General features: G+C 32.1%; 3 protein-coding genes across 3 annotated transcripts; 2 read left to right on the top strand and 1 right to left on the bottom strand.

Moving 5' to 3' along the window:
* Window positions 1-11,366: 11,366 nt before the first annotated feature.
* On the top strand, window positions 11,367-51,980 carry LOC132736418 (alpha-aminoadipic semialdehyde synthase, mitochondrial-like). The gene is made up of 22 exons (XM_060723544.1): window positions 11,367-11,514; window positions 16,679-16,948; window positions 21,094-21,270; window positions 21,696-21,848; window positions 22,474-22,620; window positions 25,125-25,203; window positions 25,825-25,952; window positions 26,367-26,641; window positions 31,131-31,242; window positions 32,100-32,159; window positions 32,355-32,425; window positions 34,281-34,402; window positions 37,546-37,786; window positions 38,344-38,452; window positions 42,526-42,602; window positions 44,161-44,224; window positions 45,191-45,358; window positions 46,252-46,347; window positions 47,177-47,292; window positions 47,733-47,821; window positions 48,954-49,130; window positions 49,355-51,980. The coding sequence occupies exons 2-22, from the start codon at window positions 16,709-16,711 to the stop codon at window positions 49,462-49,464; spliced, it is 2,811 nt and encodes a 936-aa protein (XP_060579527.1). The 5' UTR covers window positions 11,367-11,514; window positions 16,679-16,708; the 3' UTR covers window positions 49,465-51,980.
* A 3,307-nt stretch (window positions 51,981-55,287) lies between these two features.
* LOC132736420 (actin nucleation-promoting factor WASL-like) lies at window positions 55,288-71,946 on the bottom strand. The gene is made up of 10 exons (XM_060723546.1): window positions 71,753-71,946; window positions 65,762-65,902; window positions 61,813-61,899; window positions 61,334-61,433; window positions 60,853-60,936; window positions 60,356-60,549; window positions 59,288-59,471; window positions 58,190-58,713; window positions 57,635-57,740; window positions 55,288-56,641 (listed from the first exon to the last, which is right to left on the bottom strand). Exons 1-10 carry the CDS (start codon window positions 71,849-71,851, stop codon window positions 56,580-56,582), a joined length of 1,581 nt encoding a protein of 526 aa, XP_060579529.1. The 5' UTR covers window positions 71,852-71,946; the 3' UTR covers window positions 55,288-56,579.
* A 229-nt stretch (window positions 71,947-72,175) lies between these two features.
* On the top strand, window positions 72,176-106,237 carry LOC132736419 (NUAK family SNF1-like kinase 1). Its single transcript, XM_060723545.1, has 7 exons — window positions 72,176-72,678; window positions 80,173-80,293; window positions 93,611-93,759; window positions 94,191-94,256; window positions 95,092-95,211; window positions 99,864-99,996; window positions 102,655-106,237. Exons 1-7 carry the CDS (start codon window positions 72,478-72,480, stop codon window positions 103,773-103,775), a joined length of 1,911 nt encoding a protein of 636 aa, XP_060579528.1. The 5' UTR covers window positions 72,176-72,477; the 3' UTR covers window positions 103,776-106,237.
* Window positions 106,238-132,592: the final 26,355 nt, after the last annotated feature.

Here is a 132,592-nt window from a genome sequence, read left to right as displayed (position 1 = left end):
TACTGTGCGTTTAAGTCCAGAGGAACTTGGGGTTTCCATATATTTGCATTTTTTTATATCCATGTAAGAGAGAGACAAAATATATATAATGAATTTTGGCATTTTATTGACATTTAGGCTTGTATTTAAGACTATATAAGCAAATATTTGGAGTAGAAAAATACAGCAGGGGCAATTTTAAAATACCTAGTTACACCCAAAATAATGCTATGTGTGTACTAGAGCTGTCATTGATTCAGTGCAAAGCATATCAACGATATATCGATATCAAGTAACTAAAATCAACGATACACCGATATATCGATAATATCCTATACGCACTTGTCTGTCATTCATTTTCATACCTGTTTCAATGATTTCAGTCAAAAACATGTTCTGTACAGTGTCTTGTCCACTGCATGATTTTTTCTAGACAATATTTTTTTGTCACCATTCATCCATTGCTATGAAATAATTCCACTATATAACAAAAGCATCACATTTGATATAAATAATTGTTTTTGCATATATTTTGGGTGAACTGTATAATTTCTAGACATTTAATTTATAAGTCAAAAGTATCGATTTTTTAAAATGTGTATCGATTATTGATCGACAAAAAAAATCAACAATACATCGATATTGTCGATATCGATGACAGCTCTAGTGTGTACAAATAACGTGTAATCCATAGTCAGGTCACTATACAGTAGTTATTAAGTATGTTTGCTAAGCTAAATCTTTATTCAGGAAGTCTATTGGTAATAAAATGTTGAAATTTGAGTGAAAAATCACTTATTTTGTTATGGGTGGGGTGATAAAATTGCTCCCTGCTACATCCTTTTGTTAGAAAATTAGTATTTTGAAGCACTTCTGTAATGAGAACAGTGTAGTGTTGCTATCTGAGTGATTTTATGGAAGTTGTTACAAAATTGGCTTCAGAATAATGAATTATGTATGAAAATCACATGCTAACATTCATTTTCAGAATATCCGGATTGCAGCATAACGGCGCTTGTTAGAAAAAAGGGAATTTCAAAGTTTTAAATGACTTAAGAGTGGTGAAAATGCATCCATATAATTGGTAATTGTATATGCAACTTCATTTATTATTAGATATTAGAATACTAAACATTTAATATTCCCTTTACGTCAGGGTATCGCATTGTAACATGGCCAGCGATTGGCTGAAAAAAAGTGCAGGGAAAACCGTATGAGTCAATTTATACATGAGGTGATTGGATGGAAGTGGGGTATTTTTAAGTAAAAAAACTAATTTAAACAGGGATAAAAACTAACCATTTAAGCTTGGTGGCCACCTGGGCCACTGACTGTAAAATTTTGGTGGCCCAGTAAATATATTAGTGGACCAACAAATTATGAACAGAAAGGGACTAGCACTGGCAAATTTTTTTAGCCAATTTTTTGGCAACGAAAATTGCGTGCCTGTATTTTATTTTCAAATAAGGCAGAATGAGAATGGTACGGCATGAGGTATTTAGAAAAACATAAACTTTATTGTCCACTTTTTATTTTGGTTCCTACATTTTTTATCACATTAACACATCAAACTTATAAAATTTACAGTCAATAATTATAAAAGCTTCCCGCTCAGTATCTATGACATTTGCCTGGTTAAGTCAGTGGCATGACAGTAACAGCAGAAACACATTCAAATGTGCTGCTTCAGCTATGACAAAGATTTGGCTTGGAGACTATCTGTATCTGAAATAATACAGAAGAAACAAGTTTGAAAGTAAGAAGAGTGAAGAAAATAATATTGAAAATTCTAAACTAAAGATAATTAAGGAATAAAATCACATGTACTACTGTCATTATAAGAGTATAGGAATCAGTATAAGTTATCTGAAGGCATTTTCTGTTTGTATGTTACTTAACTGAATCTTTCTTTAATATTTCACAGTCATAAGCCATTTATAAATGAATACTTCTGCAAGAGCTTCAGGGGTTACAAAACTTAAATTTGATATTAAGTCAAATCAAGGTCAATCTTTTTTTCCAAGGAATTCTCTGTAAAGCCAAATGTCAAATAAATTTCTTGTAAAGGTATAATTAAGTTAGAATAAAATGGCAATCAACCCCCTCCCCCGAAGAAAAAAGAAAAGAAAAAAAACATATAAAAAAAACAACCATTACACATAACCAATATTTTCTTTTGCTCTGTTTATCAACAACGATAAGATTTACTGAGCGCAAACTTACCGTCAACAGGTCAAGTTGTCAACTGCAGAACATAATTTGTCGCTATTTCATACCCAAACTTCAGATTTGATTAGCGATAATCTTGGGATGCCGCTGCTTATTGTTTCATATTAAATATTTAGACCCAATTTTCCAATGCATATTTAACAAACTGCCAGGTATGTTCACGACAATTAGTGTCATATTTATCGGAAAAGAGTCAACTCGGCCCTATACCAACTCGGCACGGGTCAACTCGGCACGGGTCAACTCGGCCCACTTTACAAAAATATATATAACGTATTAACTTTGCTTTGCATGTTGTTAAGGTAAATGAATAATGAGAAATATCTTATTATTATATAATTTTACATTGTAGATCTACTTCTACGGAAATAAAGTATATTTAGAAAAAAAAAGTAATTTATTTGTCTTGCAGATTCGATAAAATTAATATAGATCTAATGAAAATGTGTTTCCTTAGATGCATTTTGAAAAAAATAAGAAACAAAAACGTGTTTACTTAATATCATAAGCTTCTAATTAATTGCAGGTGGTCACTAATCAAATTTGAATGAATGAGTTAGTTGGACACTGAAGGTATTTAAATTTACGGTTAAACCTACCACGAGTCAGAAATACAGTGAGATACGCAATCGGTTATCTTTACTCACTATTCTACTGATAAGAAAGCCTGTCTGCTGCTAGTTCGGAAACTGTCAATCCATGTATTATAAATAATTACAATAATTACAATAAATAGTGATAACACAAACCTAAATATTATTAATTGAAAAGTGGGCCGAGTTGACCCGTGCCGAGTTGGAATAGGGCCGAGCTGACTCGGGGGCCGAGTACGTTTTAGGGCCGAGCTGACCCGGATTCATATTTATCAGCTGATGTAAACAAACGGTGAGGGCCAGTGTATTAGACTGTGTTACTTTTCATATCGATATTTAATACAGAAGGGGAGATAAAAATATAAACCAGTCAATGACCCACAAGAAGTAGACTGTGTCGCTGTGTTTTGAGATAAGAAGCGGTAAAGCGGAAATTGAAAATGGAAAACCAAATGTGTACTTTTCCATTCTTAAAATAGCAAATGCTAAATTTAGACTGGAGATTCCAAAAGTAATACTGCCAATCGTGATTTTCTTGAGCCAATTTAATAATTTTGGAGCCAATTTGCTCCTTTGATTTTTCACATGAGTTGATTTAATGGCGGATATTAATTTAATCTACGGCCGATTTTTTTAGTCGCCGACTGGACGACTATTTTGAAATTTTTGGTGGCCCAATTACAAATTAAGTCGCCTTGGGCGACTGGGCGACCGCTAATTTTCAGCCCTGTTAAAAAGTAACACTACACTGTTTTCTGAAGAAAATGAAATATTTCATGAGTCTCTGTGATAATTTTGACTTGGATATTTGCATTTATAAAAAGTGTATGTCAGTCCTGTGATCAGCAGAAAATTTCAATGAAATGGGGGGTAATCCTCTCTGAAGTCATTTTGCAAAAAATTTGGTTGGCTACCCCTATATAACAAGAACATTTTTATGTATCAGGCATTTCATTCTGCTAGAAAAATTAGCTCTTTAGCATGAAAACTCAATTTTAAGATAGGATTAGGGACCATTTCTTATAATGTAAGTCTATGGAAATATCAATGTGAGTGTCTGACCTGAATCCCAGGCTATATTCTCCCCAGTTCTTATCCGAAAATATGTGTAGTTGATAAGTGGGCGTATCTAATCATGTGATGTTTTCCTATCGGCATCGAAGTAAGACATCGTAAAAAAGTTACCAAATATTACAAATACTAGAGGGATTTACATCTACATCAACGTTTTTTTTAAGTAGCAAACATTTACGTTTTTTCGAGTTGACGATTTCCAATCGCAACTACTCGGCCCTTTCCGTCAGTCTTCGGATAAGTTATTATAGATAATAGCCGAGGCAGTTCCGAATGGACGATTTCTTTGTGTTGTTGTTGTTACTGCTGCTGCGCTAATACTAATTACTGCGCCGTATAGTGCCGCAAAATTTATGAGGATAATTCCTTTTCAGGTCTCGGCCCAGTGAATTTTCGTACTCTTTGTTCCATAGTAAATCAGTCACATTTGAGGCTTAATTCTGGATTCCACTGTTCTTGTTGAATTATATACAGTCTTCAATACTATCTTAGTCAAATGATACCCGAAATATATTGTGTTAGCCATCTACTTTTTTAAGAAATCTTCATTCTGTTATAACACTGTTAAAATTCACCACTTCTGAGTGGTGGTGGGTAGTACATCTTTAATCCTTCCGCCAACAAGTCATTATATAACACAAAAAACTACACTGATGCAATAAATACACTTTAATTATGACCAATCAAGCTAAAGATTACTTAAAATCTAAAAGAACTACTCAAGTTTTTCAAGTTTTTTTATTTCAACTAGGCCCATATGGGCATCAGTTTTATAAACAGTAAAATTTCACAAACAAATGAGCATTAACAAAATAATACAGATGTGTAAATAAAGCTTGAGACAAAATAATTTGCATGATAAATACAAAAATAAGACTAGAGATACTTAAATTATGAATGACTTTACAAATGAGTGACTAGAATGAGACATAATGCAACCGCACAATGAAAGTTCCTGACCAAAACGCAAATGAAGTGATGCAGCGACATGGTGTAACCACAACATGGGGCCCATGAAGCCCCACACTGCAACCACACCACGCCGGTACAATTAGTTCCACAAAAATTAAATAGGAAGTGTCACAACGCGATTACAAATGTCACGAGACCTTAAAGATGAAAAAATAACAAAAAATTAAATAAAATACATAAAAATAGATAAAAGTAAATAATGAAAATAAAGACAATACTTGGCAATAGATACTGACTAGAAGGTGGTAAACATTATTTCACAACAGACATTATTCTTTGTGTAAAAACAGACAGTTTGATTAATACAGTTCTATCAGTATTTTGAAATAATTGCTGTAAATTAAACATGTTACCTCTTCGTAAATTAATGGGCAAGTACTTTCTACGATAAATGTTAAAATAAGGACATTGAAAAATATATTGAAACTCATCACCTAATAAAGAATTATTTGGACAGAGATGGCAATATCTTAAATCATGATCCAAACCTATATAACGACCCTTTTCAATAGGGAGTTTATGGTTACTACATCTAAACCTACACAGCGATAAGTCTTTCTAGACTACAATGGATACGGTCTAATTCCGCACCGGGTTGAGACCTTCACTAGCTATCGTTACCTCATGTATTATCTTTTTTAGGACACCACTGATAAATTTATTTATTTCTTTGCAAAGAAATTTGGAAAGCGTTGCTCTTCACTTCACGACAGTTTAATCTGACAATATTTAAAAATGTTCATCTGAGGGAAATAATTGAGATAAGGGGAAAATGGTCTAAAAACTTTAAATTTTAATTTAGTGTCCAGCTTTATTTGTCATCCAATGAAAACGCTGTATTTCTTCAAAATTATGTTTGTTAATTTTCATAGAAGAACTAAAACCGATACTATATCGAATTTCGTTCATAGTCGCGACTTCTATTTTTCATAGTACTTCATAAAACCGCGTAGTGACGTAATAAAGTAAATAATAATGAGCCCAAATAAAGCTTGACACTAAGTATATTAGTATTCATCCTTAGCTGTTCTACAGAAATTAGCAACATTATCCTGTCGCTACCGCTCCCGTCGAAGTTTCTAATTTCTATGAACACTAACATATACATAGTGTATAGTCTATGACGACTATCTGATGCCGTATTTCTGAAATACATATTTTACTGCCAGCATTTTAACTTTCTACGGTATAATAACTTTTATTTTCCCTGTTATTTGATGATCAAATTGAAGTTATAAGTAATAAGTAATAATTATTATAAGCTATTTGTGATTAACATGTCCTACAAATAATTAAATAATCACCATTTGTAAATTATCCGAAAAGCTCATGCAAATGCATATAGTTTGGTACCCATTTTAATTGATTATTATACAAGGGCTGTCCCACAAAGTATTGGTCACTTGCTAGCTGTAAATCAAATATATAACGCCCGGGCCTAAAATTAGTTTGCACAAGTGAATCTCCATCTTGCAATTAGAAGTAAAATAAGAAACAACAGTTCAAGAAAGTATACATACGCGAAACATAAAAGCATTAATACAGACCCACGCCAAAAATAGTCATTTTACCAATATAATAGAGCCCATTGGAATTAAGCTTTTAGCTTAATGGGCAATCCGAGAGTTACATAAAACTTGCTAATAAATTTTTTAATTATTTTTGTTGCATTTGTGTTTGCTTTATAAATGCATGTTGATATATTTGACAATATTGTATGTGTTTATGTATATTCCCTGAATAAATCGATACGAACACATTATCTTTTTTACTAACACATTAATTTTGCCTACTCTTGTGACGTTGGCATCAACCGTATGTCTGACGCTACATGTTAAAATTTCAAGGAAATCGCAAGGCATATACAGTGCTTCCTTTACTTTATACATATAATTCTGTTATATTCTTTTTGTATGAACGGGGTTCGTTTACACAGGTTGGTTTCATAATTTTCACATACTTCCTCTTTCCTGAAGAAAGATTCCGCATGGTTCCTGGCAATTACAAGATCTAAATTAAATAAATTTGATAGAAACTGAAAGTATTACACATTTTTGAGCACAGGACTGTTTTCGTATGGACTATTTATTGCACGATACGCAATAGAAGCAGTATTCTTCTCAACAATTATCTCTTTATTTAACACTACCAATGTTTTTTAAAGTTGAACTTTGTTACCATATTAGCCCAATATGTACTTAATAAAGATTTTTTGAACTCGCATGAACAAAGAAAAGACTAGATGGCACACAATACAGATTTGAGAATGTTTTTTTTTTTACTAAAACATGTAATCAAGGCCAAATTGATAAGATTGTTTTTTTGTTTTGTTTTGGGTTTTACGTCACATCGACACAGTATAGGTCATATCGCGACGTTCCAGCTTTACTGGTGGAGGAAGACCTCAGGTGCCCTTCCGTGCATTATTTCAGGCACGAACGGGCACCTGAGTAGAATCACCGACGTTCCGTAAGCTAGCTAGCTGGATAGCTTCCTCACATGAAAGAATCCAAAGTCCCTGTCGGGATTCGACAGCACGGGATTCGGGCAAGTGGTTTGAAGTCAACGACCTTAACCACTCAGCCACGGACGCCCCTGATAAGATTGGATACTAAAAATAATTATTTATATTGGAATATCACACAGTGCAAACAATGGAAGTTCATTTGTCACATTTTACAAGGTATGAAATAGAAACAATTATTTTACCCTAGAGTTATTTATATTCCATAACATCATCATTTGTGGTATCTTTCGGTCCTATCGCGAATGGAAGGACTTTTAAGTTTTGGCTATACGTGCACTCCTACTCCGTAACTCTTTTTTTCCAGGGACAAAATATATTTCCTGTGAAACGTTGTGTGTCGAAAGTGGAAACTATATGATTGAGATATAAACACTACAACAGTTTTCATAATTCCTCCCATATAAAAATAATAGCAGGCGATGTGCATAAATCTGAAATAGATAGAAAACTATATATGTAGGTAATACACTGATTATAATTTTTTTTGAAAAATACATGTTTTCGAGCATTTATAAACATACTCGTATTTCTCAAAAACAACTTCAACCAACGTAAAGAATGAGGTGAAATGTCTGGACACAACAAATTGCACTGAAAACATACATGTAATGCTATATTTTACAAATTATTACATCTCACCATTTGGCAATGTTTAGTGCAAGCTATCTCAAAAGATAATGACAATGCTCATTAAACTATCATGAACAAACTATTGAACTGTTATCTGGGTTTCCATCCTTCAACATGGAAGATAGCAACAGGGTGGCACTTTTTAAAACTGTAGCTAGATCAATACATTACATGTCTGTTCCACTACATACAGTATACGGATGAATAAGGCTTGTGTTTTAGATATATTTGATAGAAGATGTCTGCAATGCATAGCTTTAAAGAATTTGAAACGACAACAACTCGTGCTTGAAATACTTTGTAACATTTAAATGTTATATGATGGTAACAATTTAATGCATTTTGTCTATAACAATTGTTAACGTTTTGCGTTTGGTATAATTACGAATGTGGTGATTATCTTTACTAAGCATGTTAAAACTCATTTTGTAATGATTACAAATATGAATTACGTGTAGTAATTACGTCTATCATTTGTTTCTATTGGTTGTAAATATCCGCTTCTTAAACCTTATACCATTACAGGATGTACAAGTAGAGATTTTGATGCTAAAGCATCAAGTCGCCGGATAGAAATATGATTGTATTATCATAAATAAAAGAAAAAATCAGTTCAATGGTCCACGTATAAAGAAAAGAGGAACAATAAGTTGAGTAATGTTTATTCATAAACACGTTTTCATTTACTTGCCACAATTATATCTTTCTTGCTGAGAGTTTTATGCAAAAAAATTATCTTATGTTATAATAAAACATCATATTTGAATCAAACTTGCTTAGCAATTTTGTCAAGAAACTCTTATCATTAATAAATAAGCAAGTATTGTTTGGCAATATTTACCTGTGACTCAATAATTTTCGGGAGCTGTTTCGTTTGCTTACATAACTTATTATGATTAATGTTAACGATTTTATTGTAAGTATAATTACATGTATAATCATATCAATTAATACTGCTCGATGGCCTAGTGGTAGTAACCTACATGTAGTAGGCGCAAGCTCGAATCTCGGACAAATCCTGTGTGTAGTTTTCATAAATTGATTTTTATTATATCTTTTAACTTTATGAAACATAAGTTGATAAATCGTGTGTTTCATTTCTAGCACTTTTTTATTTCATTATTTTGATAAACGGTCAAGTTTTGCAAAATACAAAAAGTATTATAAAAGAAAACATAAAAAATCACTTTATCGAACCTATACAGTCTTCAATTTGAAACTAACTTAAAATCTAACATCTTGTCATCGAGGCTTGTAAATCGAACCTACAGTCTTCAATTTGAAACTAACTTAAAACCTAACATCTTTTCATCGAGGCTTGTAAAGCAAGTGATATGATTATAATTCTATTTTATACATGTACCGTTGAACGTATGGTTTTCTTCAGCATCCGATAATTACCGACAAATTATTACCGATCATCGAATATTTGCAAAGTGACTATGAAAATATATATGCTTAATTATTGCATAAAACAGTGCAATTCTACTGTAAAAGTGGTGTCTGCATAAACAAATTATTCTTATGCACTATCGAAAAAATATATTATTTAGCTGAAATCAATATGCCTGTCGTTACATACAATAAAGTTAATGTTTAATTGCCTTTCAGTGCGATAAACTATCAACACAAAGATGGTTTATTAGTTTTCTCTGTGTATCCAATACGATTCCGACCCCTACTGTCATTACAAAATTACTTTGATTTGCACTTTATCAGCTGCCAACCATTCACATATTACCTGTATGTCTATCTTATCAGCCATTTGTTACTATTAATAGATTTCATACCAATAACATATATACAACGTGTAGTCACGTGATTCTGGGAGAAACTGTTTATAATAAATAAGATAAATCAAAGGGCTGCAGCTCTATGGTATTTTCTGATCTTTGCAATCTAAATCATACTGACTATCTGTATGTACTTTCCTGTATAAGTTTATTTTTATATACTATAATTCATCTTACGCAGCGACAGCGTTTTGATTTTCTTCTATAACAGTTTGAGATTGATACATATGGAATTTTGCATGAAAAAGAAAATAGAATTGCCTCGACTAGGATTTGAACTATATGCCTCTCACACCCTCAACGAGACCGCTTACCTCTGCACCACGGCGAAGTAATACATATGTACATTGAATAAAAACGAATACATTATGTAATTCTAAATTGAGAATTTCTATTTCGTGTTTGCAATCCTTATTAATTTCGAGGTATTTTGTTCACGATAAACCTGTTGTTTAACACTGATGAAAATAATTTAGCGAAAATCTTCTCGCCAAAACAGTCCGATTTGTATATATTCCACTACTCGACAGTCAGATTTATTTGTGTACTACGCTCTGGAGTATTCATTAATCGACATAGCTAAAAATAGCATTTTCATTGATTAAAATGATATTCATGATAATCCGAAGCTTTACGGAAATAGCCGAACATTTTTCATTGGGTAAAAAAGATATTCATCCGCGAAATTTGTGATTGTAACCTCATATTTCTATTGACTAATCTAAACTTTTAATGCACTGTAATTTGTTAAATGCCTACATTAAAAATTATTCCTTCTTTTAAAGTGCTGGTTTTTAAGCAGTTTTGAGTGAGAACTACTTTGCGTTGTTAGGACTGTAAGGAAATTTTGTGTTAGACCGTGGATGTTAGCTATGTATTTACTGATCTTACGATCAGAAAATACAAAAATAGAATAGGTCTCATAAGATGCAAACAACCAGATAATTTAAAAGTGTCATTTCAAATATCATACATGATTTATTTATCATAAAATAGCAACGCTTGACACTTTAAAAAAAGTAAAAGCATCTCTACATTCAATGACTGGTCCAAAGGGATACGTCATTAATTCATTTTATAAATATTGTAACGTTGCTTTTTACGATGTCAGTATTTGAATATTTCATTTCATTTAACAACATTATTGTATGTTTGAATTTTTGAGATTACTGAAAACAATTGTAGTCTTTAATTGTTCAGTAATTGTTATGCTTTTATTTACAAAAATTAATGCCTTCTCCTACCATAGGTATAATATTAAACTGTTACAAATATAGTCGCCGGTTTCTACCGGCGACTTCTCCGGCGACTAATGAATATGTTTGAAACAATGTTAATATCATATAAAACTGTTATATATGTAACTGTAATATTTGTAAATATGTCACGATTATATTATATTTGTACATAATTATGATATGCTCTTCTAAATGGAGGAAATAAAGAATATCTATCTATCTATCTACTACTTTGACAGTTCGTCTACACGTTTACAACGTACAGGGTACAATACCGTGATTGCTCTGTTCGGATGTGTTTACATTTTAAGGCGTGTGGAGGTGTGTACTCTTAATGCACGTTGATTGGTTTAAAATGGCAACTACCACTTAGTTCAAGGACAAAAAATTTCCGAAGAAGGCGAACAAATTAATTTGGATCTGATTTTTTTGTTATTTCTTTCTTTAACAGAGCAATTTACAGATTTTACAGATTGAAGGTGAGTATAAAACTATTTATACTTGTAAGCTTTAACTGTATCAACGTCTGCGCATATAAGAAAAAAAGTTAAACACGAGAATTGTGATTTGCTCGCACAATGCCAAAACGTCAGTTTTAGTTTTGTATAGTATACATGTATTTGTTGTTGTATATACAATTTAAAACGTAAAATTGTTATAGCTATGAAGATGATTTGTAATTTAGAATAATTTTCATTTTTTCAGCATATATATATATTTTTTTACAGGTTTTTTTTATTTTGTGAAATATCGTGGTATAAATTTAAAGTTATATGTATAGTTACTGTTTTCTTACCCTTAATTTTGGACTGTCAAATCATTTGATTTATAAGCACAGTAATTCAATCCAAACGCTACACTGGATTGTTATTTACTTGCATAATAGTGCACTAAAGTTGTACAAACTGGCATAGTTATAGGACAATCAGATAAATCTGTTAAAATAATTCTTATTTTTAAAATGTGATTTATTTTCAAACCCTGATAACATAATGAGACGCAAATGACTAATTAAGTTTTTGAAAGACTTAATTGGTTCATAAATACGATCATGTGAATATTTTACTAGTATTGCAAAATTATATCTAGACAAGGATTGTTCTGAAAATAGATTAGCAGAATATGAAATGCACATTAGTAACAGTACCTTAGGCCTTAATTGTTGTTATTTCTTTTATATGCATATAACTCAACACATTTTGTGATAAATGTGATTATTATGATTTGTATGTTTTCTATCTTGTTGTGTAGATACTTCAGTCATTACTTTTTAAAATTCACTCTTCATTAAATTGTTATGTGCACTGCATATTCTTCACTTAGTACAGTATATATATGTATATGTTTTGTACATTCTTCAGTTCATGTACATACTCTATAGCATATTACATACATGTACATTATAAGTCTCCTAACTACAAAGCCCAGAGTGGAGATATTTTGCATATAGCATCAATTTGTAGTCTTCAACGAAAATTATTTCCATCATGAACCTAAGGTCAAAGTTTGATTTTGGCTTGTGACTTCCAAAATCTAATACTTTTCCTTCTTCACCTAATATGACCTATATATAATGTGACTTCCAAATCCAATATCAGAAATTTTGCAGTCTCTGACTTCCAAATTTTGAAACTTAATGGAAGACCTGTATTATGTTATACTCCCTGGTGTCCATCCATCCGTCTGTCTGCATTACCGAATAGGGATTATTGGCCATCTAACTGTAAACAGAACAAAAAGAGAACAATAGAGTTCATTTCCATAACAATAAAATAAGGGGACATTAGCCCTCTATTAAACAATAGAAAATAGCAAAAATAATGGCCCCTTATCCCATTTCGGCTGGATGTCCATCCCTTAGCAATTTGGTTTCCAGAGCATAACTTAATTAAGGTCCATTTGGCCCACAATATTCAAACTTTATAGGATGATTGTCCATATTGGGTAGAAGACCCCTATTGATTTTAGGGTCACAAGGTGAAAGTTCACTATTACATTAAAACTGAAAACAGTTTCCGGGGCATAACTTAAGTTCCATTTGGCCCACAATATTCAAACTTCATAGAATGATTTTGCATATTGAGTAGAAGACCCATATTGATTTTGGGGTAACAAAGTCAAAGGTCAAGGTCACTATTACCTTAAAACTGATAACAGTTTCTGGAGCATAACTTAAGTTCCATTTGGTCAAAAATATTCAAACTTCATAGGATTATTGTCCATATTGTGTAGAAAACCTCTAATAATTTTGGGGTCACAAGATCAAAGGTCAAGGTCAGTATTACCTTAAAACTGAAAACACTTTCTGCTCAATCAGGGTCACAATGATCTTTACACTGAAAATTGTGGTCTCTAGAGCAAAACTTAAGTTCCATTTGGCCCATAGCGTTCAAACTTCAAAGGATGATTGTCAATATTAGGTAGAAGACCCCTATTGTTTTTGGTGTCACAAGGTCAAATGTCAAGGTCACTATTACCTTAAACTGAAAACAGTTTCTGCTCAATAACTTAAGTATTAATCAACCTACAGCTGTAAAATTTTATAGGATACACAGCCATGTCCAATACATGACCCCTATTGATTTTAGGGTCATAAGGTTAAAGGTCAGGTCACAATGATCTTTACACAGAAAATTGTGGTTTCTGGAGCACTACTAAAACTTGTGCTTTCTAGAGTATAACACAAGTTCCATTTGGCTTACAGTAACCTATAAATTAAGTTAGAATATATAAGTAGCCAGTGATGGAGAGTCTGGTTATAGTTAGTTGAATGTTGGGACATGAAGCTGATATTGTATCAACTTCATTATAAAATAGGCACGTTTACCTTACAGTTAAATCAGTTTATACATTTTTCTTTTAATTGATTAGCAGGCTTTTTCCAAATTCATAGAAAATAAAGTAAAATTTGTGAAAAATTGTGACAGGTAGCCTACAGAGGCTTTATAAGGAGAGGGGCGTTTAATAGGATTTTTAAGGTATACATGTATATTGATTAATGGTATAATAAACTATTATTGATATAAATTAACAATATAATCCTTAATTAGTTGACTTTTAAGTGTGCAGAAATTTAATTTGACCTTCCAGTATATGTAAATTACAGTGGAATCAAGAAGTAGGCTTATCCCAGGTTTATTTTCTATAAATCAGTTTGTTTGTGTTTTGCATTTAACAATCATGACTAATATGCCCTTAACCTGCTGACATAATGGAATGGATTTGTCCAGCTTTGAATTTGGAACAATTCATTAAAAGTTTTAGGGGTCACAATATCAAAATACAAAAATTGAGCTGATTTGGGAAAGGCTAATGTTACTTTATGTTCAGCAGGCTAAGTGGTAATGATAAGTAAAGATTTAAAGTTGATATTACATGTAAATTGTTTGATAATTCTATACTTTAAAAGCTTCTTTTTTTTTGAAAACTTATTTTGAGGTGAAATTTTGACAGAATAAGAGTAACATTGTAATAAGGAAAATTATATAAATTTGTACAGTTTCAAATAAAGCAAAAACTACGGTGGCATAGAGGTGACATTTGCAGTTTTATTTTATCTCGTGGCCACGACTTATTATCTTGAGGCCTCAAGATATTATCTCGTGGCCACGACTTAATATCTTGTGGCCATGACCTATTATCTCGTGGCCACGACTAATTATCTCGTGGCCACGAGTTATTATCTCGTTGCCACGACTTATTATCTTGTGGCCACGACTTATTATCTTGTGGCCACGACTTATTATCTCGTGGCCGCAAGATATTATCTCGTGGCCACGACTTATTATTTTGTGGCCTCAAGATATTATGTCGTGGCCACGACTTATTATCTTGTGGCCTCAAGATATTATCTCGTGGCCACGAGTTATTATCTTGTGGCCACGACTTATTATTTCGTGGCCACGACTTATTATCTTGTGGCCACGACTTATTACAGCCAATTAAAATGGTCGTTTCATCTTGAATAAAAGTTAATATTACAACGACTGTATATTACACTGGCCAAAGTGTCGCAAGAGCGGCGGGTCAAACGCTGCAGCGATGAATAAGGGGGGCGTTTTATAGTTATTAGTGTACCCCTTTCTTCTGTTTTGTATTGCCAGGTGTTTCTTTCTTTCATCTTCTAAGATATACTTTGCTTAAATTTGATATTAGAAAATATTGATAATTGTTACACTGTCTCTTTGTAAACATAAAATAAACAAGTTTGACTTCACATTAGATAAACCGTGCTCATCCTTGAATATTAAAATCACAGAAATCTATTTAAATCTATGATATTCTAACTTAATGCGTCTAACTTGAATAAAGAAATCAATAAATTATGTACAGGAAGCTGCATTCCCTATAACAGGTCAAGTAATCTTTACTTAAAAAACTGACACTACATATATTCATGGTGAACACCTATATTGTGTAGAATTTTAAACATAACATATCAACTATCTGTGAAGTCAAAACATGTTTATTTTATGTTACCATGTACAAAGGGACTATGTAACAATTAGCAATATTCTTCTTCGTTTGACCCGCCGCTCTTGTGAAAGCTGTGGCCAGTGTGATATAAGGTCTTAGTGATATTAACTTTTGTTCAAGATGAAACGACCATTTTCATTGGCTAAAATAAGTCGTGGCCACAAGATAATAACTCGTGGCCACTAGATAATAAGTCGTGGCCTCAATATAGTAAGTTGTGGCCTCAATATAATAAGTCGTTGCCACGAGATAATAAGTCGTGGCCGCAAGATAATAACTCGTTGCCACAAGATAATATCTTGAGGCCACAAGATAATAAGTCGTGGCCACGAGATAATATCTTGTGGCCACGAGATAATAAGTCGTGGGCTCAAGATAATATGTCGTGGCCACAAGATAATATGTCGTGGCCACAAGTTAATAACTCGTGGCCACGAGATAATATCTTGAGGCCACAAGATAATAAGTCGTGGCCACAAGATAAAATAAAAGTGCAAATGTCACCTTTATGCCACCGTAAAAAACACATTACTTTCATCTTCGGAATTTTTTGTTATTGAGATTTTGGATTAACTGCTAAATTAAGTGTTTGATTTACATGTATTGTCTATATTTTAAAATGTAAAATAACTAATTATTTTGAGTAAACCATGACTTTGGTGAACTTTTTTCTGATAGGTTGTTTATTTTTAGATTATTGTCAGGCCAATATGAAATTTATTTTCTGTTTTATTTGAATACACATGCCTTTTCCATGTGTCACCAAGGGTCAGATTATCGGACCCATTCCTAAAGGTAATTCCAAATCATTAAAAAAAATCCATATTGAACTGAAATTATTGATCCAAACAAACAGTTTGCTGACGTTCAATCTGGTATCTTACAACAAACAGATGTTTCCTTAATTTTATCTTCTATATTTATTTATTTATTTGTAACACCCTGGTACATATTTGTGTTGGTTAGAATAAGCTATGTCGCACAATTAAAAACATAAAGCCAAAAGAGCCTGAAAGGATGTCTAAAAAGGTACTTATGGCAATAATGGTAATAATTTCGCAATTGAGCAATTTTGGATGCAAAATTTACCAGACTAGGCTAGGTCTTTTTCCCCAAAATGGCAAGGAAAAGGTCAGATTCATATACAACTCTCTTTAATGTTTTCAGATATAATATAAGTTTGATCAGTGAGTTACAATGTGGAGGCAGAAATCTCATCTGCTGTGGCGTCATGTCAACAGTCCAGCTGGAATCTATGGCAATCAGTGTGTCAGATGTATGTCTTATTCCGACCGGCCAACATTAGCTATACGGAGAGAGACTGTTAATGTGTGGGAGAGAAGAGCACCTTTGGCACCAAGACATGTGGAGAAGTTAGTGAAGAAAGGAGTGAGGGTTATAGTTCAACCATCAAACAGACGGGCATATAATATGCAGGTTAGTCACTTAGCGTGAATTAAGCAGATAGGACTGGTGACTGTGATCTTCATTATGATATGTAATGTATACACTGGCACATGTTTTCAGGTATTTGCCTGAAGTTCAGGTTTTTTTATACTTTTTCAATATAAAACCAGTTGAAATATTTTTGAATTCATGGCTTCTACATTTTCTAACATTTTGAAATTGCACCCATGTGTATATTACTATAAAAGGACTGTAAAAAAAATAGATTAAAAATTGTTGCCATTTACCATTGCTTTTCATTTTCACAGTATATTACAAAAAAAAAAAAATTCAAAATACCATGAAAGAGTAAAATCATGCATAAAAAGAATAAGACAGATTTTTGATGCTAGTTAATCTATGTATGGCAAACATAACCTAAACAATCTTTCATTCGACCCATGTATTAAAACACATGGAAATAAATAATCAATGTAATCACTGTTGTACAGCGTCCACCGGATATAGCCCCTAAAAACACCGAAAACGAAAGTAGAAAGCTTCACAACGAGTACGCCCAAGGTAATGTTTAAACTTATTTCTTCATCATAACTTCATCGATTTGTCCAAACTAAACAATTTTGTGAAGCTTAATGATTCTGGTTTTAGAGCAATATTTGCTTTTGTCTGCACATTGACTACTTTTTGTTAACTTGGCGAAAAAGTGTAGCGTATTTGTTGACATGTGCGAACGATGTTGATATTTACCACTAAATCAAACCCAAAACGCATTTGCTGTATCAAAATTTTCCGTTTTACACAAATTATAGTCATCCCTCTACTTATATTTGAGTTTACACCCTTCAACTCGAGCTGCTTTTAACAAAATTCGCAAAAATCTGCCTTGCCTTGTGTACAGAGTCTAGCAAAGAAAACAAATTTAAGTGAACAGGGTGTAGTAGTTTAATGTACAGGGTTTAGTAGATGTGTACGGTGTCTAGCAGTCACATATTTATAATGTATAGTCTTTTTTATTATTTTTAATTGGAAATAATCTCATATCAGACTAAACATGGATAGGTTAGAGGACGATATAGAGGTATTTCACCGTGTTTGGTAAATAATTTATGTTTTTAGTGTTTTTGAGCCCAACAGTATAGCTGCGTTTAATTTTTATTGTCATACCATCACAACCATCAGCTGAATAGTGTCTGTCGGTATTTATAAGACATGTTGAGGAGTCTTCTTACCGACTCGCTGAATGGAGATGGTCCAAATGGGGATATATTTATATATATATATATACATGTATAACTAACCTACACATAAGGTAGGAGGTCGAAGTTTAAAAGATTATGCAGGACTGTCATTTTCTACAAAACGGCATTAGCACTGTCTTCTATAAAACAGTTTTAGCCGCCTTATATAAGCTATTAGTCGGCTTAGAAGATGCCGAATAGACTCTTTAAATGTTTCATATCTCTCTGCATACTCTGTACATTGGTATGGCAATGTTGAAATGAAAACATAAAATACCATCATTATCATCATCGTCATCATCATCATTGAAGAGTCATCATAATCATTTTCAGAAAAAAACAGCGTCATATAAGCGGCAGCATTGTATTTATTAAACTGAATATCGAAATCACAAGTGAGGTCATCCGAGTTTGACTGCAAAAACTATGAAGGACTTTATAGCATGTAATATGGTATTTCCACAAAGATAAATCTAATGATTAACCTAACTAATCAAGGCGGATATTTTACCAAAGCTCATTAACATATTGTTTGTTTTCAATGAAGTCTTAAGGCCGGTAACATAATAAACAAATATAGTTTAGATCAAGTTTAGTTCACAATGCATAACACGAACATGGTTTGAAATTGTTTAAGACAAATTATAGAATTTTCTGTTCATAATGTTCTACTAAATATGGAATGAAATTGTGGTCTTTTGAGTTTTACATTTACCCTATTAACATATAGTCACGCATAAAAAGTGGTATAGCAGGACGGAAACTGTTTACTGCAATTAATATACATGTTGCGTAACATGTTGACAATTCAATTAAACATTTTTATCCTTAATAAAATTAAAATCATTCACTTCACAATCCCTGATCCCGACATAAATCGTTTTCTTCATCAGCGCACGTGTATATGCTCTGGTACTGAATTTATTTTGCAGAAAATGACATTCGTTTTCCTACTACACCCCGTACAATCGCTATCAGTTTTCCATCTACACCCCGTACAAATCCGTGCTAGACTCTGTACACAAGGCAAGGCAGTTTTTCGCAAATTTTGTTAAAAGCAGCTCGAGTTGAAGGGTGAAAACTCAAATATAAGTAGAGGGATGACTATAGTTTGTATTAACGGCGGAATTTGATACAGCAAATGCGTTTTGTGCTTGATTTAGTGGTAAATATCAACATCGTTTGCAAATGTCAACAAATACGCTACATTTGATCACCAATTTAACAAAAAGTATTTAGTTTGCAGGCAAAAGCAAACACTGCTGTAAAACTAGACATATTTCGCTTCACAATATTGTTTAGTTTGGAAAAATCGATGAAGTAATGATGAAGAAATAAGTTAAAACATTACCTTGGGTGTACTCGTTGTGCAGCTTTCTACTTTCGTTTTCGGTGTTTTTAGGGGCTATATCCGGTGGACGCTGTACAACAGTGGTAATGGGTATTACGAATTCATGTTATAATAAGCACATCGTTTATGTGATATAGACTTTGTTTATAGATGAAGTTTAATTTGTTTATTGCTTTTAATGTTTTTATAAGCTGTTTGAAAAATAGGGAGAGCTATTGAACTCATCCAGGCATCAGAGTTGGCATCAAACTTTGGTTAAGTTTTTGCATGCAAGTGGGTATCTCCAAACCTACTGAATGGAATTGGTTGAAACATTTACATGGATCATCACTCTATCATGGATTTTGACTGAATCAAGGCCCGTTTTGAATGTAGAAAATTGTACATTATCCAGGCTGTTGTTTTGAATAGTCAAACACGCTGTCCTACTGACAGCTGTCGTTATTAAATGAATATGTTTATTAGATTTGTTTAATGATAAGTAGGGATGGCAACGAGTAACCGGTTAACCGAGTACTCGATAGAAAGTCCGAATATCGGTTAACAAAATTGATATTCGATTACTCGGAATTTTTTTTTTAAATAATTCTACTTTTTTGCGATTTAGAAAAGTTGGTGCATCAAATTAGTTCAGAAATTCGGAGATGAACATGTTTCTGTATAAATACTTGTTAAATGCAATCAAAACATTCTTGCAGAGGTGTGAAAATGATATTGTAAATTTAACAAGGCCATTAGCAGTTTGACTGAATAAAGTCCTGTGTCGTTTACGTCATTCGGCCTCTTATGATATTTTATCACCTTTGACTATGTGACAGTTTGTAGCCCAAATTTGTTAATTATAAAAACATAAATATATACAGAATATTATGTTGTAGTAGCTTTCTGAGGGAAATATTATGTATGGAGGCTTTGTATTTTGCTACGAGCAGCGATGGAAAATTTATATCAATTTTCCAACATTGCGAGTAGAAAAATGCATAGCCTCAGCAAGCTACTACAACATAATTTTCCTTTTATTATATACCTTTTCGTTTGAAGAATAAATGATTTTCATTATACTACACTTCCATAAGAAATTTCAGAAAATGAAATGTAGCTGTCAAGAAATAAATTTATGACTGACGAATAAATACGTACTTTTTGCAAAACCGGCCACACCTTTCATTATTTTGGATCCCGTTGTTAAACACAGCTAAGATCAGAACCAACGTCAAAAATTGTCCAGCACTTCCATATATGGTACCGTATTTGTCACTAACATAATACAGAATTTTCTAGCAGTTGAAGCGTATTTTGCGCTTCAAGATTATCCTGTATTTTAGGGAGAAAATTTATAGGTATATAATAAATGCAGTCATTGACATTTCTTATGTTTATATTTATTAGATAATTGGAAATCATCCGAGTAACCGAATACTCGATCGGAAAAATGTCCGAGTACTCAAGTAAAGATTTTGGTATTCGTTGCCATCCTTAATGATAAGTGTTATGCAGATACATATAACAATATGGTCCAACTTTGTAAAATTTCAGTTTCATATATTAATATATTAATAAGTGAGTCATTTTTGTTTTATTATCAGGAATATATTGAGAAAGGTGCTGTTATCCAGGAGGATCTCAGTGAAGCATCTGTTGTAATTGGTGTTAAACAAGTGCCCATAGATCTTCTAATGCCAGATAAAACATTCTGCTTCTTTTCTCACACAATCAAAGCACAGAAAGACAACATGCCTCTACTTGATGCTATACTTGAAAAGGTTGTTTTTTTTCTTAAATAATTTCATGCAATGCATTTAAGTTTTAACATATTTATTTTAGTTCATTTGCTATGTATGCTGATGTGAACCTCTCTCGAACTTCTCAAATTTCCTAGAGCTAACCAATACTGGTGTGATATGAGGAATCATGGTCATGACCCAGTAGGTCTTGAATACCTCATACCCTTGATTGAGAGGTAGCCACCTTTACTGCAATGCTACATCTCTCTCTAAACATAGCACCCTGTCAGATATTTAGAGTACTTCAAAACACCACAATGAAAAGTAAAATACTGGATAAATCCTTACGGACATGTTCAAGTAAAAATTCTCAACAGTTTCAATTTATGTTATATTTATAGCCAATCATATATGAGATAATATCATAATTAATGTTATTTTGACAACTGCAATATTTATTGTAGAATGTAAGACTGATAGATTACGAGAAGATGGTGGATGACGGGGGTCAGCGTGTTGTAGCTTTCGGTAAATATGCCGGTGTGGTCGGCATGATAAATATTCTACATGGTATGGGTCTACGTCTGCTAGCTCTTGGACATCATACACCATTCATGGTAATTAATATACATTATATTTGTTATAATGAGATAATGTATGCAAATATACTCATGTACAACAGTTTCCATGATTGTTTGTATAATTATATTAGTATTAAAGATTTAATTTAAGGTATATTTGTATAATTACTTTACTGTATGTAATAAGGAGTTTCCAACTTGCCAATAGCATTATTACTTCATATATTTAACCTTTGGCCTGCTGGACCTTAAAGTGATTAACCTTTGCCCTCAGCATAGAGCCAGGTCAGGTTGCATTTCTGTGCAGCCAACAAGGTTCGATACTGTTGACTGACTAACTTTAAATTCTCTTCTTGATATCTCCAAATTTGATGATGTTCTATAAATGGAAAGTGGAAAAGTCTATTTAAGAAATTCAGTAGGCTAAAGGTTAAGGTAAAAGGTAAAACCAAAGTTAACTAAAAGTATCAAACTTCACACATGTTTTCATCGACATCCTTATGCTGCTGTGAATTAGGATTTTAGGATTTTTTTATAGAAGGCAAATAATGTCATATCAAAATATATACATAATAGTACCATATTATATTTCTACAGAATGGCAAAAACTGTAAAGATATGTGATGAATGTATTAATGTTATATGTTTGATTTTTGTCTAGCATATTGGACCCAGTCACAACTATCGTAACAGTGAGGCTGCTCGACAAGCTGTGAGGGACGCGGGGTACGAGATAGCTCTTGGTAGAATGCCTAGATCTATTGGACCTTTAACATTTATATTTACAGGGTCTGGAAATGTCTCAAACGTAAGCTAGGTTTAGAATCTACATGAAATTAATTGAAATATGAATCTCAGTTTTACCTATATACCTTATTCTGCTAGATTTGCATAGAGAGCAGGGTTGGCTTTCCTAAATTATGATGCCAGTTACCAATACATATCATTGTTAGCTCACCTGTCACAAAGTGACAGGGTGAGCTTTTGTGATCGCTTTTCGTCCGGCGTCCGTCCGTCCGTCGTCCGTCCGTAAACTTTTGCTTTAAATGACATCTCCTCATAAACCACTGAGCCAATTTCATCCAAACTTCACAGGAATGTTCCTTTGGTGGTCACCTTTAAAAATTGTTCAAAGAATTTAATTCCATGCAGAACTCTGGTTGCCATGGCAACCGAAAGAAAAATCTTTAAATATCTTCTTTTAAACAACCCTAAGAGCTAGAGCTTAGATATTTGGCATGAAACATCTTCTAATGAGTGTCTACCAAGTTTGTTCAAATAAAAGCCCTGGGGTCAAAAATGGCCCCGCCCCCGGGGGGTCATTGATTTTCCCTATATGCATATAGTAAAAACTTAAAAGATCTTCTTTTAAAGAACTGTAAGAGCTAGAGCTAAGATTTTTGGCATGGAACATCTTCTAGTGAGTGTCTACCAAGTTTGTTCAAATAAAAGCCCTGGGGTCAAAATTGGCCCCGCCCTGGGGGGTCATTGATTTTCCCTATATGCATATAGTAAACACTTAAAAAATCTTCCTTTAAAGAACTGTAAGAGCTAGAGCTTAGATATTTGGCATGAAACATCTTCTAGTGAATGTCTACCAAGTTTGTTCAAATAAAAGCCCTGGGGTCAAAATTGGCCCCGCCCCAGGGGGTCATTGATTTTCCCTATATGCATAAAGTAAAAACTTAAAAGATCTTCCTTTAAAGAACTGTAAGAGCTAGAGCTTAGATATTTGGCATGAAACATCTTCTAGTGAATGTCTACCAAGTTTGTTCAAATAAAAGCCCTGGGGTCAAAATTGGCCCCGCCCTGGGGGGTAATTGATTTTCCCTATATGCATATAGTTTAAACTTAAAAAATCTTCTTTTAAAGAACTGTAAGAGCTAGAGCTTAGATATTTGGCATAAAACATCTTCTAGTAAATGTCTACCAAGTTTGTTCAAATAAAAGCCCTGGGGTCAAAATTGGCCCCGCCCCAGGGGGTCATTGATTTTCCCTATATGCATATAGTAAAAACTTAAAAAATCTTCTTTTAAAGAACTGTAAGAGCTAAAGCTTATATATTTGGCATGAAACATCTTCTAGTGAATGTCTACCAAGTTTGTTCAAATAAAAGCCCTGGGGTCAAAATTAGCCCCTCCCCAGGGGTCATTGATTTTCCTTATATGCATATAGTAAAAACTTATAAAATCTTCTTTTAAAGAACCCAAAGAGCTAGAGCTAAGATATTTAGCATGAGACATGTTCTAATGGGTGTCTACCAAGTATGTTCAAATAAAAGCCCTGGGGTCAAAACTGGCCCCGCCCCGGGGGTCATTGATTTTCCTTATATACATAGCAAAAACTTAAAAATCTTCTTTGAAAAAACCCAAATAACTAGAGTTTAGATATTAAGCATGAAACATCTTTAAGTAAATATCTACAAAGTTTGTTCAAATAAAAGCCCAGGGGTCAAAACTGGCCCTGCCCGAGGGGTGTCATTGTTTTTTACTCTATGTGTATAGTAAAAACTTAAAAAAATCTTCTTTTAAAAAACCCAATGAGCTAGAACTTAGATGTTTTGCATGAAACATCTTCTTATGGGTGTCTACCAAGTCTGTTCAAATAAACAAATAAAAGCCCTTGGGTAAAAATTGGGCCGGGGGGGGGGGGCTATATACAGGTGAGCGACCTCAGGGCCATCATGGCCCTCTTGTTTAATGATTAAGAGAAAACATTTCTTTGAGATATATCAACATATTTCTGATTTAATTATGTTGTAAATAGTTAATTAATATTTAAGGATATTCAAGATGATACTGCTAAATAAGCTTTGAGATTTTGTTGAAATACTATTGTATGTAAGCAATCAAAGAAATTTTCATTGTCAAAGTGGCATCATTTTTTCCAGTAGTGAAGATGGCATTTTGATATTGTGAAGGGGCTATTTGACACCATACAACTTACTGTAACAGTTTAAGCTGTTTAAACACCATATGATCTGTAATTTGTCAACCTACCAATTTCCATGCTAAATACACAATCTGGACAAAACTATTCATCATTTTTTGGGAAAATTACATACATGTACTGACTGAATAGGGAACAGTGCAGACATTGATCAGACGGCATGGATGTGGGAGCTGATCATGTTCTGCACCCCAACAATAATACATTTCTTATGCACATGTGAGAGATGTACACATTGCAGTTAATTGAAATTTAATAGTTTCATGTGACAAAGATATGAAAAATACTTACACTTTGATATAGAAGTGTAATATCTAAGCATCATATATGTAAATATATAATTTAGACTTGTATATTTTGTAGGGAGCCCAGGAAGTATTTCAGGAGTTACCACATGAGTATATAGAACCTGATCACCTACCAACTGTTGCTAAGAAAGGATGTAAGCATAATTTACCTTTAACAGTTACCCTTGTGTGCCAGATATTCCAATCTGTTCTGGAAACTGATGTTAAATTCTTACAAACATCTGGCTTGAATACAAAAGATTCATTTAACTATAAGATATTTATAGAATCAGGCACATCAATACAGATATTTAGCAGAGTAAAGGTTGATGTAGTTTCATCATTAATTGTATACAAATGTATTTCATTATTCTTAGAATCTAACTGAAACTGACCTTTGAGACCAAATAAAATTTTACACATAACTTTTTGTTATAAATGTTATACAATTATATCATAGATGAAACTTAATATTGTTGAAATCATTGCCAATCTGTCAAAATTAATTTACTGAAAAAATGCAAAAAGAATGTACATGTTGTGTTTTCATTATTTTCACTGTGTCTTTTGACAGTGCTCTCTTTTACACAATATTTGTTGTGTACAAGGTTACTAGTTTTGATGAGGTTATTATATTTCTTGTTGCAGTTATATAAATCATGTGAGAGAACAAAATGATAGAGAAACCTTAAATGAACCTCCTGCATTACAAGTGCCCATAATGACCAGCCTGTGAGATGTATAACACACATGTACAAAATTTACATTCATTTCAGCAATGAGGAAAGTGTATGGTTGTGTGGTCAGTCGTGATGACCACTATGTCAGGTTAGAAGGTGGTAAATTTGATGCTGCAGAGTTTGAGGAGCATCCAGAAAGATATGCATCAACTTTCAGTCACAAGGTGGGTATTGTTAAACTTAAAACTTGCAGGTGCAGAGATAGATTAAGGGACCTCTGTGGCTGAGTGGTTAAGGTCGCTGACTTCAAATCACTTGCCCCTAACCACTGTGGGTTCAAATCCTGTTAGATATTATGGAATCTTGAATGTGAGGAAGTAATCAAGCTAGCTTACGGAACATGGGTGGTTCTACGTAAGACATTCCTCAAGTCTGTTATAAGGAGAATTTGAGATCTCCCTCCACCAGTAAAGCTGGATAGTTGACATATGACCTTTTCATTGTTGATGTGACTTTAAACTTAACAAAATGAATGGCTGGATATATTAATTCTTCCTTCAAGACAATAAATTTTGTTCTTCATATTAACAAATTTGCTGAATTCTCAAGTCATTATTTGTTTTTTATTCCATATATAGGTTGCACCTTACTCCTCGTGTATTATAAATGGTATATACTGGGCCCCAAATTCACCTCGACTACTGACCATTCCTGATGCCAAAACACTTCTGAGAGCTGCTGAGTTTCCATGGATTCCATCGAGTGAGGGTTGTCCGCAATTACCACATCGTTTGATTGCATTATGTGATATCTCGGCGGACCCAGGGGGCTCGATAGAGTTCATGAAAGAATGTACTACTATTGATAAACCCTTCTGTCTGTATGATGCTGAATTGAACGTGGAAAGAGAAAGGTAATGTTAATTGATGTTTGAAAAAAATAAAAAAGAGATTAAGTACGGTAAAAGTTAGCTAATATGAAATAATTGTGATGTCAATCAGAAAATAACCACAACTAACAATATGTGTTATTGCATGTATTAAACATTCTGGTAAAAATTGTTTTCATGCCCTCTTTTTTGCCCTTATTTAATGTTTATTTGAGCATCTGTTCCTGTAAAACATTGATTACTAAAGTAAATAACAAAAATATAGTTATCTTCATTTATTTGTTTCAAATGTTGGACATAACACCAGAGTAAGTGCCCTTGACATAGAATTGAGTGATGTTATACCACCAGCATTCTTGTCCATATTATCTCATAATAAGGTGGCATGGATACAGTGATGGTTGTTAGATTTGTTAGCATGAAATATTTTGAACAGTTAAGATTAATTAAATTTGCTGTGAATGCAACATATGCAATTTCTTTTATTAAAGTAGATTGTACACTTATTTGAAAAAAAAAATCGCAAAAAACTGTGAACAATTTTTATTGTGTGACTTGCAAATTGAAAAAAACAAAAATACAGTAACAAATTGACTTATTTGACTTGCAATTTATGGCAGTATTTTCCAGAATTGATCACAACATGTTTACATAGGAATGTAAAGGGGAAGACAAAACTGTTGTGTACATATTAATTAAAATATCCTTTCTTCATATGGAAATTTTGATGATATGATTAATCAGTGCCATTAAAAACTTGTATAAAACCTTGATAAATTTGTCTTTCACATTTTAATAAAAGGAATTACTGTCTGTCTGGTCCTGCACAAATGAGCAGTTAAAGTACTCTCACACCATTAAAACAGTAAAAATTCCCGATGTTAATTAACTGGTTTGAAACACACTGCCTGATTAGGCTTAACAACCTTGTAACTTACAATAAAAAAACATATCTTTAACATACATGTACTCAGATGAAAATTATCATAAAATTATAATATACTTGGGAGTATAAAACAACATCTTCGTGTGATTATTTGTCATTTATGTAGCAGTTTTATTTACAGAACATTTCAGAACTGCTTTATTTAAGGTAATTAATTGCTTTGTTTAAGGTATTCCAACCTAATAAATGGATATGTATTTAGCTTTCTGCTTCAGCTCTAGGTATAATGGTTATATCCTTCCCCCAACACCTCTTAATAAACAGATGTTCATGTGATTATTCAATTTTCTGCATAAAATTTATCTTTTATTGCTATGCAAAATAATTTATTGTATTTCTTACTTATTGTACAGCAGGTAAGTTTGAATATTTAACAAGCACAATTGATAGTATTTATTAATATATCTGTTTTTCACTGATATTTATTCTGTATACATAATGCAGATTTTGTATTGTTCAGTGAACATTTATGTATGTTCTGCCTAGTTAGATACACCTATAGCTTTGGCTAGTAGGTAGTTTGTCTGCTTTATATCAAAATGGTGGTAGGATTTGATCCCCAGTCTGAAAATGGACCTTTATAAAAATGTTTTATATGCATCAAATACCAAACCTTCTTATTACTTTAACAGCAATGCCTGCTTTTACATGTATATCCTTCACAATGCCTGCTTTTATGTCCTTCACAATGCCAGTGTTTATGTCCAATACAATGCCTGCTTTTATGTCCAATACAATGCCTGTATCTGTGTCCAATACAATGCCATCTGAAATGTCAGAGACATTGCCTGCTGATATATCAGATACATTGCCTATTTATATATCAAATACAATGCCTACTAATATATCAAATACAATGCCTACTAATATATCAGATACTATGCCTGCTGATATATCAGATACAATGCCTGCTGATATATCAGATACAATGCCTACTGATATATCAGATACATTGCCTGCTGATATATCAGATACATTGCCTGCTGATATGTCAGATACAATGCCTGCTGATATATAAGATATGATGACTGCTGAAATATCAGATATAATGCCTGCTGATATGTCAGCTACAATGCTTGCTGATATATCAGATGCATTGCCTGCTGATATATCAGATACATTGCCTGCTGATATATCAGATACATTGCCTGCTGGTATGTCAGATACAATGCCTGCTGATATATCAGATATGATGACTGCTGAAATATCAGATATGAGGACTGCTGATATATCATATACAATGCTTGCTGATATATCAGATACAATGCTGTCAGTTTTCTGCTGATATCTTTGCTACAATGTCTGCTAATATGTCCAATATAGTACCTGCTGTCTGCTTAAGTGTCTGATAAAGTGCCTGCTGAAATTTCAATATACAGTACCTGCTGATATATCAGAAACATTGCCTGCTGCCTGCTGAAGTCTTAGATACAATGCCTGCTGATATGTCAGATACAATTCCTGCTAATATATCAGATACAATGCATGTTAATATATCAGATATATTACCCTGCTGATATATCAGATAAATATCCACTGATATTTCAAATAAATGCCTGATGATATATCAGATACAATGCATGCTGATATATCAAAAATGCCTTATAGTGCTTACTGATATATCAGATACATGGTTCCTGATATATCAGATATGATGCCTGTTGATATATCATATACAATGCCTGATATTTATCAGAATAATATCTGCTGATATATCAGATATGATGCCTGCTGATATGTTGGATACAATGCCTGCTGATATATCAGAAAAATGTCTGCTGATATATAAGATATAATGCCTGCTGATTTATCAGAAAAATATCTGCTGATATATCAGATAGGATGTCTGCTGATATGTCAGATACAATGCCTGCTGATTTATCAGAAAAATATCTGCTGATATATCAGATATGATGCCTGTTGATATATCATATACAATGCCTGATATTTATCAGAAAAATATCTGCTGATATATCAGATAAGATGCCTGCTGATATGTCAGATACTTTGCCTGCTGATACATCAGACAAATGTCTGCTGATATGTTGGATACAATGCCTGTTGATATATCAGATACAATGCCTGCTGATATGTTGGATACAATGCCTGCTGAAAAATCAGATATAATGCCTGCTGATATATCAGATACAATGCCTGCTGATATATCAGATATGATGCCTGCTGATATATCAGAAAAAAATGTCTTCTGATATATAAGATATAATGCCTGCTGATATGTTGGATACAGTGCCTGCTGATAAATCAGGTCCAATGCTTACTGATATGTCAGATACAATGCCTGCTGATAAATAAAATATAATGCTTGCTAATTTATCTGATACAGCGCCTACTGATATATCAGATACAATGCCTACGAATATATCAGATACAATGCCTACTGATATATCAGATACAATGCCAACTGAAATATGTCCAATACAATGCCTACTTAATATATCAAAAGCAATGTCTGCTTTTATGTTAAAATTAATGCCTGTATATATGACATTTGCAAAACTAAACCAGTGCTTGCATACTTTGTCAAAAGCAATCCTAGTTTTACAGTCAATGCTGATTTTATAATATATATTCATTGTGTCTAACATTCGTAGGTAGAAAATCACCATGCACTCTTTCATAATCAGCAAGTAACATATTTGACTGTGTATTTTTAAATTGACTTGACACTTGAACAATACTTTTGCAATATTTTTGTTTTGGAATTTTATTGATCATATTGATTATATTTTGTTTAGTTTTCATGAATAATTTTGTATGTTATTTTTCAGAACATGCATGAAATTTTTTCTTGATAGTGAAAAATCTGTGGGAAGATTTTTTCTCCTCAATATTTTAAAGATTTGTTTTTTTTGTTTTTGTTCATAATATCTTTGTACATTTTTCGCAATATTGATTGTCATGAAATATTTTGGCTCATTTGGAGGCATGTGTATATAACAATCAATATTAAAAAAACAATTTTGAAAACATACATTAGGATTTCTATCAGAAATTTATGATATTGACTTTGTTTCATAAATCTGGTTGCCATGAAAATGCGCAAAAATAAACTGTAAATCTTTTAACAAAGGTACAAAGGTAAACACAGACAGTCACTTTCCTTGTGTTAAAGGTTTGTAGGACTGGTTGGTTGATCTTTTCATAATTTTAATATTTCCAAACTTACAGACATAATGAATGTATCACAGGTGTTTATATATATGTTAATAAATTATTCTTATGTTTTACATTTTTTGATAAACTTAGTTTAGTAAATCAATTAATGTACAATTAAAGAAAAATAACAACAAAAAAAACCCCCCATAAAATATGTGAGTTTATGTTACTAGTAGTATAAAGTGTAAAGTTTGTATGTTATGTTTGTATGTGTTCCAAAATAAAAGCATTTTATCAGAACATCATTGATGCATCATTTGACATTCTTGTTATGTTGTATATTGTCAAAGTGATTGTAATTAAACAATTATAAACTAACTTCTACCAATTCATTACAGTGTTACACAGGTTATAATGAGGACATTGAAACACTTGTTTATTTGTTTTCAGCTTTAAAGGAGATGGTGTGTTGATTTGTTCTATAGACAATATGCCGGCGCAGATGCCTAGAGAGGCTACAGAATATTTCGGGAGTCTGTTGCTGCCATACATCCCAGAGATTGTGAGTATCTTTAATTTGCTGATGTATTGTTTGTTTACTTTCAGCAAGGTGTTTATGAAAGTTGTTATGAAGGCTTTCCATAGCAACCATGGGTTTCCATCACAACCAGTGACTTTCTTTATCAACCATAGACTTCCATAGCAACCAGTGCTTTACCATAGCAACCAATGACTGACAAAGTTACCATTGACTTTCCATATAAACCATTGACTTCCATAACAACCACAGGATTTCCATAGTAACCATAAACTTCCATAGCAACCAGTGACTTTCTGTAAGAATTATTGATTTCAATAGCAGCCATTGACTTTTCATACTAAACTGTAAATTTCCATAGCAACCAGTGACTTACATGGCAAACATTGACTTTTTACATATCAACCAGCGACTTCCATAGCAAACATTTCCTTTTTTTAACAAATTAAATGAATCTACCATTGAATTTCACAGCAGTAAGTGACTTCCAAAGAATTCACTGATTTTTATAGCAACCAGTGACTTCTATAGTAACTATTGTTTTCCCTTAGCAAAAGCAGTCAGTAATGTTTTTACAAATGCACGATTTCAGATACAGATATGAATTTTATGATATTGGTTTAAGATTTAGATTTAATTAATATTGGTACCCATATTTTCATATACACACAAGTAAATATGTACCACATGTTAGAGATGCAGTATCAGTTTACTTTGAAATATTTGTAAAACTTCTTTGTTTTAATAATACATTTTGCAGAGTTTGAGAATATATGCATAGTATTCATATTATGTTTCTAATTTTTTTATTGTTGACATATCATCTGAACCAAAGATGCTATTCAGCATGTTTTACATCAATGTCATTAAAATACTTACAGCTAAAGTCAGATGCTAAAGGATCCTTTGAAGACTATTCTGCCAATCCTACTGTCAAAAATGTATGTATACAAAAATTGTAAATTCATTCTTAAAATTATGTTTTCAATAGTGTCTTCAGCCTGTATTTCTGAGCTTTTTTTGTGTAAAGTAGTTTAAGCTGATATCCTTTGTCTGTCCGTCTGTCTGGATTTTATGCTGATTTCAACACATTTAGGTCATATCTTTGTGGTTGATTGGTTGTTTTTCTGTTAAAGGCTGTCATTGCATCAAATGGAAAGTTGACACCCAGTTTTGAGTATATTGATGATTTGAGGAAAAGGAGCATGTGAGTAACCTTTAAAATAATACAGATTGACAGGTTTTATATGATCACTAAAATAATACAGATTGACAGGTTTAATATGTTCATAAAATAATACAGATTGACAGGTTTTAAATGATCACTAAAATAATACAGATTGACAGGTTTAATATGTCCATAAAATAATACAGATTGACAGGTTTTAAATGATCACTAAAATAATACAGATTGACAGGTTTTATATGATCACTAAAATAATACAGATTGACAGGTTTTAAATGATCACTAAAATAATACAGATTGACAGGTTTTATATGATCACTAAAATAATACAGATTGACAGGTTTTAAATGATCACTAAAATAATACAGATTGACAGGTTTAATATGTTCATAAAATAATACAGATTGACAGGTTTTAATGATCACTAAAATAATACAGATTGACAGGTTTTATATGATCACTAAAATAATACAGATTGACGGGTTTTAAATGATCACTAAAATAATACAGATTGACAGGTTTTATATGATCACTAAAATAATAAAGATTGACAGGTTTTAAATGATCACTAAAATAATACAGATTGACAGGTTTAATATGTTCATAAAATAATACAGATTGACAGGTTTTAAATGATCACTAAAATAATACAGATTGACAGGTTTTATATGATCACTAAAATAATACAGATTGACAGGTTTAAATGATCACTAAAACAATACAGATTGACAGGTTTTAAATGATCACTAAAATAATACAGATTGACAGGTTTTAAATGATCATTAAAATGATACAGATTGACAGGTTTTATATGATCACATAGATGAAAAGATAAATGAGCTGCGTCACGACAAAACCAACATAATGCGTTTGGGACCAGCATGGATCCAGACCAGCCTGCGCATCTGTGCAGTCTAATCAGGATCCATGTTGTTTGCTATCGGTTTCACTGCTTGTTATAGAGTTTGTAATAAACAGCATGGATCCTGATCAGACTGCACATTGTAAGCTAACAGCATGGATCCTGATCAGACTGCGCGGATGCGCAGGCTGGTCTGAATCCATGCTGGTTGCAAACCCATTATGTTGGTTTTGTCATGACGCGGCTCAAATGATAAACAATGACGAGTTATTACTCAGCATTAAGTAAGACTTCTGAAGAGTAATTGGGAGGAAAGTGAAATGAAATAGGAATGTAAAATTTGAAACTTAATGTCTAAAAGTGGTGAAATCTTTAGTCAGAAAATGATACTCTGAAAAAGAGGATGTTCAAAACACAAGAGATATTGAAATTACACAAAGTTCTTGTAGCAGGAAATATGTCCCTGTCTTCTCCAGGGTCTTTCAATTCAGTATAAGATAAAAAATGGCATTATGATATAAACATCTTTATTTGTTCCACAGTATCAAGCTTGATTTTTTATGCATTCCTATTTACCTTAGTATATTTATTTTGTCTTAAACAAGAAAAGGAAGAATTGATAATGATTAGACACATAACAATTTTCTAAAGATTTTGCCTGTGGTATAAAGAGGATGTGTTGCACACATCTCACCTATGTATACATTGTTCTCCTTGATCTAAAGCTTATAGGTTCAGGTTTGAATTTAGAAGAGCGGGCTGAACATTCTGCCTGTGGGCATGTCTTGTTAGTTTAGTTGTTACACATTGAAATACTTCATCTACATCTTTGTATGCATATGGAAATATTCAAATCAAAATGAAATGAAAATTTCAGAACAAACTTGTCTAGCATGACAAAAGAACATACCAGACAGATTCATTTAAAAATGTATGAAAACTACAAATGAACATTGTATAAAGCAATGGTTTAAAATAACAGAAACTTGGATATTTATACTTTATTTTATATAGGTCATCTAAGTTAATGGAAGTTGTACCAGGACAGAAGAAGGTCCTTGTACTTGGAGCAGGATATGTTGCTGGACCTGCTGTAGAGTACCTGAGTAGGGACAGTAATATCCAAGTGACTGTTGGTATGTATAAATCATATAAAGTAATAGTAGGGACAGTTATATCCCTGTTGGTAGGTATAAATCATATAAAGTTTGAGAAGGGACAGTGATATCCTTGTTGGTAGGTATAAATCATACAAAATTTGAGAAGGGACAGTTATATCCTTGTTGGTAGGTATAAATCATATAAAGTTTGAGTAGGGACAGTGATATCCTTGTTGGTAGGTATAAATCATATAAAGTTTTAGTAGGGACAGTTATATCCTTGTTGGTAGGTTTAAATCATATAAAGTTTGAGTAGGGACAGTGATATCCCTGTTGGTAGGTATAAATCATATAAAGTTTGAGAAGGGACAGTTATATCCTTGTTGGTAGGTATAAATCATATAAAGTTTGAGTAGGGACAATGATATCCCTGTTGGTAGGTATAAATCATATAAAGTTTGAGAAAGGACAGTTATATCCTTGTTGGTAGGTATAAATCATATAAAGTTTGAGTAGGAACAGTGATATCCCTGTTGGTAGGTATAAATCATATAAAGTTTGAGTAGAGACAGTTATATCCTTGTTGGTAGGTTTAAATCATATAAAGTTTGAGAAGGGACAGTTAAATCCCTGTTGGTAGGTATAAATCATATAAAGTTTTAGTAGGGGCAGTGATATCCTTGTTGGTAGGTATAAATCATATAAAGTTTTAGTAGGGACAGTTATATCCTTGTTGGTAGGTTTAAATCATATAAAGTTTGAGACGGGACAGTGATATCCTTGTTGGTAGGTATAAATCATATAAATTTTTAGTAGGGACAGTTATATCCTTGTTTGTATGTTTAAATCATATAAAGTTTGAGAAGGGACAGTGATATCCTTGTTGGTAGGTATAAATCATATAAATTTTTAGTAGGGACAGTTATATCCTTGTTGGTATGTTTAAATCATATAAAGTTTGAGTAGGGACAGTGATGTCCTTGTTGGTAGGTATAAATCATATAAAGTTTTAGTAGGGACAGTTATATCCTTGTTGGTAGGTTTAAATCATATAAAGTTTTAGTAGGGACAGTTATATCCTTGTTGGTAGGTTTAAATCATATAAAGTTTGAGTCGGGGCAGTTATATCCTTGTTGGTAGGTTTAAATCATATAAAGTTTGAGTAGGGACAGTTATATCCTTGTTGGTAGGTTTAAATCATATAAAGTTTTAGTAGGGGCAGTTATATCCTTGTAGGTAGGTTTAAATCATATAAAGTTTGAGAAGGGACAGTTATATCCTTGTTGGTAGGTTTAAAACCATATAAAGTTTTAGTAGGGGCAGTTATATCCTTGTTGGTAGGTTTAAATCATATAAAGTTTGAGTAGGGACAGTTATATCCCTGTTGGTAGGCATAAATCATATAAAGTTTGAGTAGGGGCAGTTATATCCTTGTTGGTAGGTTTAAATCATATAAAGTTTGAGTAGGGGCAGTTATATCCTTGTTGGTAGGTATAAATCATATAAAGTTTGAGTAGGGACAGTTATATCCTTGTTGGTAGGTTTAAATCATATAAAGTTTTAGTAGGGGCAGTTATATCCTTGTTGGTAGGTTTAAATCATATAAAGTTTGAGTAGGGACAGTTATATCCTTGTTGGTAGGTATAAAACATATAAAGTTTTAGTAGGGACAGTTATATCCTTGTTGGTAGGTTTAAATCATATAAAGTTTTAGTAGGGGCAGTTATATCCTTGTTGGTAGGTTTAAATCATATAAAGTTTGAGAAGGGACAGTTATATCCTTGTTGGTAGGTATAAATCATATAAAGTTTGAGTAGGAGTGATATCCTTGTTGGTAGGTATAAATCATATAAAGTTTGAGAAGGGACAGTTATATCCTTGTTGGTACGTATAAATCATATAAAGTTTGAGTAGGGACAGTGATATCCTTGTTGGTAGGTATAAATCATATAAAGTTTGAGAAGGGACAGTTATATCCTTGTTGGTACGTATAAATCATATAAAGTTTTAGTAGGGACAGTTATATCCTTGTTGGTAGGTTTAAATCATATAAAGTTTTAGTAGGGGCTGTTATATCCTTGTTGGTAGGTTTAAATCATATAAAGTTTGAGTAGGGACAGTTATATCCTTGTTGGTAGGTTTAAATGATATAAAGTTTGAGAAGGGACAGTTATATCCTTGTTGGTAGGTTTAAATCATATAAAGTTTGAGTAGGGACAGTGATATCCTTGTTGGTAGGTATAAATCATATAAAGTTTGAGTTGGGACAGTTATATCCTTGTTGGTAGGTATAAATCATATAAAGGACAGTTATATCCTTGTTGGTAGGTTTAAATCATATAAAGTTTTAGTAGGGGCAGTTATATCCTTGTTGGTAGGTATAAATCATATTAAGTTTGAGAAGGGACAGTTATATCCTTGTTGGTAGGTATAAATCATATAAAGTTTGAGTAGGGACAGTGATATCCTTGTTGGTAGGTATAAATCATATAAAGTTTGAGTAGGGACAGTTATATCCTTGTTGGTAGGTATAAATCATATAAAGTTTGAGAAGGGACAATTATATCCTTGTTGGTAGGTATAAATCATATAAAGTTTGAGAAGGGACAGTGATATCCCTGTTGGTAGGTATAAATCATATAAAGTTTGAGAAGGGACAGTGATATCCCTGTTGGTAGGTATAAATCATATAAAGTTTTAGTAAAGTTTGAGTAGGGACAGTGATATCCAGGTGACTGTTGATAGATATAAAACATAAGCATGTCTATCAGTGTATTATGTGAGTGCTGGCAGTGATGTTACAGAACTTTGATACCTGTAAACACTCAGACTAGCAAGTACTGTTTACTATTCAACTTTGATATTATATCCTGAAATTGCAATAGATTGCTTTAACTAGGAATTGAAATAAAAAAATTGGTTTTCCAGATTTTCAGGATTTGAGAGAATATTTGAAGTTGGAAGATATGGATATCATTTTTTGTCACCATCTACAAATGATGCAAGCCCATTGTGCATTTGTTGGTTCTTTAAATTTATAGCAACTGCAAAACATTTTGAATTCCACAAGACTCTCAAGCAATGAAATAAAATAATTATTTGTTGTACTGATAATTATATTTAGTCGCAGTATTTGGGATCAAATTATCAGCATGCCTTCTTGTGAATTGTTTTTACAGTTTCTCAGTTGAAAGAAGAGCTAGAAAGAATAGAATCTAAATGTTCAAATGTTGAATGTCAGATGTTTGATGTGACACGGCATCCGGAGGAAGTTGATAAACTTGTACCAGAATATGATGTCGTAGTGAGTTTATTACCTTACACAATGCACCCAGAAGTTGCCAAGTCATGTATAAAACATCGTAAAAATATGGTCACCGCAAGTTATGTTACACCTGCCATGAAGGAGTTACACAAAGCGTAAGAAATGTTGTATACTAGTTTATTATTACTAAATCTGTTAGAAATACAGGGTGAATTTAAAAAAGTCCTTACTCAGGTGATTTTTTTGGGCCCCAAAAATTTCAGAGTATTTTAAGAAGGAACATGCACCAGGTTTTTATTGTATACAAGTATGATGTTTTTAATATTTGACATTAACGTCAATGATCAGAAGGTTGATCAGGATAATGCTGTATTGTCGTTTTACTTGACACAGATTGCAATAAAATTCGAAATGATTATTTTTATGAAGACATAGAAATTAAAGAAAATGTTGAAACAAGTCATGCTGCTCATTTTGCTAAATAATGTTTTCAAAATAATGACAAATCCGTTTGGCCTGTTTGCGTAGGTGTAAGTTCGATAATAATGAATTGAGTAATTTATTTAAACAATTAAGTTGTTGTTTGCTGAGATTTTCATATATTTGAGTAATGGGACAATTTATTTGCGTATTTACACAAATCAAAATACGCAGCTTATCTGGATCTGTGCTATTTTCAAGTTTACATGTACTGTTATGTTATATAACACAGAGCTGTAGATGCCAATGTGACAATAGTGAATGAGGTGGGTGTTGATCCTGGTATTGATCATATGCTGGCAATGGAATGTTTTGATGAAGTGAAGCATGCTGGGGGAAGGGTAGGTATTAAATTGTACACCTTATTGTAATTTAATATATTCAAATATACACCTAATTGTAATGTATTATACAGTTGACTCTCAAAATCACCTTACTCAAAATTCAGCGTTGGTTGAAGAATTTCTTAAGTCCCGTCAAATTTCCTTCTTTATCTTTGTTCTTCAACTCTGCTTAGGTCAAAGTATGACTTACTGAGACTCCTGTTTAGTCGAAAGGAGTTTTTGGTCCCGTCAATTAAAGTCCAACATATTTTCATCTCATTTAGTTAACCCATTACTTCATGAGCATTTTGTGAAAAATGGCTGTTTTCATTGAAAAGTCTCCCGTTACAAGTTCAAATTGCTATAATACTATAAAAACTGCTTCAACACTAATCAAACTTGGCACAAATGCTGACTGGACCATTGCCCTTGCAACAACATGCTCAGGCTTAAATTTTCTGTTACCATGGCAAGGAGGGGACATCTCAAAATTGCCAAAAATCACTATTTTGCGTTGATTTTTTCCATCATAATTGATTTCAAAGTGCTGCAACTTCTCAATGGATTGAGATAGAGTCAAATGCTTTTCAGCGTTGGTTACACGTTACCTTATGATCAATCTGAGGTCATTTATAGCCTCTCACAAGTCCAAAATTTTCTTGGCGATGAGGGGGACTCCGCTCCCCTTCAAACCCCCCAAACAGAAGGGGGCACATCCCCCTTCTGGCAACCCCCTGATGTATCTTTTAGTTGGGGGGCCGCGCCGAAAAAGTGGTCACTTTTTTTAACAACATTTCTCAAACGAAAACAAGTGTTGGGGGCCTAAATAAGGCATTTTTTCACCATTTGAGACAACAAAAAGGGGGGGGGTGAAAAAGGCGTTAAAAGGCGTGTATATGAAGTAATGGGTTAACAGAAAATGATGAAAATACTTGAATTACCCTAAATCGCGTTTTTCCATGTTTAAACATGGCCTGTCATATAAATTTGAAGAAAAATTGTTGTTTTCTAGATTTTTTTATTTTTTTCATTAACCCATTACTTCATGAGCATTTTGTGAAAAATGGCTGTTTTCATTGAAAAGTCTCCCGTTACAAGTTCAAATTGCTATAATACTATAAAAACTGCTTCAACACTAATCAAACTTGGCACAAATGCTGACTGGACCATTGCCCTTGCAACAACATGCTCAGGCTTAAATTTTCTGTTACCATGGCAAGGAGGGGACATCTCAAAATTGCCAAAAATCACTATTTTGCGTTGATTTTTTCCATCATAATTGATTTCAAAGTGCTGCAACTTCTCAATGGATTGAGATAGAGTCAAATGCTTTTCAGCGTTGGTTACACGTTACCTTATGATCATTCTGGGGTCATTTATAGCCTCTCACAAGTCCAAAATTTTCTTGGCGATGAGGGGGACTCCGCCCCCTTCAAACCCCCCAAACAGAAGGGGGCACATCCCCCTTCTGGCAACCCCCTGATGTATCTTTTAGTTGGGGGGCCGCGCCGAAAAAGTGGTCACTTTTTTTAACAACATTTCTCAAGCAAAAACAAGTGTTGGGGGCCTAAATAAGGCATTTTTTCACCATTTGAGACAGCAAAAAGGGGGGGGGGGGTGAAAAAGGCGTTAAAAGGCGTGTATATGAAGTAATGGGTTAACAGAAAATGATGAAAATACTTGAAATTACCCGTAATCGCGTTTTTCCATGTTTAAACATGGCCTGTCATATAAATTTGAAGAAAAATTGTTGTTTTGTAGATGTTTTGATTTTTTTCATTAACCCATTACTTCATGAGCATTTTGTGAAAAATGGCTGTTTTCATTGAAGAGTCTCCCGTTACAAGTTCAAATTGCTATAATACTATAAAAACTGCTTCAACACTAATCAAACTTGGCACAAATGTTGACTGGACCATTGCCCTTGCAACAACATGCTCAGGCTTAAATTTTCTGTTACCATGGCAACGAGGGACATCTCAAAATTGCCAAAAATCACTATTTTGCGTTGATTTTTTCCATCATAATTGATTTCAAAGTGCTGCAACTTCTCAATGGATTGAGATAGAGTCAAATGCTTTTCAGCGTTGGTTACACGTTACCTTATGATCAATCTGAGGTCATTTATAGCCTCTCACAAGTCCAAAATTTTCTTGGCGATGAGGGGACTCCGCTCCCCTTCAAACCCCCCAAACAGAAGGGGGCACATCCCCCTTCTGGCAACCCCCTGATGTATCTTTTAGTTGGGGGACCGCGCCGAAAAAGTGGTCACTTTTTTTAACAACATTTCTCAAATGAAAACAAGTGTTGGGGGCCTAAATAAGGCATTTTTTCACCATTTGAGACAACAAATAGGGGGGGGGGTGAAAAAGGCGTTAAAAGGCGTGTATATGAAGTAATGGGTTAACAGAAAATGATGAAAATACTTGAAATTACCCTAAATCGCGTTTTTCCATGTTTAAACATGGCCTGTCATATAAATTTGAAGAAAAATTGTTGTTTTGTAGATTTTTTTATTTTTTTCATTAACCCATTACTTCATGAGCATTTTGTGAAAAATGGCTGTTTTCATTGAAAAGTCTCCCGTTACAAGTTCAAATTGCTATAATACTATAAAAACTGCTTCAACACTAATCAAACTTGGCACAAATGCTGACTGGACCATTGCCCTTGCAACAACATGCTCAGGCTTAAATTTTCTGTTACCATGGCAAGGAGGGGACATCTCAAAATTGCCAAAAATCACTATTTTGCGTTGATTTTTTCCATCATAATTGATTTCAAAGTGCTGCAACTTCTCAATGGATTGAGATAGAGTCAAATGCTTTTCAGCGTTGGTTACACGTTACCTTATGATCAATCTGAGGTCATTTATAGCCTCTCACAAGTCCAAAATTTTCTTGGCGATGAGGGGGACTCCGCTCCCCTTCAAACCCCCCAAACAGAAGGGGGCACATCCCCCTTCTGGCAACCCCCTGATGTATCTTTTAGTTGGGGGGCCGCGCCGAAAAAGTGGTCACTTTTTTTAACAACATTTCTCAAACGAAAACAAGTGTTGGGGGCCTAAATAAGGCATTTTTTCACCATTTGAGACAACAAAAAGGGGGGGGGGGTGAAAAAGGCGTTAAAAGGCGTGTATATGAAGTAATGGGTTAAGGTATGAAAACAGCCGACTGATCAAAGGTCGGCGATATCAAGGTGAGATGTTGTCTTTCTGGTTCACACTTTTCATAGTACTTTTTATTGCCAGCCATCATATATAAGTAATGTTATAAAAGTGACTTTAATTGGTATAAGGACTTTATTGGTTTAAACAGTTAGATAACTAAATTAATATGTACTTCTGGTTCACGATATTTTACTTTCGTTTTCGTCCTATGATTAATTCACATTCTCCAACGTATTAGATATAAATGTATTATTGCATTTCTATAGTAATGAATTGTCATAAGTGCTTAATACAACTTAAAACCTACTGCTTTGCACATTCAATCAGGCACATGTATATACATGTACAAATATAAACGTAATGGCAGCAGATCCACGTTACTCAAAGTCTTTTACTCTGGAAGTAAAGTGCTCAGTCCCTTGAAATTCAGTTACCGAGAGTCAACTGTATTAAATTATACACCTTATTGTAATGTAGTATATTAAATTATCCACCTCATTGTAATGATATACATTAATTTAAATTATACACCTTATTGTTATGTAATAAGTAAAGAAATGTTGACATACATGTATTTCACTGGGTCTATGATTATTGAACATTCAATCTTTGATTAATTCATAGCCTTGTTGCGTGGCAATAAATTTTGTAACATGTGTTAAATTATTAGTATTAATGTAGTTAAAAAAGTATAGATTCTTGATAAAATGCCACCTAGCTTTTATGTTCCTTGGAAATATTTCATAAGATTCAGTTACATTTATTTTATGTGAGGACGACTCTTGTGTTCTTAGATAATATAACAAATCATCTTACTATCCAAAACAAACACAAATTTATTGTGAATAATTAGTAATGATGGTAATGATACATAGATTTAATTGTCCTTGACTTTGTATTGAAATTTTCTGTCTCTTTATAGATCACATCTTACGTGTCATATTGCGGTGGTTTGCCGTCACCCGAAGATTCATCTACTCCACTGAGATACAAGTTTAGGTATATGAGTCGTGTCACGACAAAACCAACATAGTGTGTTTGCAACCAGCATGGATTCAGACCAACCTACGCAACCGCGCAGTCTGATCAGGATACATGCTGTTCTCTATCAGTTTCTCTACTTGTAATAAGGTTTTAAGGGAACAGCATGGATCTGATCAGACTGCGTAGATGCACAGACTGGTCTCGATCCATGCTGGTCGCAAACGCACTATTTTGGTTTTGTCATGGTGCGTCTCATATTGATCATGTACACACTTTAAGTTCCACAAACTAAGGTGTTTAACACTTGAGCATTACGCCCAGAAATCTCATAATTACAAGTTTTACACCTGGATGTAAAGGTGTTTCCTAAACTATTTAGACATGATGTGGAACAATATACAGTAAACTTCACTTATAGCGAACACGGTTATAGCGAACTTCCGGATATAGGGAAAATATATTTTGGCCCGAATTTTGCCCTTCTTTATTTAATATAAAAATATATGGTTATAGCGAACACGGTTATAAGGAATTATCGCTTATAAGAAACTCATTTCTTAGTCCCAATTTAGTTAATAGTACAGAAAATTACACTTTTATAACGAACTCCAAAATATTGCCTATTCGTAAATAGATCCCGCATTTTCAACTTTCGTTTTCATTCGCACGGATTAAATCTCGGGCGAATGTACTGTTTATCGTTGTATGTACTTCAATACATCTATTCAAATTATTCAAATGAATTTGTATAGTTTTCTATTTAGGATATTTTTAGCATGAGCTCTTTTTACCAAGATAAAACGGTTATTTATTTATTTTCTTCAATAGTTTTGCTCGAGTAAAATAATTATAATAATTTATAATCGGTTTTCAACATAATCATGCATGCTTGCAAGCATGATCCATTGCAAACTGCAAAGTACGCTTGATTTAAATGAAAAGAAATCTATATCTTACATTAGTTAAAGTCACCCTTAAATTATAATAGAAGATATTCAATATAAAAGGAAGGAAAAATCGAAAATCTTGTTTATTCTCAATCATGGAAAGAAAACGAAAAAAAAAAATAGAAACAAAATATTATATTTTATGTGAAATTGAGATAGGGAGTAAAACTAAAACTGAAATAGCAATGATTTTCAAATTCCAAAAAGTACGCCCTCGTGTATTGTGTCTAAAATATAAATAAATGAATAATATTTTTATTTCTTTATCAAATGCTCTTCAAAATGGCGGACAATGGTAAACAATCAGTTAGTTATTTGTAAATCTGTTCGCTATAAAAACTCCTGATACAAGGAACTTATTCGCTATATGCTTACAAGGAACTCCGGATATAAGGAACAGGTTTTGAATGTCCCATTGAGTTCGTTATAAGCGGAGTTTACTGTATTTCATTAAAAGTGAAGATATCAGATGTTTTATACCTATATTATTACTGGAGCTAAGCAAATAAATGATGTAGCACAATGTAAAACTCCTTTCATAGCATAACTCATGTAAGTGAAAAAGTATAATTAGTAAAAAGTTACATTTAGTTCAGAAAACAACATGGATTTTTTTACATTAACAGTTGGTTTCCAAGAGGAGTTTTGATGAACTGTTTGAGTGGGGCTAAGTTCCTGAAGAATGGCAAGGTATTTAAAAAATTTAATGAATTGTGTTTATTTGATCAGGCCCTGTATGTATGGTGTCCAATTGTTTAGCTCAATAGAGCTCAATAGATCAGATTTGTAATACAGGGGTTGTTGGGTTGATCCTCGGACAAAACGAAATTTCTTCATGATGATTAATCTAGGACATAGAGGCTAAAAATCATTTGTCTTTCACTGCTGATTTAGAAATCATGTGAAATTAGTAGTCCTGTATGTAGAAATCTGCACTAAAGTGATGATATTTGATCATAAGAAAGTTTGCATATGACGTGATGGTGGTGGTTGTGTTGGCAGTTTTCATTCCAGATCACAGATTAAGCCACATTGAATTTATCTTAGCACAGTTAGTCACCACATTGTTCCTGGGCAGGCTGTCATTAAAACAGTTTACCTGTACTAGTTGCCTTCACTATAACTTCTGTACATGCCATAGCTTAAGTAAAGTGCGAATGACCGAAGAAAGGATTTAATGAGCAATCAGGGAATAGAAGTCGGGTTTTCTGATTTACTGTCCAACACTCTACCTATCGGGCTAACTGGATGACTTGCATATGACTCGATTGATTAATCAGACTTATACTTTGATATGCCTATGTTTCATTTAGAAAATGTATCTATAGACATTTTATTAAATTATTTTGCAAATATCAAAGACCTGAGATAGAATTCATTATTGAAGCATATAATGGTGGTTTAAATCATGTACAACATTACCTGTATTTAGAAACTAATTGTTTTTGATAAGAGGAAAGTACTTATAAACAGACTGATCTTATCATCTACTGGCACAGTTAATCTTGATACATGATATACTGTTATTTTGTAATACTTCTGGAAAAAATATTATCCAAATCTTCTTTTCATGGGCATAAATTTTCAAAAAGTTCAAATTCAAATTTAATCAAACTGGTATAATTTTGTTTGTCCATTTATTTTTGTTGACAACAGGTTGTAGAGATTGAAGGAAACGGTAAACTATTAGAAGCTGTTCAAGATTTGACCTTCATGCCAGGCTTTAACCTTGAAGGATTCCCAAATAGAGACTCAACAAAATACACAACTGAGTATGGTATAGATAATGCTCATACATGTATAAGGGGGACAATCAGATACAAGGTAAGTTTGTTCAGTTAACACCTTTCTTTGCTTTTATAACTTTGAAAAAGTATGGAAAGTTGTTATGTTACAAAAAACAACCCTGTACATGTCAGTGAATGTGTTTTACTGCTTTGTCTGTATGATTGTGTGAACTTGATTATCTTCTATCTGTGTGTATATGATTATTGCTGTCTGTGTTTGCATGAATGTATTCTATCTGTGTTTACATGTATATATTCTGTGTTTACATGACTGTATTCTATCTGTGTTTACATGACAGAGTTCTATCTGTGTTTACATGACTGTATTCTATCTGTGTTTACATGTATATATTCTGTGTTTACATGACTGTATTCTATCTGTGTTTACATGACTGAGTTCTATCTGTGTTTACATGACTGTATTCTATCTGTGTTTACATGACTGTATTCTATCTGTGTCTACATGACTGTGTTTTATCTGTGTTTACATGACTATATTCTGTTTATGGTATTACGTGACTGTATTGACTATTCTATCTGTGTTTGCATGACTGTAGTACATGACAGTGTTCTATCTGTGTTTACATGACTGTATTACATAACTGTATTCTGTCTGTGTTTACATGACTGTGTTTTATCTGTGTTTACATGACTATATTCTATCGAAGGTATTACATGACTGTATTGACTATTCTATCTGTGTTAACATGACTGTATTGCATGACAGTGTTCTGTGTTTACATGACTATATTCTATCGAAGGTATAACATGACTGTATTCACTATTTTATCTGTGTTTACATGATTTTGTGTCTGTGTGTAGTTGATTATCAAACCATCTACATGTGTATAATCATTTACAAACAAGTGTATTTTCTTTTCTTAATAATCTAACTATGTAAATAATTCTTTTTTTTTATTTGTATTTCAGGGATTTTCCAATGTTGCAAAAGGATTGTTGAAGCTTGGACTTCTAAGTGATGAACAAATGGCCATTTTACATCCTAATGGTCCAGAAAAAACTTGGGTACATTGTTTTATAGACTTTCAGTATGCTTTTACCATTAAATGGGTGGTGGGGAAAAGAAGTATATAAAGTTAACCCTGTTTGTTTATGTATTAATATGTATCTGTATTTGTGTACACAAAATTGATTCCTTTGTGTCTTGTCTATGACTTTGGCATGCATGATGGGATTTCAAAATTAATTGGTTCATATGATCACCATAAGTTTTGTGCACAAGACCCAGGTCCTTAGCTCAAAGGTCATGGTCACAGCAGAGATTGAACTTAATTTATTTGTGATAAAGTTAGGTGTAGTTAGAGCTTGTGTCTGGACCATAACTTCTGCAGGCATCATAGAAATTAGAAATGAATTTGTAAAAATCATCTCCATAAGTAGACAAAGTGATAGGTGCAAGACCAATGTTTGCACTGTCAAGGTCAAGGTTGCTTTTGAGATCAAATCCTGTCTGGCATTTAACTTTGTCATTATGGGTGGATAATAAACATATTTCATCACAATGAAACGATTTGTTGCACCCAGGACCTTCAACCGCATTTTTAAGGAGGCCAAAGGCCAAGTGGTGTTCTGCTTATAACTTGTCATTATTTAATGAATTGTCAGATATTTGCATGTCTTCACAACAGTCAGGCAGCATAAAACCCTTAGCCACACTTTAAAGGTCAAGGTTTTACTTTGAGGTCAAATGTCATATCTTATTGCATTAGAGAACACTTTCATGACTTGATTGATTGTTCTTATATTTGTCATATGCATTCACCTCAGTCAGTATATATATAGCCTGTTTGTGCTGGTTACATGTGAATTAGATTCATTGATTTTTTTTTTTCAGAGGGAATATTTCTGTCAGAAATATGGCAAACCAACAGATATGTTGGTAGATTCTTTAAAAGATCTGGTGTATGAAGAGATAGGAAGTGATGATGAAAGAATGGAAGCTATTATCAGGTGTGTATATTTGTACATTTAACTTTCATGCTTCTTATGTTATGCATTTTTCTGGGATTGAATCTGGAAGTGTTCTTTGTTACTTAAACTATTGCTTGCCAAATCACCATATGTTAATTGATCATTTAACAGAGTCTAATCAGATGTATTCATAACTAGCGTTATAGTAACAACAGAAAAATGATTATTGCTGCAAACATTCAACAAATTAAATAATAATAGCAATTAGAATGAAATTCGTTTAATGAAACCTAGTGTTTAAGTGTAGTAATAAATGACTTTAAGGCAATACTGTATTATGAATGATGTTACAAACAAAGGGGAAGTTTAGTGTCCACTATTAGAACAGGATGAATACTATAGTTTGATTAATAGGGAAATATTTTATAGGATGTTATACATTGTTGTAGCATATATCAAAAGTTTATATATTTTTGCAGAATGGGACTTCTTGGAGATGATCTGATAGATAAAAGAGGTACACCAATAGACACCCTGTCTAACTATCTCTCCAAAAGACTTTCATTTGGTAAGGCTCTCATAAAGTACTAAATTACTCTCAATTCTTTGTATCATGGAAAGGAAAGGCAAAAATGATTTGTTGCATCGTAATATTGTCTATATATAGAGAAACAGTAGAACTTTGTTTATTTTACTTTGACACATTGACTAATCGAAGCTTGACACATAGATGTTCTACTGTATTTAAAAATAAAAGAAACATTTTCCAAAACTAAACGAAACAATATTTGAACTGACAATGGAAGTTTAGATAATAATGATTGACAAATATTTGATTTAAAAGTGTCGTCATTTTATTTTGGCATGCAGTATTCTGCAATATTTTCCCTACTAGACCTTGTTTATTGCTTGTGTAATTGACTTCCATTTACCTGACGTCCAAGATAAGTTAATAAAACTCACTTTATAATAGTGCATCTTTGTAACTTTACTTTTCATTGGCTAATTGTGACTTTTAAAAAAGATTAATATACATGGTTGCTGCCAATTTATGAAGAAATGACATTTTTTTGCTCTAAAAAGGAAGTTTGCTGTATTATAAATTCATTATACAGAATTTTGACAAGTTATATGGTCGTATATAAATGATTGTTTTTATATATAACCCAAGCCACTAGACATATAACTTGTCAAAAATCTTTATAACTAATAATATACAGGTAATGTTGTTAGACTGAACAAGAATGAATAGAAATTAGTCCCTACTGTGCTTATAATTGTCAATTATTAATCATGAATTATCAATGGTTTAGAAACTAATGTGATAGCTTCCACACTTGAAATATATGATACATGCAACTGCTGTAGAGTAACCCCAACCTCTTTATAACTTTAATTTTTCCAAGGCCAGACTGAACTTGATTTAACCTTTTCTAAAGCAACAGCTCTCAGCAACAGCGAAAGTATTTACCCTGCAAACGGTGTAACTCTGCACATGTTATACTGTATTTTCAGGCAGGATAAAATTATGTTTGAAGTCAGAGGTATTTACATTATAACAATTAAGGATAGTGGAAATATATATATTAAATTTACATCTTGATTGTGCCTGTAGAAACCGTAGGTACTGTTTTTTATGAATCATTGTTTTACATTCATTAGAAATATTGTTGATATGTTGTCATGGAAATTGTTGTCAGGTCCTGGTGAGAGAGATATGATCTTGATGAACCATGATATTGGTGTACAGTGGTTGGATGGATCAACAGAGAAGAGAAAGATCAGCTTGGTGGTATATGGTGAAGTTAATGGATACTCTGCTATGGCCAAAACTGTAGGACTTCCAACAGGCATTGCAACAAAAATGGTTCTTGAAGGTTTGAAGTGTTTTATAAATACATGTAGTATACAACGAATAATTTGTCATTTTGATATATCTGTCATAACTTGTATTTTGATAAAGTCCTGTAAACATTGCTAAGCTCCTTCCATTACACAACTACTAAGATTTATTTCCAAACCAGTTTTAATTTGCAAAAACTTTCTTGTGATTGTCACTATACATGTAATGATGAAATATTATGCATTATTTTGTTTGCAGGAGAGATACAGAAAAAAGGCATGGTTATTCCACTAAGTATTGATACATACAATCCTATTTTAAGCCGCCTGAAATCTGAGGGTATCAGAGCAAGGGAAGTCATTGAATAGAACAATGGAGGGAGTGGCTTAATGTGCCATGTGACCATTTAGGCATGTTCTAAAAATAACTTTTTATACTTGTTGTACGTAATGGCCAGAAGTCTTACAGAATAACTTGATAAATGATTTTACTGTAGATGTTGTACGTTGGGAATTCTGTGATTGTGTTTGACTAGTCTAGATAATTATATGCATATGTTATGTGTGTGGGTTTTTTTTCTTATATTTTCACAAGCATATTTACCCAGGTTTTGTATTAAGTGCTTTCAGATTCTAAAAAAATACTGCAAAGATTGTATGATAAACCTAGAGCTGTTCAAGTACTTGATAGTTGAATAAGAACCAGTCTTAAAAACTTCTACTTGATAAGGTAGTAAAGAGAGGTCCTTAAAAACTATTATTTGAAAGTGGGAAATGGGCAGATAAGTTAAATAAGTCAGGAGAAGTAAAACATTTAGTATGTTTGAAAAAGGACATAGATAAGTTTAATAATTATACAGTGATGGATATTTATCGTATACTAAACAGTGAGATGGTACAGAAATTAAGCCAAAATTCTGTCGAAAAAGGGGAACAATTTTGTCAGAATGTATGACAGAATAATGTCTCTTGTCTGGATTCGGAGGTGATTCTTACCAACAAATATCAAAAGTTTTGTTTTGAGCTATTACTTTAAAATGAAAAGAAAAAAGAGGGGAGATCAAAGTAAACGTATTGCAGTTTTAACCCTTTCCCCCATGAGCATATTGTGAAAAACGGCCGTTTTCACTGAAAAGCCTCCTGTTACAAATTCAAACTGCTATGAAACTATGAAAAATGCTTCAATACTAATCAAACTTGGCACAAATGTTGACTGGACCATTGCCTTTGTAACGACATGCTCAGTCTTAAATTTCCTGTTACCATGGCAACGAGGGGACATCTCAAAATTGCCAAAAATCACTATTTTGCCTCGATTTTTTCCATCAAAATTTATTTCAAAGTGCTGCAACTTCTCAAGGGATTGAGATAGAGTCAAAGGCTTTTCAGCTTTGGTTAAACGTTCCATTATGGTCGACCTGGGGTCATTTTTAGCCTCTCACAAGTCCAAAATTTTCTTGGCGATGAGGGGGACTCCGCCACCCTTCAAACCCCCCCCCAACAGAAGGGGGCACATCCCCCTTCTGGCAACCCCCTGATGTATCTTTTGGATGGGGGGGCGGTGCCGAAAAAGTGCTCAATTTTTTAAGCAACATTTCTCAAACGAAAACTTATGTTTAGGGCCCAAATAGGACATTTTTTCACTATTTGAGGCCCCAAAAAGGGGGGGGGTCGAAAGTGCGTTGTTTCGCGTATATATGTGGTAAAGGGTTAAGTGAAAAATTGGGATAATTTTATTAAAAATTATTGACAGAGTTATGTCCTCTTGCCTAGATGCAGAGATGATGGCCATAAACAACCATTCTAACTTTCAAAACAAGACCTCTTAGAATAAAAAAAACAATTAGTTGGTTAAAAAAAAACTTTGTGTTAAGCAGACCCAACGATAGTTCTTTATTATTATAATAGTCAAGGTAAAAGAATTTGATTTAAAATGATTCTGCTAATTGCATCATTTGAAATAAAAGGGTTATTGAAACAGATTTTTTTTGCGAGAAATGTATGCTACTAATGCAGCCAAATAATCTTATAAGGACTGGTAGGGAGGAAAGTGATGCTAGTTGAACAAATTTAAGTTAGTACTTGTATTTACAGTATATGATGTTGGTAATGTTTTCAATGTTACTCTTGTGAAAGGTGTGTATTTTCAATGAAAAAATGACAATTATGCCCTATTGTGTCACACACAGGTTTTGTATAGAACAGGGTATTTTATGTTTTCCTGAAGATATTTTCAAGTTCTAAGTTTGCTTAAATTACAATCTTCATTTTATATTCTGATGAAATTTTGTACAAAATTGATAAATCATGAATAAATGAAATACAATCATAAGAAAATTGAGAAAAAAGTGTTTTATTACTGTAAAGTTTAGATTTGTCTCATTGTGTTTTTATGCATTCAATCTTTAATATCTGTTTAAATATTTTGGTTCTTTTTTGCATAATCCTTGGTTAACTTGTTAAGGGACTGGAGTGAAACTATAGGTTATGTGATCTGTTTAATGTCTTAGGAAGCTTGTTTAGAAACAAATTGAATTTGTGACCATACTTACAAATAATGAAATATCTTTATATATAAAATCTTTGCAGCTTGGATCTCACATACCCTTTTTTTCCTACAAAAAGAGCACAAATGATTTATGTTTATGATCTCTTATACATGTATGACTGAACGAGTTTGTATTTTGATGTTATTCTCATATAAAGTTTATACATTTATTACCTGTAACTGTGATAGAATATGATAATTTCATATGTCTTCTTCCCCAATATAGCAATGATAGAATGGGTATATTTTAGGTCAAATAATTATTGAATGTTGAATTAGAAGCTTGGATGTGAGTCTTGATGGATAAATGAAGTTGTTATTGTTAAAAGAAAGATATGACTTTGCACAAATGTTTCTCTGATTGATCTATTGATAGTTAGTTATGTAAATTACTGTTTTTTTTGCATCATGTTTAAAAAAAACACAGAAATGTGTCGCCAGCCCCCAAAGGGAAATATTTATTTTTAAAAAAAAAAAGATGAATCAACAAACATATGACATACAACTTTGAGAATTGGGTGATTTTTATGTTAAAGTTTACAAGCATGATCAAAACATCATTATTAGAATGGGTATTCAGAGCCAATTTGCTCATTGGCTCCTGGCAGCGCGAGCCCTGATTTTGTTGGTTTTCTTCTGAATAATTAATGTCTTTATTTCTATGTTTTAGAAGAATTTGACACAATTCTGGAGGCGTTGACATTTGACAGTTAGACATTGGTGTTATCTGTGATTGAAGGGAGATGACTGTTAAATGCTCACTATTTTTCTAATTGAATTGTTAAGACATTTATTTGTTTATGACTAGTTATTATACTGTTATACATGCTTATTGGTGTAAAGGAATCTCTAATATCAGTCTATTTGCTACTGTTTTTACAACAATTATCTTTACACCATCATGTTAATGTATATCATTGGTCAAAAATTTTTATGACCAGTGTTTTACAAAATTCTATTTTTTACACTGAACACAAACAGACACTGTTAAGGTTATATGCCAGTATTGATTTTCCAGCATTACTGTTTGAGGAATACCAGAGATACGACTGTGTGCATTATTGTTGGCATTGGTGGCAACCTGGCTTGAACCACTGACCATCCACAAACCTGATAGATACCATGCTCAAATGAAAAATAAATTCCATGTACTTTTATGACATTGTCTGATTGTTGATAATGTGATATTTTGATTTATTATTTCTTTGTTATACATTGTAGTATTCAATTTAAGCCCTTTTGAACAATTAAAATATGTACAAAATATGTTAACTGACTTATATAAGGTTGAAGCTTTCAAGTCTCCTGTTGTCATGGCATTGCTTTCTGTATAATTCTAATACATTTGTTAAAATGTAATTTTCACCACTAACCTTTTTAATCAATGCTGAATTAATTAATCATTAATAAATTTATCTTAACAAATTATATAATAATGAAAGACAACAAAGAATAATATGTGTAGCAAAATTTCTGAATTAAATTTGTTGGGACTTTTTGTTAGTGTTCTCTCCTCTTGATAAGATATCAAACAAATTTCAAATATTAGTTATTAATTGATTTATAATTGTTTATGAAATCAACATATCAACTAATGTAATTTTTGTGTTATTTTTTCATATTTTCGATGTTTTACAGTATTTAGCCTTGAGCTTTAATGTTTTATATAATTACATATTTTATTTTTGTTTGCAGTGGATTGTTTCTGTTTATGTATTATTTTGTATACTTCATCAATATTTTTGTTACACCAATTTATTTTAATTCAACACAGCACTTATTAATGTGGTATATCTCAAAAGTGTTCCACTGAAGTCAAAATGCTTAAAAACGTAAAATTTGAAATTCTTAACATAGGTCTACAGGGACACTTAATACAGGATAATAAATATAAGAATTAGACTGAACCATTTGTTAGGCAGTTTATGGCCTATTTTGACACTTTCTTTTTGGGGTCATTTTGTAAAGTGATTATTCTGGGAAAAACAGATTGAGTGAATGACTTGAAATTTTTAACATACAGGTTTTTGATCTAGGTCTTGTCCTGTCTTGTTAAAAAATCACTGTGGAATCTCTTTTAATTATTTTCATCTAAAACTGTGTGAATGTGAATGGCATATAAATAGAGGATTGGTTATCCTGTCTTGTCAAAAAATCACTGTGGAATCTCTTTTAATTATTTTCATCTAAAACTGTGTGAATGTGAATGGCATATAAATACTCTGTTTTTAATTTTGCAAATAATAAACCATGGATTAAACCTGCATGAAATATATTGGAGGATGGTATCTCTACATGGACATCAAAAGTACTCAGTATGTTCTGGTGGATGCTATATCTCAGTATAACTTTTAAAATACTTTTTTTGTTATACCATATACATGTTTATATGTATGTATATGTTTATTCTGCAAGTTAAAATTATGAGGGAATTCTGCTTTGCCTACGACTTTAACCATAAATACCCATGCACATTGTTCACTAATCTGTGTTTTTATATTTCAACATTATATATTTGCGAGTTTAAATGCTATCCCTGTGTGCATTATTAGGCAAACTTACATGGGTGCAAGTTGAAAATTTGGAAAAACCTGAAAACTGTAATTCATAATCATTTTCCTACATAATCTAATAGTAAAACAGGATGAAATTTGTCACAAAAAAACCTAAGCTTCGGGCATATGCCTAAAAAACTTGCACCCATGAACTTACCCTGTGATATCATAATACCGTCTGATGTAACCATTTTTTCATAGTTTGAAAATAGACTTTAGAAAAATACATCATGCGTTGGTTTGAAAATCATACATCTATAAATTTACCAAGCACTTTTATGAGAATCTGTAACGAAAATCGATTCCTTGTGGTTATGGTTAACAGTTTCTTGAAGTTAAATTTTGTTAATTGGCTAGGTTCAGCAGTTTTCTTTTGCTAAGAAATAAATGGAATTATCCATAGATTTTCCAGATTTTTTTTTTATATCGTTAACTATGTTCCATGTTATGAAATATTTGGACTCACTGAATGTGAAAGTCAAGTTATGTTCACTTAAGGAAAATTGGTTGTTACTTCGGTTGCTGCTACAAGAGGAATATCTTTTCCTAGGACTATATCCAGTAACCTCTATTGGAACCTCTTAGTTATAAATTAAGTATATAAAGCCAACAGAACAACCTAAAATGTGCTCAATTTGTTCATTAACCTATGTAAAAGACAAGTTTTCACTTGATTTTTTTCGATAAAGCTTTAAACACTCACCAGAATTTTTATGTTGAAGATCTCTAACAAAGGCAACAAGTGCTAATGTTACACAAAATGTTGAACTTTCATATTTCTGTTCATATCCTAAGTGATATCATAAATTATAAAATAACATGTTAGTATATACATATTTAAACCCTATGGAATATTATACTGCATGAATGGCAAGTGATTGCTTCAGTTTTATTAATTTTTTTTTATATATTTCTAGACATATATATACTGTTTATCATGTAACGATAAACCAGTTACAAATGAAATGATTTTAGTTCAAATGGTAAACTGGGAGTTTTTTTACCTTAGTTTTTATATGCAGTGGTAAATAATGGCAAAGAGTTTATAATATTATTATAAAGTATGGTAAAAATTGACCAGAACTAGACTTTCTGATGTATACAGGTTTTATTTCTGTCAATTATATCACTTTTAACATATCACAGTAGAAATTTTCTGAAATATTTACACTGTTCTTGTCAATCATGAAATAAAAATTTACATGGAAAATTGTGTTGCTTATTTGTATCATAATTTGTATCAATCAAATAATGACAAGTCTTCACCATACTTTATCTTCCTATGAGAATCCTTAAATTTGAAAATTTCTGACTGTCTATTTCTCAGAAATTGCCAATAACTTTATATCTATATTACGGTGATAAAAACCAAAACATGGCAAATCATGTTGCTTCCATAATCTTACAGTCAATTGTTACAAAGAGTTGTAACATAGAATGTCTCTGCTGTTGTTTAAAGCTGCACGCCTCCAGATGAGCGAAAATATTTCAATAAAACCAAACCTGAGAAAAATGTACTAAGATTTTAGGAAAAGTGTAAATATTCAAAGTTCTAGTAATAATTTACATGTTATGTGCGATTAATGACCAATTTTTAAGTATTTATAACTATATTTCTACTGTGTTACTAACGCAGTAAGGGCTATTTTTGCATATTTTGTCCTCTTTTTAGTAATTTACGTAGGTTGTAAGTGCCATAGATATTGTGTAAATTGCTTCCTTTTGGTTATTTCACTGAATAAAACTTCGAAACATATTTTCAAAATTTTCATGAAAATTAGCATGAATCTGAAGGCGTGCCGCTTTAAAGATATGATTTTAGTTAAGCAGTAGCTTTTAACTATTTTTCAATCACGATGTTTATGAATATGGTAATGGTTGAAGATGGAGCCTAAAGACCCACAAAAATCTGCATCAAGTAAAATTTTTAGCTGGAAATTGCAGAAATTTGCTTTAAGTAAGAATTTTTAATAGGCAATCCAGAAATTTGCTTTAAGTAAGTATTTTTAAATAGACAATCCAGAAATTTGCTTTAAGTAAAAATTTTTAAATAGAAAATCCAGAACATTGCTTAAATTGTAGGTCATGTTGTAACAGACCTAATGAATGTTTCTGATTTCATGTACAAGTTGATCAAAAGTAAATTTTTCACATTAATCATTTGTAACTGTGATCTTCACTATAAATGAAACATTCCTGAATTAAATGACCCTTACAAAGTATATTTAAGTTAGTATTGAAAGTTTGAAAAGCACATAAAATATTACACATTATAGATCAGTTCATGATTTTAACACAACATTTAAAAATAATCTTGTAGTACAAAATGTCCATCATTTCTAAAAGCTGGAAGGAATGCATGATGAGATGAAGAAACATTTTTAGTCATCCCATTCATCATCGTCATCATCATCTATATCATCACTACTATCATCTTCATCATCTGAAATATATATATATAATATAATTAACCGTTTCATTTTGACTTTTACCATGTCAGTTTACATACAACTGATGGATGTATAAATGGTTACTTATCTATTGCATTATTTGAATTTTCAACTGCAATGGAATATTATGAGAAGCAGTTGCCTAATGGTCAATGTATCTGATTCTAATCTTTGATAACTTATTTGCAGGCTTATCCCTTGTATAATGAGTTTCAACCTTATTTGGGTCATAACCATACTATGTCTTCAAATAAACATGTGAACCAAAACAATTTATCAAAACATGTTTCTCTTTCATAAGGCTCATCAGTTGATATGATAAAATAACATGCTATAAATAAACATGTTAAACACATAAAAGTAATGAGGGTACAGTCCAACAAAGCAGTCACAGAATGTATAAATTACATTATGGCAATTTTTAGACTTTGTTTAAATGAAGGATATCATCATATATAGAATTCTCGACATTAAAGAAACTAGTAATGTTATGTTTAAATTTTGTGAAACAAATGTTAGTTCAATTAATATCGTGGAACCAAAACATTGGCTCAGTGTTTAGTGTTGTTTTTACAATACAAACTCTGCTAACCAACACTCTTGAGGAAACTAAGATGTACATGTTCTTACTGTTTGTTAGAAAAATTAAATTTATCCTTTTAGAAAAAACTGTTACTGCTATTTAAAGGATATTATTGCTCCACAGAGGGCCACACTATAGTTTGCTCTGTATTTGAAAGCCTTTGGTGGCAAGATTGAATCCATCACAGGGTAAGATTTTTTTAATATACATTCTTTACAAATATAAAATATTTCCTTCCGTTAAACAAGGACTTATCATATAAATATACCTTAAGAAAGCTGTGTTTTGTGCAAATCAAAACCACTTTTATTGAAAAAAAATTCAGTTAGTAACAAGACAACATATAATTGTCCTTGTTTGTTAACACTGTCATATGGAACAACAAACAATACAAGAATCTTACCAGAGCCTTGAATGACATTCTTCCTCTGTGCCAGGGCAGCAGCCAGCGCTCCAACAATACCACCGCCAGAATCAGCACTTGCAGCCGGCTTGCTAGAATGATCCACCTTTAAATATACATGCTCATAATATTATAACAATGTAGATTACAGTCCAAACTTACTTCATAAATATCCATATAAACAGATCTTTTTTAGATCTTCTAATGTTATAACTTTAACCTTAATTGCCTGGAAAAATTTATTCAAGCGTTTATTCTTCTATACACAGTAAATGAACAAATCTACATCTATAAAATTAAAGTATTCATATAAATCAACCTAAATCTTAAAATACAAATTTATTACATAATCTCCAATAAGGTGCAAATCAAGAAAGACTTGACTTACAAATTCAGTAAGCTTACAAATTGAGCAAGCATACTTAGGAAACAGAAAGGGCTAAGCATTTAAGTACATGTCAATATAAAGTGCAAATAAAACCTTTCCCATATAATGGAAATATATCAAGATAAATATATTTAATTGGACTCAAAATCATTAATTTTTATACTTACTGCTTTCAGTGTAGTCCCTCCTCTAATCTGATCTAAAAGTCCTCCTCTAGCATCACTTGCACCTATACCTTGACCCGGTTCAACATGTTTTAGAGTAGTTCCTTTGTGTATTGCATCAAGTAGCCCAGTTCTACCAGAGTTGGATGGGGCATGGGAGGTGCCCCACCACCAGATGGCATTGCAGGGGGAGGAGGGGGTGGTGCAGGGGCATGCAGGGGCTGCAGGAGGTGGTGGAGGTGGGGCAGGAATATTTCCTGGTGGTGGAGGGGGTGGACCGCCTCTACCTGGAGGTGGAGGAGGAGCAGCAGCTGGTTGCCTCCCAGGAGGTGGAGGCGGGGCTGCCATTCCTGGCCTTCCTGGAGGAGGAGGGGGTGGAGCCGCCATTCCATGACGTCCTGGAGGTGGGGGTGGTGCTGCCCCACGATGTGATGGTGGAGGCGGTGGTGCAGCATTTCTTGCTGGGGGAGGTGGAGCTCTTGGCCCAGGAGGGGGATGAGCTCTTGGCCCAGGAGGGGGTGGTGGCCCTGAAATCAGTAAGATTTTCAATTAAACGCTAATATGACAATTATGAAAACATCAAGACATAGAATATTTAAACTTGATTTATTCATATTTAAACAAGCTGCCTTATTTAAAACTTGACTTGTACATCTGTCTCACAGTATGGTATAAATCAATCATAATATAAACAGAATATTTTATTTTTATTTACTTTGAATAAAAATTATGTTTAAAGACTTTTTTGTTTATAAAGTAGCAGCAGCTGTAGTTTATCTATTACCTTCTTACTTAACTTAAGCTGCATAATTAAATCTAATTATAGACACATCCAAGCATCTGGAGACAATTAAATCTAATTATAGACACATACAAGCATCTGGAGACAGAGATAAATGTTCATTTTGTCACAACTTGTCAATTCATTAATGTATCAATCAAACACACAGGAAAACGAAACTGACAGAACATGCCACACCTTATCTTTGAAAAAAAAGAGGTTATATAACCTGTTTTATCATAACTTTAACATCAATCAGAAATTAATTGATACAATAACATGTTAATTAATTATAATTTATAATGCAACATTATACAGACCTGCTTGATGGGTGGGGGCTGCAGGCGGCTTACGCCTGGCTAGATCTTCTCTAACAGCATTTAAACCACCATGTTTGTCAACAAAGTCATAGATAAAGTCCATAGTCTCTTCATCCATCTGTGACTGATCATCTATACCGATCTGCTCAAACAATGCCTTCATTTCCGGGTCTAACTTCTTCATCTGTAAATATATGTACCACATAAATATACACCATATTATTTCATTTGTTCATCTTTGTCTAGCACCCATTGGCAACACTTGTACAGTTATGTATCAATAAACAGTTAATTTTCAATTTTCTTGTATTCTTGACCAACTTTTGTCTACAAATACCAGCCAACTTTTTCACAACGTCAGAGACATAGATAACAGAGATAAGCAACTTCCTAGCCAGTTAATTAATATCACGCGTGCCTGCTAAACTTAAATCTTGTAGCAAGTAAAACTTATTAACCTGATATCAAAATCAGTAAAATAATACATTTTCTGAAAGCTTATGCATTTGTCTATGGCTGCAGGTAAAAATATTTACAGTTCCCATTTAAATAAATGATACATCATTTTTTACTTAATCTACTTAATAATTTTTGTTACAAAACTATTCATATGACAAAAAACTGGCTAAGTGGGTAAGTTCTGCCATGTTTTTCTAAGTGAAAGACATGGAAAGTTACCAATATTTTAACATGCAGCAATAGATAAAAGATTTACCTTTCAAATGGTATATAATATTAAAGGATCAAATGTACATGCAAGTTTTATTTGCTACAAAATGTCTAATTTTTCACTTTTTGATAGGCATGAGTGATATTTCAATGGAGTATATAGCAGCTGCTTATCTCTGTTATCTATGTCTCTGACAACATGAATCACCTAGAATAGTAATACCAAGAAACTGCTGAAGGTAAAAACATGACTCAAACATGTCAGTTGAAGGTTTCAAAACCTCAGTATAGTCACAAATTTACTTCTGCACCGATATAACTATCTGACATTAAACTGTCTTGACTGTTACTGTCTTACTTTATATTATTTTTATATTATTATCATATAATACAACTTACATCTAAACCAGAGTCAGGATCCCAGCCAACATGGCTGACATGTCTGAAGTCAGTAGGTGTACTAATATCTTCCTTGGTCAGCTTCTTCTTTCCCTTGTCCTTTCCTTTATCTTTCTTCTTTGGTGCTGCCTTCACCGTGTTCACGGGAGGCTTGTTCAGAGTGACGTTACCACTGGACGGGGGCGGTCCGGAACCTGTAAATACCAGGTTACCTTATAAATGCTGATTTATTACAAAAATGTATTCATTCCAAGAAAAGTACAAAACCAAACTATGAAATATTCAACTTATGTATTATACATAATGTATAGCAAAATATCAATTCTGTTATAACAGTAAAGAAAAATATTGTTGAAACTACATTCAAACTAGTTTGCTTTTATCGTTTGCTACTTTTGTTTCAAAGATAGAATGCCAGATAAGCTTAAATTATGATCAAAGCACAACAGTTTTTCTTAGATGCACTATGGATGATTAAGCGTATTATTTAAACTTACCGACTATCATGGTGCCAGAGCCGGCGTGAGCTGGTACCGGAGGAGATGTAGTGTTTGAACCTCCACCTTGCTGCTTCTTCTTCTCTATAACAATAAATCAACCATTCACATATCCAATATTATATGTGTATGTATCCATATGCTGATTTACTTTTACTTAATATATTGATATATATTTGTGTCTACAGGAAAAACATTACCGTTCTGTAATGGGGACAACATTTAACAACAACTAACTTGAGTCTAACATCAATACACAATTTTCTATCCATTGACATTCCATTTGCATGTGTGACTTTCAATACATTAGATTCTAAAATAATGTTTGTAAGTTTGTAGAATTTCATATATTTACAGTGAGAAAATTCCAATATTTCTTTAAATTTGTGAATGTAAAGTTAAGACTTTGGAATGTTATCAATTACTTTTTCCTAAAGTTTTTATTTTCTTATTTAAATTTTTCTTCAGAATGCAACCTTACCAAGTCGTTTCTTGTGCCTCTCCATCAACTTTCCCTCCACAACTTTCTTAAACTTAGCAGCCTCATCTTCACTAGCAAAGTTCAATCCAGCTTGACAATCCTGTATATCATATAGATGTCAAATGGTGATGACAAATGGTGAGACAAATGTGCAGTCTATGTGGGACTCAAAACCGGTACCCTCGGAATACTCTACTGCAGCCCAATCGGCTGTGTTATACTTATCCAGCCACTTAAACATTTTCTTTACTTATTAGTGAACAGTTTTGAACTGTGACATAAACATCCATTTATATATCTTTACTATAACTCTTTACTTCATGTTTTACATTTGTGAAGTCTGACCAGCCTCTTTACTGTTGGATAGCTCATTTTTTTTTGTATTTTGATATACTGAAATCCTTGAATTTTTACTGCCCATAAAACTATTCTTTTTTTTAAAGTACAATTTGATGAAAATATCACTGAAAACAACTTACATGTGCTTCAAATGTATGGAAATACTCTCTTGGTGTCTTGTACTTGAACTGGGTGTAAATCTCTTGTTCCCATAATATCTGCTTACTCTGAAATACATGGCAAATATTTATATTTATCATATTAAACTAGTAAATTAAGCTAAAATGTTAAAAACAGTTTTTATCGACATTTTACGTTTTAAAATAAGATATAAACTTAAGTGTTGGCAGCAAAGTATCAGATTGGTTGATAAACTATAAAGAAATTTAATATTAGACTCACAGTGGTAAAGGTAAGGACTGTCTGAGAAGAGCTTAAGGCCTCAACAGACGGTAGGATTTAGGTGTACAGCACTAAATAGAGATAAGATGTACAATTTTCAAAGCAATACAACACTAGCATTCAGACAGTAATTCTACACTGTAGAAATCATCTGAGGTTTCCCCTAAAAAGGGTCCCTCCCAATTGATCCTTTACATACTTTACTCACTCAATACTTTTTTCGCCATGAGTAATGATTGAAACACCTCCATTTAAAAAATATATATATATATTTTTTTTAATGTGAAGCCTGACCGAGACTCAAACCCTTGGAATACTGTACTGCGGCTCTACTGACTAAGCTATCCGGCCTGAATAGTTTTTCAACATCACTTTTACCCCATCATACTACTATGTTTACCTTTTAGCCCTAATTGTTCTGGAATTTCATTTATTACACCCATTATCAGGAGATAATTTGGTAATCTGTTACTTGTCATTGTGGGAGGTCTGTAGAAATTTGTGCGACAAGATTTTCAAAATAGAACATGTCCTATCTTAAGGTTTCTGAATTCAAGAAATAGTAGCCTTCACATATGAAGATTTGCCTGTACATCTTAGTTTTAATTGGTGTTGTACTTCAAAATCCTATAGTCTGTTGAGGCCTTTACTTAACATTGACCTAAATTTTTGCCAGCATAAGATATATTAAAATGACCACAACATTTTTCAGTACAATAAACACACTATTTAACATGGCTTGTACTGAAAATACAGGTAACATTTAAATCAAGGATTTTAGAGGCTGACTAGACACAGACAAAGTGACAGATACAGAGACAGTGTGACTACTGTAACACGTCTCATCAGTAGAATGACAAGGCTATAATTACCAGTAATAACATTACATAATATTGACAGTGATGAGATACAAAATGAGGTAAATCAATTTACATGCAGTCAACCAATTAGCTCATCACTCTAAGTTACTGTAACTAAAGACATAGCTTCAACTCTAGAACACATAAATCTAATTAGTTAACTATATAATCAACTTTTTTTCTAAACTGAGTAAAATTTCCCTCAAAAAGTCAAGGAGTGGTTCATGATGAGCTAGAATGGTTCACATTCAAATTTGATCTCGATATAAATAATTTATAAATAACAATTTAAACTAAACTGAACAAACATATAAGCAATAATAATGTAAAACCAACAGTACACAAAGTACTGTTTTCAAACAATAGCGAACTACAGAAAAGGACCTTTTTCATTACAGGGCTACATAATCAAAGAAATAAAAAACAAATCTGTTTTATTTGATTTCATAGACATCAAACACTAAACTGAAACAAGACCTGCCTGTGGAGAGTACACTCAACTTTTCCCAGTGCTGGACAGTATAGGAGGCAAATTCCTTAAAAGTCTTTTGTAGACTTGTCTCCCCTTGGTAGTATACAAGTATTTCAAGTTTAAGGTGATTTCCTGTAAATATTTTCTTTATTGTTTTGTTTGTTTTGGTTTTTTTTTCTCAATTAATTTTAAGATTATCTTGCCCTTTTGTTTTGTTGTCAAACAATCCAAAATTAAACTTTAGCTATATAGGGCAGTTATAACTTTTGTAAGAGATATTTAATTTCATTAAAGTCATGGTGGAATTTGGAAAGTTTTACTACATAGCATACATTTACATAAAATATATAGTAACTTTATACATAAATCAACTTAATGTTTTCAACCCGTTTCCCTGAGCTCTTATTTGGTCATACTGTTCACTAAATTAATTTCTCAACAAAGAAATTGTTATAAAATAACATTTGTTTCTCAATTTAACATTAACCAAGTAATGTATCAAGTAAAACCCCATTAATGAGGATGACATTGTAAGAACATATCTACCTGATTAATATGATATATACTAAATACTTGTTCTCTATTATTTACTAACCTATCTAATTACCAAACCTCAGATGAAGTTGATTGACTATTTTCACAACAATTTATCAATTCATCATGCATGTAGCAATTAAACCAATGAGAGCATCATTGCTACATAATATATATATAGCATGTGGTTATGACAAAAGTCATGAAAAACTTAACATATATGTGTCACTAAGGTAACAGGTAATACGCAAAAAAAAATGATGTCATGGCCAAATATATATTATCAGTATAAAGTATCTTGTGCAATATCTTAGGCTATTTCATACGAAAATTTCCAACCAATTAAAATGAGCTCCATCAAAAATTATCATAAATGTCCTTGCTTCAAACCACATTAAAACTTTGTATTCACTAACACGCTGAATCTATGACTTATTTGAAAGGAAAATTAACAATAGATTTAGTATAAATCATGAAAATTCACCACAGTTTTACAGCCTTAAGACAAACGGAATGACATTTCACATTATTCAAAATATTCAAAATAAACTATTCAGAACAATTTTCTTTTTGTTTTCTCCTGTATTGTTTTCCTTTAAGAAATAACCAAGTCATTCGGCATTATGCACCTGTAGTTTTTATCATCATACATTGCTTGTAAGTTAAATATATAACTAAATTCAAGCCATCACAATTTTAAACCTGTTTCTAATTCATGCAAATATGTTATTTAAATGATGTAACAAACTGCAGTCATGACTGTACTGTTACACTGCATTACTTCACTCTATACGAACATGAAAATCATGTTATCATGCAAGTTTAGCCAAACGGAAACAATTAAATTAGAAACCGAACATGTTGCTGTCAAAATCCAGGTGTTTAATGGCTCGAGTTTACCTTTTAGGACACCAAGTATCTTGTCAGTTATTTTCTTAATCATTTCTAAATCGTAAACCTGTCAAGGGCTAATCAGAAATATTATTATTTACTATTGTCAATGATCAAAGTGGACGGTTGATATATGGAGATATCTAACATGTACGTATGTTTACAGGAATGACAGAACAACATGACACAGGTGTTGGAAACATATACATAAATGTCAAATGACCAATACTGTAAAGAAAAACAAATTGGGAATTCAATTAGAATAGTTTGTTTATGATCAAAGAGTGACCCTTTATTTTGTTTTTTATTTAAAAAGACTAACCTTTTTAGTAGAGAGTAGGCTTTTTTTTATTTTTTCATTTGAAATGGTGCTTAAAATAAAATCTGTGACACTTTCAATACCTAGAATCAGTGTGTCTTACCCTCCATTTTGTAAACAAAAGCAGCTGCCTTCCTATATGGTTGCTTTGTTCTGTATCTGATAACTTTAAGGTAACCTGGTAGAATTCTGGAAACACTGGTAGAGAGAGATATCATGTTTTCCACTTTCCATTATGAATACCTTAAGCAGAACCAACCCACCTTGCACAAGCTACTAAGATACCTTTCACAAATGAAAAATTTGAGCCACGTCATGACAAAACCAACACGATGCATTTGCGACCAGCATGGATCCAGACCAGCTGATCAGGATCCATGCTGTTCGCTATTAGTTATGCTACTTGTAATAGGGTTGGTAAGCGAACAGCATGGATCCTGATCAGACTGCGCGGATGCATGCTGGTCGAAAACGCATTATGTTGGTTTAGTCATGACACAGCTTATTTTACATCACAAGCAGTAGTAGGGTAAAAACATTCCAAAGCCAGCTGTCTTGAAAAGTATAGACAACAAATGCCTCAAAATATCATATAAGGTTTGCATGTTTACCTTGGGATCATACAATCTTATGAAGTAAGACCTTTGTGGATTGTCCTTGACAAAGCAGACGACACCACAACATCGTTTGTTCCATCTCTGTCTGTTAGAAGCTTCTGCCAGGTATAACTGAACTACTGCTGTTGACAGTGACTGAAGTATAAAACAATATCATATGTTATTATAATTGAAGACTTATTTGAGATACATATTATTTTATTATTTCATAAGTAGTCAATTTGAAAATTAAACATCTTTGAAATGTGTCCAATTTGTCATGAGAGTGAACAAGTTCACTTTTGCCTCTAAATCAATGACATATTTAAGGACTGTATTACTTGCCAACATTGGATTGAAGTTTATGATCATTAATTTGAATGCCATACTTGAGTTATGGTTCATGGTCAAACAATAGTGCTTTAAAATCCAATTATTTTTACAGAAATTCAAAATTTAAATGGTCTAAAATTTTACAAATTTAAGTCGTCTTAAATTTATACAAGTTTGTTTGTGTGTGCATACTTCATGTTTAACACATCCTCTGTAAACCTATGCATACTTGTTACATATAGACTTTGTGTGTAGGTAGTTCAGCTGAATCAGTACCTGTGTGTTTCTATGATGGTCTAACAAGAATTTTGTGGATTTTGTTTAAGTAAAATAACAGCAACAGATACTGTTACATCTTAATGGCAGCTGCTTATTAACCTTTACCAATTGCTTAATATTTATAATAGACTTGTCCATCTTTTAATCTGGACAAAATCTTTTAATCTGGACAAAACCATTCCTCATTTCAGGGGAAATTTCAAAATATAAACATGTACTGACTGAATAGGGAACAATACAAGCCAAGATAAGACAGTCTGCACTGGTGGTATGGGCAGAATCTATAACTGCCAGCAGGCTTAAGCCAAGAAGTTGTGGACATGGTGATTTCTAATAGTGAATATTGGCTGGTCAAATGTGCCATTTGAACTTGTGTTTACTCAATTTCAAATATGATGATCATTCAGGCTTGAATATATTGAGTTGGAACATAAAAATTTGTGTAATGAGTCACTAACCTTTAAGTTTTAAAGTGTACTGAGCACCTTGATAGATATTACTATTTGAATATTCCCACAAAATGCAGATTTTAAAGGGTTTTGAAAAAATCTGAAAGTCAAGCCCTGTATCAACAAAGAAAGGGTCAGAATTATATAACACTATCCTGTCTTACTTTTTAATTGCTTTATGTAATCGTAACTTATAGAGATCATAATAAGCTAAAAAAATCGTTATCAATTTGATTGATCTATGAGAAATCTAAATTCTAATAATTGATGGATACATTTGAAATATGTAATTTGATCCTATTTTTCATCTTTAAATTTGTATCAAATTGTGACCAGACTACTAGTCTTTTTCCCTTGACATAAGTGGAATGAAGCATAAACTCTTTAAATAATTTGAAAACCTAGCTAAATGATGTTTCTCTGGAAAATTTACCTAAGTAATAATGGTTTTTGGATTAAAATAAAATAAAAATATTTTGAAACTAGAAATGTGTCCATAGGACACGGATGCCCCCACACGCCACTGCTCTGTCAATCTTATGACTCTAGGTCAAATATTTTTTGGACTACATGTGCCACAAGTTGAAAACTAAAAATCAACAAAAGCCCATAATTCTGTTAAATTTGGTCGCAGCAAAAATTCCTTCCTTTACTACCATCTACACATTAAGGTTGTTCATCCCTAGAAGTTTAAGCAAAATCTGCCATCCGATGTAAGAGGAGTTGCGTTCACAAAATTTCTACATAGTATATAGTGAAAAAATCAACAAAGGGCCATAATTCTGTAAAATTTGGTCGCAGCAAAAATTCCTTCCTTTACTACCATCTACACATTAAGGTTGTTCATCCCTGGAAGTTTAAGCAAAATCTGCCATCCGGTTTAAGAGGAGTTGCGTTCACAAAATTTCTACATAGTACATAGTGAAAAAATCAACAAAGGGCCATAATTCTGTTTAATTTGGTCGCAGCAAAAATTCCTCCCTTTACTACCAACTACACATTAAGGTTGTTCATCCCTGGAAGTTTAAGCAAAATCTGCCATCCTGTTTAAGAGGAGTTGCGTTCACAAAATTTCTTCATAGTACATAGTAAAAAAATCAACAAAAGGGCCATAATTCTGTTAAATTTGGTCGCAGCAACAATTCCTTCCTTAAGTACCATCTACACATTAAGGTTGTTCATCCCTGGAAGTTTAAGCAAAATCTGCCATCCGGTTTAAGAGGAGTTGCATTCACAAGATTTCGGGACGTACGGACAGACGTACGGACGGACGGACGGACACTCGGATGGACAAGTGCAACGCTATATGCTCCCACTCTGTGGGGGCATAAAAAAATGATTAAATAAACTCAAATTTAAACATAAATTATCTCTATTTATTATAGCAGGTTGTGATATACATGTCATTTAACATTACCCTTGATTGTAAATAAAAGTTAATCTATTAGCAGAGTGGTACCCTTATGCCTGTTTTAGATTTTCATTATAAACAATTCATTTTTATTTGTTTGGGTCGTCAGACCAAACAAATAATGGTAGCGAAATTTCAGACTCTAATGCTGTTAATTGCAAATGCCGAAAGTAGTCCACTTTTTTGAAGCAGTTACTTCCCTTTATATGTACACTAACGCCGAAAAATTCAGGGGAGATCACTGCGTAAAGATGGTCAAATGACAGGCGCATTAATTTTCAAGCAAAATAATTCCCGAATGGTCGAAGATTTCTAATATTGTTTTATTCTTTATAGATAAACATGCTTATAGTAAGCGCCATGATTATTTACACAAGTGTTAAACAACAGTTAGCGTCGTTACAAACCCTAATTTAGAATAATATGGTTTTCTTCAGGCTGTTAACATTAACGCTGTTAATATTAACACTGTTAACGCTTAGGAAGCGAGAGGTCTGGAGTTTAAATCCAAGATAAGGCAACTCATTTTTTTCAAATTATTTAAGTCAAATAAACATTGGATTGAATATCAGTGTTGCAATAAGTCTTTTAGCCAATTAACTACAATTAAAACGCTGGAAAGCATTGGTGGCACTATACAAAAACAAATTGGTTTATAATCTCACAACCTTCACCTTTCTGACATTTGGAGACCCAAACAAATTCAGCGCCTTCTGTGCTTTGATTTTGTAAAAGTATGCATTTGATTTCACAGGTGCTTGTCCAGTCTTGGGGCCCATAAACCCGCCCCCCCCCCCCCCCCCCAAAACAAAAACAAAACAAAAACAACTTGTCTGTGATAAATGAAAGAAACAATGTTTTGAAGAAAAAAAATCCTATATAGATATGTGGTTTCTTTGTATTCTTCCTTTTCATCCAGTTTATATAGAAAATTGTTAACATTCTTCTTTAACTTTATATACAATTTTAAATAACTTAAACTGAAACTTGGATACTCCAATTTGTTGAAATCTTGCAAAAAAATGGTGATGATCGGACAGTTTGTCGAAAACGAAAGTACAAAACCTACACTGTACTGTTCCACTTAAAAGTTTAAATGAAAGTTATTCAAGATTGTAGATATGGTTCAGGTAGAAGAAGAATGTTAAAAATTTTCTAATTGCACGATGTAGCAAAGTTGCCTGAATTGTGACAGAACTTGACATTGTGGTTGTTCCACAGCCTGTCCTAGTTAAGCTTCATAGCATTATTAGCCACTAGGTGACCTTTTTGTGGTTTAAGTATATAGGAAAAAAAAATAATTTCAAAATTTGTGCAGCCATGGAGCTAAATATAAGATGGAGAAGAGACTGTGACATCACACAGTTAAAATCAGTACCGGCAGAATAGTGTTCCTGCAAGTTATCATAGATCACAAGATTTTGCGAGATTTGATGCATCCTGGGTAAAAGTAGCCAAAATATTGCCATATTGAATTCCCAGAGGTACATCAACAAAAAAGACTAAACATTTTTTACTTATAAGAAGCAATAGATATTTATTCTAAAACATACAAAACACACTTTTCCACACAAATATTTCTCCGATGAAAATCCATGTCGGCAATGTAAGCAATAATTCACAGATATCGCCGAAGTTTAACGATAGCGTGAATGCCTGATTATCACCGAAGCGCGCAAAGGATTGTGGGTCTGAATCGGACTCTTGTCTATTTTCGGAGTTTCCTATCCGTTGTTTATATATCTGTGGTGCAGCCTATGGGTTTAATAAATAGATAATGTTATGTGTTATAAATTCAGTCAGAGAGCTCACTTTGAGTTTTTGCCTTAATCATTTTAATTTATTTACTTATTAATAAAGAGATCCACATGCACTAGTCCAAATAATTATAATGTGTATGAGATATTGTGCCATTTTGTGTTTATCTACATGTAATTCTATCTTCCGTTAATGCCAAACCCCTCGCGGGGATGTAGACATGTCTGCTCTCAGTGATTTTTTTTCCTGTATTTTACAGCCGAAAAAAGGCTGTTTCCCCTAGCCCTAAATAGGTATATTTTCCCCTAAAATGCTACTATTTTTCCCCTAAAATGCCCTTTGCAGACTTTTCACTAGGGCCATGACTTAACAGCAGCTGACCTATATTAGCTTAAGACAGAACGCTGTCCCTACAGATAGCCTCTGCTTTGTATCATGGATGTTAAATTGAATTGAAATTGAATATTCTAAAATATGTGTAGGTAAACCATTCTCAGTTCTTAGAATTTGATTTTCCCCTTTTCTGATTTATCACGCTATATTTTCCCCTTCAGAAAGCCACAGGTTGTTTTCAAAATTGAAAAAAAAATCACTGGCTCTTCAAAAATCGCAAGAAAGTTTAAAGAGGTTGTTTAAAAAGAGGATAAAAGAATATTAAATATTAATATATTAAAAACAAGGGCTGGAAAACTAGGATGAGACATGTTCGATGCAAGCTATGGCTACACTGAAATGCTCTGGGGTAGGGAGTAGGGCTACTGCAAGGGGTAGGTGGTTGCAGTGGTATACCGTCCTAAGGAAAGAACGAGAATTCATAATAGCCTGAAGTTGCTGGAATAACCTATAACATGTCCGTGACACTAGAGGTCTGACCATAATCTAGCTTAATCCATCAGCCTACTTTTCTTTGGACATTTTCTATTTTTCTATTTGTGTTTTGGTGTGGGGAGACCATACATGTACTTCAGAACCATATGTGTTTGGGCAATATCTGGCCTCTAGAAGCGAGATTCTGACCCAGAACGAAACTATCTCGGATTCTAGCTTTGGCACGTCAATTTTGACGGTAATGGGTCAACTCGGCCCTATACCAGCTCGGCACGGATCAACTCGGAACAGGTCAACTCGGCCCACTATTAAAAACCTAAATTAGGATATATATTGTTTAGTTAATAAAAATTTTTAGGAGTAAATTACTATAAAGTTATTCAGAAGTATGATCACTTACAAACAGAAATTGAAAAAGTTGGCAACGTACTGTACCTGTACGTATATTGCTTGAAATTATCTTCGTTAAGAAGATATTTCAAGACAATATATGTTAAATGTTGATCCATAAATAGAGTTTTTAGATAGAATTTTGTGACAATAAATGTAATTTTGTTCTTTAATATGACCAATGCTGTTTTAACAATATTTTAATAAAAACATCTGGAGTAGGCAAACCATGCATATAAATTGTAAATTCCTTCTTTCTATATACAAATTGGTACTTTCATCAAAAAAACTTTCCAATATCCTTGAGTAGAGGTCTGTTACTGTCAAAATATTAAACAATGAAAGTTATGATGAAAACATATAAAAAGTAATAAAAGTAACCATTACCAGTAATATATAATTATTGGCTGAGTTGACCCATGCCGAGTTGGAATAGGGCCGAGATGACTCGGGGGCCGAGTACGTTTTAGGGCCGAGCTGACCCTGATTCAATTTTGACTACACAAGCACCTGAGAACGAAACGTGTTGAGGACGAAATGACATTGACAGTCGCTTACCAAACATCCTCGACCAAGACTGTTGAAAATCCCATCATTTTCTTGGTCAGATATCAACTGTGATCTCTCGTTGGTTTTACCGCGATTCTGGTTCGACATGATGAAGATTGGGAGAAAGAGAACGTATAAAATAATAAAAACATAAACTTCACTTCCGTGTTGCGAGTTCCTACTGCATCCGGCGATTAACAATGATATAAAATAGTGCGTTTCTTATATGTAAACAAGTAACTTTTCGTTAAATCATATTGAAATTAGAAATATTTATCAATTTTTAGTCAAAATAGAAATTGCACGTAGAAAATTACTTCAGAAATATGGGGAAATATATCTTAATACATGTATGGACTACTTTTGCGGATTGATTTATTTTAATATCTGAAGTGAATCGTCCAACAGCTGACGATTTGCTTGAGCTGTCAAACTAAATACATGAACACTGTCTGGTATGATAACTCCGCCTACTTCACGACGTAATATATTCAATTACGATCACATTTTCTTTATCAGTGTATGTTCATGTTTCACAAAATTGAGAGGATATAAATATTGCTACAATTTTAATCACTATAAATTAAAGATACATGTTAAGTATTATTGTGAACTGAAACTATTTTGATATCTAACTTAATAACATTATTTTTAAGGAAACCTTTTAATGAGTGAAATAGAAATTATATTGATGTTGTATATTGGATGGTACATGTGCATGTGCAGTTTTTACTATGAAAAGCATGCCAGCTCGATCAGTTTGCGAGATGGAGACAATGATCCCAGATGAGTTAATAGCAGCATTAAATAAAAGTGTTGGTCGAGACAATGGACATAAACACAATCTGAAGAATCGTTTTGAGCTGAAAAAGACACTTGGAGAAGGTACATATGGCAAAGTGAAACTTGCCATTGAAAGGACTACAGGAGAGCAGGTATATCTCACATTGCCAGTCACTCTTTTTATTTAATCATTGAAATAATTATAGCAATTGACTTGTGATGATTGGAATGGATAATATTTTGTGGTACCATACCTGTTAATAGTATAATATTTTAAACAATTTACATGATATTATTTTCTGAAGCTGAAACAAATTAATTAAGTAATGCAACCTCTCATAAGATACTGCATAATTTCAAAAGTTATCTTTATCTTTTAAATTTCAGTGCTTTCAGCTGTAATTAATGGAAAAGTTTTTTTCCTTTATTAAACATGTGTGGAAATGAATCTATTTATATATCAATTTATTTAGATGTTAATCAACTTAATGACTTAATTGTCACTTGCTTTAAATTTTAATTAATATTTAGTCATTTAGGTTCAGGATTAACATCTTATCTGTTGCCTTTTATTATGTGGACAATACCAACATTCCATGGTGTTAACCAGGGCTTAAATGATACCAGAATGTCACTGGTACTGAAGACCTATCGGAATAAATTACATATAATTTAAATATGATACCTTACAAAGTCTTACAATAGGCAGATTATGTTTGATTCTTTTGATAAATTGAAATTAAACAGAAAATCAGTGGTTGTCTGACACCATAGAAAAGTTAAATCTGTCATTTTCATAGCATGGTTAGGATTTCAATTAACTTAATACAATGTTTGTGAAATACATAATATTAGATAATCTGGATAATCATATAAAGTGATGACATTAATTGTAGTTTAGTTGTGTGGATTAGAAAAAGTTTTATGACATTAACTTAAGTCTATCAGTATATTAAAAAATCACCTTGGAAATTGATTTGAAAATAAAATGAATCAATCATACATGTTCATATATAATTTTATAAATATAACATGCTTTAATTGAATTAATCATACATGTACTTATTTATATCACATGCCAAATGATTGTTAGTGTTGTAATAATGTAGACAAAAACAATTGGTGCATGAGTCCTAGCTTGTCATAAAAAATAAAAAGTTGGTTACCATTATTTTACAATAAACTAATTTTAAGAAAATAATTATTGTCTTTTAAGCAATTTAAAAGTAAGTTACTGAGTTATTATCTGTGTTTAAACACCTGCTTAATTTTTTATGAAATAATTTTACTGTCACTAGAATAAACTGATCTTTTACCATTTCCAATTTTGAAAATTACTTTGTTGACGCATATACAAAGCAATTACTCAATGCTATACAATTGTTGTAGCTGTTAAGAGAATTATATAGATTGTGGTGTACGTATTTTTTCAAGGACATTTATATTAATCCTTGCTATGTGACTTCCTGTCTAAGATATGATAATATATCATTATCAAATAAAAGAAAATACAAGCACTGGAAGAAAACACTTTGGTCAGAGTTATGCTGATTTCCTTCCAGACCCGTAATTCAGAAAGTTGCTTATTGCTATTTTTTATAGGGAGAAATGATTATATTTCTTTGAGCATAATTTTGTTTAAGACTTAAAATTAATTTTATTATGAGCTAAATAACATCACAAAAGATATATTTTTAAGTCATATTACTGAGCTGCAATGCAATCAAATTTAAAACTGAAACTTAAAGTCACAAGTAGTACATGTAAAATTTAGAGTGATCATTAAAGAGTTACGGTAAAACTTTATCCAAACATACTCATCATATTGTGGAAATGTTACAATCACAGTTGATGAAGCATCTGTGGTCTTATTTGTCTGCATTCTTGACTTTATTTCTACATTTATGACCTATAATACATGAAACTGTAATTTCCTCTAGAGGTCTCAGTCACACTTCTTTTTTAGTGTGGGGGAGGTGGGTAATAAATTATGATATTCCTTACCTTGTCAGCAATAAGATCCAACACAGGTTTTGTGTGCATATTATGAAAATGCTAGATAGTAATTTAACTCATTAGTCATTAGCATTACTTTCATTATCTCCTAAGACCTTCTTCTTGTTCTTTGCCATAACGTTTCTCTTTGTCTTTATTCAATATTCTATCTACATGTACTAAAGTTACTGTATAACACACAGAAATTACAGTCATTTTTAAGTCTATTCAAAGACTAGGGAGAGCTATTGTACTCACCCAGGCATTGTCATGTCTGTCACACTTGGTAAAGTTTGTACATGAAGGGAATGGGTTGAAACTTCATACACTTGTTGTCTCATGATGGGCACAGTTCCCATAACTCTGAGATACGTCATTACAGAGTTGTGCCCCTTTTCTTACTGTCCAGCACTGAGAATAGCATGCTGTCTTATGTTTATGTATGAAATATTTATATTTCATGCACATGTTATCATTAGAGTTATATAGACAACAATTGTTTGTAGATTCACACTATATCATTTACTATATGAGTACATCAACTCCCAGGTGTGCAAGTGGAATTAACTTTTTAACCTATCAAATATTACAACTGATCAAAGTTCAAGTTAGGTGCTTTTGATATATAAGAAATAGTAAAGTTTAATCTGTAATTTGTCTTTTGGACAAAAGCCGACTTATGCACTTGCATGGTGGTAATCACTAAGTTCCTTTGATTATAATTTCTGATAAGAAAGCTGTTCACAAAATAAAACATCAAAAAGTGTTTTAACAATCTGGTTTTCTTTATCTAAAATTTGGACAAAGATCAAGTGTTTTTTGGTAAGACCCCCTTGAAATGAATTTACCTTGATTAAATACTAGACTATAGTAGATGCAAGCCACATTATCTATTATATGTTTTGATAATCATTAGTAACTTGAAGTTGAAAAGGTTATATTTTAACAGATATTATAAATGTTATTGGCATTCCTTTCTACTGATTTTATATCTATATTGGGCATAATATTTACCTTTAGACATACCATAGTTAGATACTTGATCTTCAAATATATATCTATAGTTTGTAAATAATATTTCTCATGAGAAATATTTTACTAGAAGTTGGAAAAAAAGAGACCCCAGCAAGAGTTATAAGCTCACATGACACATCAAGTGGGACTTAAGTTTTTTACTTTCTAAAAAAATATTAATTTAATCTATTTCTTAAAAAAAAACTTTTTTATTTACCTGGAGATAAGAAACATTTCAATTACACGTACACATGTTTTAAAGATAAGACTGAGCATAAGAAATTTTATGGCAATTTATGACATTGTGATGACAATTATTAGATATTTGTGTTAGAAATTTATTTTATTTTACTTCTTATTCAAGTTTATTGTAATGTAACAGTATGTCTTATTTTCCCTCGGTAACCCATTTAAACAAAAGTTTGTTGAAGTTTGTTGAATAAATCCCCTTTAACCAAAGTCTGACTTTTTGACAGCCGTTATCTGATGATTATAATAGTCTGCCCTAAATGAGTGACTTTAATTTGATTGCCACAGTAACCGTCATATAATATTAGGTAAAACCACCCCCTGACAGGTAACATAATTAATTTGATTAACCTGAGACTGGATTTTAGGCAAAATCATTGGTCAGGGTGGATAGTTATATTACTTTTTTATGAGCCTTGAAATTTGCCAATAAATTTATTATGATACACATGACAAATTATTGCCTATACTAAAAAAATTTTTATTACAAATTCATGCTTTAGTACAGTAAACATTTACTGTAGAATTATTATTTCTATATTTTTTTACGTTTTCTTAATAACATGAGTTCGCATAATAACATGAGTTTGCATGTTTTGGGAATTTAGATGATTTACTCTGAGAACACAGGTTAATTGTTTGATTACATTCAACAATAGTGATATTATTCAATATGAAAATTTTAACTCAATATTTTCACGATTGATAGATATATAATGTATAATTCTTCTGCACGGGTTGTTATTTGTATTGAAATATAATTATTGGAAGTGAAGAATCAATAGAGGCTTTAAGAATTCTAGTGACATTCCTAGGAAGCAGTCAGTCGTGAAAATATTGATTCAGATAGAAAGACCAACAGACAAATCTCCGGAATAGTACAGACTGATGTTTCATACAACAGAAGGCCGGTCCCTGTAGATTAATGTCATTAAAATCTGAACAGAATACTAAAAGCCTTCAACCTTTAACTTTTATTTTAGGTATGTGACCAATGCAGTCGAAGATCAGCAGGCACATCTGCGTCCTCTGATCATTCGTGGGCTATTAAGTCAATATTTATATATTTTTAGAAATTTTCCCTGAAAATGATCAAAAATAGACAAATCAATTTAATATTTTATATTTAAGCATGCAAAGGTTTAAAGTTAGGAAATATATTATATATGTTATGCTGTTATACTTTTAACCATAACCAAAAATTAGAATTTAATTAAAATAAAGTTATTATTGATAAAATTTCAAAATTTGTTCTGATATAATAAAAGGTATATATGTATTCCTTTTTCATTGGAATATTTGAAATAATTTGTTATAGAAGATATTATCTGATATGATACTATCATAGTGTATTTATTACATCCCCCAGGGATGTCAGTCAGTTCCTCTATCACTATAGATCTGTCAAATGATAAAACAGGGAGTCTATCATCGGTCTAATTATCATAAAAACCTGACCAAGTTGCCCTGGGTAGCTTTCTCATAATCATTTACCTTTATTCACCTATATTAGTTTACTAAGGTAGTACTGTCATCATAGATGTAGTAGGTGTCCCTCCATTAGAGGTCATGATCAGGATATGGATATAGAAACATAATATTAATAAAGAAAAATGTATGAATCATTTTTTGGTTATCAGGGTCATGATAATACTATGTTGTTATTATACTGTCACCATAAAAAAAATATCATAACATTGATGAAATTAATGCCTCACTGTCACAGTAGTAATTAGTTGGGGAGGAGTTGGAAAAGAAAGTTTAAAGATAAAAGAAGTTTTAATTCTTTTGAGCTCTCATAATTTGTTATATAAAATCAGTTTTCCAAATTTTGTCTACTATGATCATACAAAGATTTTTCTGTTCGCAGTATAGTCATTTGACAGATTAGAAAAAAAAAATTGAAATATTTGCCTTGAGTGGTTACATTCACCTTAATGTTTCTTGGTAATCCCTAGCATAATGAGATTGTGTTTATAAATAGATAGGAAAATGCCGGGGATTTCCAAAGAGCGCAAAAAAAATCTAAACAATCTTTTGACTTGTTTCAACCCATACAAATAGTAGACATAATTTAAATTCCACGACTTGATAAAGAGCGTAAATGAGGTGTCATGTGACAGATATCATTGTATTGTGCATCGCAAATAATGCATTTATAGAAATAGATACGGTCTTTAATTGAAATAAACGCAAGAAGTCTAGAAGACGGATTTGTTTAATTTTTTTATTAGGCTTATTTGGTATTTAGAAAAGATGTCAAGTTATAGAAATTATTTGTGAATCTTATATTATTAGTATGACCAATGTCACATCATTAATCATTATATTTAATGAGAATTTTATTTTAAAAAGTTGTTCTTGTAAGAGAAATACGCCCTTGACAAAAAAACTATTACTAAGGTAAATATTTTTATCGCAGATTATAATGGTATGATAAATTATTACAACAGAGAGAATACCCCCATAATCACTTCGGTATTTCAACATGTACAACATGATTTACAACAGGTTAAAGATATAATCTCACTATTTAATTTTCCTCATTTTTGTGGTGTATCAAAGGCATATTATAAAAATAGTGAAAAAAACCATGTCGCCCTTGGCTAAATCTATTTAAAGCCAAATGACTTATATGATCATTAAATTTAACTCGGAGTTTAAATTTGAGTGGGTGTGGCGTTATGGTGATATTGTTGCATTAATAATAATGAGTATATGCATTAGAAAATAGAAATGTCAAAAATGGGAACTTTTATATTAAGACCTCAAACAGCCTGTAATCCTATGATTTATTATAACTACAAATATTTACATAAATGTTACTACTATTAATTTTACTATTATTTTTATTATTATTCGTACCAGGCAACAGAATAAGTGATACTGTTATTTGAACCATGAAAATATTACTAATTTGATAATCAATTGTCTGTAATAGCTTAAGAAAAGTCCCCTCTATTGTGTAGGTGTTAAAAAGCCTGGTTACTCGGTCATTAGTGAACTAGAAAACACAATAGGCAATTAGCGTAACTTTTTATATTTGTGACTTTCAGTACAGAAAATTGTCAACTCATTTAGTTACCTGTAATCAGGCGAGACTCAAAAAGCGGGTTTCTTTTAATCACCTTAATTGGTGCTCTTTGACATTATAACATAGTTCTATAAGGTTAAAGTAACAATCATAGTTGCATAGAATGCATGGTAACACCTTGTAATTTATAAACCCGTTTGAAGTTTGGTGGAAATAAACACCTTAAAATTATGGTTTTACAAATTGAAATGTTTAGTACAAAGTTATTGACTTTTTTACATGTATTTTTCTATTATGAAGTCTATTTTGTGCTACAAACCTTTGAAGAACAGGTGTTAAATAAAACATTATTATATCTGACTCAATAATAATCAGTCAATAGTTAACCAAAATTGCAGGGCAGAGATTTCAAGTTCAGTTATTGAAATTTTATAGTTCCAATGCAATTTTTGTGTAACTGTTCCAATCAGTATGTCACAGGGAATTATTCTGTATGACCAGTTAATCATACATTTATTTTAATTATAGTAAAACTATTTGAAGTAACTAAAAAATATTTTACAGTATTATTATCAAAGTATGATAATTAAATGAAATTAATCTTGCTCTGTGAAATAGAAATTTTTCTTATTAAAGCAATGCTGATGACAAAATTTTGTTCATGTTCATATTTTGATTTATTTACAATTTTTTCTGATTTTGTTCATGGGGTGGCAAATGCACTAGCTAAGCAAGAAGTTTATAATGTGCCATTATTCTTTTTTGACAAGTTCATGTGTTTTTAAATGTATTTTGTTCATTAGAAATAGACTGTGATTAGGTTAAGATTATAGAGATAGTACACCGTCTCCCGGGTGTCAGTGGTGGCTATCTGATTGCATGGCATTCTCAGTTGGGAGTAAATCCATTGTCCTCTCTACCCCTGTCTGTTGTATTTTACGTACTGAAAGAAAAGTGTTTACCAAAAAATTTACATTGCGCATTTTGTATAGCTTAAAGTAGAATTTCTTTCGGTCTTGACACCTAGAAGGTCGTTAAATTCATGCCCTTTTATTAATTTCAATTAGCTTTTGGAAAATAAGAGCTGTTAATTGATATAATTTAAGGCCTCAACACGTTCCCTTTTATCTTGCTGATTAGCTCACTTGCTGGAAAAATACAATAGCATAATAATTTTAAATCTTTTAAAGTGAGTGGCGGGAAAGTTATTTCATTCATAGAATAGCGTTAGTGACTTAACAAAAACTAAAAACTACTTACAGTTTTTTTTTTATATAAAAAAAGTAAGAATGTAAATTGTGCAGTTTTGACTAAATAATTCTTATGTTAATTTATTGTATGTTGTATGTTTCAGGTTGCTATAAAGTATATACGTAAATCCAAGATAAACGATGAGCATGATCTTAACAGAATCAGACGAGAGATCAAGATTATGTCCACCGTCAAACATCCTCACATCATCAATGTTCGGGAAGGTAATGCCATTCACAAATATAGCATTTCTTATTATAATATTCTTCTTGTCTATGAGGCATTGAACCTGATAGAACCACAGTATGCAGATATTTTCTAAATTGCGAGGAAAATAGTCAGCCTATGTTTAGCTTTCTTTTCATTTCCTTGTGTTACAAGCTATAAATTTCTGTTTTCTCTGATTCATATAAAGTGAATGAATGGTAACTATATATGATCAACAAAATGAGACCCAATTAAGTAACAATGATATTGGAGCAATGTGAAATGTGTGAGATATATTAAGGGTAACAGTGAAATGTAAATCCCTGCCTATGACTAAATGATCAAAATTTAAAAATATTCTCACCAGTCTTTGCAGCCATGGTTTGACATAATCAACAACATATATTATAACAGAATCTTTGTGTTACAAATCAATTTACCAATAGAGGTAGCTTTAGTGGACAACAGTCAGGGATTGTATTTTTTGTATATTTTAAATACTTTCCCACCGATAGGTTATTTGATAGGTATCGGCTGCTCTCAAGTGGTCATAGGAGGCTTACAGTGAAATATAAGCATGTTTTCTTTAAGCTTAATTTGTGAATTGGTTTCTAACCTTCAGTAACAAGCGTTAAGTATAATTTACCACAAGTACTCACATCTTACCCTGGGAAAGGATGCTAGCCAATGATTTTAAGTATGGAATAATTTCATTCATAAAAAAAACAGCACACAATCATGTTTTGATAAAACCACTGACTAAAATACCGGATAATACATAATCCTTTTTGTCATATTAATCATCTTTTGTTCAATTGTTGGTTTATTTTGGCAAATCAATTTCCTTTGGATGTGGTACAAGATATAACAGTATGAGAGGTCCATTTCCTTCACAGACAGACAGGAAAATACACTGACTATTAGCTAAAACCAAGTATAAATAATTATCTTGGATGTGGTATGCCGAGTCTGTCAATTTCCTATGCAGACAAAAACTACTTGATACACAAGACCATCTTAACAATCTCACATGTTTTCAAAGTGGCGTCAGCTGTAGTAGAAGAAAATCATGCTAAAAGCTATTTCTCTCAATGTTTTGTTCCGGTTATTGGACATATTTGGACAAAGAGATCCTCAAGTCACGCAGGAAGTATCTGGGGAAAGTGTTTACATTGCAAACATTGGCTCTGAATGGCTAAGTTTACTTTTCTCAAGCTGTGGACATTCACCTAAAGCGTTGATCCACGTTGATCAGATGTTGGTTGATACATGTTGATACTGATTTTTCCATTTCTACAGCACAAAATCTTTATCATTTAAGTTCTTTTATAATAATATCATTGAATTTTAATATACGGCAGGTCCTGTTTATTTTTGTAATTTGGCTGGTTTGCATATGAAGCAATTTTTATAATGGCTGAATGTCTATGTGAGGTGTTATTGAAATGAGATTTTCTTCTTGTTGGTCTATTGCTAGGTGTTTGAGGCATCTTTTTGCGAAAGAATTGCGGTTGTTTAGAAGTTGATACCGCTTATCACTGGGTTTACATTTAAAAGTCATGTTTTCCTTCTGAACTACTCAAAATATTCAACTCTCACCACTGAGTCATTGAACTAAAAGTGCTGTCACAGCGTGACAACTTCCAGGATACAATATGGATAATTATTTCCTGGGGTTAAACTGATCATTTGCAGCATGTGTAAAGTTGAGTCATAATTTGATTGATACAAATGCTTGATTCATATGTAAGATTATTAATTGTATTTATTACCACTGTAGATGAGCATGTCTTATGCATGCTTGCTTCTGTTTTACGAGACTTATATGACACACACAGGAGCTTATGTAACCAATGATTGTTGTCTTTGTAAGAAATTGTTTTTTCTGTTCCTGATGTTTACTCTGAACCCTATACCTCTCTGAATATTTTTAATGGACTTGTCCATCTTTCAATCTAGACCAAACCATTTGTCATTTTAGGGGCAATATTATCAATGTATACTGACTTTTACTAGACCATGATCAGACAGCACAAAATGTGCCAGTTGATCATTTATTACAGAAAATAAAATTAATTTAAAGCATATATTATAGGTCACTAAAATTTAAGTTCATGTTAAGCTGGATGTTTTTTTTCTGGAGACTTTTGGTCAAAATGATCCTTGAAGTTATTTTGTCATAGTGATTTAAATTTTGTTGAAAATCATTATAATATATATTGAACAAAGTCTATATTGTTATGTCTGTAAGTCATTAATTGATTAACATAATTTGTTAGATCTTCGTCTGTGATTGATTTAAATTGTGTACAATTAAATACAGATAGGAATTTTAATTTGAAATGTTATACAAATCACAACAAAAAGGGAGTGAATAAGGAAATGCCCTTAAGTGTCAAAAGTGACATTTATTGAAAAAAAAGCTTACGAAAACCTGAAATAAAATGAGGTTGCAAATTCTGTCTATACCAGTCTTGAAAGATTTGTGATAGTAAATATTTCTCTCAATGGAAAAAAATGGCTGAATCATGAAATTTTATATCTTTAACTTCATTTTGAGAAAGTGGTTTCAGTTTTGCAGATCGACAATGATTACAGTCATGCAAGCAGACAATTTTTTTAACAACTTTTTTCTACTTACTTTCCAAACTGAAACAGGCATTTCTTTTGTTACAGACTCACTGTTCATGAATAAATAAATGAATGAAATAACTCTGATTTAACAATGAAAATTCAGACTGGTTCTAAAAATTTTCTTTGTTGCATGATTAATTCATTTGCATGCAGACTTGCAGTTCTTTTATTACTAATTCATTTGTACCAGTCTGTGTGAATAACCAACTGTTCTTTCATGTGTGGTTGATAAACAATACAAAAATATTGCTCATTGCCAAGAATATGTTTTATCTTAGAGTTCCCTGAGTCATTGCCTCTACATTGTGATGTGGCAATTTCCAGCACCACTTGAACAGAAAATTATGTTGTCATCGTTTTATTTGAAATATCAACACTGCTCATTGACTTGCTCAATTACAAAAATGCATTATGGTCTGCCAGTTAAAATGCCTAAGGGTCCAATTTCTTGAAATTTTCATCCTTTGAAGTTTAAATTGCCTTGAATTTTTAACTGAACTTAAAAGAACCCTGAAATGAAGCGCAGTGGGCAACGCTTATTATGCCTGGTTAGTTGTAGTAATTAAACCTGACATGATCATAAAATGATCTAGTTTATTAATGTCCAATGATTGAGTTTCATTAAGTACAAACTCTTTTATGTTATCAGTCAATTATTAATAAACATGACAGTTCTGTGAGTTATTTTAAAACCACATGAATGAAAAAATTTTAAAATTATGACTGTAATCAATGTAGTTTTTTTCTTCTTTCTTTTTTTTTTTAGAAAGTTCTATTAAAATGCATTTTTGTCAAATGATTGTAACATGCAGGCACATTGCTGTTGTGTTGTTTACATCTTGTTTGAAAATAAAACACAAACATTGCGAGTATTTTTTAAAACAAGATGAGCTTTAAAATAACTTTCAAACATTTGTTGTTCTGTAGCTGAACATGATTACATTACATGGAGAGTTTGGATGAAAGGATTTGATTTCTCGACAAGTTCACAAGTTGTAATGCAATATGCTGCCAGTATTAATGTATGTGCAGGCCCGTCGTCACGATTTTGTGATTGGTGCGGCCAATTTGATTGGTTTTAGGTAGAATCTAGGGGGGTACGGGGGCATGCTCCCCCGGAAAATTTTTTATTCTAGGATGCTGTCAGGGGCGTTTTCCCGTATATTTGGCACAGTTTACAGCCTGCCGCTAGTACATGTTATAGTAATATGTCAACGATTTTTTACAGATTTAAGTGCGTCGTAAGTTTTAAGGGTGAAATTTAAGGTTCGCATGACGGACGGACAGGTGTACATAAAAGATGAATACATGTAATTGATATTTGGCAAATGAAAAATAAACAATAACTGATGTTATTATAATTCTTAAATGCATTTTTATCTGATGATTATAAATAAACAAATGAAAGAAATATTACAGTACGTGGATTATTGTTTAGCATAAATCACACATTGGTATAAGCTTAAATAACAATCGATGACATGATGGAAGAATAGTTCATTACGAGTCAACAATAACCACTTTTTGTTTAGCAGTAACTTGTATTTTGTTAACAATAATCTTACACAACACAGAGTCTCATTTGATGTAAATTTTCCAAAAACACATCGCCGTCGTTCTCTGGTAGTGATGAACTCATCGGCAAAGTAAGTTGAGTGGATCTGTCAGTTAACACCATTAGATTGTTCAAACGTACTTGAGACATTGTCGATCTCAGGTATGTCTTAATTCTTCTGAACGCCGAGAATGTCCTTTCACTGGTAGCATTAGTAGCAGGCATTACTAACAAAATCTTTAACAACACAACGACCTCAGAGAACAGTGCTCGTTCTAGCACCGACTGTTCTGACGCAAATTTCAAAAAGCCGAGTAGAGTAACAGTACTATTTTCTGATTTGTCAAAATGTGAAGCTGCACATCTAAGATGTCTCGGTTAATATCGTTACCACAGAAATCACAAACAAAACCAAGTTCTCTAGTGGACTCGGTCTTCAAAAGTTGTGCGGCCTTTTTAAGTAAATTCTCCACGTTTTGAAGAACGCGATATCCCGGTTGGTCAAATCTCTCTTTAACACTGGCGATGGCAAGATCGATTGCTTCAAAGTACTTAGGCCGGAACACGTCCTGCACTGTAACGGGGTTGTAACCAACACCTTGCCCCATCTCGAATCGTGTGGGCGCCTTTCTCTTCCGCGGGACATTTCGATCGTTAACACCGACTTTGAAGTTTAATCAATAAAGAATGAGAACTGTCGTCTGATCTCATGTCTATCAAACTATCTAGAGTCCGCTTTGCTAGCCACTGACACTCGGATGCTGACAATGAAACTTGTTGAGGAGATTTGCTGAGGTTGTCTGTCAATGCTAGGATGTCGTGTGCAAACATTACACCGAAAAAGTACTCGAACTTGACTTCGTAGGACCCCTACATATACCTGGTCAATTAATTGTGTCCAGTTGTTTCTTCCTGTCATGTTTGTATATTACCGCGCATTGCATAAGGGGCCAGTTAAGTGTCAAATTGCTAATCAGCGATGCGTGGTTTTTTTGTGGGTTTTTTTTTTACTCATTTTTGGCCAAAATATTGGTCCGGCCAAGGCCGGACCGGCCGGACCATCGACGACGGCCTTGATGTGAGGAATGTGGCTACAGCTGACTCATCAAATATATGTGTCTTGTTACACAGCCAGCATCTGCTGGGTCCCCACAGTGACTTAATTCTCTGTCATTTGATTGGTTGGTTTGAATCTGACCTTATTTGAATTTTTTGACAGTTGTTCACAGTCAGCATAATGTGTTCCTGTTTTCACAAGATTGTAGCTCAAAAACCAGTCTAACCTGTTTGATTGGTTCGTTTGAAATTTGACCTTTTGTTAATTTTTGGAGTTGTTCACAATCATCGTTCTAGATTTCACAAGATCATAGCTTGAATGAATACCGGTGTTACTTATCAGCTGTTTGATTGGTTCGTATCGACCTTAATTGTGAACCATTAAGATGACTGTGACATGATTCTCGGAGTACTGAGTATTTATGATTTCAAGCAATGGTCATGTGAGGTACATCTTGTCTAGATGATGTGTAGATTAGGAGTTATAACATAAATCTTTCAGTGAATTATGACTGGAGTTAAGATATCATAACAAACTTTTTGACAAAAACAAGATTTTCTTGAATGTCACAGTTTATTTTTGTAAAACAACTAAAACAGCTGATCTTGTAAAGTTCAAGGTCTAAATATAAGACATTTGTACCTATAATGATGACAGGTGTCATGTGATGGTCAAGGCTGGTAATCCTGATAAATCCCATATTTTATCTCTGTAAGGTGTGAAAATATAAAAACACTTATAGTCAGACTTATATACAATCTAAAATTATGTTTATATTAATTCTTTATTTACCTAGAAGCTTTAAAATGCCCTGATATTTTGATAAAAGTCAAAGTTATTGATGTGAGTTGTTTTGAAGGCTTATTACACATGTTATAGTTTGTCAAAAAAGAAAGAACTTTCATGATCAATATAAAGATTTTCAAAATGAAGATTTATGTTATCTTGAGCAGAAAAAAAGCAGCCTTTAATGGATAATTCAAAATTTAGGCATATTTTTCTGTTCCAGTTTTTCTGAAAGACTATAATGTCTTTTCATATATCTTAAGCTTTTTGCTTTGAAGACTTGTCAATAGTGGAATTATATCAAGTTCATGTGCACATGCAATAGGACATTGATGGTAGTCAAAGTGTCTGGATTGATTTTTTGTTTGAACAGAATATCACATTATTTGCTGGATTGATCAAATTATTGAAATATTTGGCAGCTAAAATTGGCTATGTTTTTATACAGATAAATATGATAGGATCAGCACATAATTAGAGACTTCAGATCTTAATTATAACATACATTAATACTGACCTTCAAATGCCCTTCATACATGCATGCCAGTTGCATGTCTTTCTTTGTATTGAAAATTACAATTGTTACTACATATAATATATATTAAAGGTTTTTTTGCACGTATTTGAATTCTGTTTTTTTTTTTCAAACTGTACATTATAATATAAATCATAATTTTTTGAAAAGACAGTTTTAAGTCATGCTCCTGCTGAGAAGGAATTGTACTCATATATCATATACAATTTTAAGCAGTGAATTTTAGAGGAAACAAAAAAGAAGGTACTTTAGGTTACGACAGACTTGATTTCATACAATACAAAGCACATGATCAGGTGAATAGAATAAACTATGGCGAGACAGTCTGCTCCACCCTGGTTACATCATCAGGGTTACATAAAGCAAAAAAATGCAAATTAAGCCATGCTTGTAAGTTTTATGACGGAAGTTTTGAACACAGTTTTCATAATTTTATGTTTTGCGGTCTCCAAAATACTTTGGCTTTACATACAGCTCTATGCAATTTGTTTACCCATTATTTTGTATGGGCTATATTTAAATGTTTAAGAACAAAATTTTAAAAAGAAAGCAAAAAATATGTAGTTAAAATCAATATCATGGAAAATTCAATTGAATTTTTCGATAAACTACCAAAGAAGAACTACCATAAATATATCCGGGGGGAGGTTTTTCCTGACAAACTAGCAATTATTATGTTTTGAAAATTATATATTCCGTTTTCTATATAGGCTAAAAAAGAGGCTGAAATATAATATGTTTGCACTTGATGGTTAATCTGTCAGAGTTTATCTTGTTAATCAGTGTGATATATCAAATCATCACCAACCAATATATCATGTTTATATCACCTCACTATGATATAACCCCAATAAACAACTTGTCTTGAGTCACTGATAAATTATCATGATTTTGAAGGTAATCAGGTACTTTCTCTCTCTAAAATGTTTCAGAATTCTCATATTTTCATCTTCTGTTACATACTGCATGTTAAGGATATCACATTCTGAGTACATTGATGCAACATTTTCATAAAATGAAACTCCCTCCATTTACTTCCTTTAAAAAAAATTGTAATAGATTTGAAAAGCATGTTGAAATGTGTAAAAACATGTATTTTGTTTCCCTGTTGAAGCAAGATGAGCAAAAATGTCAACTGAAGACAAGACCAGTGTTCTTTGATCAAACAGAAATTACTGTAATAAACTATATCATATTGCAGTAATTCCATGTTAAGATTTAAACACTGTGACATGTTTAGTGTAGTGACTTGTAATATAACATTAAAATCACCTCATAATTATCACATGGCCTAAAACCACAGATGGTCTTTTATGCTCGGTGTGGCTTAGGTGAGATCATATCGTGGTCCAGAGGTGCTGATTAATGGTGCAGAAATTTGTTCTTGTTTGTCTTTTAAACAATTAACCACACTGTTTACGAGTTAAATCATAATAAAAGCAACTATGGGGGCAATATTTTAATGATGTGGATAAAGTTCTATTGCCTTTTTTAGTTACAGAGTGTGATCATGTATAAAAAGATTAAAAGTTTAGCAATAACAAAACGGACATTGTCATTGTTGCCCTGTTTTTGGCAGAACATGTTAAAAACTGCTCTAGGGTTTCAGTTGTTGTAATAATACAAAGGAAATTGTTTTTAAAATGTGGCCATTGTCCTCACAAACTGCAACTTCATTGTATAATGATGTCAAAATTGTTGTGATGATTGTTTTTCTGATTTTGTGATAAAATTTGGCTTCCTGCTAACTAATAATTTTTTTTTTTCAAACTTATTTTTTTTCACTGATAATGAGTTTCTTTTTGTATTGATATTATTCATATATCTTATAGAATTTTTGTTGGACAGGGAAGATTCATAAAAAAAAATTATGAAAGTTTAACTCGTGAGATAATTAATAGGAAGTGTAATATCTCGGGTGCCCTCAACAGTATTTTTATACAGTCCTTCTGAGCATCAGCTATAAACAGTACCAGTCCATAAAACAGTAACTTTATAGCATGTGAACGAAAAATGTAAGACAGGCTTTTGGTAAATTGTAACGTCAGAATTAAAAGAAACACAAGTTGAATAATTAGATTACAGTATTTTTTGATTTCTTTGTCTTTCTCTCTAAATACTAGAAGTCAAATTTCTTATATTACCAACTTCAAAGTTTTCATGCCAAAATTTACTGCTGGCTGATCTCATTATAGGATTTATGGTTCATTGTCTTTTGTTTTAGTATGTAAATTAATAACGTTAGGTAAATGACTAGATTTATCAAGAGACATATATAACATGGGCGTAAAAAAAGAAACTCAATAGAACCTTTTTTTTGTGTTACTGATACACATAACTGATATTATTGTTTTATGTTAGTGAAAAGGAAAGAAATTGTTACTTTTCAATAGTTCGTTCTCTCATGTCGGCAGACTATAAAAGCAGTGTGATTTACAAGGAGGAACTTTGCCAGAGTCACTTCCATATACTTCTGTTGATTCATTTTGCTTAAAAAAGATTACATAGATTGTATATTTGGCACTGTACTGCATGATCATTTACTATAGAGTACAAAAAGCCCTCTCAATTTTCTCATGGTGATCCCCGTTCGATTGCCTCTGTTTCCCCTTGTTCCCTTTTCAATGTTCATAGCACAACTTTATATTTGCTTTTATTTTTTTGTTATCTTCTGCACAAACAACAGTTTCATTAAAAATTGAAGGATAATTTTATTACCAGGCAGAATATCAAAGGTCACATAATGAAAGCTAAATTACGTAAATATTCCCCATAATAGTTATGTAAAGAATCAGCAGCACAAAGAATGCACTGTGCAATTTAAAATTTTGTATGATGTATTATGTAGGGATGAAAAAAATTGAAATTGCATTTGAGCAAAGTGGTTTGAAGTTAAATATTTGTGGTCTGAGATCTGCATTTTAAAGATCAAAAGATGGGCATGAAATGGTTTTTTTTTTTTTTTTGGAATACCAGTGAGCAAACATTAAATACATGTAATGTTGATATCTGACTAGAAGAAATCATATGAATAAAATATTAATATACAATTAACTTAATGAGTATGATAATTCAAAAGTACATGTATTGTTTCTCAAATCATCTGAAAAAATTAATAATTGTATCCAATGATGATATAGGTGCTGTTGGACTCCAGTATAATGAAATAACTGATGTTAATATTTTTACCCCTGAGCTAAGGTGTCCTCATAGTTGTGGGTTTTTAATTTACATAAAATTATGCAATGGAATGGTAGATCTAATATTTTATAAAGGTCAAATGTGCTTGATCAGCGACTTTATTTTATATCTTAAAACCAAAGATATTAGTCATATATTTATTATTATTATTATGCACAGATTATGCAGGCATTACTTGGATTTAACGATAATGATTCAACTTCTATTATACTATTATATAAAGTATATTGTATTTATGTATACAGTTTGTTCTGGTGTACTAATTCAGGTAAATCATGTGGAAATAGGCTTTATAAAGACGATTAATACATGTTTGTGAAATGCATAAAAAAGCATATGATATAATACTTCTCTCTGGCCTTTCATAAAAGGTTTTGAACGAGGATTTGGCAACAGTAACAGACAGCCTATCAACAGCTTTGACTAATGTAGATTAAAGATAATATTTTTGAAAAGAAAATGCACCTAAAGTAGTACAAACAATGTTATGTTTTCAGGTCAGTTGATAAACTTTGAGAAGGTTTTTTTGTCTGCTGTTTATACTTTTTTCAGTATTGACTGTTAAATTAAGGTAGATATTTCATTACCTATTAAAGTACCTTCTTTATTTTTTGTCCAAAACCAAATTGTTTTTGTTGTTTAAAAGGGTAATTTGTTTTTTGTTATTGTTTTTCAATACCAAATAATTTGAGCCTGTTTACCATGTTAGGAAAAGTTAGGAAAATTGCACATTTCCGGCTGTAACTGCTACTGCCATACTATTGTGATACACATTGAAAAAATCTTAATAACAGATCTATGAAAATATGTGATATCAATTTTAATTTCCTTTCTTAGTTGTGATGAAGGTTTCTGCTTTGTTTAACTTCATTATTTACACCCAGTGGGAGACTGGCTTAACCAGGTCTTGTGAAATCAAAATGAAGAGAATCAATTTTCTTTATTGTGATTTCTAATACCTTTGGCCAATTTTGATCCATTAGATTCATTTGTTTGCCTGTTCAGCAGATTTTGAATAAAATCTTTGTAAACAGTCCTGATGATAGAAATATTTTCTTTTCATTTGTAAAAGATCAAATATGTGTTTGTGTAGGGTTGTTTAGCAGATAATGGCGGACATATTTGCAGCTATATGCTAAGTTGGCTTGTTTTTATGAATTGTTTGTTTTGTGGAGGTCCTTCACTCTAGAGACTGACTTTGGGGTGTTAATACAAAATTGTCCAGGCTGTTGTTCAGGAACTATTTGCAAATTTTACCTTACTTATACATCAAATTAAGATGGGATATTGACCCCTTCCCCATAGTAGTCTTATTTATATACCTGTAATGGGAATTACTAATACTGTAAATGCAATCTATGGTGGCGAAATGGTTTAGTGTCCCTCTTGTGCAACGAGAGGTCGGACCATTATAGAGATAGTTGTAGGGGGTGTTCAGTCTGGTTTCAGTAAAATGTGGATACTGCCACAGTGTTCTTTGATTGCTACTCACTAAGTTATTGCTGGTCTCTTGTTACAATGCTTCCAATGTTTGGTATAAGTCAATTTATTAGTTATTACATCAATATTTTACACTTACATGGAATAGATATATGCATCAGATAGAAAATAATTTCTCTGTTAAATATTTATATTTGAATTAATGCATATTTTTTTAACTGAAACGTAAAGATTACTGAACTTTTCAGTAACAGTACGAGTTGAGTCATTTCTTTTAATCTAGATTTGTTGCCAGTTAAATGACCTGTTTTATTAAGAAATGGATGATTCAAAAGAAGAAAAAAAGGAGGATTAAAGAAGATTTGATGATTATAAAGATAAAAAGGAGATAAATTTTGGTTGCCTTCGGTCATTATCCAAGAGCTGCCCACATGTCTCATCACAAAAGCTGTTTGTCAACGCCTCCTGATCTTTTCTTAATATGATCGAATAATGTATCATGTAAATACCAGGCAGTCCTATCAACTGACCGATAGTTTCACTTACCCCATACTAAGATGGTCAAATAGTACACCTAATCCTGTTACATACTATATCACATAAACATTCAGTACAAGTAAATTTGGCATTTTTCTAGGTCAATTCTTTAGGTGGAAGGCCTTGTAACTTTTGCAAAAAAGCGAAAGAAGCTTTAATTTTTTAAATTAGCACTTTAATAAAAATTATTATACAATTGAATGCAGAAAATGTTTCTTCTGTTAGCAATAGTTGCCATACCAGTAATATTACCTCTAAATGTCAACTGCTTGATAAATCTCTGACAAGAAATTTCTGTTGCAGAAATTCAAAATTAATTTTTAAGAAAAGAAGATTTTTTGTGTCGCCTCTACGGAGTAGTGGCGACATATAGGGATCACTTCTCCGTCGTCTGTCTGTCCGTCTGTCCGTCTGTCCGTCTGTCTGTCTGTCTGTCTGTCTGTCCGTCTGTCCGTCCGTCCGTCACAAAACTTGTCCGGACTACTCCTCATAAACTAACTGGTGCAATTTCATCCAAACTTTACAGGAATGATCAGTACCAAGTCTAGTTGTGCATATTGTCAGGATTTTCCGGTTCAATGATTTTTGTCAGAGTTATGGCCCTTTAAATAATTTTTAATTTTAAAGTTTGTCCGGACTACTTCTCTTATACCACTAATGCAATTTCAATGAAACTTTACAGGATTGATCTGTAGCTCAAGTCCTTGCGCATATTGCACGGGTTTTTCGCGGTTGAATGATTTTTGGCCGAGTTATGGCCCTTTGATAAAAAGGTTTCTTTTTCTGTGTGTTGCCATATACACAAAAGCTTGTCCGGACTACTCCTCATAAACTATACTGTGGCAATTTCATCCAAACTTTACACGAATGATCAGTACCAAGTCTAGTTGTGGCATATTGTCAGCATTTTCCGGTTCAATGATTTTTGTTTGAGTTATGGCCCTTTAAAAAATTTTATTTTTAAAGTTTGTCCAGACTACTTCTCTTATACCACTAATGCAATTTCAATGAAACTTTACAGGATTGATCTGTAGCTCAAGTCCTTGCGCATATTGCACGGGTTTTCCGGTTGAATGATTTTTGGCCGAGTTATGGCCCTTTGATAAAAAGGTGTTTTTTTCTGTGTGTTGCCAGATACGCAAAAGCTTGTCCGGCTACTCCTCATAAACTACTGGTGCAATTTTATCCAAACTTTACAGGAATGATCAGTACAAAGTTTGTTAGTCTAGTTGTGCACTGTCCGTCTGTCTGTTCGTCTGTCACAAAATTTGTCCCAACATGAAATTGGCCATCATGAGGCGACACATGTGATTACTGATCGCTCTTGTTTCAAATTAAATAGATTTTCAGTATAATACATGTACATGCTTGAATACCTTTCCTTCAATTTTTATCATATTTGAATGTCTGTCCTTCAATTAAGGTGATATTTGAATGTCTTGCCTTTAGTAGAACTTGCTTGAATGTCTCCCATCATTTTATCACCCTTCAGTAATTTTTGAATGTCTTCCCCCTCAATAGCACATGATTGAATGTCTTCCCCTAAAGAAGTTTCTAAATGTCATCATGATTTACTTGTATAATTTCAGTGTTTGAGAACAAGGATAAGATAATATTGGTGATGGAATGTGCAGACGGAGGTGAACTGTATGACTACATTAACAACAATCAGCTGACAGAGAAAGACGCACGTAGAGTGTTCCGTCAGATAGTCTCTGCTATAAAACATTGTCATCAGGTACATACCGTACACGCTCAAATTTAATGATATTAGAAATATTGATTCATCATATGCATCAAAACTTTCCATTTATTATACATGTATATATATTAATATTAACAAAACTATCAGGGGTGTCATTGCATTAAGCTGTTTTTACATTGCACCCCGAGTCATGCATATTAAAAACATGCCGCAACGGCACGTGTTTGCGAGAATATATCTGTTAATGCATGTAAATGTATACCTGCTTGCGCAGTTTTTATGCACGAATATACATTAAAACAAAAAGGTAACAATACAATGCCTTAATCAATTTGTTCTTTTGCTTTTTTGATAGTCCCCTGTTAATTTAAAGATTGACTATTAAGGATTGTGTTGAATGTATTAAATTATTTGAATTCAGTAGTTTAATTATGTTATAATGTTGTTGTTTTTTGTTATTTTAGAATGGTATTGTACACAGAGATTTGAAGCTAGAAAATATACTGTTAGATAGAGATAATAATGCCAAGGTAAGCTAGTGTATTTATATTTATATGTATTTATAGTGTATATGTCATCATGCTGTCACCAAGAAGATTTTCATGTCAAAATTCAAGCATATTCAACAACTTTAAGCATTTTTTTCACCTTTCAAAATTAAAAGATCTAGTGCTAAAAGTAAACTTAAAATAAATGCCATGACTTGAAGCTTTAATACCATAGTTTGTAGTCAAGATATATCTGACAATTTAAAGTGAAATAAAAATTACAAGGAGAAACATAATTATGGTATTGTGTTTTCAGATTTTGAAATGCATGTTCATTATCGATTGTTATGTACTGGAAAAAAAAAATGAGATAAAAATACTTAAAATGTTCAATTATTTTAATAAATTGTCATGGATGTCTGTTTTATGGATGAAAATTGTAGACTCAGGAAAAATTTTAGCAATGTCATTATATTATTATAACTGTTTATACTTCAATAAATAAATTATTGTAATAACATATTTCACAGTTATATATAGTTTTAACCTGATACAGATTTTGGACACCGTCCGAAAATTGTGGTTTCTCTATTTTCTTTATAGTTAATGAGCCGGGTCACGACAAAACCAACATAATGGGTTTGCGACCAGCATGGATCCAGACCAGCCTGCACATCTGCGCAGTCTGATCAGGATCCATGCTGTTCGCTTACCAACTCTATTACAAGTGGAGAAACTGACAGCGAACAGCATGGATCCTGATCAGACTGCACGGATGCGCATGCTGGTCTGGATCCATGCTGGTCACAAACGCATTACGTTGATCTTGTCATGGCGCGGCTCAAATGTATTTTTATTGTTTTTACCCATCATACAGATTGCTGATTTTGGACTTTCCAACTATTACAATCAGACTGATATGTTAAAGACATACTGCGGAAGCCCACTTTATGCTTCACCAGAAATCGTGAACGGTCTACCATACTACGGGCCTGAGGTAAGCAATACAATACCAAGAAATTTGTTTCATTATTCTTAAAAAAAAAAAGAAAACAAGCAAAGCTTAAATTAACTTTATTTTTTTGTCAGTGAGAGTTAGGAAAAGGGGAGTAAGGTGTGGTGAGAAGGGTGGGGTGGGGGGAGGTTTACAAAGCTATTGCATACTATGACTTCAACAGTCATCATTTAAGTCAATGTACATGTAGTTGGGTTGTGAATCTTATAAAAACAGGCAACACTCAATATGCAGATGGGGGAAAATCACCTTGTCATTTTAACACAATTTTTCAATCAACTGAAAATAAAAACAATGTTAAAATAATTATAAGAATGAAAGAATGACTTTTATTATGAATGCATGTCCATATATAAACAAAGAACTCATCATTGTCTGGGGCACCTGTATTTGATATTTTTGTAGAAGGTTTACTTCATCTCACTGTCAATAATAGGGAAACAGAAGGCATTTATAATGTTAACCACCTGTTCCTCTTGAGCCGGTGTGAACCATAACTGTCATAAAACCATGCGAGTAGTGTTGCTATATAGATTTTAGTGGGTCTATATTCTTTATTGTTATATTTACATCAGAGGGCTTTCAGTGTATGATTGACCCATTAGTATGTTTTTCACTAACATTATCCAATAAAAAAAATATTGTTTTTCTTTTTGGCCTTGATAACTACTTGACCGGGTCAGCAGGTTGTAACTGTTTATAGTGTAATAGCTATGTTATGAAAACTATGATAACAATTAAATGTTCGAGTATTTTTCTATGACTTTTGTAAAAAGAAAGTTAAAAGTGTTGTCAAAAGTTGTTTGTTTTTTTTTCTATTATTTGCTAGCTACTGTGTATACTGTTAATGAGGCATTACACATAACATTTCCTCTGACAAAAAGTCACAACTATGAAAACTAGATATTAGTAAAAATGTCCCAATTTTCTTTATTTTTCTTGTTAATACACTGTCATTGTTCAAATGTTAAATTTACGTGTTCCCTTGTTTTTATTACATAATTGTGTAATGAGAGAGTTTAAATTCTGCTTGATTTAATGGTGACATTTTTCCCCCCATCCTCTCGATTTAATTTTGTTATTTTGTTATTAAATCATTAAACAAAGTGCAGGAATTTTATCCTGTCATTGAATCAAGTATTTACAGCAAGCTTCGGGCTTATTTCATAAAAAAATGATAGTTTTTATGTCAGTTTTATTAACCATCACTCCATATTTTGCATCTTAAATCTGAAAAATTGCAAATTTGTCTTGTCATAAGAATATTTAATCACCAAATTGTCTTTTTTTATTGTATGGATATAAAGCATGTTGGGGGAAATTGTTCAACATCTGTTTATGATGGTACATGTTATTATAATATTACAATACTGTAATCTTACCATTGTCAGCAAATCCACCTTTATTTAATGCTATCAAATACCAAGAAAAATTACTGCAATATTGTGATTTTCAATAGTAAATTTTGGGAAAATAACCCAACAGTTTTAACCATTTACCAACCATGCTGTAATATATCTTGAATTTAGTAAATCATAGAGTGATAACATGTATAATTATATGAGTATATTATAACTTTAATTATTATACTGGTTATCATTTTTTTTGTGTTTTGAGGTTTAAGGTCTTCATTTTTTATATTTTATTATTGTTAACAATTTTTATACTTATTCAAATTGTAAAAAATAAAATTTAAAAAAAACAACACGAACAATCCTCATGCTCAGGGCTGTACTTGAATACAAATATATGATTCATGCATTTGATAACAAAATTTGGCAGTGCACTCACGTATGCAATTGTTTGCAAATAGTCCAGTCTCTAGAAATGTAGACAAAAAATTACACTTTTTAAACAAGCGTACCTTTTCAAACTTCAAGTTCTGTTTGATTTATGTTAGTGTTGTTGTTCTTTGTGGGTTTTGGTTTGTAAGGTTATAATGTACATGATGCATCACTAATTAATGCAACTATTTTGAACATGTAACACTAAGGAGATATTAAACCTGCTGGTTTCACTAAGGTATTAAGTTCAAATCTTTAGCATGGTGCATCCTTTTTTTTCTGAAGATTTGATCAAAATAATGTTTAAAGTGAATTATCCTCTCCCCTCATTTATTTATATAAATTTGTATGGATTATTTTGGTCATATGTTGAAGCAAACATTAATATAGAACTATGAGAAACACTTAATAGCAGTATATTTATTATATAAGTACTGTCTTGTTTTAGATATTAAAATAACACATGGACAGATGTTGAGGAGAAGTGAGGTCTCACTGTTCTTCCCCCTTATTATGACATTCAAGTTAAATGAAACTAGTTGCATTCTTTGGGAAGTTGGAAAGGATTGGGATGTTTGTTGTTTTTTTATAGTAAAATATCCAGATGAATATGTTAAGTAAGTCTGAAATCTTGTGAAAGATTAAGCTTAACAGATTCAGATTGATATAAATATCTCTATATTTAGAAAATAGGATGTTTTCATATTTCTAAATTTCACACTCTACTGCAAATCTGATATCAGATTAGGGTTGCATTATCCCCCATATTTGTACATATTGTGCCATAGTATTTAAGTGTGGTTAATTATAAACACCAGGTACTTGAGAAAATATGTCAATGTGTGACAGAATATTTATTACATATGCACTTGATTGATTCTTTATTTGATTGTTATTTTTGCAACTTATTTTATAATTGACCAAACACCAAAAATAAACAAATAAGTGCTAAGTGATTCTGTATTAACAACTTCCTGTTAATTGGATGTCATGATAAATTTCTTTCATGACAAAAAGAAAGTACAATGTACAAGGGGTTAATATAAATCTGTTTACCAAAATTGTTTACTGTAAATAAAAGATTGTTGAATTAGTATGACCAATGATTGTGAGAAAAATAATTTGAGTTAGAACCAGGCCTGAAAACACTTACATAGATAATCTTACATAGACAAATTAAGAGCTAAAGTTTTGAATGTTTTAATAAGTTTATGGCCTTGATTAACAACCCGTTACTATACTGTAGAGTTATAAATAGATATCATGCTTTTGTATTTACATGAATACAATAAATGTTTTAGTCTGAAATATAGTCTACATTTAAGACATTAAAAGTTAGTTTGGTAAGTTAAGACATAGATGTAGCTAGAATATTGACAACAAACATTATTATATAGATATGTTTGAAACATGGATCAAGGTTAAATAGACTTAGATAATGTACAATGATACACTTGTCAACAGATAAAGATGTTCTTTGTTATATGAAATATATTAAAGCTGTAATCTATGATTGATGTGCATGTGAGAGGAAGGGTTGAATAAATAAAAAATCAAATTTTGATTAGTCAGCAAATTGTCTTTCAGATGATACTCATGTGATGATACTTCAATGTCTGGAACACAAGAAATTCAGAACTGGGCTGATTTATATTTTGATATATTGGTTGGGGGATGTTGCAATGTAAATTTAAGGCCAAAAATCTATCTTCTATTACATGATATGCTAGACACTGGATTGATAGCTGATTCCTTTTTTTTTATAACAAAAGGGGGAGATTTGTATGCTACTGGAAATATTTTAAATTTGATAGGTTTTAGTTGATTATAAAATTTAAGGTCAGGTTAAAGCACAGAAAAAAAAAACAATTTATTTATTTGGCCTAAAGATATAAGAAGAAAGCAAAGGCAATGTTTAATGGGAACATCATCATTTGACACACTAGTTTATATCTTTTAATGTTTGTTAAGTGAATGTTTGGACAGTAATTTCAAAAGAAACACACATAAAATTAAAGTTTCTAAAGGGGGAATAGCTGTGTATCCAAGCAGCTTATATGATAGAATAAAATGCTGTGTTTTTTTTCTCTACTATTTGTTTTCAATTTATCCATTTCAAAAAAATCTTAACCTAAGCCAAGATAAAGGGATTTAAAAACTAGAAAACAGTAATAATAAATCCAAAGAACGAAATGAGAGTGTAAATATGCATGACGTCTGGGGTATAATTATAGAAAATCTTCGCTTCGTCAAAGTAAACAAAATGATCATTTATTCAGGATATTATTATTGAAACAAGGACGTTTTATATGCTGTTAATGTTATACAAAGATACTATGGAATCCTAGCAACAGCTAATATTAATATCATATAGCAGGAAGATTATTCTTTTTTTTCAAATTTTTTCTTTATATAAAGTTTATTGTTTCTTCCTCCCGTACCAATTTCTTATAAACCCAGAATTCCTGTCTCTAGTTTAGTATCCAGAGTTTCAGATAATATAACACAATACTATACTTACATCATACATATATAACATCCTGAGGAAGGCGCGATAGAACCGAAACTGGTAGAAAATAAATTACCTAAACCAGCTCTGGTGTTAACATGTTTTTTTCCTCTTATTTCGACATATATTATAAATTTATGGCAAATTTCTATTGATTTGGGATTTCAAAAACTACCAGGGTGTCAGTCATGAACTAAAAATCCAAAGACAGGCTTTTTGTTGGGATGGGGATAGTGTTCTTTGATGTTATATTCAAATGATTTTTTTATAACAGATATTACATAATTGACCAACTTGTGATATTTTGATGTAATAATTAAATGTGACATATTTATTTTCAGGTTGACTGTTGGAGTCTAGGTGTTGTTTTGTACACTCTTGTCTATGGTACGATGCCGTTTGACGGCACTAATTTTAAGAAACTACGAACACAGATTACAACAGGCGACTATTACGAACCAGATAAACCATCAGGTAATTTACCTCGTTTTATTCATTAAAAAAAAAAAATCAGATATACTTCTAATTTAAAGAAGTTTTTATGTAAAGAAGGCTGATGACTGATTCTACCCATGCCACCAGTACAGACCAAGATCAGCCAGCACACTTGTGCCTTTCAGTCATTACATATATTGTATTTAGAAATTCCCTAAAAATTATAAATGGTTTTGTCCAGATTGAAAGATGGGCAAGTCCATTTAAGGTATTTAGTGAGGTGAGGGTTAAAGAAGTGATAACAAATTTGTTATATACATTGGCCTCATTATCTGTATAACATTGGTCTCAAGAGCATTTTTTATAGCATTTTGCATATTGATCAATTATCAAATCAATTAGTATTATAGATTATAAGACAAAAGAACCGTCATGCGTTAGGAATTTAGTGTGGTTTTTTTACCTATAAATGTGTGGGTGAATATAATGCTTAATGAATGTTTGAATAATTATTTGATATTTTGTGGAATTTGACTGTTTTGATTGTGTAGGGGGAGATACCTGCTATACTTGTCTAAATTAAGATTTTTAATCTTGCACATTGAGTCACAAGGTGTACATTTAATACAGATCAAATATTGTGAGCATTGAAGCATGTGTTGAATAGATAGGTGAAACATGTCTAAACTTATATAATGCCTAAAATCAACATTTTTAGAGTAATAAATATTTAACATTATGTCAATTTGTTAAGCCTCTTGTTAGATAGCTTGCATTTCTTTGATAATCTTAAGGTGAAATTGTAAGGTTACATTTTCAAGTATGCACTTAATGGCAATAAAGTCTTAAACAAATAACTAGTACAAAACTCTTCAAAACTGAAAGAGGTTCTAGAAAGAGGAAGAAATCATTCGATATTGAATAAAAATGGCTGTTTCTAAGGTGATTATGGAATTTATTGATGACATCTGGTCAATATTGTCCAAAATAAGTGGGTCAGTGTTACAACAATACATTATAAATACATGGTATAGGTTCATTACTGTATTTAGAGGTATTGTTGATTTTTCAGCTAGGTGTTAAATAATTTACATAATATGTTGTCACATTAAGTTAATGTTGGGTAACACAGTTAAATAGGTGGGTATTAGCTGATTGTTTACAATAAGTTACATGCGTAAGAGAGTTATTTGTGTTTGTGGTAAGGTTTGAGATAACACATTCTTGTATTGAGTCACTGAGGTTAGTGGAATGTGCCAGAAACCTACCGTATTTGAACTTTCCTTGACCCCACTGCTCATTACTATTTTATATTTTAATTAAGTTCATAGAAAATTATTTTTAAAAAAATATTGTATTAACAACTCGACACAGCCATGTTTATCTTGAACTGTTGTTCCTGCATATAATGAGCCGTGTCACAACAAAACCAACATAGTGCATTTGCAACCAGCATGGATCCAGACCAGCCTGCGCATCCGCGCAGTCTGATCAGGATCCATGCTGTTCGCTTACAAATCCTTTTACAAGTAGAGAAACTGATAGCAAACAGCATGGATCCTGATCAGACTGCGCAGATGCACAGCCTGGTCTGGATCCATGCAGGTCGCAAACCCATTATGTTGGTTTTGTCATGGCACGGCTCATATATAATAAGTTAATGAAGCTTCTAATCATTCAATCCATACAATTTAAAGTTTGTATTTAAAATAACTGTAAAAAACTAAATTTTAAAACAGGATATGGGTGGGGGTGGGTAGGAAGAGAGGCAGCTAGCTCCAGGAAACATTTCTCTTTACTTATATAGAGAACCAACATAAATGTTTCAAAGAATGAATTATTTTCAATGGATGACAAGACTGATGTTTATATGACTGTATCTATATCTGTTATGTAAATTGAGTTAATTATATGACATCATGAGGTTTATTTATATTGTAACATTTGTAACTTAAACTGTCATATCAAACACTTTCATGCATATTAAGATTTAACTTACTGCCATATTTTTTTCTTTTTAATTTGATGAATTTTTTATTAAGTACTAAGATATAAATTTTAACATATGCCTGAGTAACTTTCCAATATTTCATTATTTATGAAGTAACATCAAATGTGGAGATAAGGGTTTGGTTTGATATACTATCATTAAAATGATAAGATCATAGACATATCTTGGGAAAATCTATTAAAAAAATTTAAATCTGAAGTGAGAAGTACGCGAGGGTTAAATTACTCATCATGAAATTATTCCGTCAGAGTTGCTGTCCTGATTGTCTGGTCTGTGCAGTATAGTAGCTAAGATGACCGAATTTATGCAGGAATAAATTACCTGTGGCTTCATTAACATAACTGCATACCTTTTGAATTATAATGAGAGTGTTATTTTAAAAGTAGACCTGATGTAATACTCATTCATAGAGAAGATTAAAGCATATTTTGATGTAGATAGTTAATGAGGGTCCCACCAGGGTTATCTCAACTTTATTATTCATCCGAGACATCCAAGTATAAACTAGTTATCTGCATAAAGAATATCTCATGACCGACATATTTAGAGAATTAATTAAAGTTAGACTACAGAAGAGGTGACAGTAGATGAAAGTAAATTTTGACATCATTATAAAATACAGTTTGACATAATGCAAAGTAAAATATGTGCATGTAATAAAGTTTTATTTTGTATTCTATTTTTAGAATCGGCTGGGTTGATTCGACATCTTCTCACAGTGAATCCTGCTAAAAGAGCAACAATAACGGACATCTTATCTCACTGGTGGGTGAATCTAGGTCACAGCATGATGCCAGACAACGAGCCATACATTCCTCCGATGGTGTTACAGCCGGTACCTAGCTACCACAACCAATCTTTATCCTCTTCATCAGAGAGTGATGACGGGGAACCAGAATGTAACGGAAAAGTAAAAACTGTGAAGCCTCTGAAGAGTATTCTCAAAAAACCAAAAATGACAGAAAATTTTGTTGATAAAAGGTGCAATGAATCTCTGATGCCAAAGAATGATGCTACAGAAAATGCTGGTGATAGTCAACCTTCAGATGATGCTGTGTTCAATGAGTCATCAGACAATCAGACTGATTCTCAAATAAGTAATCTCAGTGAAACTGAATCACAGTCTAACCAAATATTAAATGACGCAAATGATGCTTCTGTTGTTGCTGATGAAACAAGTGGTAAAAAGGTGTTTGATTCTAGCATGATGCCAAAAAGAGGAATTTTGAAGCGCAAGGGTAAATTCAGTGCAGGTGATAGTGGATGTGAACTGAATGATTTAAACAGAAAAGACAGTGTTGGCCTGTCGGTTCGCCCAATGGATCTCAGCGAGGCTGATTCAGCACTTGATTCTCCAGATAATATTTTACCTGGTGATAATAACTCAACAGACAAAACCAGAAGATCTTGTGATAATTTACAGCTTGGTGCTTTCAGTTTTGGACCATCTGAAACAAAGAAAGATGGTTTAAACCTTACCTCCGCAGACTATCTTCCTACTGCAGTCATTCCACGCAGACGAGGAATTCTGAAAAATACAAATCGTGATTCTGACAAACGTTTAAGTGCCTGCAGTACGGGATCCAATTCCTCTGCTGATATTTTAGACTTTTCTTACGACAGTTTTGATGAAATTTTGAAATCTCGTTTCTGCAGTGACACATCGCCAAAGTCTTCCACAGATTATGGTTCCGATGTTCGTGACTTGCGTCTGCAAGGTCAAGCTGCGTTACATGAAGATTTATTTAACTATAACGAAGCGAAAGAAGTTTATCAAAAAGCGCTTGATATTTGTAAAGAAACATAACAAGAGATGAATGAACCTCTAGTCATACCCTGGTCACCATGTACAATTCCATTAATACACATCAAATGTGCCTGCTGTTTAAAACAGTGCCTGTTTAAAACACTGACTTCTTGATTATCATTTTCTTAAAAAATACATGCTTATTTAATAGATGCTTGCATAATAGAATTATATTGAACATAATGTTTATGAAGGGTAACATGAATGCATTTAGCTATTGTTTTCCATTGAAAAAAAAAGAACGGACCTAAATTTGTCTGTAAATATGATAAGTTTGACTGATTACCAAAACAAATTCTTGTATGTTTAGTCAGAGTTTATCTTTTTTCTTATTTTTAGAACACATTCTTCAGTATAATTCCTGAAAGAAATTAAATATAAAGAAAATACTGTAAATGTTTATAACAAACAATTAAAACAATAGGTTTTTAAAATGTACTGATTATTGGATATTCTATTTCACTTCCATTAAATGTTGTAGAAATACACGGAGACATTTTTGTAATTGTTTGTATTATGTTATTGAATACTGATTACATACTCTTTGTCTATAAAACTTAAAATATTTGGTAATTTAATATGTGAGCTAATGAATCACAATTGGACACATACCCTGGTTAGTTTCTGTTTAATACTGCATTAGTTTGAAACACGTCGTCAAAAAGACTCGATTAAATCTTGCAATATAGGTAAAGCGTATGATTCAGTGTGGTTATATGTTTTTAATTCAGTTAGTATTGGTAATCATACACCGTATCACTGTAAATGTGATTAATACATGTCTTTTATTCGCAATAAAGAGCGTTCACGTGTTAAATAGATTGTAAATCTATGAAAAATTAGCCACATAATTTATAAATGTGTCTGGAAAGATGAATCATGCATGCCTGTTGTTGTTTTTTTTTTTAAGTATACTTTGAGAACAATTTTTTTTTTAAGACTAGCAAAATCTAAGTGGTATTTTTTGGCAGTTTCACTATTAAACTTAAATCACATGTAAAAATCACATGTAACATTAACATAAAACTGTTTTATTCACTGAACGTTTATTGCTATCTTGTCATAGGGAGTAGATCAGCACCAGTACATATTGAGATAAACATAAAATCATGGATAGCAAAATTGATTTTTTTTGCATTTTTAATTTTTTGGATGTTTATATTTTCACATGAATCATTCTCCAAAAAAGTTATATTTCCATAGGGTTTCAATATATACAAGTTAAGTTTGGAAGTAAAGAAGTATTTTCATGTTTTTTCCAAGAACATTTTATGTGTGACTTTTGAGTTCTTGATTTTGTAATTCAGCAATTACAATCAAAGCTGTAAAATATTTAACAAGAGGACCTATACTTTCATTAATGCTAAAAAATAAGAACACCAAGGCTTCATTTGCCTAGAAACAAACTGCAAATGGGCACAAAGTGTTCCTAACAGTAAACAAAATACATATCAGTGCAAAAAAATGTAACACAAATGATATTGTTGCCAAAACGTGCCTTCATTTTGAGAAACAATTAATGATTTTGCCATGGTTTTGTAACAATTTTCGCCTTAAACTAGAGACCTCGTTAATGACTATATGGCCTTGTTTTTTCTTTTTGTTTACTTGTGTTAAAATGATTTCACTAAATGTGTTATGTCATATCCTTGATACGCAGCCAAAATTTGTCATGTGCCATTTTAATTCTCTTGACTTGTACAATTTTCTGTTAAAAGTTTGTTATATAAATCTTAAAGTAAGACATATTTTTGCCAAGATTACACAAATAATCATCTGTTAGTTTTATCAACAACAATTGATGACAATATATATTTTATAGGTAATATTTTTGTGCGATAAAAAGAGAGACTACAGTGAGCTCTTCTGTTTCAAAGAAAGAACTTCAGCGGTAATGATCGCTGAGGCATCGTTGTTGTGCAAATACTTTAATGTAGCCCATTTTTTAAACATTTCAAAAATTATAAACATGAAACTTGGAATACTTACTCATCATGACATTGTTCAATTGTTACACAGGACACATAATTCTTTCTTTTAATTCTGAAAGAAATATTTTTTGAGTTATGCCCTTATTAACTTGAGAATTTTTAACAGATGAGTTGTAACACCAGATGCGGTGCTCTTGTTTTGTTCTGATTCTTCCTAATTTGAATACTTCCTTCTTATAAATAAATGTAAAATGAGTAATAACCGTGGTAAAATGTTGGAGTTTATAAGTTATTTTCAAGGTATGCAATAACCTAAATTGCTTATCAAATATATTACAAGAGCCTTAAGATTTTCGCTGTGAATTAATTTATCTTGCTTACATAATGATATATCTGTATAATAGCATGTGTAGAGGGCAACATTTAATGTGGCCAGCATGTTAGTTTAGATTTGCTTGATTGTATGTTATGTCATTTATTTATTGTGTGCTAGTTTATTATGTACAAAAAATAAAACAATACAAATTACTACATGACGTTTTTAGTTTGTTTTGGTTTGTTTATCTTAATAACTTCAGTAAGTCATGGATGTATCTGTGCTTTGTCGAGTTGAATCAAACTTTTCACTCATGACAGAGTCCTGGTGATTCTTTAATGGCCAACTATGGATAACTATATAAATATTTATATATACAATTTAAAATTAAGAATGAAAATTCTTACAGGTGCCATAGTTATGATTTATTTTATATGCGAAGATGATGAATGATAACTAGAGTTTCTTTCTAGGAAATATTACCAAGTAAAACTAATACACTATTCAATCAACAACACTAATACCAAATGGGGAAGTAACGTTGTTATTTATATTAGACGTGAGTGATAAGGAACATAAAGTGTGAAGTAAATCCCTGAAGTAATGCAGAATATAAAAGAACCACTAAAGTAAAAGTGATTTTTTATTCACACAAAACTTCAAGTTTCTAGGTACCAGACTTATGAACCTTGTCATATGTGATGCGAGTATTGATAAAAAATAACTATTTAAGCTTGAAGTAATTACTGGATCCATTTAGTGAACTGTTATATATATCAAATGTATTACTGCAAACACGGTTGCAATGTTTTTATAAACAGATAGTTTGCATCCAGACTATGTTGTTTTTTGTTGTTTTTTTCTGCACCAAACAAGATTGCAATGACTTGTGTGGTGTGTAAAACCGATTGCGATTATTAACTGTCACACTCCAGTTATGTTTCTTGAAATTGCAACAACAAAAAAAAAATGAAGAAAAATAACTACTGTTGCATTCTAATAACTCAGTCAATCCCAAGTTTCATCAAACTTTGTCTGATATATTATTACTTGATTTAATATTGATTTTAATATTTTGAAATACATCTTAAGGTTTCGTACATAGACCAAAACGCAAAGATGATGTATTTATGATATGTTCTTTGAAATGACTTGCAAGTTATGTGTTTAAGTATTGTTATATTTATCTGGTTATTTGCGAACATGAGTTAAGAATTACTATTTAAGACGGTGCTAGGGGGCAGGAGAAAAGTTGAACATTCCATTATCTCTCACAAACAGACTGATGAAATTGAGAGTGAGATTTTCAACTATTTGCTGTTTTTGCAACCGCTGCGAGCCGCTTTTCATGAAATGACACTACTGAGTCACATTTAAGGTTCCATGATAACCGCCGTATGAACACATCTGCGGATGTTTCTAAATTAAAAAAAAAACATTTTCGTGTTTAAATGTTGAAATCTGCTTAAGCCGGTGCTAGGGGCGTGGACGGTAACTTGCACTTTCCAGATTGTCCATGAACAGGCTCAGTCAAACCGAGCCTGCAACATTTTCAATTTTGCCGTGTTGGGTTTTCTTTAGGGGTTCTGCTTTCTCTACTTTCTCCATTGCTCGATTTGTATCACCCATTTGCAGATGCGAAAAGAAGCACACCAAAAAAACAGTAAAAATTAAACGGTCAATGTACAAATGCATCATAATGGACCATGAATGACCCTGTTTGCAGAGTTTTTTACTGTACTACTGGTATTTCTTAAATTTCTAATGACATCTTCGAATCTATTTCAAAGTGACCTGAACGCTTATGAAACAGACATAACACTGATATATATACTATAGTATATTCTCACATTTATTTTGAATTCAAGATAACAAACCAGCTGATGATCTTAAACGAGATATCAACCCATTATCATAACATTCCGAAAACATCAATTATCATAAACTTATCAACTATTCATCAATTAAGTTTTGAAAGAAATCGAGATAATAAAAGATACACATCTTATTTTCAAAGACTAACTAATTGACATTTAGGCCTATAATGAGCCCATAACAAACTCGGACAATATTATCTATTTAACAATAATCTTAAATCAACTACCATCTGTATGACACCACGTAAAATTAATGGCGCAAATCTAACGAATACATCAAAGACATTTTTTATCATTTCCATATAACGTTAGTTACAAGAAGTCATCTGGCAAGGTCATGATCATCGACTGTGTATCATGTTGTGTACATTCATGGAGATAATCTAGCTGGATTACAAAATTCTGTAGCTTTAACATGTTGTCAACTCGAATCGATCTGAAGTTGCATGTAGAATAGGATGTTCAGATTTATCTAGATCGCAAAGGCGGGGCAATACACACACTTTTACAAATCTGCTTGAGTAATCAAATTTAATTTTCCAGTTATGGAATCTCATAGAACTGTATAGACCCCGCCTGTCCCTCAACGCCCCCCGTCGGTCACAACACTTTGTCAGTAGATTATTATAGTTGATACTGGTTATTCTCTGGACGAAAATGAATTAAGACAACAATGATTTCATTTCTGCATACAATCTATCAATTTAGGAAGTTTCAAGATGATACCTCAAATAACTTTAAGCTGCGTACAAAAATAAAGTATGAAAAATTACAACCCAATGGTTCTTAGGCATTGCACTTTTTCAGATGTGTTCACCATTTAATTTTCAAGTTGATGCCTCAATGTTCTTGACAAGGAAAATCGTACGGGACAATCTGATTAAAGTATACGCCTCTTTTATCTTCGTTGTGCGGTCTTTATTAAATATAATAAAAATGTTATTTTTTCCAAGACCAAGTGGTTTTGAATTCTTCTCATCGGTTCAAAAATTAAAGAACGGGCACAACATTGCTAACGAACGAACGGACGATCAGATGTAGATCATTAAACGCTGAAACGTTTTCGGGTTTACAGAAAGCACAGTGTTACAGACATTCAACTTTGATTTTGATATCTTGCTAAAACTTATAATAAATGCTTTTAAATACTTGATATAATTATTTTACTCTTATGTAAGGGTAATTTCATCCTTATCGAAATGCCTCAGATACAATTTTATGTCTGACAATACAATATTTGTATCGTGTATCGCTGTATCGCTGCCAATACGAAATATATCACGATAGGGGATCACTACCAAAACGGTATGTATCGCGATATTGATCATTGCTACAATATATTATCGTGACACGGGTCACTGCCGATAACAATGTACCGTTATGAGTTATTCTCGTTATGAACATGTACCTATATATGCTTGCGGTGTTGTTTAACTTGCTGTTGCCTATAAACACACGTAGATAACGTAGATGCCAAACTCTTCTTACCTTTATTTAGACAACGGCTATTTGACTGTTACGTACAGAGCTGGCGAGCTGATTTGCAAGCAAATAATGTTCTGAACACTTTATATGTATACCTTAAAGATGAGTTCGTCACGAGTGACTATCTGAATGTAATAAACTCTAAGTATTTACGTCAGTCTTTGACAAGAATACGCGTATCGGCACATAGGCTGCGCATTGAAACTGGTAGACACGGTCGAAATCGCATAGAACGGTCCGAGCGAGTTTGTCAGCTCTGTGATTCTCAAGAAATTGAGGATGAATACCACTTCACTATAATTTGCAAAGCCTATGAAACCTTGCGTCATAAATACATTAAACAATATTTTTACAGGCGCCCAAATATGCACAAATTCATACAATTAGTATCTGCTAAAAATAAAGTTATCACCAGAAACCTGGCGAAATATATTTACCAAGCGAGTCGTATTCGCACAGAGCTGCTTTATACAATACAGTAATAATGCAGTTTTATTTTAAAGTTTGAATATATACGTTTCTAAAGTGATAAGCAATATCAAACTATAATTAGTTGTGTTTTTTTGTAACGGCCTGAAACGACATCAACGTATTAAACATATATCTGTGGTCGATGCTACAATAGTACTTTCCTGTAGATTGTTGTCTTTTTCTCAATAAACACCAAAAGTAATATTTTTATGGCATACAGATGCATAATGTCTACTTTACTTAATCATGTATAGCTATTGATTGAAACAGATGCTGAGGACATGTCCATATTATCAACGACTATATGATATTCCGTTCGTTCTCCAATAGTACTTTTTATAAATTGTTTTTCTTTACTGCCAAAAATAATATTTGATGTAATCAGTTTAAAAAAAATACTTCTAGAACAGGTGTTAATTTTATTCTAACTTGTATGTTTGTTCAATTGATAGAAAGTATTTGTTCACTTTACTTAGGTTAATTTTCAAATTTGACTTTTCCTTTTCTAAGATGAATACTTAAGTACATATTTTCTAAGGTAATGTCTTAAGAACATACACATACTTATTTAATCTTTATACTTAAACATTATTGATTGCTGATACAGAATGTTAACATTGTCAATCATAGTGACCATATGCCATGTATTTTGTAAATGTATATTGTACAACGATGTACCATATGTTGTGTACAAGTTGAAAATAAATTCTTCTTCTTCTTCTTCTTCCTATAAACACACATTTATGACCCTCGGATCCATGGCCTGCGGCCCTCAGACCATTTTTTACATCATCGAGCCATTATCGCATAATGGCGAGCAGCAAACAAGTATTAACCTCTAAATAAGTTACGTGAAGAAACACAAAATTACAAATGATTGGACTGTTTCATATTCAATTTTTTTTAAATAGTTGGCCTAAAAAAGTTTTTAATTTGAATTTTTTTATATCAAAAATCCTGATAAGTATGATATTTTCCATATCACTAAATGTATACAAGGCAAAATTTGCATTAAAAATTAAGATTTTTTTTCGTGATTTTTTTAAATTTATATTTTTTTCTTTGCGGCAATGTTGGCGCCATTTTTCTTGAATAAAGTGTACACACGATTTGAAAACGTACTCCATATACCTCGAAGGATATTATATTATGATGTAACAAATCTTTATAAAAATAAACTTTGTTGTATTTCTTTTTGCTATGTCATTATAAATGTCCGGATTATGTAGATACACATCAAAAAGAAAAGCCGAACTTAGGAAAGATTATATACATTTAGAAGGTCAGTCGGAAATTTGACTACTATATTGACTATCTACACTATGATTGGTCAATGTAATGTCCTTGCCTGTCCTTATACAATCTATGGAATTTGAAGTATTTGACTCAGTAGATAAAATGATATGAAACTAAACAAAATTATTCAAGATAACTGGATTTCAGATTTATCCTTATTATCAACAGGTTTTACTAAATTAGATTGGATACAAATGAATAAAACCTAAAGACCTATTAATCACAAAAATGATTACGGTATAATTCATTTTTCTTAAACATTTTATTTTTTGTTGTCCTGTGACAGTTTCCATAAAATTACTCATAGGCCATGTAGCTTAGACAGAACCATGTTTTGCGTTTTGGCTACTAGTACAGTTAAATCAGTAGATTTGGTATTTTGTATGGAAGTCAAAACACTACATTTTTTACATTCTGCAACTATACCTTTATGACAAATTACGTATTTCAAATTCAGCCCTACTTTCTTTCGGAGAGTAGCATCTACCTTTGTATCATGCTCTAAAATAGCTGCCAGTGTACCAGTGTATGTAACTATAATTCTGGTTTTATTATTTCTTTAAATTTAATATGCATAACTTTTAATAAGCTAACCAATAATAATAATAATAATAATAATAATAATAATAATGATGATGATGATGATGATGATGATGATGATGATGATGATGATGATGATTACTGGAATAAATTACTCGAACAAACGTCCTCTCTTACATGTTGTTGATGTTTCTTTGATTATCCTGAAGACAATAAATATGTGTTAGATATGTAATCACAGACTCCATTAAAAATAATTTATATATGATGATACTACTACAGATGGTTATGTTAGTTAAATGGTGGCGATTCAGATATATTTGCTGAAATTACACATGCTGATTTAACTGGGCATGATAAAAAAATAATTAAACATTGAAATTATCGAAAATTCAGTTTTAAATATTTGACGATGTTTCTCAATTTGTAAAAGTCTATTCTAAATGTTACGGTATTTGGTGAACGAACTTGGTGTAGTAGATTCAGTTTGTATTCAAAATCTTGTTTGAAGGGAAATAACTGCTACATATGTTTAATCTCGTGATTATAAGAGTTAATTCCCATGTTTAAAGGCGTTGTTATATTTGGCCTTTCACCTAAAAGCATGTTTGTCTGCGGTTTTATCGATCTTTAAGGTATTAAAATATTAGTGTTAATATTTTGCCACAATCAGATAACAGTTTTATAAATTTCATTGATGCAGTCAACGCTTTAGGTCAAGTATGTAAAATATCAACCCAGTGTGTCGTTACAGGCCTCCGAATTGAAAATGCTGTCGTTATAGGCAGTATGTATTTTCGAGACCGAAAATGCTCTTAAACATGCTTACATTCTGATAGAAAATCAAGCTCACTGTTTTATTTCTTTTTTTGTATTGTACCTTTATGTATAATTGTGGCTTTAAACTATCATTTGTAAAAATTTCTAATTAATATGAAAGGTGCATCCAGACATGTATCTCTATATTGTTAAATCAAAGCACAGAAGGCGCTGAATTTGTTTGGGTCTCAGAATGTAGGAAAGGTTTATATGTATAGTGCCACCAATGCTTTCCAGCGTTCTAGTAAATTGGCTATAAGACTAATTGCAACACTGATATTCAATCCAATGTTTATTTGACTTAAACAATTTGGAAAAAAAATGAGTTGCCTTTACTGGGATTTGAACTCCAGACCTCTTGCTTCCTAAACGAGCGCGAAAACCCTTCAGACACGGTGAATTTATATGTGAACGGCCTGAAGAAAACCATATTATTCTAAATTAGGGCTTGTAACGACTTTAACTGTTGTTTAACACAGATGTAAATAATCCTGGAGCTTACTATAAGCATGTATATTTATAAAGAATCAAAGGGCTGCAAGTTCTCTGGTATTTTCTGATCTTTGCAATCTTATTCGTACTGTATATCTGTATGTATTTTCCTGTATAAGTTTATTTTTATGTATTATAATTCATTTTGCAAGGCACCAGGGTTTGATACATACGGAATTCTGCATAACTAGAGTTGCATCAAAATATCATTTATGGTTATATTTTACGACAGCTACACTTTATCTTTGCATATCATGGCTACTTCCTTAACAAAGACACTTAAAAAAGAATTAAAAAAAAAAGGTTTCCTCGACTGGAATTTGAACTCTAGACCTCTCACCCACTAAGCGAGCGCAAGGTCTGAATAACATCAAGTCATTCTAAATTTAGAACTTGCATTGCATTCCTTATTAATTTCGAGGTATTTTGTTCAGGATAAACCTGTTGTGCAAAATTGAAGTAAATAATTTAGCTAAAATCTTCTCGCCCAAACAGTCCGACATGTAGAATCTATTTATTCCACTACTCGGTTTGTGTAGTATTCGGTAATCGACATCGCTAAAAATAGTATTTTCATTGATAAAATCATATTCATCCGAGTAGTATAGAGTATGATGGTTCCGGGACACTTTGAAGCCTAAAAAAGTGTTTATCTATCAAACCAAAGGGTAAGACAGCTCGACATATCTTACCTATCAACCCAACAAGTAAGACAGCTCGACATAAAACCCCATTTTATTGATTTAAGAACACCCTCAGGCCAAAATCCCCCCGGAACCATCATACTCTATACTACTCATAAATAGAATACAGGCGGGAACCGACGAGTCCTTTTTTATAATTAAAATATATATAAATGAGTTTACAAAAACAAATATATTGTTTAAAAGAACGAACATACACCGATAATGTAAATCCTCAATATGTTACAACAAAAAACGGAAGATTAATGATAAAAGCCGCGTGTGCTTCATGCGGTAAATTGAAATCTAAGTTTGTAAAACAAGGCGGTTCAATAGATATTCATAAAGCTATGTGTCAGCAAACGCTTGACTATTTTTAAACATTAGTGAAATAGTTTATTATTGTTTGTTCATTTTCTTTTTGATTATTGATGTTTAAATGTTTGTATAATATATCATATAAAGGCACTTTCTGTTGTAATAAATGTATGAAATATAAACAATAATAACCACACAGCACACTTGTTTTATCTTGATACTGTATATTGTTATAATTCAAACCTGGAATGTAACTGATTACCTCTTTTGGTGGAGGAAGTCCGAAAGGGTCGAAGTAATTATTTCTGTAATAACACACCCAATGTGTACCCGGTCCAATAAAGTCATCTAAATTTATTATCCCGCATTCTTTACTATTAGAAGGTAAATTATTTCTACTGAAGACGCCTTGAAAGTTTTGAATACCAAGTTGTTTTACCCATTGTTCTATTTTAAAGTTAGATAATGGTTTGTTCAGGAATTTTTTTTTTTTTTTACCCTGGGAATTCGTCTATATGGAACTCGTTGTGCATCAACCTGTAAACCCTTGCCACTTAATAATGATGTAATTAAAGGTATTCCTAGAGATGCTGCTAACATACCAAGGAAACCACCATCTTGCCGTTGCTTGTTATTTAACTTAATTACCCCGTCATTCATTAATTGTTTTCTTTGCTGTGGTGTAATAAATGGTAATATTTTATTTCTTTTATTTCTTGCTACAGATACCATACCGTTTCCAAGTATTTTACTTACACCAGTGCTAGCCAAACCACTTAATGCTCCAACACCTAAAGGGGCTAATATTTTTGGAGCCAATTTTGTAATAAACGGAATTAAAGTGTTAAGAAAACCGCCTTGACTGCGCATTTGTTCCCGCGATATCTTAATTTCTAAGCCAGATTTATTCTGTTTAGCCCTATCAATTTTATTTATTTGTGTCTGTGTTAAAAGTATTGGGAAAGTACCATTTAAATCTTCATACTTCAATCTTAAAGTATAGGGGCATTTATCTCTATATGATTTCGCAAGTTTGTGCTTTTGTCCTTCTGATAAATTTATTTTATATTCAACGTAAGACATTTATATAATTTATATAATTATTTTTTTTTCATCAAAGACGTCTGTCTTAAACAATAACAATTTCATTTCCAATAGTATTTAATTGAACTGTTTCTTCATACATTACAATGGCATAGACACAAATAGCTGCAGCTGGCGGTACATTTAATTTTGCATCTAATGTAAGATGCTTGGGATCAGATGCAATTTCTTCTTTTTTAAATTCCAAGTTAAAATGAATGAATCCGAACAAACCCTCAAAGTTTGATATATTTAAAAGGGACCCAGTATTTTTATCATTTTGTTTGTGAAAATAATCTATTACATCGTCATATATTCTCGTTATACTAGAATATTCTGTTTCGGGGTAAAAAACACCATTTCCAACTTCAAGACGACAAGATTGCAAAGTACAATTTCTATTATTAGCATTTACTTTAAAAGTATCTAATAAATGAGGGTTTTGTTCTTGTGAATTACTTTTATTAGCTCTTTGTAAATAAACAAACACATGTTTAGGATTCATTACACCAGCTGTTATTCTAAAAATAATATTGCTTTGTTCTATATTAGATGATTGTGTGACCCTTTCTCGAAGATAGTTCCACTTTTTTGCTTTCAAATAATGTTCAGAAATCAAACTATATCCTTCAGCGTTAAAGATTAACCGAGGAACCCATAAGATAAGTTTAGTAACTATAACTCTTCCATTATCAACTCCAGCTGCCCTATGGATTAATTCATCGTCGTTTGTTAATTGTAATGTAATTTGAATTTGGCTAGGGGGCAACATATTTGTCTCTAAACTCCGAAAAAATGAATAATTGTTTAAAGGGATTTTACATTTAATTTCATTACCTCCTTGAGCTAATAATTTTCTTGCAGCAAAACCTTTATTAAATCCAGCCTGATTAGCTCTAGATTCAGCTACATTTGTATAATCCAAAGCAATTAATTCATTTGTCCCAGTTGTTTCTGCATAATCTTTTGTTAATTCAACTAAATTTCTTACATTCACAACCCTATATAAGTTATAACAATCATATACATTCTTTCCATTTTGTTTTATAACTAATTGATCAATTAATGAAGCTGCATTGTTTATTACAGCAATTTGATCAGCATTATCATAATTAGCTCCGTTTGCCAGTTTATTTATTTTAAAATTTACCTCAAAATACCCATTGAACCAATCATAATATGAAGATCTATCATCTATAGTAAAACTATATCCATTTTTCTGCTGGAAGGCGTTATTGTTCAGGATTGTTATTAAAGGTGTATCTAATCGAATAGGTGTTTTTTCATATCTTTCACAGTATTGTTTTGATCGAAACATATATATTATATATCTTTTTTAAATAATCGCCTTCCGGATAACAATTCATTTATTTGTAAATTTATATCTCGTCTTCCTGATCCAGATAACAATTCATTTATTTGTAAATTTATGTCCTCAGTATCCTTCTTTCTTAATTCTTTTACAATTTTATCGCCAACTGGCGGAGGTTGTTTCTTCTTTTTAAATACACCTGTTATTTTATCAGCAGCTAAATTTCCGACTTCAGTTCCCACCTTTTTGGCGCCACTTTCAATAGCAGTTTTACCTACAGTTTCTAATACTTTTTTACCTACAGAAGAAAATAAAGTGTCAAAGAAACCTCCTGCACGCGAGGAGATACCTTCTCCCGTCCAATTATCAACATGAATATATACTCCACTATTTTCATCATATACTTTTTTGTGCATTATATAATTTACATTTCTTTTATAATTAATGTAAAACTTGTTTCTACTTCATTAAAATTGATTTTTCTACCAAACACATCTGTAATATATATTCTTATCGAATTTATAATATTTCTATTAATTTCAGAATAACCAACCCTAATAGGTTCTTTTGTAAAAGGATAAGCTCTTGTTAAATCCGCAGTACTCAATGCATATATCACATCACCAAATTCTCCATCAACAAGTGAATTATCAATCAGATCACAATGAATATAAATTGTATCCACAGAATTAGTTATATTTGGTGTTAAAGATCCCCATTCTGTTTTATTTACTTTTTTCTTTTTAAAACCAAGAAGTTTACAAAATTCTGACAGTGTAAAATCTAATGAAAAATTATCCATAAGTGATATTAGAATTTTAAAACTACTCAAATCAAATTCTAAACTTATAGGTGCTATGGCAGAAGCACCATCGAAATCATTATTACTTATTAATGTTTCTCTTATGTAATTATTGATATCTGTGTAAGAATAAGAACCATTTGTAAAGAAAATGTCTTTCCATTCCTTACCATTATTATAGCGAATTCTCTTATTATCATATTCATCACTTATATTATGCCAAGAGTAAGTCATTGAATTTATTGAGTCTAATCCAACAATATATCTTTTATTTTTATCTAAAACTAAAGGACGACTAAATCTTACTGTGAATTCACTTGGTGTATTTTGATTATTATTATTATTATTATTATTTCTTCGAACCACTTCAGAACTTAATACAATTTTTTGTTCCATTATATAAAGTACTTTTTATATAATTTTTCATGTTGTTCCGGACTTAATACCTTCAGTTTTAATAATGAATCGATAATGCGAATGCCTTCATTTGTTAACTCTGGATTATTATTTCCAGCATCAATCGAACCACAAATTAACTTTAAATCATTCATTAATTCGTTTGGATCACAAGCACAAATGCCTGATCCTGTTATTACCTTTTTAAATTTCATAGATCTCTTGTTAAATGGTAGTTTTGATTTTTCTGTTAAATCCTGAAATATTTTTCTTGAATGTAAGGAATATGTTTTCTTTTTATCATATCTTTTATTTATTAAATCAATAAAATCATCATCTACCTTTGTGTTCATTACCTCTTTCCCAGTGTTCTTATCTTTCGCTACTAATATATTTTGACCATACAGTTTATGTAGATTAATAGATAAATTACCATATTGCCCATCTCGAGAAACTTTATACGAATTCCTTATTCCTTTATTCAAACCTTTTCCCATATATTTATCTTGTGAAAGAATATCTTGTAACGTATTTCTGTAGTTTTTATAATTATCTGTCTTTCTGCGATAAAATTCTTTCGTTTCTTTTTCTTTTGTTGTGAGTGCACGTTTCTTTCTCGTTAATCCAGCTACCTTCATACTATACTTTTTTATATTACCTGATGCACTATCAATTATTTCCATTATTTCTTCACGAGTCATTTTCTCATCAGGATTATCGGACTTAGTATGATAAAAATCAAAAATCTCCTGTGGTGTGTTATATATATCGTCTAATAAATCTAGATCAACCTGCTTATTTAAATTAACTTTAAATTCTTTCCTCTTATTATCTTCTTCCTCAAATATTCTACTATTATCTTCTTCCTCTAATGAAGGCGGGGATTCAATTGTAATTGGAGGGGGTAATGTTCCTGGTGCTTCAATTGTAATTGGAGGGGGTAATGTTCCTGGTGCTTCTTCTTCAAACAATTTTAGAGCTTTAGCTTCTTGTATCTTTTCAACAAATCGCCTCGGAAGTAATGCCAATTCGTCTTTTAGACCAGGCAATGCTTTTAACTGACTAAACAATGTTTCTTTTTGATCTTCTAAGGTTTCTTTTTGATCTTCTAAGGTTTCAGTGATTGGTTTGTAAATTTCTGTATACATTTCCCTGCTTGCACGCTTTCTTATTTTATCTTCAATAATTTGATTACGTATATGTTTAATTTTTTGTTCAGATTCAATCTTTTTTTTTGTCATTTCTTTTAGTTTTGATAACATTTATATAATAATGTAAGATAATGTAGGATAATGTAAGATAATGTAAGATAATGTAAGATAATGTAAGATAATGTAAGATTAGTTATATATAATGGAAATTCCTAATTATGAAAAATATAGAAAATCTGATAATAACTTTAAGCAATTATATTCCTATATGCCAGACTCATGTTTTAGAATGCTTATATGTGGATGTTCAGGATCAGGTAAAACAAACACTCTTATACACATGCTAAGGGAACCATTAGTTTATTACGATAAATTATACCTCTATTCAAAAAACTTGGAACAATCAAAATATCGAGACTTAATAGATTCTTTCAATGCAATTGCCAAAAAGATTAAAGTAGAACCAGAGGATATTCTATACTTATCAAATTCAGACATCATTGATCTTGATGATATTGACTCATCAAAACAAAATATAGTAATATTTGATGATTTTATTTGCGAAGATCAAAAAGAAATAACAAAATACTTTATGCAAGGACGTCATAAGAACTGCTGTGTTATCTATTTGAGTCAGTCTTACTATAAAACACCAAAGGATATTCGGATTAACTGTTCACATTATATTTTATTTGACAGTCCAAGTAAACGTGAAAATGATATGATTTGTAGGGAACAATTAATTGATCGGGATTCTTACCAAAACGCAACAAAGGAGAAATATAGTTTCTTGTATATTGACAAACCAAACAAATTTTGTAAAAGAAATTTTACTGGGGAAATTACAAGAGATAATTGAGGAATAAATTATATATAATGGGAATTTTTAATAATGTTAAACAAAGAAACCAATCAGAAAGCATCAGTAAGATCAAATTTGATCTTGACCTGACTGACTATGCAAGTATAAGTCAATTTAAAAAACTTAAACAGGAAATGGAATCGTATCTTAATAGAAACTCAATAGAAAACAATAAAATGAATAAACCGTTAGATATGGGTGGCAATGAAATAATCAATTTAGGAAGTCCTGACAAACCAAATGATGCAGTTTCAAGGAGATTTGTTTATAGAAAAGTTCAAGATTTAGTTTCAAATTATAACCTTGAATCTATCAAAGAAATACAGAAGTTACTACAAACTGAACGCGATAATATCGAACAACTAAAAAAAGACCTTGATCAGAATTCGCGTACAATAATTGATTTACATATCAAAATTGGTGATGAAATATCAAAAATATCAAAAGCACTCGACGAATCAGATGAACACACCAAACAAGAATTAGCTAAAAACATTAGTATTGTTCAAGAACAGATAAAAGAATTAACGGAAAATATGATTAAACACGATGAATTGAAAAAGAGTATTACCGAAGCTGAAAACAAATTAAAGAATATGTATAAATTAGAAATCAGGACAGAAATAAACAACCTTAATGATGCAACAGCGAAAAGAAATAAAGACCTATTGGATAACTTTTTAAGTAAATTTGCTGAATACAAAGCCGAGCTAGAAAAGTCTGCTTCTACAAGAAGTGATGGTCAAGATTTTAAACTAGATGATCTTAAAAAGACCATGGAACATTTTAAAAGCCAACTTCAAAATGTAGTTGATAGTGTTGATAAGCGCCATAGTGAAAATTATAAATCCCTGTTTGATTTAACAAAAATCTTGGAAGACAATATTAATAATTTGGACACTAAAATTACGGAAATTGAAAAAAATATAAATTCTTTGGGAGAGGCTCTGGGTGAAATAAAAACAGGCGCAACAAAGAGACTCGATGATCTAGATGTTGTTACTACAAAGAGACTCGATGATCTAGCTGAAGTGATTCTTAAATTTAAGAAAGGATATAAAAAGTTAGAAAAAAGAATTACAACAGTAAGCCGTGAAGTGTTTCTTTTTGGATATTATAATAACAAACAACTGCATGCGAGTATGTATTATAGAAATATCGAGGGTTTCATGACGGAAGTTTATGATTTTGAAGATAAACAATTAGCAAGAACTATAGAGGGCAGTAAAAATTTCTTCATAATGTTCGGAATAATAGCTAGCAGGATTATAGATTACAAAAATTTCATAGCATTAAATCCCGATAATAAATCAGAAGACATACTTGAAATTTTAGAGGACGGAGAGTACGTTATTGAAATAAATATGATCTTTGACAATGTTAATGTTCACTCTACTCAATATAGTCCTTTAATATTTATAGTCTGGCAGCATGAACATGGCATAAGTAATCATCAAATTTTTCCTAAAAAAGATGATTCATTGCATCAGTACAATGATGAATTTAAAAAGAAATTTAAAAAAGGGGATATCATTGGATTTTATATTAAAAATTATAAAGAATGGACTATTGAAGCTGGAAGTTATGCAAGATTCTATCTAACAAATTAATATAAATGGGTATTTTTAATAATATAAATGAGAAAATAAATCTCCATTATACAAAACCGAAATCTCCTTTATTCCTGTCATCAAATACTGAAGATGGCGGTTTATTTAAATGGATAGTTATAAATAGAAGTCAGTCTTTAATTCAAAATGGAAATAAAGTAGAAATTAAACAAAATTGCACGCTAATTGTAATAATTGATGCGATAAAAGTTAACAAAGGACAATGTGGATTGTTATTGAAAGATAGAAACTCGAAAATTCTTCAGAGTTATAAGACAGAGAACAACAGAAGGAATGAATCAGTTTCAATTACCTATGCTGATAAATTTAAAACAAATGATGAGATTTTTGTCGAAGGTTTAAATGTAAAGAATATTCAATTAACAATTTATGGAGCTTTGTCCTGATAAGCTAGAGTATTGATGCCATTATCAAGAATATATCTTTTATCATCATAACATGACAAAGATATTTTATTTACAACATAAGAATATATATCGTGTTTATTTGACCGAATAACTTTAAATTCGTGATATTTTTGAGTTGAATCAAACAATGCCTCCTTATAATTATTATGTACTATATTTTTCTTTACAACGCTTTTCTTTATGCCTTTGCATTTCTTAACGTTAACTTCATTTTCTAATAAGTATGAATACATTTTAGACCGAAGTCCGACAAATTCAACTATAGGAATTCCAGCGGCTTCATCTTTAAACTTTCCAATTACTTTTTTATTTGCATCAAAATAAAACTTTGATTCTGGATCATAATCACTGTTATCAAATAAGTCTTTATCCTCATTAAAATCTGCATAAGCATCTTCTGTTTCTATTTCATAACAAAGCGAATCTGTATCAGTAAAAAGGAGTTTACATTTTTGGTAATTGTACTTTTCTAAAATGTAGTTATAATGAAAATCATACATTAAATATTTTGATAAGTCAAGAATACACATTCCTAAATAGGTTGGCCTATTCAATAATAATGTTTCTTTTATTCTATTGATACCATATAAGCTTTTGTTAAACATTGTTGCAAATTTAAATGAAGGTTTTGCTATGTATTTCAACAGCACATTTTCATCATGAGTTAATTTTATGTTAACTCTTTTTCTTAAATTTTCCATTGTTTTGCCGAAAACGGAATTATTCATTAGTTTGAAAAAATCCTTTTCAAATGGATTCTTTGCTTGAGATCTTTTCTGCGTGTTGAAATCAATGTATTCTTTCAACCAAGGACTTTCATCAAAAGTCAACACTCTGTGAATCTTTGTTATTTTCAACCCGAGTTGAACATATAGTTCGAGATTTCTATGGTGGGTCACGTAGTTTTCTTTTTTCATTAAAGTTGGGACAAGCTTACGTACATTACTTTTTCCTATATTAAATTTGTTTTTAATGTTATTACTATACTTTGAAAGCCATTCATCAGGTATAACAATCTTTTCAGGAGCTAAAGGATAATCATTATGAAGATCATGCAATTCATCCGGATATTCAAAGTCGCATTCTATAATGAAGTTTGTTTTACCTTTTGCGATTAATTTATTATATTGTTTCTGAGTGATCCACTTAAAATTCCCAGAGGGTAAAGGCTGGCTCATTGCCCAACCGTAGAGGTTGTTCGCATCTAAGTACATTATGCATTTAGATGGTAAATCCTTATCATAATCTTTCATATACTTATTGTTTGCTTTGCTGTAACGATTAGCAATATAACTTATTCCTCCTCTCTGACCTTTTTCAATAAAAAGATGAATGTCAATATCAGAAATTAAGTCTAATTTTATTCCTGTCATTTTCAACATTGCATCCCAAGCTAAACCTGGGCTGCTAAAATAGTGGCAAGGGTCAAGCTTGTAGTATTCCAAACATGTCTTTCTAAAATTTTCAAAAACATCAGCTAAAAGTAAAACATCCGTTTTCAAATATAGGTCATGATATTCTCCCATTGTTTTTATTTTAAATTTTTCCCAAACATTTTTAGCATGGGTGTACTCGCTGTCAGATATATGTGCCTCATTTAAAACAGAATAAAATTCTTCTTGAGAGGGTAACTTTGTTTCTTCAAATTTCTCAAAAGAATCCATGAAGTCATATGGATAAACGCCTTTTGTTTTGAGTAAATCATAATTCAGTAAGTCATCAAATTCTTGAGGTAAAAACTTAAATTCTGGAATATTTTTCACTAAGTTATCTAATGACTGCGACATAAATTGAAAACTATCAATGAAAATCAAATTGCTTATCATAAATGCCATATATTTTTCCATATTGTTAGGAATAACATCAATTTTCTTTTCAAATTTTCCTATTTGTTGCATAATAAAATGACTATCATAACCTCTTAAATTGTGAAATATAACAGGAATTTTGCGTGTCAGTATAAAATTAATATTACACTCCGAGTGAGCACTTCCCCTAAATTTTCCCGTTATATGACAATGGTCACGAACTCGAATATCATCTTTTTCATATTCTTTTCCGCAGATATTACAAGAAGTTTGCTTTTTGAATAACGCCTCATCTTCTTTTGTCATTTTTAAAGGTTTGTTAAAATATGCTTTCAAAGTGTCCATACAATATTCCTCTTCCTTAAGAATAGCTTTAATAAATTTATAAACTGCATTTGGTCCTCTGTAAACTTGAGTTGGTCTAGTATGTTTATCGTCGTAACAACAAACCAATTTATAACCATATCCACAGTCTATATGCTCTTGATATGGTTCAGTAAATGAGGATTTGGATGATGGTAAAGCAGTAGTTACTTTTCGAGTTATAGACTCAAAATCAGCATAAATTACAAAAGGTGCCAATAATTGTTTGTGATAATTTTTGAACTTAACTTGTGATCCCTTTTCTGGCATTGTAATAGCTTGAGTACCATTAATAGCTAAACAGTTTGGCCTATGTTCATTTAATATTCTTTCCTTGGAAAAGCATTGTAGACAGGATTTACAGAAATGTTTTCGATTGGCATGTTTTGTTTTGTTAAAGAGTAATCGATTAAAATCTTTTATCCAAACATAATGCGTTGTTTTACTTTTGGAAAGTAATAACATATCGCACTTGTCTGAATAATTATATCTGGATATGTATAACGGAAATACTTTTTTGTTTTCGTAACCAAATATATTAAATGAAATATTATTCCGAATTTCTATTTTGGGTACTTGATTTATTGTGACAGGGAATTTTATTTCAGTATAATCTAATTCATCTACATGTCCTCTATAATTACTAACCCTTTCAGAATGTGTAGTTACAGGGAATTTATAAGCTAAATGACACCATCTAAAACATTCTTTATCCTTATTTTTTATATTAATTAATCCTTTCTTTGCATTCTGTAATTCTTTGGGTAATTCAAAGTAACTTGAAGCAGAAAGAGGTGTGTATTTATATCTGTTGATATAATGTGCATCAACTGATTCTATTCTCCATCCACTACCTTCTGAAATCCAATTACCAATCTTATTTATTATTATTTCATCAAAGTCATGTCTTAAAGTGTCATTTAATTCAGATTTATCTATGATAATTGAAGGTTTTGAATGAAAATAAGCTGATTTGTAAATTATATCTTCTTGACTAATTTTCGCAAAAGTTATTTTTAAAAGAACATTTATTTTTATGCCTTTTAAATTGCGAAGTTCTAACTGAAGTAATTCAAAAGCATCTTTTAAAGTGAAATAAAGTTGATTTTTCGGATCATATTTATATGAAATTTTAATTTCAAATTTCTTAAAATATTGATTTGGAGATCGCTCAATTTCCATATCTATATTTTAGTATTAGAAAATATCTTTAAGCACAATCTTTACGCATATCTAAACTTATATCTTAAAAGAAGAACAAAATAAAGAAACTTTTTATTATAAAGTAGTGCGTTTAATAAACGAAATCTTTTTTTTCTAAATAAGATTATATAAAGAGATGGGTGAATACAATAACATTAACTTATATAGTAAATTGTTTTTTAACAGTATTAGCGATGAGTTTTACTTTATCGACGAAGTGTTAAGAGTAAAACGATATGAGGAAAAAATAAAAATGAATAAAGACTTTAAAAAAGGGATAGAAAAAGCTATTAATTATTGTAAAGAAATTATAAGCTCTTGTAAACAAAAGAAGGTCGAAATCGGTATAGATAAAGAAAGAATGACTCCTATATTAACGGAGATACTTGATAGCAGCGAAATAAATATAGCGAAATGTCATGATAACAAAGAACAATTTAGCTTATGCAACGTTATTACCGATTTAAAAGAGATATGTAAGAAATGCAAAGCCGCCTTAAAAGGATATGATGATTTTGAAACACAATTAAACAATAGTATTGAATTATATTCTCGATATTTAGAAAGTTTAAAGCGCGAGGATTAAGTTGCGAGGCTAGTTTATTCATTTTTTATTCTATTATATTATTATATAATGGAACAAAAAATAGTTTTAAGCATTTTAGTATTAGAAAATATCTTTACGCATATCTAAACTTATATTTAAAAATATGCCCATTAAATTTTGCTGTTCCAGTCTTTACTCTGTTTAAATTGTTACAGCACATTGATATTAAACCAGGATTGACACCAAGATCTTTAGATGCGGCATAAATTGAAGGATAATATGAATCTTCACCATCTCCGTTTGGAGGTATATAAGTTGCTATAACCGGTTTAGGGTTATTACGATAATTATTATGATTAGGTCTTGGACAATCGCATAAAATATCACTATTTTCCTCTACAGGAAATAAACAACCGCAACTCCATTCATAAAGTTTTTTTGTTCTAAAAAGGTAAGGCTCTATAATTGTTTCTAATTTAAATCGTATATTTTCTTTTACTTTTTCTTTAGTTAATTTAGTAATATTGGCTCTTAAAATGTTTCTATTCTTTCTAACTTTATTAAATAATATTGGTAATTTTAAGAGTTCTGATTTTTGTATATAATATGCAAAAAAATCGCATTTTGTATCCATACTGTTATTTAATCTATTCATATATAACATGCTTAAAGAAAAAAACTTCACATTTTTACAACGCACTAGCTATAAAAGATATTTTAAGAGGTTTCTTTATAACCATTTAGCTTATATTCTTTCATATAAATTTCCAAAGGTGTTGTATAATTTGTATCTTTTTCTATTTCTAATAGTTTTGTAAAGATATCTTCGATAACTTTCTGTCCATCATAACTTGTGGAGGTTACCTTCCCAATCCGCGCTTCAGTAATTAATTGTTTAACTTTTTGATAATGTAATTTTAAAATAGTTTTTTTGTCTGCAACTTTGAGTTTGTTAGCTAATATAGTAACTACTGAAGGTAAAGCTCCTACTAAAGCTACAAATATAGGTATGGCGGGAATAAGTGCAAGTGCAGTTGAACAACCTAAAATACCTGCTGTTATTTGAAGTCCTACGCTTACCCTTCCACAAAATTTATAACTTTTTCTATATGCTGATGCAAGTCTTGTTAAATAATCTATTAGTTCATCAAGATTTTCAATTTGTTTACTCATTATATTATTTCAGCATTTATTATTTTTGGCATCTTTATCCAACTATTGAATTTATCAGAATAACCTTTCCATTTAACTAGTGCTTGTTTTTTCTTATAGTCACGCTTTATAACTTTTTCTATTCTAAAAACTTCTTGTTTAGTTGGCATCAGTTCTTGTTCATAAAATGAACCCTGGACCAGCTCATTATTTAAATCCCTGATAGTATATGTTCTTGGGTTTGTATTTTGAATTCCATCAATTGTAAATATTTCTTCTGTCCAATTTGGTGTATATCCTTTTTCAAAATGTCTCTTAATTTTACTTAAACGAACACGGTCTCCAATCTTAAATTTAGCCTTACTTTTTGATACTTTTAAATCACCATATAAATTAAAATAAACATTACCTTTATTTAACTGTTTGCTCGCTTGTTTAGGTGACATTTTTATACTACTATGTCTTGTGTTGTTGTATTTTTCTAACATTTTTGGTAAATCATTTAAATAAGTATAAGTATTATTAGAGGTGAAGTATTTCCACATTATTCGCTTCAGGGATCTATTGAAACGTTCGATAACCACAGCTTTGCCTTCATTAAATGTGTGGTACATGTTTATTGTATTTTTATCTAAGAATGATTGAAAAGTTTTATTATAAAATTCCTTTCCTTCATCAACCCACAAATTCTCTGGTTTTCTGCCACCAGAAACTATTTCATTAAAAGCCTCTGTAACAGAATCACCAGTTTTATTTTTTATCGGAACAGCCCAAGCATACTTGCTAAACACATCAATAACTGTTAATAAGTATTTTATTCCTTTGTTATCTTTAGAAAAGGCTTGCATATCAACTAAATCAGCAGACCAAGTATCATCTACATCATTTACTATAACTCTCCGTTTTGGAAACTTCCGTTTGATTGGTCTGTGTAATTCATTGGCTAATTTAACGTTCCATGTTACTTCGGGGGTAAGTCGCATGTTGCGCTTATCATGCTTTGCCCCCTTCTTCCGTTTTTTGAATTTCGTGTTTGCCCCAAACCAAGTTTATATTTCATATTTATAACAGGCTTTACTACTAAATTTTTTGCTAGTTTTTCACCAATAGTTTTTGATTTAGTTGTCTTTAAATCAGATAACATTTTCTTATCACACTCACTTTTACTTAGACCACTATCGTAACAATAGTCATGATTCATACATACTTCATCTAACTGATTAACGGGTGATCCATTAACCAGTGGGTTACCTGGTCCGCAATAGTTATATCCAGGAAGAGTTAAACCTTTTTTAGGTAACAAAGGTAACATAGCTTTATGAATATCTATTGAACCGCCTTGTTTTACAAACTTAGATTTCAATTTACCGCATGAAGCACACGCGGCTTTTATCATTAATCTTCCGTTTTTTGTTGTAACATATTGAGGATTTACATTATCGGTGTATGTTCGTTCTTTTAAACAATATATTTGTTTTTGTAAACTCATTTATATATATTTTAATTATAAAAAAGGACTCGTCGGTTCCCGCCTGTATTCTATTTATGAGTAGTATAGAGTATGATGGTTCCGGGGGGATTTTGGCCTGAGGGTGTTCTTAAATCAATAAAATGGGGTTTTATGTCGAGCTGTCTTACTTGTTGGGTTGATAGGTAAGATATGTCGAGCTGTCTTACCCTTTGGTTTGATAGATAAACACTTTTTTAGGCTTCAAAGTGTCCCGGAACCATCATACTCTATACTACTCATCCGCGTAATTTGTGATTGTGCATTTATTGACATTTCTATAAGCCAACGCTATTTTTAAACTTTGAATGCGTTGTAATTTGTTGGATACTTGTAACAAAATAAAAATATTTCTTAATTTTAAATCGCTAGTTTTAAGCTGTTTCGAGAACTACTTGTTGTTAGGTTTGTCGTAAACTTCTGTGTCCGCTTTGTATTTACTTATTTTCGATCAGAAAATACAATAAAATAATATTAGAAATCTTCGACCATTTGGGAATTATTTTGCTTGAAAATTAATGTGCCTGTCTTTGACCATCTTTACGCAGTGATCTCCCCTGAATTTTTCGGCGTTAGTGTACATATAAAGGGAAGTAACCGCTTCAAAAAGTGGACTACTTTCGGCATTTGCAATTAACAGCATTAGACTCTGAAATTTCGCTGGTCTGACGACCCAAACAAATAAAAAACGGTTCTAGCAGTGTAAAGGTGCATTGTTGTTAAACAGTGGTTATATATATACAATTGCTTTTGATCTAAGCTCATTCAAAATTTAAACAAATTCTTTTATACAGTTTTAATCTGTCTTATGCCTATGTATAAACTGTAGCAAATGTCTTTAAACTTTCATTTGTTATAATTTCTAAAGATGGAACAGTTATCAATGCTATAGGTGCACCGAAGTTACAACACTTTTTAATGACACGCAGTAAACTTAATTTCAAATAACAATGAGTCCATCAATTAAAGCCATTTTAAACTACCTTAAAGTATAACGAATCCGTAACAGTGTATGACACATAGTAAATGCGTGTTAATATATAAAGTTTTTTTTCGATGCACTTTTCACACTAACATTTTTTCTGCCATCAAAAAAAATCACAAATGATAGTTTAAAGCCTCTATTGTGAATAAAGGTGCAATACAAATAAAATAATAAAAAAGAGTGAACTAGATATTCTGACAGAATGTTAGCAAGTTTCAGAGCATTTTAATACCGATAAAACCGCAGGCAAACATGCTTGTAGGTGAAAGGCCAAAACAAAATGTAAAAAAACTGATCTGTTATTGAAGTTTAATTAAATCTTTCTAGTTCTAGTATAAACTTTTCGGTGTGTTGAATCCATCTCAAGCTGATGTCCTAGTTCGAATCCACGACGTCTAGACTGATAAATGAAAAACGTATACAAATGTGTTTAATTGTGATCGTCAATTAATTTCAACCGATTACTTTGTACATCACAGCAAATCCTTTCCTATCTGATAGCACGCCCGTTTAACTCACAACGAGTGAAAAATGTCCATCGGTAAAAATATTGTGAGCAACTTCCGTTCCTCGTTGTGAGCACCCATCTATGACGAGTGACACGATAAACAAGGTGAGTTTTTCATAATTTTTGAAGATTACAGACCTTTATGTAAAAATATCGCAATGCAGTTAGCTAGCGATGTGTTTTCCGAGTATGCACATGTAAAGATATTGCCTGTTGGTGGACAATTTGATGGAAATATCGTGCGACGCAGTCACTCGGGGTAGCTGGAAAACTGGAGACAACTTCTCTTTGGACCCAATTTAACATTGAAAACGTCGATTCTGGTGACGTTTTGTGCATTCTAACCTAAAACAGATGCCCACAAGTCTTCAGCGTAAATTATTATCTGAAAGTCTTCGTAGAAACGAAGATATACTCTTTTTTGCTTTAATCCTCGTTGTCACACGTCAAAGATGGGTGCTCACAACGAGGAACGGAAGTTGCTCACAACATTTTTACCGATGGACATTTTTCACTCGTTGTGAGTTAAACGGGCGTGTGATAGACAGCTAGCCCATAGACCAGTTTTAAAAGTACATGTAACTATGGTGGCTGATTGTGCAAATTCGCTTTTTCGCCCCGCGACCCCGCCAAGCGAAAAGTCGAGAATTAACAAGTTAAAATTGCGGGGGCGCAGAGCGAAAGCACGCTAATTAGCAGGGCGAAAAGTCGAGATTTAATTGTAAAACCGCGGGGCCGCGAAGCGAATATTTATTGTATAGGGCGCTAATTAGCGTGCTGTTGTCCGCGCCCCCGCCAAATTATTCTTAAAAACCTTGACTTTTCGATCCGCGCCCCCGCTAATTAGCGTGTTGTTGCTCCGCGCCCCCGCCCTTTTTGTAGTTAAAATCTCGTGTTTTCGCCCCGCGCCCCTGCTAATTAGCGTGTTTTCGCTCCGCGCCCCCGCCGTTTTATACATTTATATAACCTAGTTTGGCGCCCCCGATAATAAGCGTGTTTTCGCTCCGCGTCCCCGCCGTTTTATTTCTTAAATCTCGTCCCGCGACCCCGCGGGGCGAAGTTTTATTCTTAATTTTCGTCTTCCGGTTTTGGTGGGGCATGCGCACTTTGTTTTACACAGTGTGTAAACACAGTCATGGATGCATTCTGTCTGTAAACTTGTGACATTTTAATAGGTAAAACAAAAATTCAATACATTATAGATACAGATTCACTTTGGATTTAGAGATATTTTCTTCTGTGGAAGACGAAAACACGAAAATTAAGAAATATAAACTTCGAAATTTAAGGAATTAAACGGCGGGGTCGCGGGGCGAAAACACGTTGATTAGCGGGGGCGCGGGGCGAGATTTAAGAAATAAAACTTCGCCCCGCGGGGTCGCGGAGCGAGATTTAAGAAATAAAACGGCGGGGTCGCGGGGCGAAAACACGCTTTTGAGCGGGGGCGCGGGGCAAGATTTAAGAAATAAAACGGCGGGGTCGCGGGGTGTAAACACGCTAATGAGCGGGGGCGCGGGGCGAGATTTAAGAAATAAAACTTCGCCCCGCGGGGTCGCGGGGCGAGATTTAAGAAATTAAACGGTGCTTGTGCGGGGCCAAAACACGCTAATTAGCGGGGCGCCGAACGAGGTTTAACGAATAAATAAAACCGCGGGGGCGCGGAGCGAAAAGACGAGATTTTAACAACAAAAACGGCGGGGTCGCGGAGCGAAAAGTCGAGTTTTTAAAGAATAATTTGGCGGTGGCGCAAACAACAGCACGCTAATTAGTGCCCTATAACAATAAATATTTCGCTTCGCGGCCCCGCGGTTTTACAATAAAATCTCGACTTTTCGCCCCGCAACCCCGCTAATTAGCGTGTTTTCGCTCCGCGCCCCGCGATTTTAACTTGTTAATTCTCGACTTTTCGCTTGGCGAGGTCGCGGGGCGAAAACACGAATGGCACAAATCAGCCACCATATGTTACAGATTGTGTTCAATTGATAATATATTGTTGAGGCCATACACTTGGATATAATATTAAACAATATTAAAATGCAGAAGAAACATTTTTAAAAACTGTCACACGATCGAAAGTATGTGCCGCAATCTTGCCGTCCTGCGCTTATGTAAAAATTGTTTAATGATGGCCTTATTTTTAATAGTAAGACAAAGGTTAAAAACAAGGGCATATAACTGAACAATATTGGCTTATAAGAGATTACCCATGTTTGATTATCTGTGCCAATTCCTCATTTGTTGTTTCATACATTACTGAGTCAGTCAGCTACGCCAATGATAAATTATCGAATGATGACATCATGCCTGACATTTTAAGTCACATGATGCATTTTTAGAAGAGCTATGTTCGTTTTTGTGATGTGATATATTGTATTTTAAAAAAAAAAGGTATTTCTTAATTTCAGAAAAAAATATTGCTTTATCTTAATTTAAACTCACACAAGGGAAATTCCAAATACATGTATTCTAATCGGGGAATTCCCCACACTGGAGTTGAGTTTACATTTAATACGTTAGATATAAATACCAATGTAGTTCCGGTTTAGTGCGTTTATTTGTTAAACATTTACACATTTATATACATATCGTAGATTGAAAGTTGAAAATTATACAGCTATAAATGATGAACTGACGTATTTTTGACTTTTCTTACATAGTAAAAATGGCATCGAAACTGATAAATGTCAAATCAAGACAATTAACGGATGAAGAAAACGAAATCATCTTTAACGGCCTTGGAAACAGATGTCAGGTAATTTTTTACATTCATATATTTACATTCATGTATATACAAAGTTTTCTGTGTGTAAAAGAATCAACATTTGTTTTTCTTCTAACCCTAAATTTAAACATTTGTTTATTAGCTGTATAC

Source organism: Ruditapes philippinarum, unplaced genomic scaffold (genome assembly GCF_026571515.1).
Source record: "Ruditapes philippinarum isolate M1 unplaced genomic scaffold, ASM2657151v2 ctg2075_1_1_1_1, whole genome shotgun sequence".
NCBI classification, from domain to species: Eukaryota; Metazoa; Mollusca; class Bivalvia; order Venerida; family Veneridae; genus Ruditapes; species Ruditapes philippinarum.
The sequence above is the reverse complement of the archived record's forward strand: the minus strand, read 5'-3'. Positions and strand labels throughout refer to the sequence as shown.

What these genes read in the sequence shown, in the direction of transcription:
- LOC132736418 (XM_060723544.1), top strand. Translation starts at nt 16,709, where the DNA reads ATGTGGAGGCAGAAATCTCATCTGCTGTGGCGTCATGTCAACAGTCCA. An exon ending in CCAATCCTACTGTCAAAAAT is followed by an intron (nt 32,160 to 32,354) that starts GTATGTATACAA and finishes TTTCTGTTAAAG; the next exon opens with GCTGTCATTGCATCAAATGG. An exon ending in GATTTGAGGAAAAGGAGCAT is followed by an intron (nt 32,426 to 34,280) that starts GTGAGTAACCTT and finishes TATTTTATATAG; the next exon opens with GTCATCTAAGTTAATGGAAG.
- LOC132736419 (XM_060723545.1), top strand. Translation starts at nt 72,478, where the DNA reads ATGAAAAGCATGCCAGCTCGATCAGTTTGCGAGATGGAGACAATGATC. An exon ending in ATAGAGATAATAATGCCAAG is followed by an intron (nt 94,257 to 95,091) that starts GTAAGCTAGTGT and finishes CCCATCATACAG; the next exon opens with ATTGCTGATTTTGGACTTTC. An exon ending in TACCATACTACGGGCCTGAG is followed by an intron (nt 95,212 to 99,863) that starts GTAAGCAATACA and finishes ATTTATTTTCAG; the next exon opens with GTTGACTGTTGGAGTCTAGG.
- LOC132736420 (XM_060723546.1), bottom strand. Translation starts at nt 71,851, where the DNA reads ATGTCGAACCAGAATCGCGGTAAAACCAACGAGAGATCACAGTTGATA. An exon ending in GTCTTGGTCGAGGATGTTTG is followed by an intron (nt 65,903 to 71,752) that starts GTAAGCGACTGT and finishes TTTATACTTCAG; the next exon opens with TCACTGTCAACAGCAGTAGT. An exon ending in CTCTGGCACCATGATAGTCG is followed by an intron (nt 60,550 to 60,852) that starts GTAAGTTTAAAT and finishes TGGTATTTACAG; the next exon opens with GTTCCGGACCGCCCCCGTCC.